The following is a 144179-nucleotide window of genomic DNA, read 5'->3' on the forward strand; positions in this document are numbered from 1 at the left end:
AGTTACAATAGTAAATGTTACAAAGAAACAAAGTAACACATTACTCTTAAGTAGCTGGCAATGCTTCTTGGGTTTATCATATTAGCTATAGGAGAAGCGCCTGCCTGATGTCAACTTCTCTTTACAACATTTTAAATACAATGGCACTCAAGCACAGTACAGTATAATGTATTCTATAACTTTTATATCTACATATAGCAATAAGTAGTAGTACTATTGCTAGGATAAGGCAGGGCCAGGCTGTGGACATCTGGAAATGTAAGGAAACAGCAGTTCAGAAGAAAATAGCCCTAAGCAGTCTGACTTCCTGGTTATGAACTGCTTGGTTCACGCATGTCAGACACAAGTTTAACAAAATTTCCTATTTTCTAAACATTGCATATTTCTAACTGTACATGTTAAAAATGAAGCAGAAGGGGTTATTCCCAAACTTCAGACCTTGCTTTCATAGTGAACATTCAGGGCACAAATAGTAATGAGGCTTCACAACTGGGAAGGGGCAAATGAATTAAAACAATGAGATACATCAGTTTGGATACACAAGTAGGGGTAGCAGCAGATGACTGCTCTATGCTAAGGTAAAGGTAAAGGTACCCCTGCCCGTACGGGCCAGTCTTGACAGACTCTGGGGTTGTGCGCCCATCTCACTCAAGAGGCCGGGGGCCAGCACCGTCCGGAGACACTTCCGGGTCACATGGCCAGCGTGACATTGCTGCTATGGCGAGCCAGAGCTGCACACGGAAACGCCGTTTACCTTCCCGCTAGAAGGTAAGCGGTCCCTATTTATCTATTTGCACCCGAGGGTGCTTTCGAACTGCTAGGTTGGCAGGCGCTGGGACAGAGCAACGGGAGCGCACCCCGCCGCGGGGATTCGAACCGCCGACCTTTCGATCGGCAAGCCCTAGGCGCTGAGGCTTTAACCCACAGCGCCACCTAGTCAGCAACAAAAAAGGATGTAATCACATAACCAAATGTTTTCAGATGGTGTGTTGTGAGGACTCCTCCAGAAAACTCTTGTTTCCGTGTGCATAAGCTCACTATGTGAAGGTAAAGGTACCCCTGACCATTAGGTCCAGTCGCGGACGACTCTGGGGTTGCGCGCTCATCTCGCTCTATAGGCCAAGGAGCCGGCGTTTTTCTGAGTCATGTGGCCAGCATAACTAAGCCTCTTCTGGTGAACCAGAGCAGCACACGGAAATGCCATTTACCTTCCTGCTGGAGTGGTACCTATTTATCTACTTGCACTTGACATGCTTTCAAACTGCTAGATGGGCAGGAGCTGGGACTGAACAATGGGATGGACAAAACTGTACATTTCAAGATTCTCTCCATTTCTTATTTTTTCAATCTTAAATTCAGTTCAACACATTGTTGCATGCATGCAGGTTTTGTTTTGTTTTAATATTCACAACAATTCATCAAGATTTTAAAGAGCATATATTTTAATACAGAAAGTATTAGGGCTTTAAAAGTCAACACCAACACTTTGAATTGTGCTCGGAAACATACTGGGATCCAATGTAGGTCTTTCAAGACCTGTGTTATGTGGTCTCGGCAGCCGCTCCCAGTCACCTGTCTAGCTGCCGCATTCTGGATTAATTGTAGTTTCTGAGTCACCTTCAAAGATAGCCCCACATAGAGCGTATTGCAGTAGTCCAAGCGGGAGATAACTAGAGCATGCACCACTCTGGTGAGACAGTCCGCGGGCAGGTAGAGTTTCAGCCTGCATACCAGATGGAGCTGGTAGACAGCTGCCCTGGACACAGAATTGATCTGCACCTCCATGGACATCTGTGAGTCCAAAATGACTCCCAGGCTGTGCACCTGGTCCTTCAGGGGCACAGTTACCCCATTCAGGACCAGGGACACCTCCACACCAGCCTGCCCCCTGTCCCCCAAGAACAGTACTTCTGTCTTGTCAGGTTTCAACCTCAATCCGTTAGCCACCATCCATCCTCCAACCGTCTCCAGGCACTCACACAGGACCTTCGCCGCATTCACTGGTTCCGGTTTAAAAGAGAGGTAGAGCTGGGTATCATCTGCATATTGATGGACACCCAGCCCAAACCCCCTGATGATCTCTCATCATTATCATAAGGAGAGCTTCTGATCAAAGCCATTCCTTTCCTTGGAGAGTGATGGGAAAAGGAATAAAACACTCTCCCCCCCAACCCCCACCCCACTATCAGTAAATAGTCTTGTCACCATGTATTTTGTTTAAGCCTGAGTATCTCCCACAATGCCCATCTCTTTACTTTTAAGTCACCATTCAGGGCAGCCAAACACAGATACTGTATTGATCTTTTGTTCAAGCATCTCATCAGTCTCAGCTTTGATAATTGCTTTTGTTTCCTTTGGGGGAATAAGGTTAATGATTAATTGAAGTGAAGGGTGAGCAAAACTGTGAGAGGGGTGGCACTATCCTGGAATTCTTAAGTAAGCTATACTCCAATTTTGTACATTCCTCTGACAATTTTGATAATGGAGAAGGCCATAAGAGGGTTCCATTGCTCATGAATGTGACACATGATTCAAGCCCTGTATTCAGTTTTTGATAGAAGCTGGCACATCCCTGGTGGTGAAATGGGAGATTTGCTTCCAGGCAAAGAAATTGGGATCATACAAGATGGACTCAGCTCACAAGGCAGCTCCTTTTGTTGTTGTCTAGCATTTCCAAACCCATTTTCATTTTACTTCCGTCTTCTGTGGCTTCTAGGTTTAGTCTGAAGAGCTATTGGTTTCATCTGTCTCTGTTTCTCAACCAGTATAAAACACAGTTCATCTATCTGAAGAATGTTATGCTGCGGTTCAGAATATCTCCCCACTGCAGTTTACAGCATATAAAAATAATTTGAAACCATGTGTAATATAAAAGAACACACCAATGTTTATAGTAGCAGCAGCAGAACATTTTAATTATTTTAATCCATTGGTCAACCACCTCAGGGCAAACAGAGGCCCTAACTAAAAGTAGTCATGAAAATGTTTCTAGAGCCCATTTATCTGATAGCAAGGAGGTGATTGATTATATCTCTCAGGTCAAGGAGTTCCACAATCCTGGGGCTACTATGGTTGTGACCTCCTGGCTACTGAGTGTGTAGCATCATAACACGAGTTTATCGTTTCATGTTCAGCACTATTCATGGGATGGGGAAAAGACATGCATCAGGTGTTGAGGCTTTCCTAGTGTGCCTTGCTGAGGAAGGATTGATAATTATCAGGCCCTATATCTGAAACTTCTGTTAAATATTCCACAAAAGGCACTGATCAAAAACTACCCTGTTTTTACTGTTTGATGAAAGTGTATGGATATATTCTTATTATTTATTTCTGAAGATAGTGAGCTACTCTTCGGGGAACATTGTAAAGCTGATGATTTTCCTCTCAGCTTGTCTCTGAGCTATATTTTGCCCAGTGATTTAAACTGGAAGAAAAATAGCCAGATGTATAGTGAATAGAAGGAAATATAATAACTTAAAGAAAGGAAAATAGAGGGAAAATAGCTGGTGATCTTTCACATTTATTGATAAATTCTGCTTTTGAAAATGTTGGTGCTTCTATGGTTCTTTCTCTCTCAAAACAGAGAAACACAGCTTTCCTCAGGATACGCTGAGATTTTTAAAGCTGTATTTGGGAACTCACTGCCAGGAGTTATAGTGCTATGGGTGTCATTGGAAGCAAAAAGTCTTTCTGAATTGTTGGAAAACAAAATAAAAAATACTGCAATGTAGAATTAAACCATGAAGTGTAACAAACCATTAGAACTCCATTTTCTGAAATATGGCTGTTAATTACTTCCGTCATTTTTTTTATCTAATTAACTGATAATGAATTGATTGAAACTTGCATATTTTCAGAAACAGATGCCATTCTGAGATACTGAAAAAGTAAAGCAAATTACAATTTAATGAAGAAAATCTAACACATCTTGATGCAGTAAAGTCATATTTAATATTAACAGTGCAGGATTAGCTGATTATCCTTTATGGCTAGGATCCTAATGGGGCATCTATGGCTACTATGGTGCTCTCAGCTACTCCCCATGGCACCTGTCAAGGCCTCCACACTCCTCCCAATTTTTGTTTAAAAGAATAATGTAGAATTCATGGGGGGGAGAGGTGTTAATAAAAAAACATGGTTGGACAAGTGGCCTGTGTTTTATTTTTTGGGGGATGTGTGCAGGACTTCCACCTGTTTTGAGTGGATTCTGAGCATCACCAGTTTTTCTTCTGTTGGATGGGAATATTGTGGTGTCTGCAACAGTTGGTTAGATTGCTACATATGCCCCTGGACCTAAAATGAAGAGGGACTCCTGCTTTAGGGCGTCCAAGCAGAATTTATTTGATTCCCATGTGATTTTTGTTTTTGGGGGAGTGTTGTTGGGTTTGGGGCTTTTGCTTACTTTTCACAGCTCATCAGGGATGATGCCAAAATGGATGTTGGGAGGTCATTAGAAAATGTATAGGGAGGTAGTAGTATAATGGTGGTGGTGTTGCTGTTAACCACCACCACCACCACCACAATATTATCTTCATCAGTAGTAGAAGTGGATTTCTAGTTTGCCTTCCAAGGTGGGCTACAGCAAATCAATACTACATTAAAATCCAAAATTTTTAACAGCAAACAAGTATATAGCAACAGCATTGAGTGAAAAATAAAATCTGAGTGTAAGATCTTCCAAGTGCTGACTGGAATGAAAAAAACAGTATTTAGGTATTTTCTGAAGCCTAATGAAGAAGGGATCATGCAATTTTTATTTTTATTTCTTGGTGCTGCAATCCTATGCAGCATTAAGGCACACTGGAGAGCTCCCTGAGGAACTATTGTGGTAAAAGAAGGAAAGAAGGAATACCCAACCCAGTTTTCAAGACTGACCAACATGAGATAACAACCAAGGGCAGCTCCCTAAGACACATGTATTTTATTATTAATAATAAATCTGAAAGCCTGGATGGCTTGTGGGTGATGCTGTTGTCTGTCGCTCCCTCAGCCCACTGCCGTGAGGAACAGGAATCACCCAGATGCTCATTGCATCCTAGAAGCCAAGGAGGAGCAGAGGCAGATTTAAGGGCAGTGCAACTGGTTCCCCTGCACTGGGCACCAAGCTAAGCAGAGTGCCACAGGGTGCCACAACTATAATCTAAAGCATGAACAGAACAGAAGGCGAGAGGCTGTGTGTGTGTGTGTGTGTGTGTGTGTGTGAGAGAGAGAGAGAGAGAGAGAGAGAGTGAGAGAGAGAGAGAGAGATGAATTTTGGCTTTGCGCAGGGCACAACTGAAATTTGAAAGACCAAAGTCTTTCCCTGAGAAGAGTCACCTGTTGAGGAAGCTGTCAACATGAAGTCTTCTTAGCTTTTACTTTAAAAAATAGCAACCATGCTCAGTGGCGGAGCTTCATGCTCCGTCACTAGGGGGTGGAGAGCAGGTGGGGGCGGGGCTAGCGCATCCCAGGGCATGGCACCCAGTGTGGGCAGGGGGCAGCTGCGATGGCACACCACTGGGATTGCGCTGCCAGAGGCGGTGCGCTCCCCCCGCACTCCTCTTCCTCCGCCAGTGACTATGCTGTGGGGCTGATGAACACTTCATCCTATTGCAGAGAATTGTGTTTCTCAAGTTGGGGGCCTTCATTTATTGTGTAAATAGTCTTATTTTTTCATTTGGGTGTGGGAACATCTTCAATATTATCATTTGCGTTCCTCAGTGCAGTTACCAAAAAGGCCAAAAAAATAGTGTGCCTTAACTTTCAGCCCACCAAATAAAACTGGCCTCTTGGATTGAAATTAATGAAGAGGCAGATTAATCCTATCCATTACTTACTTAGGAGGAAACTACATTTAATTAATCCACTGGAACTTATTCTTGACAAAATATGTATGCGAACAGGCTATTTAGTTTAAATTACTAATCTACCAATGAAACTAATTAAAACTTGGATCCTATTATATACATATCTCCCTCCAATAATTTATGTGAATTTGCTTGATTAAACAAGCAGACTTATGAATGAATGTTTTGTATCATTACTCTTAATTAAGTAAAACTTATTAAAGCATAGGCAACAGATTAAAAGAGTTTACATTGTCGTGAAATGCATTGTCCTAAATCATGACAAAGGACCAGTTTTTCCAAAACTTAATTCCTGGTTGTCTTCCCTCTCTTTTATACACATAATTAGTAAGTTTCACTGTTATCTATGTTGGTTAGTTTATAATACCAATCTCTTTATGAAAGGGAGATTCTTTTTTGTTTTAATGAAATGCAAATGCAAGTTTTGATGTCATTAAGTAAATTAATAGCCATATCTCTGTTGTAATGATTTACTGGTTGATATAAAAATATCCACATGGTTCATGCAGCAGATCATGACATATAATAAAACTTGTCCACTCTTCAGTATATTGATCTGTTTTCAAAATCATATGAAAGGGCAATGATAGAAAATGTGATGTGGATACACATATAGTTAATACACATATAGTTAATTACACCTCCAGCGGTTATAAAGAGAAACTCAGACACAGTTTTGATACTGGCCATTGACCACAATAAAACGACTTGACTTGACAAGGGGGCACATGTATTTACCTTTATTAGTGGTCAATCAAATTTTATTCTACCTCATCCAAAAATTCAGTTATATTACTTATTGACATAAGGAGGATTCAGAAGACCCTTGGATGCATTGAAATAATGTGTGATAATGTAAACATGGCACCTTCCTTACACTTGTCTACTCAGAGGTTCAATGGGGCTTGTTCATAGTGTGGTACTAGAATGATAATCAAAACTGCATATAACATAGAAGAAACAACCTGCTCTTAATTCCCTCATACAGCAAGATAATGGGGTAGCACATTTCACAACAGGGGCAGCCAAGATGGGTTCCCTCCAGATCTTTTGGACTACAATGATCACCCCTGATCATGGGCCTTGGGTGCTCCAGCTCCCACAACATTCTCCATGAAAGAGTTGGGCACCAACATTTTTTTGCACTGGGGCTGCGCATGCCTTGGGGACATGCGCACCTGACATCAGCATGCATTCCCTTGGTATGCGCAGCCCCAGCATCAGGCCTGCCTCTGATCATTGGCCCCACTGGCTGGGACTGATGTGAGTGGTAGTCCATAACATCTGGACAGAACCATCATAGCTACTCATGCTCCACAACATCACAGGATAGGGATAAATGCAAGTCCTTCCAACTTAAAAATCAAAAATTTCCAGTAGATTTTGAGTAGATCAATCTTCCACAACACCACTAAGTATCTGTGATGGGATCAGCCCACCTCCCATTCTCCCTCTCAACCAGTTCTTCCTTCTTTCTCTTCTTTCTGATCCTGTTAACTGAAAAATGCAAAGAGTAGCCTGAGGCTGAAGACCTCATCTATCTTCATTAACTATGATTCTGCACAGACCTGTAGACAACCTGAAGCACAATGAAGCTTCACAAAGAAAACCAATAAATCACCTTTTTAGAGGAGCAAATCTGAGAACCTGCAAAAGGCAGTCAGTGCAACAACTGTACATAGAAGTGCTGAACGACATCCGGTTTTCAGAATTTTAGGAGGTTTAATTTCTCCCCACCTTCCATTTGTGGTGAAACAATGATCAGACAACATAGGCTGGATCATTTGTTGTACTCTGCTCCCATTGGTCATTGCTTGGCACAGAGATCCTCTACTATCATCTGCAATTCCCATAAGCACTTGACTTATAATATGTACCCTGATGTCTCTGTATTAGAAAATATACACTTCTTGAGTACTGCACAATTTGTGTCTGCCAAAAGCCTTTGCATTCCTATTTTTAAAAGTCACATTTTAGCAAATGATGGCAACTTCCAGTTGATTCTTGCATGCCATGGTTCTCAGCCTTTGGGGCAATCTATTTAAGAAGACTAGATTTGCTGGTGGAGTGATAAAGCTCACTAAAGAGCCATTCACATGGTGAGGATCAGCTCAACATAGACAAACTTTTCTCCTTTTGAAATGGCCAATAATATCAGTGTTGAAAAACCGTTACAGTTAAGCTCATTTATGCTTCATATGTACTGCATATAGAAGAGATGAAAACAAATTCACATACGTCAACCAATGTGTACCTTTGGTTTCTGATAGGATATGGGTAGACAAGTCTAAAAAGTCCTAGGAGACTTAGATTGCTTAGAATCAAGTATACACTTCCAGAGCTAATACTAAATACATTACTTCTGTTAAATGAGCCACCATAGTGGCTAGAATCTAGACCATGAAGGCCAAGGAATTTGGTCTGCTGGGCTTTTTGGACTGTTCGACCCATGAACTATCTGAAACCAAAAGGGCATTATTTTCAGCTCTTCTACCACACTAACCATCAAGCAATGCAATTGTGTGACATTCATTCATTCATTGCATTTATATCCCACCTTTCCTCCTAGGAACTTGAAGTAGCTCACCTGGTTCTCTTCCTCCCTATTTTATCCTCACAACAATCCTGTGACTTAGGTTAGGCTGAGAGACTGCGACTGCTCTAAGATCACTAAGTGAATTTCGTAGCTGAATTGGGAACTGAATCCTGGTTTCCTAGGTCCTAGTCCAACTCTACACTGGCAGTCATGGTTGTGTGAACCTATACCCAAATAGGACAAAGTGAAATTAAGCATACGTACATCTTTCAGGGCCCTACGGGGAGAGAGAGTAGCCATTAAGCCAGTTTTAAATATCTAGTTTAGATATGTGTTTGGTGCCCTCCAGGTGTTTTGGACTAAAACTTCTATCATCCCTGATCATTGGCCACAGTAGCAGGGACTGATGGAAATTGGCGTCCAGCACCAGGTTGGGGATAGCTGCTTTCATGCCTACAATTGTGAATAAATTCAAAAGTGTGAGTAAGTAGACATTTGCTATAGGGGCTGACCAGTTTTGCACATAATATATAATAGTAATATATAAAAGGGGGGGAGGTAAAGGACCCCAGGATAGTTAAGTCCAGTCAAAGGCGACTATGGGGTGCAGCGCTCATCTTGCTTTCAGGCTGAGGGAGCCGGCATTTGTCCACAGACAGCTTTCCGGGTCATATGGCCAGCATGACTAAACTGCTTCTGGCGCATGGAGGATCATGACGAGTGCCAGAGCAAATGGAAGCATCATTGACCTTCTCTCTGAAGTGGTACCTATTTATCTATTTGCACTGGCGTGCTTTTGAACTGCTAGGTTGGCAGGAGTAGGGACCGAGCAGCGGAAGCTCACCCCATCACACAGATTTGAACTGCTGACCTTTTGATCAGCAGTGGTTTAGACCACAGTGCTATCCATCTGACTGGGTTGCCCCAGCCACTCTGGGCAGCTTCCAACAAATTAAAACACAGTAAGACATCAAACATTAAAAACTTCACTATATAGAGCTGCTTTGAGATGTCTTCTATAAGTCAGATAGTGGCTTATTTCCTTGACATCTGACAGGAGGGCGTTCCACAGGGCACCACTACTGAGAAGCTCCTCTGCCTGGTTCTGTGTAACCTCACTTCTCACAGTGAGGGGATGGCCCTTGGAGCTGGATCTCAGTGTCCGGGCTAAATGGTGGGGTTGAAGACACTCCTTTAGTTATGCAAGGCCAAAGCCCTGGTGCTATATGGAGGTGGTAAGAAAGCAATGACGTCTCATCTAAAAACCAGTAGTCTTTGGTGTTATGCTTTTCAAGTTTTGACAAATTATATTGCTTTGATATGATGACAAACCACAACAGAGATGATATTCTGAAATAAAAATCATTTTTTGGATCAGAGACCCTCAATCCATCTGATTAAGCCGGCAAACTGTCAGCATGCTCTTCCCGAGGCAGCCATCACTGATGCTTGCCAGGGAAGACTTCCCAAATTGCATGCATAATGTATACTCTATTTGCCTCACTCTAAATTCTCCAATTCTGGTTTTAGGGCTGTTGCTCTGAGAGAAGATTAAATGGACGGCTATGGGAACCTTGGCATGTAATTGGCATGGGGCAGGTCTAAAATGCAAGTAAGTTAGTGAAACTGATGTATCTGCTGTTGTCACAAATGACTTGTTTTGCTAGATTCAGTACCAGCAACTGATTGGCTTCTCACTCTGTAATCAAAGGCAAGGGGACTGATCAGAAGAATGAAGTATTCAGGTGGGAAACGCCGTGCAGAAAATAAAGTAATCCTGGCTTACTCCTCTAGAGCATTATTTAACTTGTATACCTGACCCCCTGCCGACCTGACTTGTTGTAGACAGAGGAATGGAGCTAGACCAATGTGTGCTTAAGGGGCGGGGCCGGTGGGAAGCCAACCTGGCTTTGCATGAACTTATTGAAAGCTGGCTGGATTGGTTTCACACCATAACTGTAAATGGCCTGGCAGCTGCCTCATCAAAAAACTTGCTCCTTCCTCCAAATGCGAATAAATTGTCCCTGTTTGATGGTGTAACTTTTAAAAAGAAGTTTTGTGCAACATGTGCAGGTAAAGGTAAGTGCAGGCATGAAATGTGCATGGCTGAATGGCTTTTATGAAGTACTTTCATGATTGCCATGGTGGGGAGTAGTTCAAGGCAGACGAACATTGTGAAGCATCATCATATGTTGGTGAATGTGTTTCCTCAGCTCACCACTAAAGAGCTTGTTGACTCAGGAAGGATGCACTGATATCCCCTCGGGAAGCTCTGCTTCATGAGTGTGTGGCCTGCTCTGGTTCTTCTCTGCTCAACTTTAAGGTGTGTCGTGTGGGCTGGAAGTTGAAAGGAATGACAAAAATTAGGTCCACTCTGAAAGTTGTTTGTTTCCTCAAGATTTTTTAAATTGCTCTTTCTCTGCCCACCCCACCCCTCATTTCTTTCTTTCTTTCTTTCTTTCTTTCTTTCTTTCTTTCTTTCTTTCTTTCTTTCTTTCTTTCTTTCTTTCTTTCTTTCTTTCTTTCCACACCAACACTGGAAGGTGAGTCTCAGGCCTAGTAACCTACAATGGCTCTTGCTATGTCTCAGAAGTGATGTCATGCAGGAAAGACAGCAATATTACTTTCTCACCAGATACCGGTACGTAGGATTAATAACTAATGAATGTTAGACACATTTTAGATACGTTGTAGTCCATTTGTTTACCCTAGATTTATTCATTGTATCCTTTTCTCAAAATGTGTGTGTGTGTGTGTGTGTGTGTGTGTCAGTGAGGGTGTGTGTGTGTGTTGTGAGAGAATTCTAACAGAAATGGGAGTGGAAATTGCCAATGTTTGCTTATTTGCCCCATGTCTGGACCATAAATAAATCCAGGGAATACAACTGATACTGCAAATGATGCACAAATGATTATGTTTCCCCACCCCTTTGCATTGTGTTTCATTTTCACTGATATGAACAGGGTGGAATAATGCAATGACAACTTAATTAACATATTTTGGAAAATGATGTCTTTTACGTCTCTCTCTCTCTGTATACACCCACACAATTTATCATGACAGAAATATGAATTTAAGAAGTCTTGATTGTCCTCATTTTTGCATGGAATCAGAGTTAAGAGCAATCTCATGGCACTTTGATTTATTGAAGCAAATAAATAAATTTGATTTGATTTATAGCTTGGCCTAAGTTGAGCCAAGTGCTCCAATACAAATCTGCTTTGATGAAACAAACACTGCACATTGCATTGGATATCTCAAGTAGTTGAAGTGGGATAGCTTCCTTCATGAAGGATCCTTGGGAACTGTGAGTCTGTGAACAAGCTAGTGATCTCCATAGGATAGTTTCTTGTACCCAGACAGTGTGCCACATTGCAGCTTCCAACCTGTGCTGTATGAAACCAGCACATGCATAGCAAGACCCACACCCTCTTAAAGGTTAAACAAGAATTAAGGAAAGCATCAACCGTACATACTGTACATATGAAACCAAACAGAACAGTGATCAAATGAATTATGTGTACCCATGTTTGAGTCTATGCTTGGAATGCCAAGCTCACAAAGGTGCCTTTTATTTGTGGTTGGGAGAAGGTGTGGAAGTTCCCTTCACTGTGCAATGACACTTCTTACCAAGGTCAGCATTTGTACCAGCTCCAGGATATTCTTGGAGTAGGTCAGAAGACATACATGTTTGTTTGTTTTTCTACTTGGAACAGATCCCGTGTTATATAGTGGTACCTTGGTTCTCAAATGCCTTGGTACTCAAACAACTTGGGACCCAAAAACTGCAAACCCGGAAGTAAGTGTTCCAGTATGCGAACTTTTTTTGGAAGCTGAACGTGCTCCATTTTGAGTGTTATGCTTCCAATTCGAGTGTTACGCTTCCGATTTGAGTGCCACACTTCTGTTTTGAGTGTTATGCTGAGGTCTGTCTGTTTTTGCTATTTCTTTTGTATTTTCGTTTTTGTGGCTCTTTTTGTTTTGTTTTGTTTTGTTTTTGTGACTGTGTGGAACCCAGTTCAGCTACGGGTTGATTGATTGTGTGACTGCAGTACATTGATTATTGCTTTCATTTTATGGAACAGTGGTCTTGTTAGATAGTAAAATTCTTGTTAAATTGCTGTTTTAGGGGTTGTTTTTAAAAGTCTGGAACAGATGAATCCATTTTGTATTACTTTCTATGGGAAAGCACACCTTGGTTTTGCAACACTTTGGTTTTGGAACGGACTTCCGGAACGGATTAAGTTTGAGCACCAAGGTACCACTGTACTTTATTGACAGTGATGTGATTGCTTTAATGCAACAATCTGGTTTTGTGCTTAAGGAAGATTCATTGACAGTTATAACTGACAAGATGCTGATTGCCTTTGCTGAGCTGAAGGCAATATAGTGTATATCTGATAAGTTTTAATAAAATTGCTAAGTGGGTTGTATGGGCACAGGAACACACAGACCTTTCTACCTAGGCAACCACGATAAGCCTCTTGTGAGCGACAATGTCTGAATTCATTTTAAAAATTGTGACATATGCAGAGAATAGGTGCTATGCATTACAGTGGTTTACAGTTCATTTCTGGACACTACTCAGTGTATTTTGAGTTTTCATGAAAGCAGCTGTAGGTTTTACCTCACACCAGAGCCTGCTCCCTTTCCCTGAAGGAACTTGTGCTGCACTGTCTCCTGCTTTAACTAGGGGTTTCCTAGGCCCAAGAAATTTTTAGCTCATGGAGTCAGATCTTTATTTGGTCCCACTCCATGTCTCACCAACTCCAGCCAGCATGGCCAATGGACAGTGCTGATGAGAGTCCATCAATGTCTGTAGAGCGAAAGGCTCTCCACCCCTGATCTACAATCTAGAAGAAGCAGATATGAGCTTGTCCTTGAAAGATGCCACAATATTACAGTGCTGAAAAGCCAGCTCCTCTTCTTAGCCATGTCTCTGTAGCTGTGGGGTGAGGACATCCATTTTTAAAACAATAATAATTTAAAATCAAATTTAGCCCAATGTGTCTTTAGCTATAACCACCAGATGTCTTAAAACTTTGTTGCTAGTACCATATGCTGTTTTCATTTATGATAATTGCCTCCTGATTCATTTAAAAATAGAAGGCGTAAGCCATTTTTAGTCAGGGAGTCTATAGTAATGACAGACATCTGTTACTGGTGTTTCAGACGTGTTGCTTAGTGGGCTGTACTACAGCTGCTGTACAGTATGCCTTTCAATGTACAATTTAAGTGTGACAGCCAGTGTGTGAAGGCTGCCAAAAACCTGTTGCTCATGTAGGCACTGTGTGCCACCCATACGCATCTTTGCCTGGCAGTATTCCTGTTACCCAAGTGGCTGATGCTCTAGCATGTGTATAGGAGCTGCTGCATGAACTCGGTCTTTGCACATTATGCTTGCTACAAAATGACTGCTTACGCATATAAGTGCTCTCAGTGAACTTCAAGTGACAGCCTTCAGTTTAAATCAGCAGGCTAAGGACAAAAATACTCAGATAAATCTTCCTGTTCAGTGTGTGCCACACTCACCATTTGGGAAAAGGAATATATATATATATATATGCTTTCGTAGATTTTCACGGGTACAGGAATGCAGGTTTTGGTGTCCTCGGGTGACACCCCAACTTACACGGGAAGACACCCGAGGACACCAAAACCTGCATATATATATATTAAGATCAATATGCATGAGCACAAACTTTAAAAAAATGATCTTTTTTTCTTCCTCTTCTGCTACCCATTTTTGGATTTTGCACCCTTTTCTTCTGCCTGGAGGTGGGGCCATCAGAACAGAACAGAACCATGCTGGCTGCATGGGGGAAGAATGAAAGTGGAAACTCCTACTAGCATCTGATGCCAAAATGAAAACAGGAGGGGAGTTAGAAAGACTGGAGAGAAAGTTCATGGTGAGAGAAAAAATTAGATTTTCCTTTGTTTGCAGGTGGTGGTGGTGGGAGTTAGAGCACATGCTTTGTATGTTAAGGGGCCATATTTGATCCTCAGTATCTCCAACTGGAAAGGTAACACCCCTGTCTAAAACCATGGATAGCTACTTCCAATCAGTGTAGACAAGACACTGGGCCAACCAATCCAGTCTGTGTCAGTATAATGTAGCTTCCTTTGGTTGAAGGTTTGGAATGGAAACTGGAATTGGGGAGATCAGAGCCAGCCAGATGCCGCTGGAAGCTCTCAAGCATAGAATGAAAATGAGGTCCACTTTTTTATATATGTAGCAGCTGGTATTTGGAGGTATATTCAGGGTTTCAGCCATAGCGTGTGGGCTTCCAGAGAGCAGCTCATGGTTGTTTTATTCTTTCCTTTCCTTTTTGCAGCTGTGCTGTGCTGAGCTAAGCTAAGCCAAGGTTTACTTCTGTGGTGTCCTCTGAAGCCATGTTCACAGCTACCTTTTTCTAGACTAACTGCAAGTTGTAACTAATGTTTTGCAAACTAGTCACAGTTGGCTGCCAAAGATTCCTGCTTGCTACTTGGGGGATTCATGGGTAACAATCTCCTCTCCACTTGAAACAGCTGAACTGGCTGGCACAATGGTGGAGAAGGTCTAATTTCTAATCTCCTCCATGGAATAGGCCTTAAAATGAGCACTGACCCCGTTTTGGTCAGACTTGTCTCATATCTTTCCCTACCATCACTATAGCCTCTGCCCAATTATCTGATTTCCCCACCCTTCTCAGTAAACAAAGAAAAGTGCTCTATGGTACAGGGTCTACACACTGAAAGAGGATGCTTGGAACTCCTTGGTCCATTTCCAATTTTCCAGGTGTCAATCATCAAAACTTCAGCATAAACTGCCAACCCTGAGTATGAAAAAAAATAAAAATCTGTCAAAGTTTTCAGGCATCTATCTGGATCCATAAACCTCCAAGTGCACCCCAACAAATCTAAAAACCTCAGATCACTTTCTTTGTGTCCAGAAAGCACTCCAATAAGAAATTTTCTTTGAGACAGAGCTATGGTTGTCACTGAGGCCAGTTTGGTCTTGATAACCCACCACTAGGTAAACATTCTCAGTATTAGGAGACTGCTAGACAGGGGACCTCAATGGGAGATGGAACCATGAATCTGCTACTCACCAACTGGATCTTGTCTGATGCTGTGCTTTGAATTCTGGTGGGCATAACTGTCTCAGATTAAACTCCAATATTCCCAACCAGTTTTCTGTTACATAATTAAAATTAGGATGTTCACCCAGCTTCAAATCCTGGCTTGTGGAGATCTTAACCATTACTGACCTGGTATCATGCAGGTCAGTGGACTGCCCTGAGTAACAAATGAGTGCAGCAAACTTTATTAGGTGCACATTTTATGCAGAAAATGCACATGCTGTGCTTTTATAAACAATCTCCTATCTCTAGGCATGCAGGTGAACATTCACTTAATGATATTCCATTAGATGGCAACAGTCCTTTGTTTTTATAGTCATGCATTATTCGTAACTTTTTCAAGGTGACTTCCTTATTATTGAAAATGAGGAAAACAAAGAGGTGGAACAAAAGCATGAAAGTCTTTCCCTATCAACCTTCCACAGGCTGCTTCATGCAAGCAGCCCTTTCTTTGATTTGGTGACGGCGTGAATTAAAAACATCTTCATCTCTTTGTAAAGAACATTTTGTCAACTTGGATTAAGATTCCATTTTGTCATCCTTACTACAGCCAGTGGGTAGAAGCAAGTGTGTGCAGCCGAAGAGGTGAAATAGAACTGGAATCTATAAAACTTTGTTAGGAGCTAAAGATCGAATTCAGACCAGCCAACCTTTCATTGTATAAATGGAATTTGAATGTTGGCTGCATACAGATTTTCCACTTTTCTGAAGAAGAAAAAATATAGTGGCTGCCTACGGTGTTAGGAAGGGATACATTCAAAATGTGTTCAAAATCAAACATGACTGAAGAACACATGGCAGAAGGAGAACAAACTGATAATGGTTGGGATAATAACAAATATTGTTATAATTGCTCATTTATCATGATTGTGTTCTACCTTCACAGTCTGTCTACCAGCTGGGAGTTATAATTGGGGACAGTGCTCTTGCTTTGAGGATCTGCTGTGAGCTACCCATGGGCATCTGGCTGGGCACTGTGAAAACATGATGCTTGACTAGGTGGGTTTTGGGTCTGATCAAGCAGACCTCTTATGTTTTTATTCCTATACATCTGCTATATGTGTTTGGCAGGTGTACTATTTCCAGCATAATGGGCCTATCATTGAAGCAAAGGAACAGGATAGCTCTTCATGCCAGTTCCCAAACCAGACCTAATGCAGCAGCTAATATGGCTTGGGCAGTCCCTGGCATGCCCTTCTAGTGGACGTCACAAAGACAATAGTGCCATCCTTGCAAGGTGCAGGTAGGGAAGGTAGAAAGAACCGTTTCTGCACGTCAGCCCTTTGTAGCTGTAACTGTAGATGATGGTGAAAGAATAAGAAATGCCTTTGAACCACATGTCATCTGAAGTAGTACAGGCAACTCTTTATATCCTTCTCTGAGAGGTAGCTGTGCAGTTAAAATAACAAAAAGTCTTGTGGCACCATAGATCCCCAAGAACAAACTGATGAGGACTAAGCAAATGCTTATAAAAAATCTTTATTACATTTATATACCACCCCTTTCTTCAAAGAGTTCCAGGTGGTGTACATGGTTCTCCCCATTTTATCCTCACAACAACCCTGTGATATAGGTTAGGTTGGGAGATGGTGACTGGCCCAAGGTAACCCAGTGAGTTTCATGGCTAAGTGGGGATGCAAACACTGGTCTCCCGAGTCCCACTCCAACACTCTAACCATTACACCACACTGGTTCTCTAAAGAAGGTGGCTATTTTATTTTATTTAAATCAGTAAGACTATATAGAAACTGCCAACACATATGGTTGCAAAACCTTTAAGATTAAAGAAGCTCATGCTGATGCCCACGTTATTGTTAAAATAATATATTTTGTTGTATCTTAAAATAAACAATCAACTGGTTTCCTTTGGGAGGAGCTGTTGCTGTGTTTGGCTAATATTCAGCTCTTTGGTTTGGCAGACACACTCATAAATGATTCCCACCAGTAATACTGGGCACTGAATAGCTGACTTGAATGTGGCCCTAACACAAAGCTTAGAAGAATTTCATAATGATAGGTTTTCCATAGGTAGTCTCTGTTGCTTTTGATAGATTTCCACAGCTCTCCTGAACCATAATAAGGGCCTTGTCTAAATTGTTTGGAGATCCCTCCTGTAAATACCATTTGGTGCAATGCACTTTGTCTGTTCCCGATCTGTTTGTTGTGCAGTTGGAGCTGGATTTTCTCTCTTGATGGGCGGATGAATGATCTTGTCTTTGGAAAGAATGTTGGATTTGATCATGTCCAGCCCTATAATGGCATAAATCACCACTTTCCCACCACTCTATAATGCAGATTTGGAGGGGCGCAGGAAGACTAGAGGTACTGAGCTGTTAGATGGCGCCACACAGGACCACGGGAAACACATCAGTACAAATTCTATATATTAGCAGCAGCTCTCGGATGCTGTCCTCGCCATCCAGCATTTCACAGATGGAAACAGTGGTGCTCTGGTATAACATGCTCTTCTTCCAGCAAAAATAATTCTCTTAATTCCCCTTACTTACCCCATAGCTCCCTTCTTGCATTAATGGCACCCCCATCTCCAAATATTAAGCATAGAAAACTAGGTGCACAGAAGTCTGTGCAATTAGGCTTCACCTATGCAACGTTCCATGTCCAGTGTGTGGACCTGGGAAGATGCATAACATTAACAGGGGCAGGGCCTCATAGCCTCTTGCCATATATGAAGCTACTCCACCCAGCTAATGCTCCAAAGGAGGGGGGCAACTCTCTTTCACCTACTGTGGACTTGAGCCTGAAGGGTCCTCACCTGTTCTGGATCCTCAGGTGCAGGCACCAGCTGAGTCTGCTCTGGCTCCTGAGGTGATGGAGGACCCATTGCCTGCAGGTGCTCCACTCTCAGCCCCGCCAGGGGAAGCTGAGGTTGCCTCTGGGTCCAGTAACCCTCCAGCCTCTCCTGAGCTGCAGAGGTTCAGGTCAGAGAGGCAGAGGGAACTAAGTTCCCGCAGGAGGAGTGCTCGCCTCCAGGCCATGAGAGGCGAGTCACCTGTGGACCGAGGCCGCCCTATGCTTTGGGGCAGATAAAAGCCAGCCAGCCCCAGTCCCAGGTTGTGGGAGCAACGTTGTTGGTAGCCTGTTCCTGCCTGCACCCTGTCCTGTTCTCCTGCTAGAGTTCCTGACCTCATCCGACTCCCTGCCTTGGACCCCGTTTCAGCTTTGACGTACAGCCTCCATACCGCACCCTGGACCTCGGACTGGACTCAGACCTTGCCGCATGGTTAACCCTCGGGATCAGCACAGATATAGATATATCCAACAGTTTAAGAATGTTTCATGTCACAGTGGATTAGTACTGCCAACCTAGCAGTTCGAAAGCGCGTCAAAGTGCAAGTAGATAAATAGGTACCGCTTCAGCGGGAAGGTAAACAGCATTTCTGTGCGCTGCTCTGGTTTGCCAGAAGCAGCTTAGTCATGCTGGCCACATGACCTGGAAGCTGTATGCCAGCTCCCTAGGCCAATAAAGCGAGATGAGCGCCGCAACCCCAGAGTCGGCCACGACTGGACCTAATGGTCAGGGGTACCTTTACCTATGACGCATCTAGCACATTCAGTAACCTTTCATGTAGCTGAGTATGCAGTCCTGGGGGGGGGGGGGACTGGAAGCGAAAGGCATTTTGTGTCCATGCACATGCAACTATTTTGATATGTGCCGGAGTCAAGATGGTCCCCAAATATACACGTTCAAGAGATTTAGTACTCTGTTAAATAACTACCTGACATTTAGAAGACAGCTGAAGGCAGTCCTGTTTAAGGAAGTTTTTAATGACTGATGTTTTAATGGATTTTTAATCTATTGTTGGAAGCTGCCCAGAGTGGCTGGGGAAACCAAGCCAGATGGGCGGGGTGGAAATAATAATAATAATAATAATAATAATAATAATAATAATAATAATAATAATATCTTTATTGTGGTCCAAAGACCCATAGAAAAATTTCAGAACAAAATACAGTTAAGACAGCCAACCGCAAAAGTGAGAGAAACAGAGGCGGTCATTTTAGTCCTTGATGGTTACTTAGCCTACGAAATTAAGGCCACTAAATTGTACGAGAAGGGACGTCCGGGGGGTGTGTGTCTAGTAGCACTGGTCTCAAATAAATTTATTATTATTATTATTAAATGTCTAGAAAGCTGGGTTTTAATTTGGGGGTTTGGATGACAAGCTGCGGTTGAGGAAAAAGGAAAGCACAAGCTTCTGAACACCTCTTTAAAGCTACACCAGAGGGGTGGGGAAGAGCAGCCAAGCCCAAGGCTTGCTCTGATTTGCTCTCATGCTAAGTTATGGGATAGCATGACATCAGAACCAGAGCACTTTGTAGGAATTCATAACTAAAGCCCAACAAATGGGTTTATAAAAAAGCCATTCATGTATCAGTTCCTGCAGTGGTTGGGTAATCCTATGTGCAGTTTCCCCATTTCTGGCCCCCAAACCACACAACAAAATTCACAGGGGTTGACTGCAGATTCGTTTAATTGAATAACAGTTATTTAAACATTGATGTATCCAAGTGAAACCCCAGATGGCTTAAACAAGGTTTTCTCGAAGAGGTAGGAATGAGTTAAATTTCATATTTTAAATAATTGGATGTTTTTCAATTTCCATTTGTTCCTTTAGAGCACTCCATTAATGTAGTTTAATGCCACTATTTGGGGTTCAATACCTATAAATAATGACTTGGTTAATTACATACTGATATCCCACTGGTTTTAGCAACTCCAGATAACACTGGTGAGACTTCATAAATTATTCATGTAATCCACGCTAATGGCATCATCACTCTGGTACGACAAGTTATGATAAATATGCATCATTTGGGTGGCATTTTCTTTTCTTTTTGGAATATTCCTCTTGAAAATGTACTGTAATTTTATGTTTAAACATTCACGGGGAGGTAGATATAATGCTCGTTCATTAGCTTGGTGTTTCAGAAACGTTCTTCCAACAGGAGGCTGGATCTCGTAAGCAGCTCTGCCAGTTTTCATGTTAATGCAAAGCTCATTTTGTCTCTTATTAGAATTGCAATATTGTGTATAGACATTGGCATTGAAATGTGTTGTACTGTGGAGCCCGGGAAGTGGTACTGGGGTGCATATATGAGTCTGGGAAATAGGAGAGGAACCGATACTGAAATCCTGTGTTGCCCTCACAGCCACAACGAAGACTCATGAGGCAAAGTGTTCAGAACATAAGAAGAGCCTCCTGGATCAGGTCAGGGGGTCCTGACCTGATCCAGGACGGTCTTCTTATCAGGTCAGTGGCCAGCCAGGTGTCTGTGGGAAATCTGCAAGCAGAACCAGAACACATGAGCGCTCTCCCCTACTGTGGCTTCCAGCAGGATTGCCTACTTACTTGTTTGCCTTAGTATCTTTTCCTGAGCTGGAGCAGTTTTTTGCCCCTCCTTTTCTTCTAATTTCTCTCCTCATTGCTTTAGTCTTCCTGTCTCCTCTCCTTGCAAATTCACTGTCTTTACCTCCCCCCTCCCAGGCAAGCTTCCTTTATTGCTAGTGTCCCTTATCTCCCTCCCAATCACTTGCCGATCAGTGACTTTGTTTCAACACCCACTTTCAAAAAAGAAAAAAAGAAAAGAAAAAAAAAGCATGGTCTGCTTTTCACCCTGGGCAATTCGGCTCCAGGGACCACACATTTGCTCCATAAGACACACAGACATTTCCTCTTTCTTTTTAGGAAGAAAAAAGGGCATCTTATGAAGCGAAAAATACGATAAATAAAATATTGGTGGGTGGGCAGATAAGCCCCATCCCACATAATCAATCACAAGACACAGCACGCACACACCATTTGAATGGCAGTGCCCATCAGTTTTGGGGGCCCCCTGCCTTCTCAAATATTTTACTGAGAGGTCACTTCCGGAGGCGGCGCAAAACGGCAGTGGCGGTCCTCTTTACCGTGTGAAGAGGGGCTCCGCGAAAAAGGGTCGTCCGCTGCGGCAAAGCGGAGACCCATTAAGATAAACCGTAGGCAGAGCGAGCCTGCGGCCGTGGGACTCGGCGGGTGCCAGAAGCCCCCCCAGAAACGAGGAAGGGACCTCGTAAGAGGCTCCGGAACGTGAAAGGGGGAGCGGCGCTGTGAGTTCATCGCTCTTTTCGCGGAAGTGAAGCCGCGCTGCTGTTGCTGATGAGCGTCGACCTTTCTTCTTGAAAATCATCGGAATTGGCTGCAATTTACCCGTGAGTAAGGGGTATCAAAGATTGACTCAAATTTATTTAATTCGGCTGAAAACGGGAGGCGAGTAACAGGAAGTCCGTCTCCCGGTCCTGCTAATCAGAGCAAAGCAAAGAACCCGAGGTGGGCTGAAGCGCTCAAAAGAGACTTTGAAATTAGTGAAGGGGCATTAAAAGACTGTGTTCTTTTAAAAATCAAAATGATTGAAGGATTAAATCTGTTGGTTTACTGCGCTAAGGAATCTTCCTCCTATTGTGAAGTGACGTGGAATTGAAGGGATAACCGAGCTATCGGACTGCCAGTGTTGCAAAGGAGTACTGTCAGGCTGCTGAAACTTTTTCTTAAGTACAAATTGTTGCATTGATGGATACACTATCACTTTAATACTGATATTGGAACCTTTCTGCTACCTTGTGGCACTATTTTGAAACAGAACTATCTGAAAGCCTCCTTTTCGAACTTGGGGACTATAAAAGTTGAAATAGGAACTTTGATGGTGGAAAAGAAACTTTCTTTCTTTTGAAAACCCCCCCTAGTGGATTTGCGGAGGCATAGAGGTCTGGGAACTGTACCTTATTGGGATTTTTTGTGGTTTAATTGTTTACATTCTGGACTTGCCTTTCTCATGGATTGAAAGACTATTTGACCTTGAACAGAGGCAGCTGGGGAATGAGTGGCCCAGGGAAAACAAGAGCATCTAAAGCTAAGGAAGCCTTGGCTGAGGAAGCTAAAGAAAAGAAAAAAGATAAGAGAGCTGGGCAGCTTGTTCAAACAACGTTGACTCATCAACGCAGATCCTCGGTACCAACTGTGCTGACGGCGCAGGAGGAAGAAGTTGAAACGCTTGCAACAGAAGATATGGCAACTGGAGGAACTGATCCAGTCTTGAAACAAATTTTGGAACAACTGGCACTTTTGAATAAGAAGGTGGACGATCAGTCATCTAAAATTGACAGAGCTACATCTACTATCAGTAAGTTAACAGATCAGGTTTCCCAGCATACTCAGGCTATTGAGAAATTGCAAGGAGCTACGGCGGAGAACTACAAACTAGCTGCGGAAGCCAATCAAAAAGCTGAGCAAGCGTGCAAAAAGGTGGAGGAGATCAAAGGGGAAGTAAGACCTCTGAAAAGACAGGTAGGAGAACAGCAAGCCTACCTGTCAATGGTGGAACTGAAAAGTAAGGAATGTAATCTTAGGCTGAGGGCCGTCCCAGAGCTGGAGCAGGGCAACCTAGAGGAATTTTTGACACAGTTGTTTTCTAAATTTTGGGGGGTTGAGGAAGATAAAGATTTCAAAATTGTGACGGCCTTCAGATTGGGAAGATCGGTTAAGAAAGACAAGTCCAGAGACTGTTTGGTTTGTTTGAGAACAAGAGAGGAAAGAGACAAGATACTAGGCCAACATTTTAAAAAATCTCTGGAAGTTGAAGGCAAAAGGGCAGAAATTTATAGAGACATTCCTAAATATCTGTTGGACCTTAGAGCTTCATATACAGACTTGGCTAAATTGTTAAGGTACAACGCAATCCCTTACAGGTGGGAATTCCCTCAAGGTTTATCATTCACCTATAAAGGAAAGAAGGTAAGAATTAAAACACCAGAGGACCATCAGAAGTTCCTACACGACAACGAGGAGGACCTCCAAAAGAGAGCTGTAGATTCTTGGCCTCCACCACCGGGATCACCACCAAGACCCGTACCATCTGGAGGCGGACCAGCACCACAGCCTTCGGGAACGGAGGACAAATTAGATACCCAACTGTGATACTTAAGAAGTAGACCAGGATGTCTCTACAGCTTCTTAGTTGGAACATAAATGGCGGGAATTCTCCAGAAAAATGGAGAAAAGTATTTCATATTTTGAAAAAAGAACAATTGGACATTATTTGCCTGCAAGAAACACATGTGACAAGACTCCACAGAAAAGTGTTAATTAACAAAAGGCTAGGCCAAGAATTTATCTCATCGGACAAAGTTAAGAAAAGAGGAGTGGTGATATATGCAAAGGAGAACTTGTCACCAAAATTCGTATTTAAAGATGAACAGGGTAGAATTTTGGCAATTGAAATTCAGACACAAGGAGAAAAGTTTTTAATTCTAGGAATATACGCCCCAAATGATGGAAAATCGGAATTTTTCAAGAAGCTGCATGAGACTATGCTGGACTATTTGGATTACAACAACATTATCATGTTGGGAGATATGAACGGAGTCGCCTCAGTGAATATGGATAAGTCGCAAAGTGCTAATATAACGAAAGACGGCAGACTACCAAAAACTTTTTTCGAAATGACTGACAATTTGGATTTGATTGACATATGGAGGATCAAGAACCCTCTAGGGAAGGAAGGAACTTTCTTTTCTGAGGCCCACATGACATGGACGCGAATCGACCAAATATGGATAACTAGAGGGCTGGCACCTAAGACCAGAAAAGTGGAAATCTGCCCAAAAACCTGCTCCGACCACAACGCTTTGAGAATGGAATTGAGATTAAATACAACCGGATCTTTCAGATGGAGAATGAATGACGCTTTGTTAAGAGATCAGGAGATTGTTAAGAAGGCCCAAAAAGTTTTAAAGGACTATTTTGAAATAAACTTAAAGACAAATGTGGAAAAAAGAACAATCTGGGACGCAAGTAAAGCAGTTATGAGAGGGTTTCTAATACAGCAGAACACGATTAAAAAAAGGCTCTGGAATGAAAAGAAGGAGAAGATTTTGGAGAAAATAAGAGGAGAGAAAAAACTGAGATCCAGGCCTAAATCAAAGGAAGTATTGAGAGAAGTGAAGTTTTTCCAGGCACAATATTCGAAACTGATAAATCAAGAGGTGGAATGGAAAATTAAACAAATGAAACAAAGATCCTTTGAATCTGCTAATAAGTGCGGGAAGTTGTTGGCTTGGCAGTTGAAAAAGAGACAAAAGCTTAATACAGTTACAAATCTAGAGATTGAAGGGAGAATGGTTCAGAAACCCGAGGAAATTAGAAAGTGTTTCCAGAGATATTTCAAAGAACTTTATTCACAAAGGCCACAAAAAGGCTCGGAGGTGGACCAATTTGTCACAACTAATGGATTACAAAAAATACCCCAGGAAATGAGAGCAACCCTGAACTGTAATATTACAATCCAAGAAATTGAATGCGCCATTCAGAACCTCCAACTGGGCAAGTCTCCGGGACCTGATGGACTTACTTCCAAATATTATAAGGCATTGAAGGATTCATTGATACAACCATTGTTGGAAGTTTGTAACCAGATTATGGAGGGGAGGAAGGCACCGGAAACGTGGAAAGAAGCTTTCATCACGTTGATACCAAAATCAGAAACTGAAAAAACTCAACTTAAAAACTACCGTCCTATCCCACTCCTAAATGTGGATTACAAAATCTTTGCAGACATTCTGGCAAGCAGGTTTAAGAAAGTATTAAATGAAGTGATTCATAAGGACCAAGCAGGCTTTCTCCCTGGCAGACATTTATTTGACAACACAAGAAACATCATTGACATTTTGGAATTTTTACAGATTAACTCAAATACAAGAGCGGTGTTGATCTTTATTGATGCGGAGAAAGCCTTTGACAACATTTCCTGGATGTTTATGAAGAAAAATTTGGAAAGGATGGGAGTAGGGCGGGGGTTTGAAAATGGAATAGAAGCAATTTATTCAGAACAAAAAGCTAAATTGATAGTAAACAACGTGGTGACAGAGGAGTTCAAAATTGAAAAAGGGACACGACAGGGGTGCCCTCTATCTCCTCTGTTGTTTATTTCAGTCCTGGAGGTGCTATTGAACATGATTAGAAATGACCGGTTGACACAGGGAATTGTGGTCGGAGAGAAACAATATAAACTGAAAGCTTTTGCAGATGACTTGGTATTAACATTACAGGAGCCAGCCTCTAGTACTAAAAGAGCGTTAGAATTAATTTCTGACTTTGGTCGGGTGGCGGGATTCAAGCTGAATAAACAAAAAACTAAAGTTTTAGCAAAAAACTTGACAATTACTGAAATAGAGGAGTTCAGAAAAGAAACAGAATTAAATGTGGTTAAAAAAGTAAAGTACTTAGGGGTGCACCTGACCTCCAAAAATTTGAATTTGTTTAAGGACAATTATGAGAAATGTTGGTCAGAGATCAAAAGAGACTTGGAAACATGGTCAAGATTGAAACTTTCCTTGTTGGGCAGAATAGCTGCTATAAAGATGAATGTTTTGCCGAAAATGCTATTTTTGTTTCAGGCCCTCCAGATCGTGGATAAGGTGGAATGTTTTGGAAAATGGCAGAGGGATATATCTAAATTTGTCTGGCAGGGCAAAAAGCCCCGAATAAAGTTTAAAATACTAACAGATGCGAAAGAAAGAGGGGGGTTTGCCCTGCCGGACTTGAAGTTATATTATGAATCTGCAGCTCTCTGCTGGTTGAAGGATTGGATTTTGTTGGAGAACACCGATGTCCTCGACCTGGAGGGATTTGATAATGCTTTTGGGTGGCATGCATATTTGTGGTACGACAAGGTTAAAGTTCATAAAGCGTTCAAAAACCATATTGTCAGAAGGGCAATTTTTATGGTCTGGTCAAAATATAAAGACTTATTGGAGAGTAAAACTCCGAGGTGGCTCTCACCGATGGAGGCCAAAGCACGTAAAAGACTCAATATGGAGGCCCATTGGCCTAAATATTGGGAAATAATTGAAAAAATTGGAGATAAATGGAGGTTGCAGAGTATGGAAAAGTTAAAAAACAAGGTGCGAGATTGGTTGCATTATGCTCAAATCCAGGAAGTTTTTAAAGCGGACAAAAAAGTGGGTTTCCAGGAGGAAAAATCGAAACTAGAGACAGAGTTGCTTGAGCCAAAATCTAAGTTAATTTCGAGAATGTACAACTTGCTGCTTAAATGGAATACACAGGATGAGATTGTTAAATCCTCCATGATAAAGTGGGCGCAGGACTTGGGGCACAACATTATGTTTGAAGACTGGGAAAGGTTATGGAACACCGGAATGAAATTCACGGCATGTAGTGCCTTGAAGGAAAATATTATGAAAATGACATACCGGTGGTACATGACCCCAGTCAAGCTTGCAAAGATATATCACCTGTCTGACAATAAATGTTGGAAATGTAAAGAGGAGGAAGGGACATTTCTACACCTCTGGTGGACCTGCCCGAAGGTGAAGGCCTTCTGGGAGATGATACATAATGAACTAAAAAAGGTGCTTAGACTCACCTTACCCAAGAAACCGGAGGCCTTCCTCCTGGGCATGGTAGACCAGAGGGTGGCTAAGAAAGATAGAACTTTCTTTATGTACGCTACTACAGCAGCAAGGATCTTGATGGCAAAGCACTGGAAGACACAAAATCTACCCACATTGGAAGAATGGCAGACGCAGCTGATGGATTATATGGAACTGGCTGAAATGACTGGCAGAATTCGAGACTCGGGAGAAGAAGAAACGGAGGAAGTTTGGGAAAAATTTAAGGACTATTTGAAAAAGCATTATAAGTTGTATGAATGTTAAAAAATGCTTCTCTCTAGGAAATTATAGCTTCAGTATCGGTAAATCTTTGAATTGGTAAATAAGGCACAACAAGACAGAAGTGGTGTAATGAAATAATTTTATTGTGTTGAAACTAAAAATTAATGGATTTGGATTGAAATGTTTAGAGACCAGATATCACGATAAAATGGAAGATATATTATTATGTTTAAAATAAGTTAACAAATTGCTGAGGTTTTGGTTTTACAGAGAATGCAGGGTCCGGAAGATGGGGGGAGTCCATTAGATTTATGGAAACATGTATTTGGAATTTGAATTTTGTATATTATAAACCTAATAAAAATTATATTAAAAAAAAAACAAATATTTTACTGAGAGGTTGAAGGGACCTACATCTCTAGGAGTTGGGTCCAATGTTTTCCAGCAACTAGTATTAGAAATATTGCTACCTCTGTGGAAGCAGAGCAGAACCATCACGTCTAATAGCCACCGATAGCCCTCTTGCCTCCTTTTTTAAAATGGTCATCTTTATTAAAATAATCATACAAACGATTGAATCAAAGTGGCGGCCGGTGAGAATTTGGTCTCATCCCAACCAAAACTCCAAAACCCATTTTCATTTTCACATTTTCAAGGGAGGTGGTGAGTGGGGGGGGGGTCACTTCTTCTTCTTTATTACATTGATGTAATTAAGAGGCGGCCAAACAGTGTTTATTATTGTTTGGACTTTTTTAAAAAAGAAAAACATAGCAGCTTTACACTGGCCAACTTAGCTTTTCTGTGTTTGTTGGACGGGGATGTCCTCCCAGTAAATATTACTAGGTGAACCTGTCTTGAATACTGCCTGCAGAGTGCTGAAGCACTCCTGAGGATTCTTGCCTCCCCGGCAGAGCAGTGGACCATAAAGATAAAAATATTTTATTTCTCTGCTTTAATGAAACAAGCAAGCAAACGAAAACCCATTCCGCATTCCGCAAGTGTTCTGCAGGCAGCAGTTGGACAGCCTCACTTCTTGCAAAGCCCATGGAGCTGAAGTAGAATAATCTAGAAAAACAGTGATATAGCGCACAGAGAAGTGGAGACTACAGAATGATGACACACACACAGTACAAGGCTTTGTAGATTTCCTGATCTGATTTGAGTGCTTTGTTGGCATTGTGGTTTGACTCAGGGACGAGTAAAAAGCATCCTAAATCTCCTTGACGTGCCTTGTTATTTGGCCCAGCAGAGAGCAACTGTACACCACGGCAATTCTGGCATTCAGAATGTGGCTTACAAGCCTCTTGTACCCATGAAAGCTTTCCCACATTTTGGAACCCCAGAAAATCAGGAGGCTTTATCGTCACATTTGAACATGTGGAGGGTGACAGGAACAGGGCAGAGCTAGTGCACTTGGGCAGACAGTCTCCTTCACATGTGTTTACTTAAGTCACATTCTGAATGTCTGAATGCTTGTTTAACAGACTTTTAATATTATTGAAGGAAGCAATGAGCTTGGCCCCTATTCCTTCCCGCTCTCTTCACTTAGCCTATTGTTTCCTAATACCAGCATTGAAGCTAACCTCTGGCATAGAGTAAAGCCAAATCACACACCCATTTCTGGGGCATGTACAGAGTTCTAGCTGAACTGAGCTAGTGGTTAACAACTGCCTGCAGGCTGCACACTCGCAGACTAAATGGTCTGAGCCTCAAGGCTGCTCTTATGTGCTGACAGTGATATCAGTGGGATTTGATATGCAACAATCCCAGTGGAGATTTTTGTTTGTCTGTTTGTGTGTGTGTGTGTGTGTGTTTGTGAATATAACATAGTTCCTACCTTTGTATTTTCTAGCTCATCCAATGTCTTCAGATACTGCTGGCAAAATTAGCTCTCTTTAACAGGCTTATATCAATACAGACTAACCTTATGTAGATGGTGACTAAAAGCACTTTCTCAACAAAATCAAAATTCACAATAGAATCTGGCATCCATTAAAAAATCGGTGCCCTCATTTCTACTGACATCTAATTGAAAGGTTTAACCTGCAGCTTTTATGAGCTCCACATTTTTACACTGTCATGTATAATAAATAGCTTTATAAATGACAAAAGCAGTGTTGATGGGCATTTTGGCTATAATGGCATTAGTTGTAATGAATAAATGGCTGGGTCATTTGAGCCAGTCTCTTAATGAACTGCTCCATAAATGAAATTATGAGTGGTTTTGTCAACGTAGTCACCTCAGAAACATTAGCCCTGAAGGGAGAACAGAGTGATAGCTTGGTGACAAAGCATCTCCTTTGCATGCTGGAGGTCCCAGGTTTAGTTCCCAGCATCTCCAGATAAGGAAGGGAATGTCCCCTGTCCAAAACATAGAGAGCTGCTACAGTCAATGTAGAAAACACTGAGCTAGATGGACCAATGGTCTTCCTTGGTATAAGGCAGCTTCAGAGTTTCCTGCTGTTAGATAGTCTTCCCATGATATTTTCTATAGCAGCTCTGCCTTAGCTGTAGCTTGGTCCTTGTAGAAAAGTCACTATATGTTACCAGTGTTAGTTGGTTGTGGCTACTGAGCACATGTGGCACAGGCCATCTTCTGCCTGGAGTGGAATTTAAGAGCCAATTCACACACGACTGCTACACAGCTGCTTTGGAGATTCGTGTGAATGGGTTTGTTCGGTAGTTCGCCATGAGAAGGGACTGCTGTTGCAGACCCATACTGAGGTGTCAAGCAACATCTTGGCAGCTTCAGTTTACCCAAGCCACTCCGATGATGGCCAATCTGCTGGGAATGGGAGCTGTTTCCCACAGCGCAAAGAAAAATGTAGCAACTGCAAGAATGCTGGTTGCATAAGAATGGATGCCATGGAGGAAGAGCTTGAGGAACAAGGGCTGGGGAAGGAGAAACAAGATCACCTCAGTGCCACAGGGCATTATGTAAAGATTGCTGCTCCCCTCTCTGTCACATAGCATGCTGATCTTTATATCTTTTGTGAGTGAGACATTGGTATCAATGTTGATGGAGGAAGGACTAGCTAGGCAATATAGCTTCTTTGGCCAACACATAGTTTTCATATATTTGAAGACAATGAGCAATATATATTTTCAGCAGTCATACCTGAGCATGGACTTTCCCTCCTTGTGCTTGCTTATGTGGGACAATTTGTGCTTGTACCCCCAATTTGAGGAATGAAGCTCAGGATTCTGCCGGGTGATTCATATGTGTATTAGTAGCCTGCCCTTTCTATATTTGTTCTGAGGCCAGGCTGCTCATGACCTTTCTCCATATATATAACTACATGTCATATGTCCAAGCATCTGAGTAAATGGTTCTTCACTGTTTTGCTGGCATAATTTTACAGGCTTAGAAGGCAAAGGACTTTAGGATCCACACTAAACTATTTCTCCCTGTCACACTAGATCCTATGCTGGTGTCAGGAATTGGCATTGCCATATCTTGAAGATACATCTTCACAGGGGACTTGCGGTAGGTCAAATCCTAACCTTCTCCAGCCAGGATATTTTGGACATAATTTGTTACTCACAAATGTAAGTAGTAAAATAAGGAACAGTATTATAGCCCTCAAGACATAAAGGGCCCATCTTAAAGAGAAGAGCTGTAAGACTCATCGACAAATGCAAGTACTGCCTTTATTACAGTGACATTATGAATGAGATGCAGATTCTTTCAGGCACAATACTGATTGCACTACTACCCCTCGAGCTATTTTTTTGTTCTTTAAAAGCTTATTAAAATTATGAGACAAAGGATATTAGGGATTCTTTTTCCCAAGATTTAGCTAAGTACAATTTTTGGCAGGGGGTTGATTCTGAAAAGTTATTATTAAATAGGCCATTCTAATTATGTGAATACAGAAAGGCCTAAAATGTAGTTAATCAAATCTTCCTAAAGCTGTTTATAATTGGAATACCATCATTCCAATCCTTCTTTAATACTATTCCAGTAGCTACAGTAATAAAATTAGCAGAGTCTGTTCCTTCAAGTGTGCACTGCAAAGAGCACTTAGAAATCATTTGAGCAAGGTATTACCCTTTCTATCGATCCCGTCTGATGAAGTTATCACTAATGGCTTCAGTCCTTAACCTACTTTAGAAAACCAATGTGTAATGGTTTAACCCTTGGGGTTTTGCCAGTTATCCTGAGATAACGGTGAGAAATTCCAATGTGTTGTTTCTAGGACTAGAACCAAAGGAGGAAGGAATTTTCAAGAATGCTTGCTCAGCATTGAAAGGCATGCCTTCTTGTTCAGGAACCACTAAGAATGGGGATGAAAGTGTTTACCCATTGAGGAAGCATCACCTTCCTTTGAACAGGTTCCACTTCCCATCATAGACAGCATGTGATCTCTGATTGTCCTGGATCACCCATGTGACCCATCTAGAAAGCATGGCCCACTTTAAACTGGTTTCATCCTTTAAATGTGTGGTGACATCACCATGTCCTTGACAGTACTGTCTATGAAGCATTACGGAACAACATCACATCCACTACACGACCCCTGAAAACCTTCAATTACTCTCAAAAGAAGCCTGGACTGAGGAAAAAATGGCAACCAAGCAACAGCAGATAGGAGAAAGAGTGGTGGTAACTGCTTCGAAAAACAAATATGCACCACACATTTAAAGGATGCTTCAGGAAATAGTTCTGCCTCTCCAAAAGCACTACTTTTAACCTGAAATTTGAAATGCATGGACATTTAGCATAGCCAGGGCTTTTTCAGCCGAAATTGCTGGAACTCAGTTCCAGCACCTCTCAGGTGGGTGCCATTGCCGGTCTAAGAGAATAGTAGAGGGGTTCATGGTGAGTTCTGGCATCTCTTTTTCTTGGAAAAATAGCACTGAGCATAGTGCTACTGTTTCATGCTCACAGAAAGTTCCAGCAGCAGTCATTATGTATTCAGTTTTCTTCTGAGGAGAGAATAGTGCAGATGTGCCATGTATGTTTATTTACAAATATGGAAAGAGGAGTAAGATGGCAGAAGTCACCCAGATAAGGAAGTCTAGGTTTTAAATCAGAGCCTGTTCCTCAGACATAGCTGCAGCCCAGCAAGGGTTGCATTTTTAAGGCAATTGACTGGTTTAGTCTTTTTCTAGCCACGGTTAGATTGACCACCCCTCACTCTATTTCCTATCAGAATCCTTCCTTCCTTCCTTCCTTCCTTCCTTCCTTCCTTCCTTCCTTCCTTCCTTCCTTCCTTCCTTCCTTCCTTCCTCCCTCCCTCCCTCCCTCCCTCCCTCCCTCCCTCCCTCCCTCCCTCCCTCCCTTCTCTCTCTCTCTCTCTCTCTCTCTCTCTCTCTCTCTGTCTCTCACACACACACACACACAGGTCTTCAGAACACCAACTGTTTGTTAATACTCTAGCTACAAAAAAAAATCCTGGAAAGGTGGTCAGGTGTCTCACATTTTGCATCAGAAACTGGTATGTGGCTTAATATTATATAGCCATAAATTTCAAATATCCTCAAGGATACACACACACACACACCGGTTTTGAAGATTATGATCCAGTTCATTTAGTAAACTATAGTGAACTAAGCTAACAAAGATAAAATAAAAAGTCATTCTAAAAACTGTATTTTCAAAAGATCCCACAAGCAGATTCATTTTGAGACGCTTTGAAATTGGCATGCTGTGATGGTGAATATTCAATCAAATCCAGACTTAATAAGCCAAGATATGCATGAGTTTATGCATCCACACATATAACCCCTTTGTTTTTATTCACTCCCTTCATGTGAGTGGGGCCCAGGAAGCCATATCTTCTAGGAATTATGCAGACAGACCAAAAAGTTAATTGCTTGCAAAGAAGCCAGGATTTGGAAGCCATGATGAGGTGGGTAGGAACAGAGAACAGAGGTGGGTAGGAGCAGAGAACAGAAAAGCCTCACCTGTGGACCACAGGCATTTCTGTATGAGTATTGCTTTTCCTTCTGAAATTTCAGGGGTCTTGTGCCATGCAATTTTCAGCTTATATCTTCATAACCATAAGACCTAGAAAACTCTGCCCTGATCCAGCAAAGGAACAAATGTGTGCCTGTGTTTTCCCCTACATGAGGAAGTTTGTATGTGTGAATGCATGCTGTGCATATAGTTCTTCTCAGCAGGAGTGAAGCCTGTCAGCTCTTTGAGGGGGGAAGAAAGCAGTCTAGATTACTGCTGCTTAGAGAGGGCAGCTTCATGGGTCAGCCGATGGAGCACTACATAACAATATCTGGAGAAATGGCCATTCCAAGGGGATAGGTATATTTTGGTTCACATATCGGTTCAGAAAGTGCACATTAAGTAGATGTGCATTAAAATGCCAAGTGATCAAGTTTCTCCTCTGTGTCTACCCATGGCAAGAAGAAATAGAATAAATTATATCTTAAAAAGCAGTTGCTTGCAGGTTTTTCTTAATAGGTATAAATTTGCTGTTACAGCTATCCACATCTGGGTCAGTTCATTGGTTTTTAGAAAATCACAGCTGAAATTCATAAAATGTTAAATTCTGTATCAGCTGTCCAGACTAGATATCTCACTAGGAATGGGGGGTAATTTTTAAGAAAACTTAACTAATTCATACCTTCCTGACAAGTACAGTAATCAGAACATTGTTTTCCTTTGGAACTGGCAGCTCTTGCAAAAGAGATATTCACTTTAAAACCATTCTGAAATGTGTATTGAAAAATGGAATCAGAAATAGAGCTGTCCATCCCTACATCCAATCATGTGGGCCAGGTAACATTATCTTATCTGCCGTGTTAGATACAGCACATTTACACAATGCAGCCAAAGTAATAAATCGCCTTGATTTCAGTGGGAAATAACTAACCATGCACTTTCCCCTCCCACTGAAATCAGTGGTGCTGGAAAATTAATAATATAACCATTAATGTGCATTATCACTTCAATTAAAGTTTCAGTAGCTTCTAAATGGGCCTACTTTTTTTTGTTAGGGATGGGTGCAGCTGTTTTCCACAAAGAATCAAGGCTTCCAGTTGGGAGAGAAGCATTTTCAGAGCAGGCCTGGGAGCTTTTCTGAGTGCTGACTTCAGTGACACCTTTATTCAGATCAGACAGGATTCCATGCAGGCCTACACCACACCTTTCTTGTCTAACATACTATGTGGTCTCTGGTCAAATGCCCTTCACCCTGTCAGCAGCCAAGCCAGAGAAAGGTGTTTCACTGCCACAGTTTGTTTGAAGAGAACCTTGTGGTTCTTATCCCTGAAAATCATCAAGTGGCAGGAGGTGTAGCCAAAATTCATGAGAGATTAATTTTGAATTCCAAAACAAATTTCTTTTGCAATATCCAAAGAGAAACAAATCTATCTGTCTATCTGTCGGTGTGCGTCTGAGTGTGCCCATACGCACACATACACGCACACATGCAGATTACAATTCAAAGAAATTGTATGACCATGTATTATGACACTAATCCAGTCAGAGCAGATTTGCAGAAGAAATTTACAAATGGACAGACATCAAAATAATCTTCTGAATATCTCTTCTTTTTTAATAGCGTTAAATCATATGCTGCTGCATCAAGGTCACAAAAGTGTTGATTATCTTTCTTGGAGGAGAACCCAAATTAAACCTGAAGTCAAGAAATATCTTTGGAAAAAGTAATAAAGGATGCTAAATCCCCGTTGCGTCTCCCAAAGTCAATCACATTTTAAAATTAAATCTCTGCCGAACATCCAGCAATTCATGCACTGCACTACAGCAAAGTCAAAACAAAACCTGGCAGGAGAATTTAGAATCTTATTTGCTTTGCAAACAGTGGCAGGTGTGTTTGTTTGCTCATAATAACACGTGTAAGGCCCTCCCACCCCCCACACATTGTAGACAATGCCACCATGCAGATGTGTCTCATTCACTATATGTCTGACATTACCTGGCAATTGCAATTGGGCTGCGGGTGTGGTAGACCCAGTGATGTTGCTTTCATTGCCCACTGTGGTCTTCATCAAGGGCTGCCAGCAATTGCCATGGCATGGGGAGGCACACAGAGTGCTCCCTTTAACCTTGTGCCTTGTACCCCTTCCATAAACCAGAGGATCCCAAACATATAAAAACCTAAATATGCCATCCCTAGCTAGCTGTTCCACTTGTCTTATGTACTGAAGTTCTCACCCTGGGCCAGCAGGGGGATACTGTAGATAGTTCAGGTCCACATATGCAAATAAGGGATTGAAAGTGACGTTCAGTGATTGGATAGTTACAGAAAGTTTCTACAGTTACATTGTACTGGAGCTCTATATAAGCAGGCTGACTGAACCCTTCAGTTCAGTTCTGTTCTGACCTGTGAATAAACAAGAGCTGTTTGGAGAATCGCTGTGTCATCTGATATGTTCCCCCCCAACTTAACAACTTGTTTGCACATATAAAAGAAACCTGAAGATCAGGTCTGCTTCATGTAGACCATAGTGGTGCTTTGAGTAGCTGTGGCATTGGGGTTGGGGAACAGACTTCTAATAACAAATTAAACCTGAATTTATTTTAAAGGAAACTGCAGTTTGTGAGTCCAGGGAGAGTGAGGCTCTTGGCCCCTGCGCCCTGTGCAAGGGAACCAGTCGCTCTGCCCTGAATCTGCCTCTTGACATCAGACTGCAAAGAGTCTTGGGACATCCTTGGGGCACATAGATAGCCAAATCCCTTCTGGAATTAAACCAATCAATAGCTGACATAACTATAAAGGTTAGCTTGTAACATCCACTCAGAGAAGCAGACAAGATGATAAAGTCTCTGCTCCTCGTGTATAAGAAGAGCAAAAGGAGTCTAGCACTCTGAAGGGTTGAGCGTTTAATTTAGACTGGCAGAAGACATAGGGACACTTCACACACACAGGGTTGTCCAACAGAAATGGGGACATCCTTCTGAAGCATTTACAGGGCATTCCAAACCGAGTTAGCTGCACTGAACTCCCAGAATGAAAGAAGGAGGAAGCAGGGATTTGAGACTTCTGCTATAGGACTCATCTACAAAGTACACACATACAAACAAATAGGCTGTTCAAGTATGAGATATTTTACTCTCACAAATATGGATTTCATCAGTTTATGTTGACCAAACTGTAAAAATGCAACATAACTATAAAACCAAAAAACCAAATGTCTGTGTGTGTGTGGGGGGGGTGTTACTCTTTCACATTCCTAACACAGGAAACGGTCAGAGACAGAGCCCATGCTTTGCTTGCACCCCCCCCCCCCGATTTGGTCCTTGGCATTTCCAGTTAAGATGGAAGGGGGAATCTCTGCCCCCTCCTGATATTGTTGGACTTGAAAAACTCCCTCAGCCCCAGCCAGCATGGGCAGTACTCAGAGAGGATAGGGACGGATGAGGAGCCCTGTTGGATCAGGCCACTGGTGCATCTAATCCAGCATCCTGCTCTCACTAGTGGATAACCAGATGCTACAAGCACTTTTAGTCCAACAGCATCTGAAGGGCCACAGCTTCCCTGTTCCTGAGCTAAGGAATCTCAAGTAGCTGAGCTAGGAATGACCTTTGCCTGAGAGATACCCAAGTGGATAAGCACAGGGCTAATAATCTGACTCAGTACAAGGCAACTTCATATCATCTATCATCTATCTATCATCTATCTATCATCTATCTATCTATCTATCTATCTATCTATCTATCTATCTATCATCTATCTATCTATCATCTATCTATCTATCATCTATCTATCTATCTATCTATCTATCTATCATCTATCTATCTATCTATCTATCTATCTACTATCTATCTATCATCTATCTATATCTATCTATCTATCTATCTATCTATCTATCTATCTATCTATCTATCTATCTATCTATCATCTATCTATCTATCATCTATCTATCTATCTATCTATCTATCTATCTATCTATCTATCATCTATCTATCTATCTATCTATCTATCTATCTATCTATCTATCATCTATCTATCTATCTATCTACTATCTATCTATCATCTATCTATCTCTATCTATCTATCATCTATCTATCTATCTATCTATCTATCTATCTATCTATCTATCTCTATCTATCTATCTATCTATCTATCTATCTATCTATCTATCTATCTATCATCTATCTCTATCTATCTATCTATCTATCTATCTATCTATCTATCTATCTATCATCTATCTATCTATCTATCTATCTATCTATCTATCTATCTCTATCATCTATCTATCTATCATCTATCTATCTATCTATCTATCTATCTATCTATCTATCTATCTATCATCTATCTATCTATCTATCATCTATCAATCTATCTATCTATCATCTATCTATCTATCTATCTATCTATCTATCTATCTATATCTATCTATCATCTATCATCTATCTATATCTATGACATGTTCTTGCTAGAAGAGGCCCTTAAATGGGTTCAGTTAATTTCAATTCCCATCCCATTTATTTCTTTAACATGTTCTGCAGGACAGAACCAATTCATAATATACCTGCTTAATGTCATTATACTTTTAACTTGGACAAACTAAAAAAAAGGAAGGGGGAAAAGAAAAGTAATTTCCATCCACATACATTGCTTCCCTTTATAGTGATTTAAGGAGCCCACAGATTGTGGGTTTAGCTGGATTTCTTATTTCCCTCCCACCCCCTTCCCTCCCATTTTTCAGCTCACTAGATCACTTAATAGCAAAAGTGTTTGTTTTTTATTGGCAAAAAAATTGGCAAGGCATTTGACCTCCTCCAAGACTCTGCAGTCTCTCTTTCACAATTATTACTTCGGAGTATTTCTCTACAAATATTTGGTTACCAGGCCACCATTTTGGGCAGATTACTTCCCCTCCATTGTGAGTCAGACCATATAAATTATTCCTCGGGAACAACTGTAAGTCTGGCAAACCCTCTGGTTTTACACCCTGAGTGATAAGTAATTAATGCTGGAGACAGAAAATAGCTTGGAAAGCTAACAAGTAAACACGGGTCAAAAGTTCTTTCTGAGGGGAAAGATTGTAATCCTGATCTGGGGGCATTTTTAAGGGGAATGGAGGCTTAAACTATTTACATCATTTTACCCTTCTTTGTTTCACAGAAGTAGGAGTTGAAGCACTGCTACTTTTGATGGTCCACCATTTCCCCCCAAGAAAGCCCCTCGTGCCTGATCTGACATACATGACACAGTGTCATGCAGAGGAGGCTTTGTGGTGGGTGGGGTGGGGAAAGATAGCTGCCATCACCTGTGGGAGGCTTTGGGTGCTGTAATTCACCCCAGCCTCCAAAATCACTAAAATGAGTCCCATTTTCACTTCCTGGAATGGTGGACTGTTGAATATGGGGGGGGGGGGATGAGGTCCTTTCACCTTTGCCCTAACTGAAAGTGCTTTGAGTCACCTCTTCCTATGGTAAAGGGACCCCTGACCGTTAGGTCCAGTGACGGACGACTCTGGGGTTGCAGCGCTCATCTCGCTCTATAGGCCAAGGGAGCCGGCCAGCCTGACTAAGCCGCTTCTGGCGAACCAGAGCAGCATACGGAAACACCGTTTACCTTCCCGACCGAGTGGTACCTATTTATCTACTTGCACTTTGACGTGCTTTTGAACTGCTAGGTTGGCAGGAGGAGGGACCCAGCAATGGGAGCTCATCCCATCGCTGGGATTCGAACCACCAAACTTCCGATCGGAAAGTCCTAGGCTCTGTGGTTTAGATCGCAGTGCCACCTGTGTCCTATGGTACATACACACATATATTTCATTTGTACCAGTGCCTCCACTGGTCAAACAGATTTTTGTAGTTTTTAAAAACAAAAATGTCATGCCATGAATATGCACCCCACAACAAGCAATGCGTCTCTTAACTCTTTCATGTAAGGTATTGGAGTGTCAGTTAACATCGGAATTGCACCACAGTCCTTCCAACTGGTGGAATAACATTTGAGTGGAGCAGGGAGTCTTGATCAAACGCCTCGCTAAAGGGGATGACATTCAGCAAACATGTGGGCTTGATTGGTATTTTAATACACAGTAATCACTGACTTTAAAATGTAGGTGTTTAATTGGATTTTTATCAAGACTGTTCTTTGTGTCAGGATTTCTGCACTGTGCAAATTCTTTCTTTTCTTTTGAGACGAAGGGCTTAGAAAAACAAAAAGGCAAATGCAATAGCTGCGGAACTTTCTGCATGTTTCTTCTTTTTTATTGTTGTTTTAATGAAGGAATAGGTTCGTCTTCGGTATGTCAGTCTTTTATTCAAACAGCATCATGGGAATTGTACCACTAAGTCATAAATACTTGTACAGTGGTACCTTGGTTCTCAAACTTAATCCGTTCCAGAATTCCATTCCAAAACCAAAGCGTTCCAAAACCAAGGCGCGCTTTCCCATAAAAAGTAATGCAGAATGGATTCATCCATTCCACACTTTTAAAAACAACCCCTAAAACAGCAATTTAACATGAATTTTACTATCTAAAGAGACCACTGATCCCTAAAATGAAAGCAATAGACAATGTACAGCAGTCACGCACTCACTCACTCACTCACTCACTCAATCAATCAATCAGTAGCTGAACTGGGTTCCACACAGTCACAAAAACAAAAAAGAGCCACAAACACAAAATGAATAGCAAAAACAGACAGACCTCAGCGTAACACTCAAAATGGAAGTGTGGCACTCAAAACGGAGCATGTTCAGCTTCCGAAAAAAGTTCACAAACAGGAACACTTACTTTCAGGTTTGCAGTGTTTGGGTTCCAAGTTGTCTGAGTACCAAGATACCACTGTATTATCAAAGGAATACTGTACAGAAGAAGTGTGTTCTCAGAAACATCACAATTTTATTTTATTTTTTAGTTTTCTCCTTCTAAATGCATACACAAGCACACTGTTTTAATGGAAGGTTCAGGCTGGTGCTATCATTAGGTCAACTAGGGACACAATACTGACCTTAAGTCAGAAGTGCCATCCCACACAGATCCACTTCCTTTGTTCCCCTTAATGGCCCATCACCTCATCAAGAAGCTAGCTTGGCTATTCCAATAATTAGAAGGGGCCCAAGGCATTCGGTCAACCCCCCCCCCCCAAAAAAGACCCCTCATAACAATATCATCCATCTCTCATCTCACGACTAGCATGTTTGAGTCTGTGGTGATACATATAGTGAAAAGCATTTTAAAAAACCTCAAGCAGGCCATATGCTTGCTGCCTATTTCCCCAATTCTTAATACGTCTTGATATTAATCTGTAACCACTGAAAATTAGGATTTAAGTATCCAGCCTTGGAAACTAAGCAGACCACATCTGAAATACGGTCATTATGCAAAGATGTATCTTGCTCATGCATTAACCAGAATGATAGCTTGCCTCTGACAAAATCAAATATTCTAGATGAATGATTACACGCATGCACACCCCCCACAGCTGATCACTTCATTAGACGATATGGTACCTTTAATGGAACAGGTTTCACAGATCATTCTATTTCATTGCATTAGACAATTGCTTAACAAATAGAAGGGAGCCATGTGTTTTTTCTTAAATCTGTTTAACCTGATTGTAAGAATCAATTTAAGAGAATAAAATACGATTGGGATGCTTGGTGGTATCTACTTGGGACACGTGTAAACTAGGGCATCATATTGATCCATTTTTAATCATATGGCAGCTAATATTATTAGGATCAGAGGAATTTCCCCATGCCATTGCATGTGCGCCCCCCACAACACAGCTGGAGGTGTCTAAACATGTGCCCCCACCCAAAAAAAAACAAAACACAGCATGGATGTGTCTAAACATGATTTTATTTTTATGATCACTCTCAGTGGTTTACCACATGGTGAGTGTTGCAAGATACAACAATTTAAAAGGGCCTTAAAATAGCATGCTCTGATTTTAAAAAATCCGAGAGTGTTTTAAAAGTGTGTGGGAGGAGTCATGTGTCAGCTACAACATGCACATCAGTTCTATGGCGATGGAGTGCTAGACAAGAACAATGTAGAGACTGATACCCATCTTCAAATATTTGAAGGACTGACATAGAAATAATGGGTGGATTTTGTTTTCTGTTGCTCTGGAGGAGAGTAGCACCCAAACCAGGGAGTTCAAATCACAACAAAAGGGACTTGGACTAAATGTTGCAAAGAACTTCCTGACAATGTGTCTTCTTCGAAGTGGGAAAGACTGCCTTTAGAAGGCGGTGGACTCTCCTTCATTTAGAAGTTCCTAAGGAGAGTTCTGGTTCGCCAGAAGCGGTTTAGTCATGCTGGCCACATGACCCGGAAGATGAGCGCCGCAACCCCAGAGTTGGTCATGACTGGACCTAATGGTCAGGGGCCCCTTTGTCCTTTACCTTTTAAGCAGAGGCCAGATGGGATGCTACAGTAGCAGGGGTTGGACTAAATTACCTTTGAGGTCCCTGGCAACTCAATGCTATCCATTTTTTTGCTGGGGAGTAGGGTGCAATAGGGACGCGGGTGGCGCTGTGGGTAAAACCTCAGTGCCTAGGACTTGCCGATTGTATGGTCGGCGGTTCGAATCCCCACGGCGGGGTGAGCTCCCGTCGTTCAGTCCCAGCTCCTGCCCACCTAGCAGTTCGAAAGCACCCCTAAGTGCAAGTAGATAAATAGGTACCGCTTTATAGAGGGAAGGTAAATGGCGTTTCTGTGTGCGGCACGGGTGCTGGCTCACCAGTGCAGCTTCATCATGCTGGCCACGTGACCCGGAAGTGTCCTTGGACGGCGCCGGCTCCCGGCCTCTTGAGTGAGATGAGGGCACAACCCTAGAGTCGGACACGACTGGCCCGAAAGGGCAGGGGTACCTTTAGCTTTACTAGGGTGCAATCATTGTGAGAAATTGCCCTATAAGATTTCAGAGGAGAAGGAGGATAATGGTTGCAATCCTATATAAACTTACCTGGGAGTAAGTCCCACTGAACACGATGGGGCTTGCTTCTCAATAGACACATGTCGAACTTGTCTGAAAATATGGTTATTTTGCAGTAAGTGGTCTTAAGACTCTGGAAGCATCTCTGAATATCTGGCATTTTGGCAATGCAATAACTTGTTCACGCAAACACTTTGAAAAGATAGAAGAAAGTGGATTGGAAATTGGCAGTGCTTCCCCCTCCCCTCCCAATTGACTCATCAAGCCTGAATAGCTCACAGATTTCACTTCAACAACTAGAATAACGATTTCTGTCTCCTCTCACCTTGCTTAGATTGGATTTTTTTTCCTTAAAGTACTTTCCAACAATTTACTCTGACACATGCTGTAGGTGAGGAGGACCTTTAGAATAACTTCTGCGTCCTTCCTTTGTGCACCCAAGGTTTGAATTAGAAAGGCTGGGGGAGGAAGTGCCCTCCACAGATCACGCTGCCTTTATTTACGGATAATGAGGCATGTTCTCTAATTTTAATTCGACAATGATAGCAGTACTAAAATTAGGGATAATATTTGTAGCAGCGACAACAACAAATCTTTCAGAAACCACTTCAGCTTTTAAAAAGTGCTAGCAGGCATTTGGGAGCATTTGGAAAAGGGAGGTAGAGAGAAGAAAAGTGGGGTAAAGACATTTCTAAACTCAAAAAGAGCAACCAATAGAAATGTATTTGGAGAAAATTAACAAAAATAAAGAGTTGGAGCCAAGGATACCCTTCAGTGTGGCAGGAGGAGTGTTTCTCCAAGAAAGCTCCTTCTGTTGAAGAAAGCTGGAAAAACCACCTTTTGCTCCAACTCACCGAAATTATTTATATATATATATATATATATATAAAATTATTTACAGATGACCTTCTGTTATTCTTATTTATATATGGAAAGTGTTTTCCTGAGTACTAACAATGGGTGCTAATGAGTACTAACAATGAGTACTAACAATGAGTACTATGTAAATACATAGAAAAAAGGAATTAGTAAGGGCCAGACCTGGAAGCCAAGGCTATAATGCCTTGAAGTAGGATTAAGGAAGACATGAAGGGCCTTAGCTCCAGTATATGCTTTGCATGCAGAAGGTCTGAATTTCAGCCCCTAGATAGGACCAGGAATGTATCTCCTTTGAAGCTCTGGATCACATCCTCACCATATATTTAAAGCACCATGGTGACATAGGCAAGCAAAAGAGAAGGTAAGCTGCACAACGGCAGTAGGTGTGGCATAGAAGGAAGAAGGGAGGCAAACTGAGAGAGAAAGAGTGATGGTGGAAGGGGTCTGAATAAGACTGAATAAGGGAGAAACACCGAGGGGTGTTTTTTATTTTTAAAAAGTTTCAACAATGATGTAAACAAAATCTGCTCCTTTTCCCTTATTGGGTATCCAAGAGCCCATATAGAGTCGTTAAGTGGATTCCCTATCGGTAGGAGAAAATAACAGAGGCCAGCCAGAGAATATCTTGAGAAGCAAAGTAGCTAGTAAGCCTGATCTTTATTAAACTGTTGCAACAGGGTCCTCACTCACCACATGCAGGAGGGAGGAGAGGAACCCAGAACAATAGTCTGCAAGCCCTTATATAGACTTTTGAAATTGCCCACCCTGTAGTCCAAGACCACCCCCAAAAACATCATACATACATCACAGAAGGAGGCGGTCTACAGCAGAAATCCTGTCCGCCAGGATACCTGACAATGGCCAGTGATTGCTTACTTGGGCAGCCCGGCCATTCTTTTGTGGTGGTAAATACTTTAATTCCTGAATCTAGGTCACAGGCTCACCCTATTCATACACAAGAGAAACATTTGAAGTCAATTTGGGAGGGTCAAAATGGTTTCAGGATTGTTCTCCTGTACTATTGCAGACACGTGGTTTACATACTTATGTATGTCTTTGCCTTGTAAATTTATGAACATTTCATATATATATTTGAGACCTTAAATTCTTATAACAACAAGGTTAGTGAAATGCAGGAGAAAAAGTGAGTAAGGATGAAAGTGGGGTGCAAAGGGTTTTTTGTTTGTTTGGTTTTTTATATATATATACAAAAAATGAAGGAGTAAGAGGCACAGGAATGGGGATAAAGATTAAAACGGGGTTACACGTGGGGCTGCAGGATAGAGAGTGTCATGGGCCAGGACTCAGCTTCACCTGCTGAACAGCGGTGAGAAGGGGGAGTGGCTTCAAGGACACAGAGGAAAAGGCACTGACGAGAACCAGCGGGCTTCAGCTTTCTTAAGCAGAGCTTCCAGCAGCAGTCAGATTCTGGAAACAATGCTTGCCATTCCTGGCCCTGCCTTGCTGCTTCCTGCTCATCCTGACCATCAGATTTCCTGACCCCTGGACTGTCTGACCACATGGATTGCTGTTTGCACCACTGAGACCCTTCTGGTTGGTTGGTCTCCCACTCCACTGAGCTCTGCATGTTGCTGCTCAGCCAGGAGACTACGGCACAGGGGGAAAGTGGCTCCATAATTGGGCAGAAGGTAGAAGGGTGCTTAGTAGTTGCAATGTGATGGAGGAGGACGATGCAGGGAGTTACCAAGGGAGTGGTCTGTGTGCAAGGGGGGGGGGTGGATTCTAGAAAAGGGGGAGGGGAGGTTGCATGGATATGGGCGTGAAGATAGTAGGCATGCAGAGCGAGGTTGAAGAGCAGAAGAGAAAAGCTGGGATGTTTTCTTGGTTGGGCACATGATTCAGCAAGCAAAGTGTCTTGTGGGGGCAGGTTTGCCAGAGGGGTGACTAAGAGAGTAGGTTGTGGGGGCAGAGTTTCCCTAGGATGGATTTTTCCTGTGGTTTCAGAAGTTCTAGTGAATAAAGTTTATTTGCTGGTTCTCTTATTAAATTGGCTTCCTCCTATTCTGTCCTGGCATTACATGGGCATTTAAGTGGATTGCAGATTGTTGTGGGATAAGTAGAAGAATGGTAAAACTATTTAAATGTTTGCCAAGCTTTTCATTTGATTTTCATGCTTTTATCTGTTTTATTTTAATTGACCCAGCTTCATGCACTTGCCTTACTGATGTTGGTTTTTTTAAATTTGCATAAATCAAAGCTTTTTTAAACAAAAAAACAACTAATGGTCACTATTTTGGTGTGAGTTATATTGTTTATGTTTGTTTCTAACATGTGGGTGGGGGGGCAGAAAGGAGGGGTAGTAGATAAATAAATGCCAAATGTAGTTTCAAAAGTCCTAGTTATTGCATACATTTTAAATAATATTAATACTAACAATAATTTTATTTTTTATACCCCACACATCAGGCTGGGTTTGCCCACCCCAGCGACTCTGGGCAGCTTACAGCATATCTAAAAACATAATAAAAAAAATCAAACATTAAAAACCTCCCAATACAGGGCTGCCTTCTGATGTCTTAAACAATAAGCTGATATATGCTTTGTTTTGCATGTTATGTCCACTATGAATTGCTTGAAGCATCAGAGTATTTGAGGTTCTGGAACTGTTATATAGTGATATAGTATTTAATGAATGAAAAGACCTTTTAGTGTAGCATGTTACGCTAAGGACTTTCCATGTTCAGTCACGCTCCAAAATGCCAGGAAATTTCAGCAACAAACGGCCTTAACAGAAACATTGTTTAGGCAATAGAGATATGGTATCCTATGTTGTGGTTCATTCAAGCTTCACCACTACCTTATTGTTGGGTGGCTGTCACTGGCAAAGGGGTGGACCCAAGTCCCAGGTTTATCAGGTCACTGGAATAGATACCTTGTGTCTGTGTAGTTGAATTCACCATGCAGCTGAAGATACTATCCCGTGTTACAAGTACCCAGCTGGCAACCAATCTCATCCACATCAAATCTGGTATGTACCATTCTCAGATTTACTCAGGCCATCAGCCTGACCCACCAGGCTCTCCTTACATTCCTAAATTAGGCGAGGCACATTAATCTGTGGAATTAGTGGGCATTATTATTTTAAGGGGGACGCAGGTGGCGCTGTGGGTTAAAGCCTCAGCGCCTAGGACTTGCCGATCGAAAGGTCGGCGGTTCGAATCCCTGCGGCGGGGTGCGCTCCCGCTGCTCGGTCCCAGCGCCTGCCAACCTAGCAGTTCGAAAGCACCTCCGGGTGCAAGTAGATAAATAGGGACCGCTTACCAGCAGGAAGGTAAACGGCGTTTCCGTGTGCAGCTCTGGCTCACCAGAGCAGTGATGTCACGCTGGCCACGTGACCCAGAAGTGTCTCCGGACAGCGCTGGCCCCTGGCCTCTTAAGTGAGATGGGCGCACAACCCCAGAGTCTGTCAAGACTGGCCCGTACGGGCAGGGATACCTTTACCTTTTACCTCCCTCCCACCCTTGCTTCCATTCCTTCACTGGATTATCATACCTCCTGTCTAAAAAAAAACCCTGTCAAGCAATCTGTTGGCCTGTGTTGCAAGCATAGGAGCCAAGTCCTAGGGACTGAGGTCCCTTCAGCCTCAATAAAATATTTGAGGGGGCCAGCCCCCCCCAAAAAAGTTGATGGGCATTGCCATTCAAATGGTGTGTGTGCATGATGTCTTGTGATCAATTATGCAGGGTGGTGCTTACCTGTCCCCCCCCACCACCATTTTATTCAAGTTGGCACTCCTGGTTGCAAGTGAGTACTCTTCCACCCACAACCATTAGGGAGGGTGTGGGGAGTGATGGTGAAGTGCTGGAGAGGAGAGTTGTACATGCCCCACAGACTGTGCAGTGATCTCTAAACTAGCCTCCTGTTCTTGGGTACAGTGAAGGACACTGGGCTGCTGTTGCTATTGAAATAATATTCAGCTGCTGCCAGGCCAGTCAGCTTCTACCTATGAGAGTTGAGACCATCTTGTTGAACCTTGGGCAGCAAAATGTATTGAGCTGGGGCTTATGCCACCTCCATTTAGTGTGTCCCCTCATAAATACCTTGCTTCCAAAGGCACCATTGTGTCTGGGAAGGAAGGCTTGGAGAGATCAATCCAATCAGGACAAAATGGCTTAGAGAGTTCCCACCAGAACCTTTTATTTAAATGTTAGCTCAAAACTTTGACAGGTCCCACATGGAGATGTTTCACTTTTCTATTAATAATTGAGTAGATTCCAAAGAGCATCGCTTCAAATTGCTCTGGAGGTTGCTCGCAAATAGACATTATAGTCATAATGTACAGGATCTTCCGTCCAGATCATTGCAAAACCACTTTACGATTGGGACAGACTAATCTGCTAAAATGGTTCAGATTGCTTGAGCAGAGCTACCTTTAACCTCCAACTACTCAGTGGTTTTTTTTAAAAAAATAAAAAATACTCAGGCATAAAAAATAAGGCCCCTTTACCACGCAACTTTGTGATGACTTTTATGACCATAAATGATTGCATGAACTGGTCCTCGGAGCTAGCTAAATCACTGGGAAAGTAAAGATTCAAAACTGCAAATGTACCTGGAGTCTGAAAGCAGAAAATTAAAGGATGCCATTTCTGCTGCACAACATCAGTGTACGAGGAGGCTCAGGGAGCAGATTGCTGGCCTGTGAACAGCACGAGAGCTTGAAATGATAGTTGTCCAGTGCAAGATTAAGCATCTAGGAAAAGAAAGGGGGTGAAAAAGCAAAGACAGCTGCAGAGACTACAGCAGTCCTTTAAAGAGCCAATAATCTGCACTACAAAAATACAAGCAGACAGGATAAGCAATACTTCATTAATGTCTGCACATAAAAATTACCAGATTTTTAAAAGTCAAATACAGGTATAAGCCCATTTCATTCTGCAAAGGATAGACTTTTTTTTGGCAAACTTCTCTAAAGGTCAGCATTAGAACAAACATATTAATCATTGTTTACTGAATTACTAATCAGATCACAAATATTAGCATCCACTGTTGTATAATGTGAAGTTTACATTTAAACTTGGAATTTCAACAGGACCACATCCTCAGTTTGCAGTATATTATGCCATTCAGGTCCTGCGGAACTAAATATGTAGCCATAGGAAGAAACTGCAGCTTTCCACTCTGAAGAAGAATTAATCCACCACCACATGGCACCATCACTGGGGTGTCCAGATGTTGTGGTGCTAACAGATACAGTATAATCCAGGAACTACTTAACAAAGGTCAGATATAGAATCATCTCCCATAAAGAGATGGGAAAAAGAGTCTCTTGATCATAGCTAGCCTTTGAGAACTATACATTTGCTTCTCTCTCTTTTTTTAAAAAATAATGCCTCAGATAATAGGAACATTCAACATAACTACAAATCTATGTGGATTTAATTCTTTAGGTTATTTTTTTAAAAAAATAAATGCAGTGAGAAATCCTTGTCAGGTAGTTCAAAGAATATCCTAACTGCATGGTTTTTAAAAGCATTTAAACATTTTTTTTCAAGGAAACAATGAATCAAAGAAGACTGTTCAAGGAGTTTTGATTACTTGATTGTAGAGAGTTTTAAAACAGAGACTGCATATTCCTCAGGACCATGTATTTGGTTGCTGGGATACATTGATATACAGTGGTATCTTTGGTTATGAACTTAATTCGTTCCGGAGGTCCGTTCTTAACCTGAAACCATTCTTAACCTGAGGTACCACTTTAGTTAATGGAGCCTCCCACTGCCGTAATGCCACTGCTGAGTGATTTCTGTTCTCATCCTGAGGTAAAGTTCTTAACCCGAGGTACTACTTCCGGGTTAGTGGAGTCTGTAACCCAAAGTGTTTGTAACCCAAGGTGTTTGTAACCTGAGGTACCACTGTACTGTTTTTGTTTTTTTTAAGCAGGGGAGGGAAGGAGTACCTGGGATTATCTGGAGTTGGGAAGTGACACAATGAGGCTACAGTGTGTGTGAAACACTGGGGCAGGGAGACCTACCAATCTAAATGCTTATTTGGTTTAGTCGCTGGGGCATATGATGACTACAGCCAGTAGAGTACAGAGGGGAACAACAAATCCCAAATGACATTTCAGTGGCAAAACACAACCCCTGTCTGTCAATAATAATTTTTATTAGTTTTCAATTACAATAATCCAACAATAGCCTCATTATAACAATGGCAAATTACAATTACTAATGTCAATCATTTAGATGCCAAATTATATCATTTATGTGCCCCCCCATGGTAGAATTTATGGTCTGATGATTTACTTTATTTCTGCGTTTCAAAATCTTATTAATTTCAATTACACTCCAGTCAAAATAACAATCCCTTATACAACAACTGCAATATTTATTACTTCCATTTGTATCGACACATTAAATGATTTATAAATCTACAGGTGAAGCGTTCAAGCTATAGCCTTGTTCTTCCTGTGTGTGGCAATAATTCTGTCCATGCTGTTTCTTCCTGTCCTTGTACAATATTATGTCTATCTTTTCCCGCTTGTTGCTGTTCTTCATCATGCCTTGGGTGGAGCTAATAGCCCCTGTGAGTCAAGCGTTTGCTTCAGTCCCAGAGATAGTTAGAGCAACAGCGGGGAAAGGGTTTGGAAGTAGGCTAAGATTAGGTAGCACTTGCTCTGGAAAAAGGGATCTGTCATGCAGCTGTAGGGTGAAAAATCCAGATTTCTATTTGCTTGTTCAGTAACTGCACTGACACCTGCCCTGCCATTACTTCTCATGATGCTTTGCTAGCTGGATGGTATTTTATGAAGGCATCCATGAAAACCTTGCCCCATAATGCTGCCTGTATCCTGAGGGTGATGTTTTGGACCTTGAGGAACTGGCAAGAACATAAGAACACAGGAAGCTGACTCATACGGAGTTAGTTCATTGATCTATCTAGCTCAGTATTGTCCTCACTTGTTGACATTGGCTCTCCAGGGTTTCGGACAAGGTACATTCCCAGTCCTACCTGGAGATGTCAGGGACAGGATCTGGAGCTTTTTGCATGCAAAGCAGATGTGCTACACATAGGATACTTACTGAGGACCACTAATCTTGTCAGAGATTTGCTGAGTAATAAAAGAGAGATCTGTTGCCTTCCTTCATTACGAAGCCAGTTTATGGCCTCTTATGGAAATAGGGGGTAGTTTGAGAAGAAAATAGCTTGCAGTCCAGAGCAAAAGTACACCTTCCTTAGTAGTTTCCTTGCTTGCCAGTCTAGGTTGTTTCCTCGCTTGCCTTGTTCTCTGGAACTGCCAACCCTTGTTCACTTACATTTCACTGAGAATCCACACAATGTCTATTTGCAGATGCCTACTTCTGGAACATTTGCCTTCACTTGTTTGTACAAAATTTGCATAGAGATTGCATGTTATTGCAATCAAGGGTCTGTCACCCCACACTTTGTGGTGCACTTCTCCATATTTTCTCATGCTACAGAAAGCTGAGTTTTTTTAAAATGTATTTTTGTGCAAGAGTGTTGTAGTGCTGCTGCTGCTATTTATTGCAATCTATCCACTTTCTTTGAAGGGGGAGAGGAGGTTATGGAGGTGCACTTTATTGCATCAGGGACATAAACAAACATGTACCTGAATGGGGGAGAGATCTATGCAAAAGAGCTGAAATGTGGAAGTGACCAATGTCATGTCAAACTGCTTGATGCCAGTGTTTTCTGTGTTCTGTGTTTTGCTAGGACCCCCACTCTGCTTTGTAATATAACAGAATTGTAGCAAATGTCTGTCCAGTGTTAACTGGTAACACACTATTAAGGCTTTTAAGAGAAGCTAGTTCTTTTTTGCGGGTTCAGTCCATTTCATTGCTTTTCTCACTCTGGTCAGTTTCTGAAATAAATCGATTCATTCATTGCTTTCCTGGTCTGCACAGGTAGGAAATCGGTGCTGAATTGCTCCTAAATGGTTCCTGATTTAGTCAGGTTTGGGCCCTCATGGGGTGGTATTAAATTACTTGTTGCTGTCTATTATTCCCGCCCCCCTTTCCCTTCTATTATAGTGAAATAGTGCAATTTGGTACTAATCTCCCAGCCTCTCTGACTGGGGAAGCAATAAAACTGGCTAAACTTGCAAACTGGAAGATTTCAATTAGCCTTTGGAAGAACCTTTGCTAAATGAAACTTACTTGGTAGTAGACATTGTAGAAAGATCTTGGCCATGGGGAAGGACACTGCCAGTTAATATAGCATTACATTAAGAGTGATCAGGGGCCACTGTTTTAATTCTACTTCCAGATAATTGAGGAAAAACAATGCCTCAGTAGCACTAAAAGCTGTAATATACATCCTCTGGGACCTCTCCTTTTCCCCACTCTGAAGTCAAATGGATTAGCGAAAGGACTCTTTTTTAATTGCCACCCGAGCTTGCTGATGCCCCTTGTGAAAGGGGAACACACCCTTAGAGCAGTGCAAAGTGAAATCCTTTTGGTTCACCTTCAGGCAAGTTGTTGAGCAGGTTGGTTTTCCAGGGTGGCTGGACCCTGTTGCTCCCCAGAGAGTTGACAAAGGCTGTTCCCAATGATCTCTTTCAGATGACCTTTCTTCTAAGTATATATCCTGATTATTTATTCCATTATTTATTCAGTCACCCCACACCTTTCATTGCAATTTCCCCATTACTTTCTTAATTGCAGGAAGGCTTTTGCTCTTTAAAACTGAATTTGTTGCACTAGGGTTCTAAATGTGTAAACCTAAATTTTCTGGCATATACTTGAATCATTTCCACTTGTATACCACTGACTGGCCATCTTTGCTTCGCTATTCCTTTTTCTAGCACCGTCTTCTCATTTTGTTTTCCCTTTTCCTGTTTTGTTTGTTTGTGAGTCAAAGGATTTAATCCTTAGTTCACATCTACAGAATATAACATTGGGGTAATGTTTAAGTTGGAGTATATGTAATACTACTTAGGAGTGAAGAATATCACTTGTGTATTCTACAGAACACCTAGCATGCTACTGGTTTGGTAACTACTATCAGTCATTCCAGAGGTACCCTTGCTGCATGAAGGTAAATTTGCAGCTTTGGGAACATACAGATGTAAGAAGAACCTGCTGGGTCATGCTGATGGCCCATCTAGTGCAACATCTGATTCTCACAAGTACATTATGGTGGTATGGGAAACTGTCGTGTGACGGGCTAATGGCCGTAATAAAGATCAATCCAATCCATCTGATTCTCACAGTGGCCAGCCAGAAGGTTGTGGGAAACTTTTCTCCTCCTGTAATTTCCAGAACTGGTATTCAAAAGCTTACTGCCTCCAGCCATGGAGGAAAGCATAGTCCTCTTGGCAAGTAGCCATTGATAGGTTTATTCTCATCCTCTTTCAAAGTTGGTGTCTATACTTCCTTCTGTGGGAGTTCCATAGTTTAACTATACCCTCTTAAACTGCTTTCACTTATCTGTCCTGAATCTTCCAACATTCCACATGTTCTAGTGCTGAGAGGAGGAAAGAGAGGAAAGCTTTTCTCATCCACTTTTTTCATGCCTTGCATGATTTTATAAATTTCTACCATGTCGCCCCTTACTCACCTTTTATCTTATCTAAAAAGTCGCAAATGCTGCCACCTTTCCTCCATTCCCTGGATCATTTGGGTTGCATTTTTCTTAACCTTGCCCAACTCTTCCATAGCCTTTTTGAGGTGAGGCTTTCTAGAGTTAATCAGCACTTAAGCATATTACTATTAGCATTCCAAGTTCTTTATATTCTTCCTATTTTACAAGGAGGAGTTAGCTCTGAAGCTGTAGTACAACAACAACAACAACAACAACAACAACAACAACACCTTCCTGCCCAATCAGGAGTGGCTAGCCAGCATTCACTTTCTTATTTTCTTCTGGACCACCACCAGCATCCTGTATCTGAATGTGCTTCACTGTGTCAGGCTGCAAGCACCAACAAATGCCACCCTACTTGGCCAACTGCTCTTACCAAGCCTATCAGCAAGTTGGCATCAGGCTCCCATCTTCCCAGCTTCCCCTTTCATCTAAACTGCAAAGAAAACATCCCATAGTTTGACCCTGTCTAAAACCATGTGACTAGATCACAAATCTCCTCCTCCTCCTCCTCCTCCTCCTCTTCTTCTTCTTCTTCTTCTTCTTCTTCTTCTTCTTCTTCTTCTTCTTCTTCTTCTTTCCCGGAGTCCTGTCTTTGTGGTACCTGGGGCAGGTGACCCTGTTCTCTCAACTTCGCAAAGCTCCTGTTCCGTGTCATTATTTCAGAACACGTCGTTCGAGTGATTTTTAAGATGCTGACGATTAGAAGGATGGGGAAGATGAGATCCATGGGTCAACCGTTTCTCGCTGGCTCGACCCTGCACCCGAAACCCCCACCCCACCCCACCCCTTATAGCCTGATCCCCTTCCCAATGCTTCCCTCCTCTCCCCAAGTGCCCGGGTTGCTTAGCAACCGCCACCATCAGCACCATCCATCCATCCTTCTTGCAATAGAATGCTTAGTAGCATGCTGTGCGTGTCTTTGCTTGGCAAATCGGCCCTCTCTCCTCTTTCAACCGAAGGCGGCCAGCAGAAGCGGGTAAAGGTGCTCGCTTTGGGAATCGCGGTTGCAACTCTCTCGCGGCTCCCAGATGCAGCCTCGCGCACGTGCAACCAAAGGGGTTTAGGAGGAGAAAGAAAGAACCACGCATGTGTTGATCTCCGCTGCTGCAGCAGCGGCGGAGGCAGCAGCAGTATCCGCACCAGCCCCGTATGCGTCGTTTCCACTTTGACCTCCGACTTAATCTGCATCGAGGCAGAAGCTTTTCTTGCGCTCTCGCGCCCCCTCCCATTGCGCGCAATCCTTCCTCTGCCCTCCCCCTGCGCGCACCTCCCCAGCCCCCTCTCTGTGATGGATTGTGTGGGATTCTTCTTCTCCTTCCTCCCCCTTTGCCTGTTCCAGTAGTGTGTGTACGTGTGATCCTCGCCTCCCTCCTCCCCCCCTCACCTCGACCCCTTTCTCCCATTCTCTAAATTTGGAAGCTGCTGCTGTTGCGCTAGCCGTAGCAGATGCTTGGATCCGTCAAGGGGTTCGCGAGGAGGATCTGATTTTTATATCTCCCCCCCCCCACCCTCCCCCGATAGCAAATCACCGAATATTAATTCAGCAGCTGGGAAAGAGCGAGAGCAAGCGAGCGAGCGCAATGTATCATCCTACTGGCGGGACCTGGTAACAGGAGGGAGGGGGGCCTCGCCATCACCCCCACCCCTACAGATCACTAAATAAAGAAGGGGACGGATCCGTCGGCAACCGAGAGGAAAAAGGGGGCGGGAAAGTGTGTGGGGTTGAGGGGGGGAGAGGGAGAGAGAGAGAGGGAGAGAGAGAGAAAGAGGGAGAGGATGAGTCCTCGAAATCCGCCCAGCCAAGGCAGCCTTTCAGTGCTGGATGCAGCGTCTCCTCTCAAAATGATGGTGCGGGCGCTGCTCCTCTTTTCGCTCATCCAGGGGTAAGCTGTGCTTTCTGTTTGCTACCGCGGGCTGGGGGGTAGGCTGTTGGGGTGGGGGTGATGGAGGGGGAGGGGGAAGGGGAAGAAGATGCCGATTATAAATGCACAGGGCTGCAGAGGAACCCCTGCGTTTTCCCTTGCCCTCCCCCCCCTCCTAGATCTATTCCCAACCATCACGATGAACATATTCTTTTCGGCTTTGCTGCGCTGGGAATCCAGGGCCCTCAGCGTAGATTTAAGCGGGCGCGGGGGGGGGGTCGGTGAGTTCTGGGGTGGGGAGAGAGGCGTCATTCCCATGAAGGTTCCCCCTCCCTCCCTCCCTGCAGATTATCGGCTGCTTCCGCGCAAGGAATGGCACGGGAGAGCCTAATGGGGAGGACAGCACGGGCAGCTTCTCGAATGGGCAGCCATAGCGGCGGGGCTGGGTGGTTTGGGGTTTTGGCATTATTCTGGGTAGTGCTCTGCGCTGCGTGGTTCCCCACCCCCCCTGCTGGGCCGAAGGGCGGCTCACAGACCCCTACATTCTCCAAAAAATGCTGTCCCTGCCTGGCAAGGCTCCCCGTCCCCCGGAGCCGGGAGTGATGGCATGCAGAAGCCCGCATCTCCCTCTCGCCCGATGACAGTTTATCGCTCTCTTCGGCAAATATTTACACTGACGTTGCAATGGGTGTATCGCTTTCGCAGGGGCGCCGTCAGCTGCACTATACATGCGAGCTGTGTGATTACATATGCATATGTGTGTTTTCTGTGCACTGAACGTCATGGTACGTAAGAAAATAGGTTGTAGAGAACGGATGCTGTGGGGGATGGAATAGGAAACGATGGTTCCTGTGGTGCATCAGCACTGGGCTGCTGAACGAGGCGTTTTGAGATTTTGTGTACCGTGCGTTTTATAGCAGGTTTGCATCCCAAAGTAGCAAAGCATTGCCAACTGCTCAGCCATTCATGCCCCCGACTGCTTTCCGTGGTAGTGACACAAGCTCGATTTCCGTGGGTGCATGAAGGCAAAGAGGCACCTCCTCCCCTTTGTTATAATATTTGGCAACAGGAGAGCAGAGGCAATGCTTTACGTTCTTCTCTGGCTGGCTTCCCTTCCCCTTTACCTGCCATATTGAAGAACTGAATCAGCGTGATGGCCAAGCTCACAACGTGCTGCTCCAATACTAAAAAAATTTTCATTTCAACTTCTAGATATGGGAAGGTGGGGAGTGCAGTCTTGCCTATATTATTAGTCTTAAACATAACATGCTTAACAAGTCGTGTTTTACTTTGCAATTTTGCATCCTCTTAAAAGGTGGGGAAATCTGAAATAGAAATGGGAACATTAGTAATAAATTCAACAATGGGACAGATTTGGTGGAGGGGAACTTATGTTTTTGTAAAAACAAGATGTGTTTATAATCTTGTGTTTGGTTTCCTAAAGTATTATATTCCAAGCAGGGATATTCAGGTACCAGGGCCTTAAATCAACATTGTGGTCCATAGGAGCCAACTCCTAGGGGTCATGAAAGCTTTGCCCACCACAATAAAATATTAGAGGGGGCCAGGTCCCCACACAGTTGATGGGTATTCCCAGTCAAATTACGTATGTGACCATCATGTGATGAATTATGTGGGGGCAGGGCTTACCTGGGCCCCCCACAATATTTTATTCAAGTTGGCACCCCTGCTGTGATCTAGCTTTTGGTTTGGATGCCTGTGTTTGTTTCCTTTAGGGCAGGGGTTAGCAACCTTCTTCATCCATGGGTCGGTCCACCGTCCCTCAGACCATGTGATGGGCCAGACTATATTTTGGGGTAAAAAAATGAACGAATTCCTATGCCCCATAAATAACCCAGAGATGCATTTTAAATAAAAGCACACATTCTACTCATGTAAAAACACTGATTCCTGGACCGTCTGCGGGCCAGATTGAGAAGGTGATTGGGCCACATCCAGCCCCTGGGCCTTAGGTTGCCTAACCCTGCTTTAGGGTGCCTAATGCTATTTCCCTCTCCTTCCTCTCCCCTTTTCTATGTTTGAAAATGCAGGTGGGTGAGCTCAAGAGTTCCATCTTGCCTGTTACTGAAACATATTAATGAAATGAAGGTGTGATGGCTGTTTCTGCAGACATTTCAAACTTATCCTCCTCACAGAGGTAGTCAGTGTAATGGCCAGACGTTTGTAAGCTACAATTCCTGCCAACCTTATCACTGCCCATGCTGGCCAGGGATCATGGGAGGTCAACCACATCTGGAAGGAACCCTGTTTTTGACCCAAACAAATCTGAAATCCGCCATATCTGAGAACTGTAGGCCTCACACTGAAGCCACCATCAATTTTGCTCATTGGGGAAATGTAACTGTACAAATCTTAAGGGTTGCTAGCATTCCTTCCCCATGGTGTTTTGAAATATGCTTTAGCAAAACAAAACAGCACAAATGTATATGAAAATTGTTCTCCCTGGTCCTGTCACCTTGTTGACCTCCTATGTTGACACTGTACTTGGCAAATGAGGTAGCCATATGCAGTTTCACTTTGAAACTTCACAGCATGTCTGCACAGTGTTAGATACATTTTTTTAAAAAAAATGGTGTTAAAACACAAACATAATCAGCAAAAAACTGTAGTTTTGTTATATTACCATTCTAGATTTGCTTTTCATTGTTAAAGATCTAAAATGCATGAATGTAGGTGCCAGGCGAGCCTTTCGGGGGAGGGAGTTGTCCCCTGCACTTGAGAAGGGCTCCTCTCCTCCCCAGTCTCCATCTGCCCCACCTCACACAGTCAAGGCACATACATAATGGCCCTCAGATGATTAGCTCAGTAAACTGGAAGGTTGATATGAGAATAGGCATAACTTCAGGTATCCAAGTTTCAAATTTTAGAGGTCAACACACCAGCACTCAGAAATGGATTGGGAGCCGGGCAACTCTTCAAGCTATTGCCACGAAGGAAGCTACTGTTAAGGAAGGAAGCAATGGTTAGCCAACACAGATTTTTATTATTTTAAATTGGTGGTTGTGATGGGGAAAATCATGGCAAACAGTTGCAACAGTCATAATTCAAAGCATGGATTCAGTCTGTGTTTACCTTGTCCTCAATCCCCAATTCCAGGGATAGCACTCAGGATTCTATTGGATGTTTGTGTGTAGAGGACAGAACCAGTCTTCCAATAAACCTTGTGAAGTATAGGGACCATGAGAAAAGTAGTGTTGGTAATTCACTCTTTCTACCTTTGTTTTGAGGTCAGGATGTTTATGCAAACTGCCCATCCTCTTTAAAGTTTCCCCTGTGTACTTTAAGTGTGCAGAATATGAGGCTTAGGTCATGCACCATCTCATTTGAGTGATCGGCTCCCTACCAGGGGTTGTATATTGCTGTGGGGGTGCTGTGATTGAGTGCAGTTAGCCAGGAAGGATCATAGCCTCTGTTGGTATTAGGGTGTGGGGAACTGGTGTTGGGGGCTATGTGTTTCGACTCTCCACTGAGTTCAATGGAAGTTTTTTTCATTCATATTATACTGTGCTTTCGTCTACATAATTTTAGACTTCCACAGGGTCTGGGAACAGATTCTGGCCTTTAGTATTCAAGCTAAGCCTGCTCCTCCCTCGACATGTCCCTGTGCACTCCATCTTCAGCCCCTCCAGTGATGGGGAGGCTTCAACATAACATTACAGTACAGCAGAATACCCTTGACTTTGCTATGGTGTCAGATCCCCAGGTGGCGGCATATTGCTACAATCTACTAGTGTAGGGAACTTGCACCAAATCCTAAAGATATCCAGCCAGCGCCACTTGAATTGCAGCTTTAGTACTCAAAAGTTCTATGTATCTTTTGTGAAAGTAATGCAATTTTTTTATATAGTTTTGTGGGGGCATGGTGTGTGTGTGTGTGTGTGTGTGTTATTTTTGAGGTAGAGTTATAATTGCCTTTCCTTAAGTTAGTGTTTCAGTTGCAGAGCTTACCTCTTAAACTCAAAATGGTAATGTTTTGTGCCTAGGAAAATTTGATTTCTGCCCACCTTGTTGAAAACCTCTATTGTAATGGACTGGATTAGTGCCATGGGCACCACTAAAACTGCATGTGACATTGGTAACTATAAGCGACATGACTCTTCCATTGATGTCAGTACTGCTTCAAGTACCTTTTAAATGTTTAATTTCTAAATTTCTTTTTGAAAGCCGAGCCACTCACCTGCTGTGCCACTCATCTGAAGGAGCATTCATCCAACTGTTTAGACAAAGCAAAAGGTGGCATACACTGGCAAGGCTATCCCTCCCCTGAAGCCATGGTCCTCCTGCTCCATGGCCACCTCCGGATCCCTCTCACATGTGCAGAGGAGTCATTGTCTCACTTCACACCGTGTGCTGTAGGCACTGGGAAACAGGGGCATTTGTTTCTTTGCTTCAAAGTGTCTCCAAATCGTGGCAAGAAGGTTGAGCCCCTTCTCAACCCAAAGTTCTCTACTAGTACCAGAAAGGATGGGAGAGCCACTGTGTTGCTTCCATCATGATGCTTGGTGCTTTTCCTCACCCCCAATTTCTCTGAGATGCACAAAGGATGTAAGGAAGGTTTGCACTGGGCTAACAGGGGCAGATAGTTGGCAAAAAGGGATTGTAGTCACTGCTGTCCACCTGGCAACCACAGTTGTGGGTCCTTTGTCTTACTCATGCCACACGAGTGTGAATTATACGAGAATCACATGGGACTGACATATGATGTGATTACTTCCTATGCCAGAGTCACCAGCCTGCCCTTTTCACCTGTTCCATGTGATTTATGTGTATGTGTGTGATGCTGCAGCATCTTCTTGCAAGTGGTTTGCATGCCACAATGGCAACCTATTAATCAGATCTAAATGTGTGGAGGATAGCAACCAAAATTTGCTCCTAATGCACAGGTCGTAGAACAGAATGTAAGACTGTGATCCTATACTCGGCGCAACTGCCTTTTTTTACATTGGTTAAATTTCTGTGGCAGTTCTGTAAGTTGAACTAAACTCTACGCAACATGAGGGATATTCTTCAGTGTCAATGTGGTGAGATTTAAAGAAAGGGTCTGGCTCTGATGCAAGCCGTTATTATAATAGCATACACCAATTTGCATATAACTAAAATAGTCTCATACAATCAGAATTGAAGCAATATCATGAAAATGATAGTTGGTCAGTTACACCACACTCTTAACCAGAAACAGAAATGAATGGATCACTGGAGCAAGTCGTACTTGCATAAATAATATGTATGTATAGGCTTTAAAATCTTCATATGTGCTATGTGTAGATGACACTATGTCTCACTTTGGCACCTGTCAGGGTTGGCCTATGGGAAGTAGCCTGGGGTGTGCAGAAAATGGGATCCTGGAGCCATGGAACAAGCCAGTAGTTAGAACCGAAGGACAAATGAGCCAGGATTGAGAAGGAAGCCAGAAGTCAGGACCAGGACAACCAAAGAATACAGGGATGTGCCAGAGTTTGAAAACAAAACAAAACACCATTGTTGTTCAGGCAAGGAAGTCGTCTTATACTTGTTCCCGTCCAAGAGGCAATGTGGGTGGGCAGTCTCAGCCCAGGAATGCTAAACTGTCAATGCAGAGGTTTCAACATCCAGTTCGGTGGCTCACCACAAAGCCTCCCAGTTCAAGCATTAGCATCACTTGACAGCACCTCACCACTTGACCAAACTTGTCAGAGCTATGAGGAATCTGACATTCAAGCTTTTGGGGTTTGAAATTTAGCAACTGCTCACTGAAGATCAGATTCATGTGTCATATTAACAAAGAACCAAATAGGATTTGAGAAAATTATACCAATTGTACTTCTTACCATTGTTCACATAAATGATCCTATTGTTAAGAAATATTTCTGAAGGGTTTCTTTGGAATGTGATTATCTGAGGTGATGAATTAAAGTGCCCTGCTTTCATTTCCCCCTACCTTTTTAATGACCACTTTTTGCATTAAAGCCTGCCCCCCCCCCAATAAATAAATCTTGGCTATGCCCATGGGGCTGGCTGGGATGGAATTTATTTCTGAGGCGACATGATAAGATGTAAGCTCATTGGAAGAACTATGATTTACACAAATTCTACATCTATGGGTAGGTCTAAGACACCCTCCATTTCTAGATATTTTCCTTTTCCTGTGTCTATTTCTGAATGGGAACACAGGTAACATTGACTCCATCTCACTCCCCCCTCGGTGTTTTAAAGAGAAGATTGAAAGGATTTATGCACAGAACTTCTTTTTTAAGGATACATTGTCTTTCTTTATAGCAGCAGTCACAAAAGCAAACCAACATTTCCAAAAGGTCCAGTTCTTCAGCATGCAAAAAAGTGAGCTATGGTTGAGTCAGGTGGGTTTCTCCATGGAGGGAATTGTATAGTGCCAGGATAGAAAAGGACTTGCCTCTTGCATTCAAATGTTAGATATGGTCCAGGTTCTCTTGGGCTGATCTCTGTGCACTGAAGGTTACATACAGAAGAAAGTAACAAGGTCTCAGGCAGTTTAGGACTTTTAAGGTAAAGACGTGTGTTTCTTAAGCAAGAAGACAGCTTGGCGCAGGCCTATATTCCGGTAATGGATGTGAGAATGACTGTGCACACCTGCAGTAGGGAAGACACTCCTGTAACAGCAAAAACAGCCTTAAGCTGAGTTGGCCATTGACTCAGCTAGCTCAGTATTCTCTACATGTCTGGAAACTATATTCAGTGTTATTCATTTTGAAGAAATATACAGGTACACCTGGTCACAAGAATATAATGCTTTCTAACCATATCTGCTTTTGAATGTATATTTTCAAGTTCTTACTCTATGTGGTTGCTCAACCTCACCTCCTGCCCGTTAATAAGCAGTGATGGATAACAGGCAGGGGCAAGCTCATGAATGACATCCCAGTTGCCACAGTTTCAGTGAGAGGGGACCTTCACTGAGAGAATTAAACAGTCACAAAGAGCATCTGCTTTAAATGAAGGTCTCACTTTCTCTCTCTGGCATCGCCAGGTAGGGATAGCAAATGCTCCTGCCAACAGATGGACCAATGGACCAAGGCAGCTTTCTATGTTCCTTTCAATGTACCTGCCATTTACTAGTAAGGTGTAAGGCAGCATTTAATTTTATCTATTCAGTTACTTATTGCCCCACACCTTCCTCATCCTGTTCTTTGTTCATTGTGTTTGGAGAACAATGGATGGGCTTTGCCTTAATTTTTACCTTTCAGTGGTGATGATGATGATAAATTGTGCTATTAATTTTAATTTAGCTAGCACATGTTTGGTTGCTTGGTTCTGTTTGAGTAGTACTGAAAACTGCTCTGAGATAGACATTATGTAGGGTAGGATATCAGTGCTTCATATCTATATATCTATATCTATATCTATATCTATATCTATCTACCTATATCTACACAGAGAGAGGGGGGGGTTGTATGCAACACTGCTGTTCCACTCCTGCAGCAGAACTTCCCCTTTCTCTCCATTATACCCCCTCAGGCATCCTCAAAATCTGCTCCAGAGGATTGGGGGTCCTACAGAGCAGATTTGGGGATAGGGGGAAGAAGAGAAGGGAAGTCCCATTGTCCCAGTGTGAAAGCCACTCACACAACACTGGATATAGCAAACTGACTGGCAGTGGCTCTCTAAGGTTTCAGACAGGAGACTTTCAGAGCCCTACCCAGAGATGGTAGGGATTGAATCTGGGGCCTTTTGCCTGCACCAAAGTCTCTGCTGTGTATATCTTGGTCTTCCTTATTTTTGTTCTCTCCTCCCTCCCAAAGAATTCAGTGAGAGAAAGAGGGTGTAAGAGAACGAAACAGGGCCCACTAGCTACTATTTTCAGGGAGCATTTTAAGAGGCAGAAGGCAGATGAGACTTTGTTTTTGTAGTGTATAGGCACATGTATGCATGCCATAGTTTTTACAATATAAATAGTGTATTCTGGTCATATGAGGCTTTTACTAAGCTGCATCAGAATATCTTCAGATATAAGCAAAAGTCTGTACTCTCTGGCAGATTGAGGATTAACAACTAAATTGCTGTTCCAGTTGCCCAGTCTTTTAGCATAATGTGAACTTGACAAGTCTTGCTAAATATAAAAGTGTCTGGTAGGTGAATTAATGAGAATGACACATTCATCCTTGTTCAGAACGGTCTTGTTTGACAGTGTCTGAAAATAAAATGGAGAGATACCCAGGCAAAAGAATATATGTCTGTTCCCACACCCCCTGCATTCTTTTCATCTCTTGTCATTTTTAAAGTACTCAGATAGCCATGATATATACGTATCATTCATTGAAATGTTTCTATTACATTCCACTGTCTCCACAGCCTTCCTTAGCATTAGCTGCATTGGCAATGCTGGGCATTTCCTCAGTGACACCATCAAAATGGATGTCACCATGGGCAGGGCTCTTGCCAACTGTGATGTTGAGGCAGATGAGACAATGGCACCAAGAAAGTGAGAGCAGAGAGACTGGACCAGGGTGAGGACAATGGCAGCTGGAGAGAGGAGTGACTAACTTTAAAGCTTCAATGGCATTTGCAGTTCCTTGTACTGTGCATGTTGGAAGCATCCCTTTGAAAGATGTTGCTAGATCCCTTCCCCCAAGATGAAAAATATCCAGCATTATCATTAATCCTAATCCCTTATTAATAAACACCTGAATATCTGAAATTATCTATGAAGAGTATTTGTTATAGTGCATGCCAGCTTGCAATTCACTTGTAATTCTTAGATTGCAGAAGGCCAATAGAAAATATTAGAACATTCTGATATTTACATTCCAAGAACAATCAAGCATATTGACCACCTTCAACCTTGTGCCTTGCCATTTATGGATACATATCAATAAAACTTTTTGAATTATGGTGCTAGAGGAGACTCTTGAGAGTCCCATGGACTGCAAGAAGAACAAACTTCTCCATACTGAAGGAAATCAACCGTGAGTGCTCACTGGAAGGACAGATTGTGAAGCTGAGGCTCCAGTACTTTGGCCACCTCATGAGAAGAGAAGACTCCCTGGAGAAGACCCTGATGTTGGGAAAGATGGAGGGCACAAGGAGAAGGGGGCGATAGAGGACGAGATGGTTGGATAGTGTTTTCGAGGTTACCAGCATGAGTTTGACCAAACTGCGGGAGGCAGTGGAGGACAGAGGTGCCTGGCGTTCTCTGGTCCATGGGGTCACGAAGAGTCGGACACGACTAAATGACTAAACAACAACAACAATCAATAAAACTTCTAACACAAGAATTTCTGACACTTACAATACAGTACACCCCAAGGGAATTTAATGTCTTAACTTAATGGCCAATTAGTACAGCAGATTCTTATTATATATCTAAATTTGTAGCTTCATGCTACTGATATATATTTATTGGTACAGAATTTTCATTCAATCTATCCTGCAAAAGACTTTTGAATTCTCAACCAAAAGTATATAGGATAAGGAGGCTGTAGTGAAGAGAAGATAGGCTAAACTAGTAAAGTATTTTAGAGCTATTCATTATTAATGAAAGGAAACCAGTACCTGTAATTGAAAGCTCCCATCCTGATGAAGAACAGGAACTTGCTCCTTAATTGCCCCCTAATTATCAGTAATTCATTAGTAAAAGGTAAAGGTAAAGGATCCCTGGATGGTTAAGTCTCATCAAAGATGACTATGGGGTGCGGCACTCATCACCTTTCTGCCGCAGTGGTACCTGTTTATCTACCTGCACTGGCGTGCTTTCAAACTACTAGGTTGACAGAAGCTGGGACAGAGCAACAGGAGTTCACCCCATCAGGGGATTCGAACCGCCAGCCTTCTGATCGGCAAACCCAAGAGGCTCAGTGGTTTAGACCACAGTGCCACCTGCGTAATCAGTAATGCTGGCCTACACAGAACAAGAAGCAGTTAGGAGCAGAGGAAGATATTCCTTCCAAAGGAGGAAGCTTCGATTTAAAGTCATTGTAGACCTGAAAAGCCTCCATTCAATGTTTTCAGTTTTCTTTGGGCAGGGTACCACTGCATGTGCATTTTAAACATTCACACACCCTTCCAAAATCAGGGCTATGAAATACAGGGCAACAGAAAAAACTGAACTGCAACTAGTTGACAATGACATCATCTGATTCCTAACTAAAAAGTGAGTGAAGAATGGATGGCAATTGCAGGCTCAATTGCTAGTGTGGGAGCAACCAGTCTTTTTTCAGGAGTTGGTACCTAAGCTATGGGTGGATGGGTCAACACAATAATTGGCTACATGCATGCCAAGTGGAGGTTATCAAAAGGACAGGAAGTATGGTTCTACTTAAACATACTAGCAGCAAAATGAATAATCCTTCAACCCTGGAAAGCCTGAACCACAGCATGTACAGAACACTGGATACAAGACCTCTTGCAACTAGCAGCCAGTGATAACATTCTACTCTACAAAGTACATGAAAAATCAATCTTCCAAAAGATTTGGAGGGCATTTTTGGAATCCTTCACCAAGTAGTACCCACAACTGGAAGCAGTGGGAGGCACAATGCAGAATGGAAACTTCCCCTACTTAATGGATGTTAATCTAAGACAGGCATAGGCAAACTCCAGATGTTTTGCGACTACAATTCCCATCATCCCTAGCTAACAGCGCCAGTGGTCAGGGATAATGGGAGTTGTAGTCCCAAAACATCTGGAGGGCTGGGTTTGCCCATGCCTGATCTAAGACTAGTGCAGAACAGTGGCACTCATTTATCCTCAACCTTATTGGACATGCAAACCTGAACATGTGTAGCATGCTAAAAAAAACCTGAACAACAGAGATGGCAATACTGTAGCTAGAGAGAGAGAGAGAGAGCGAGAGAGAGCATGAGGTTGGAGGGAGGGAGGGAGGGGGAATAAGGGATTGTACTGTTCTATTGTAATACTGTGAAAATGCTAATAAACCATGGATGATAAAAATTTGCATTTGCTTGCTTCCAGAAAATAGCAATTTCCTGTAGGATCCTGGTAAAAAAGCAGGGGACACCGCATTATTATTGTTCCCCTTTTCCTAGCCCCTTTCCCCCCATTTTCACTTCATTCTTTTGATATTTCACCTTCTTTCTGCATTTAGTCTTCACTCTTTGCCCTCAACATCATACAATATCACAATGTTTGATCATATTTACTCATTCCTTCTTTCATCTTTGCTATAGATAGTTCTCTCGCATACACCCCCCCCCCCACCAGCACCAACTCGCCCACACCATATGCACATTCATCTGGGGGAAAACTTTGGTTTCCAGCCATTCCTGAGAGGGAGAAGGGAAGAGTTAGATCTATAAAGTAAACATATTTTGGTTCAAATGAAGTTTTTTCTTTCTCTGATGTATCGATCCAGATGGAGACATACTTCAAATGTACAGCAAAGCTTCTAAGTGCTCCCCTTTCAAAAGCACCTTGTTCTCCCAACAATCAGCAAGTTTCCCAGAAGGAACTTTCAACAGTATCCTCCAGATGCACGATGAGGAGATTTTGGGAAAAGTAGAGAGAAACAAATGCTTTTAGGGTTTCTCTGAATTGAATCCTGTTTATTCAGACTGATTACCCTTGGGAAGCAGATTATAAGAAATGTTGCAAAAAAAATCATAGCATTCAAAAACATAATACTGCTGTTTTAAAGAAGAAATTGTTCAGTGGAGCAAATGTTTATTTTTAAAGAAAGGAAAAATGATTACACACACATATATATATAATATTTAAAAATCATATAATAAATCATATAATAAATGAATAAAAAGAGAACCTACTCAAGTGATGCTGACACCAACCCCCCCCCCACATATGCTAAGTAAAAGAATGTAAGTTTTATGACCCCCCCCTCTTCTTTCCCAACCATATACTGTATACAGTATTAATGTCTCACATCTAATGTAACTGATCTGTAGAAAAGACTCTATGGCTTGAAAAAAGAGACAAACCAAAGAAAATCTGTAATAAAAACTCTATAAAAAAATCATTCTCATGAATGCATGGCCAGTATTGATTATTATTTTTGTCATTGGTTTCTTTTCAGTTGATATTAATATTATTGAAACTCATTCATTTTCTTAGACATTTGGAATTAAGAGTTTTCTCTCTCTTTTTAACACTGGATGCAAGTTTCCACTTCAAAATGTAAAAGACATTAGAGTGGCTGCACAGTTAATGAAAATACGATAAGCACAATTCTCCATTTCTTTTCTTGGAAGTCATTAAATAATTTTGCATGCAGTCACCTCCACACATTTTCTAATACAGAAGTGGAGCATGGACAAAAGCTGGGAGCATTAGTAGTAGCTCCTGGAATGGGAGTGTGCATAATTCAGATGTAAAGTAGGAAACACATTTCTGCTGCTTGAACAGAAAGTCATTATATGCTTTGCCTGGTGGCAATAAGGGGGTTCAGGTGACTTAATTCACATTGTAAAAGAATATGTATCTGTGGTGTGTGTGTGTGTGAAGATTACATGGGTGCATAGGCATAGGCAAACTTGGCCCTCCAGATGTTTTGGGACTACAATTCCCATCATCCCTAGCTAACAGGACCAGTGGCCAGAGATGATGGGAGTTGTAGTCCCAAAACATCTGGAGGGCCAAGTTTGCCTATGCCTGCCCTCACTGCCAAATGCTTGGCAGCCATGCCCTCACTATCCATGTGCCTAGAAGACTTTTATGTGCATAGCAGCATTCATGTGTAAGACTCCTCATAGAATGTTCTAATTTGTCCCTTTAGCATGGAAGAACTGTAGATGCTTACATCAGTACACACAGAGAGCCAGTGTGGTGTAGTGGTTAGGAGCGGTAGACTCGTAATCTGGTGAACCGGGTTCATGTCCCTGCTCCTCCACATGCAGCTGCTGGGTGACATTGGGCTAGTCACACTTCTCTGAAGTCTCTCAGCCCCACTCACCTCACAGAGTGTTTGTTGTGGGGGAGGAAGGGAAAGGAGATTGTGAGCCGCTTTGAGACTCCTTAGTGGATAAAGCAGGATATCAAATCCAAACTCTTCTTCTGACCCACCCCAAATCTCCCAATGCATGGATGCTGAGGCTGCTGGTTCTACTTGCAGCACTGGCTGGGCTAGCCTAAGGAGCCACACATCCCCCCTCACACATTTTGTCATGGTTTCTCTAGTTGCCCCCTAATGATTGCTCTTTCCTCTTAGAAGGCGTATTTTTCTTTTCCTTTTTCCTCAGCTGGGATCGAAGGGCACATGGCTGTTGCATCCTTCTCAAGCCGTCCTGCCAGCCCCGAGCTCCTTTGCAATGTTAGGAATAGTTCCAGCCCAACAAATCCTTCAGATCAGATCTCAGCCTCACAGGGCTGGCAGGGTGGTGTGAGCAGAGCCCCCCAGAAAAATGTGCCTGGGGCCATCACCCCGGCAGTTCCCCTACATGCTATGCCCTTGAATAAGACAAGTCCTGCCCTCAGGCTTACGAGCTAAAACACATGGCATGAAGGGAAATGAAATTGGAAGGGAGGCGTTAAAACAAAAGCTCAAGTGCTGTTTCTTTGTTAAAGTGTGTTTGTAATGAGCAGCTGGAATGGAAACAATTCAAGGGGAGGAGCAGCCAAAAGTTGCTGGACTTGATGGAGAGGACTTGGAATTCAGCTCTCTTCAGTAGGCTGATGGAATGTTTGCTGACAGATTCCAGTTGAGGGAGGAGCCTGGTGGAGCAATGAGGTCACATGAGATAAGGATTGTAAGGTACTTAGCACACTAAAAGAAGTACAGAAATGCTAGCTACTTGATCTTACACATAGAAGGATGGTTTGTGTCACAAACCAGGCCTAAACTGAAGGCCTATAATGCAATACCTGTGCTGTTTCGCCCTCCCTCTCTTATACAGTCTTACCTTGGTTCTTGAACAGAATCTGTTCTGGAAGTCCGTTTGATTTCCAAAAATGTTCGAAAACCAAGGCGTGGCTTCCAGTTGGCTGCAGGAGCTTCCTTCACTCAATCAGAAGCCACATCAGAAGTTTGGCTTCCAAAAAAAGTTCACAAACCAGAGCACTTACTTCTGGGTTCACGGCGTTCAGGAGCCAAAACATTCGAGTCAGCAGGCATTTGAGAACCAAGGTATGACTGTAGTCTCTTTTAACCACTTGTCCTTTGTCTCTATCTGCATTAGGTTTATGTGAGCTATAACCACTTTTAACTATTTGCTTTTATCCTTCTCCTCTTTTATTCACATGTTTGTATCTTATGCTGGCCTGCGACCGTAATAAAGTTTGTTGTTGTTGCTGTTGTTATCTTAGACTGGCTCTAAGGTCACCTTTTAGTATCCTGCATGTGATGGAAATTTATGCACTGCTTTTGCTTTTAAATCCAATGTTCATAGCCTGAATTTTAGATTGCATGCTACCATTGCATCTCTCTTGCATGAATGTATGTTGCAAAAATACAATATCTAGATTAACTGGTGTGTGGCGGCGGTTGTTTTCACTGTTGGTTCAAGCATCTTCTTGCAATTTTATTTTGCTACATAATGAAACTGCCTCTAGCTTATATTGGAGTTTGTAAACTGAGTGTATGTTTCCCCACCATATTGTACTAAACATAAATCACAGTCTAGTACTTGCAGTATGTATGTAATACTCACTCCCTACTAAGTATGGCGTACAAATTTGCTCTGATAGCTTCTGTAGTTGTCCTCTAACAATCAATAGAGAAACAGATTAATTGCTCTTACCTCTCAGAATGCATACATTTTTTCCTTACTTTTTCCTCACCAGTGGCTTATACAGTGCTTTGAGGCATCAATACATTCTTCTGTAGGGTGGCTACTTATACATAACCAGAAAAGAGGTGCAGCACCAAAAAATAAATGACTAATTTATATGTAAAGGTAAAGGGACCGGACCCCTGACCATTAGGTCCAGTTGTGGCCGACTCTGGGGTTGCGGCGCTCATCTCACTTTATTGGCCAAGGGAGCCGGCGTACAGCTTCCGGGTCATGTGGCCAGCATGACTAAGCCACTTCTGGCAAACAAGAGCAGAGCACGGAAACGCCGTTTACCTTCCCTCCGGAGCAGTACCTATTTATCTACTTGCACTTGACGTGCTTTTGAACTGCTAGGTTGGCAGGTGCAGGGACCGAGCAATGGGAGCTCACCCCATTGCAGGGATTCAAACCACAACCTTTTGATTGGCAAGCCCTAAGCTCAGTGGTTTAACCCACAGTGCCACCCGCGTCCCTAATTTATATGTATAGATGCAGAATTAAGTAAAAATGCATCTCACCATAGTTACCAGGTGACCTGTGTTGGCCAAGTGCTGCAAACTGTTATTGGGCAACTTCAAGTCTCCTCATGCTTTCTTTTCTTATGGTTCTATATCTTTAAACTGGACCTTGGACCAGACACATCCACTCTATTTTTCTGCCCAAAGTGGAACAACAAATGGTACTCCCCACTCTTAGTCAAAGCTGGCCAAGTTATTTTGGCACCTGAGGCAGAAAATCCCACAAGCACCTGTCCCTGAGAGTAAAAATATAACAATGATACATCTAACAGTTTTTTCCTCTTGGTGACACCCTAAAGTGGCTTCCTGAGCTGGGCTCCTCACTCTGCATAATGGTAGGGCCAGTCTTGTCACACCACTCAAAGCAGGATCTGCTGTGGACATGCCAAGACATTCTTGCTCCCTTCCCTGGAAGTGTTGTGGTAGAAGACACTTCATCTGCCAAGCTTCAGCAGATAATTCCCTGGGTACCAGCAGAACTAAAAAGCACATGCCCTTTCTTGACCTTGAGCGAAGGTTTGCAAAGGCGTCTTGCATGAGCCCTCATTTACTGATGGAAAGGAATCAGCAGCCCATGGTTTTTCCCAACTTGCCCATGCCAGATGGTGGGTGTTATGCAGGATCAATGTTTCCCATTCTGAACACTAACCCCGACCTTCAGGACTTAAATTACAACCCCAGTACACTTTTCACTGCAGAATTTACATAGAGGTAGACCTGTAACATAGTCCTTCTAGGGCATTGCCACGTCACAATGGTTAAAAATGCCCCCAAGTTTCAGTTACTTACAATTTATAGGTTTATTTCTGTACACAAAAACTCTAAATATGTCTCAAGAAAATCAACTGACTGTTGTACATAGGCTGTTTGCATGGTAACATGATGGGATGCATGTAGTGCTGTAGAATCAGTGCCAAGGACTGGGGCAAAAAATACCCCAAGAAATCAATAGATTTTGTTTTACCACCAGAATGTTTTGTTTGTTTTTTGTCTCACTCTTGTTACTAGAGTCCCCACCAACCCCCCCCCATCTGACCCAGATAAACAAAAAAATAGTTTTTAAAAAATGCCCTTCTTCTAACATTGGAATGCACTTTGGGGTAAACTACCCATAACAACATTTTTGAAGGTTGTAAAAGGGTTTCCCTCCCAATGAGGAATATAAAAAAATCATAGTAAAGAGAAGAGTTTTATTAACAAGACCTACTACTTTGTTGGATTGTGGCCTTGGTCTCCCAGGGCTATTGTTGATGGTTCAGTAAAAAAGGGTAAAGGACCCCTGACAGTTAAGTCCAGTCGTGAACAACTCTGGGCTTGCGGCGCTCATCTCGCTTTACTGGCTGAGGGAGCTGACGTTTGTTTGCAGACAGTTTTTCCGGGTCATGTAGCCAGCATGACTAAGCTGCTTCTGGCGAAACCAGAGCAGCACACAGAAACGCCATTTACCTTCCCACTGGAGCGGTACCTATTTATCTACTTGCGCTTTGATGTGCTTTTGAACTGCTAGGTTGGCAGGAGCAGGGACCAAGCAACGGGAGCTCACCCCGTGGTGGGGATTTGAACTGCCACCTTCTGATCGGCAAGCCTGGGGCTCAGTGGTTTAGACCACAGCACCACCCACGTCCCTTGATGTTTCAGTAGCTTATATAAAATAATTGATATTTATCCTGCATTTTACAATTCTGTCAACCTTTCATATCTAATGAGATATGAGGCTGTCCTGCATTTAGAACTGGAAAGGATTGGACTAGATGACTATATTTTTCTAACCTTTTTCTGAGAACTAACGAAGCATGGAACTGTTATTTGCTTCAATTAAATAAATATTGAGAGAAACAAAAAGGAGGAGAAAATATCTGATTAAACTGTGTAACAATTCCTCTATTTGTGGAGCGAAACTCTTATTTAATGCAGGATCAGAACTAGAAGAGGCTGGGAGTACACAAACTCTGCATAGCAAAGAAGAGGAGAGACAAAATTGCACAGGCGGTAGTGAAATAATATGCAGAGGCAGTAGAGGTGAAGGAAACATGTAGCTGATAGGGGCCTTTAGAGGAAAAGTTCAAATAAAAATTGGATTAGGTCTCTTGCTGTGCCTTGAGTAAACAAATTGAAATTCTGTTTGACGCAGTCCAGCAAAATAAAAGCAAGCCGATCAGTAAGCTTTATGTGTGAACAGGTTCCATTTTATTTTTCTTTGGAATTGTACCTTTCATCAAGATTTAACAAACTATTAATATAATTCTTTATCAGTCAGGATAAAGAGCATTGCAAACATTTCTGAGAACCTAAGTCTGCATCTCTGCAAAGAAAATGGATGTTGACTTATCCTTCCCAAATGTCCAGCCATGATTCCACCTTAATTGGCATTTTTCCTGGTCAGTTATATACATTGCTAATTCTAGCTGAAAGTCAAGCAACTACTGTACAGTGGTACCTCGGGTTAAGAACTTAATTCGTTCCAGAGGTCCGTTCTTAACCTGAAACTGTTCTTAACCTGAGGTACCACTTTAGCTAATCAGGCCTCCTGCTGCTGCTTCACCGCTGCCACGTGATTTCTGTTCTCATCCTGAGGTAAAGTTCTTAACCCGAGGTACTATTTCTGGGTTAGCAGAGTCTGTAACCCAAAGTGTTTGTAACCTGAGGTACCACTGTATTATGTTATGGTAATGTAATAGCACCCATGTCAGCTCTTGCCTAGTAAAGCGCATTTCTCAGTCAGATGGCACAAAGCCACTTAACGTGCCATTCATTCCCTTTTTAGTGTCAGCTGAACCTTGCAAGTGGAGGAGGAGAAGGGCTCCACCCATGCACATTCTGTTCTCTTAATCAAAGAGTACAAGTTGTAGCTGCAACTTTAAAGGTGTCAGCTCTAAATTAAACAGATACATACAATTTACTATAAGCCATATGTTAACATTCATGTGGCACTGCATGCCTTCTTAAAAAGGACACGCCTTCCATTGTCTCTCGAGACAGAAGGATGCCAGCTTCCTTCTAAAAAAAGATTAGGCATTGTTGCATTGAGGCTTTTGCTAAAGCATGAAGCTTTAGTAAAGGAGGTGCTTATTGGACTGGTGATGTTGTTGCTTTTGATGAGGATGTGGTGATGAGGATGAGGATGACTGGTGCTGATAATATTCTAAGTAGGAATTGCCTAGGGCTTTAGGTTAGAAAAGTCTCCCTTCCTTCAGATCCAGTGAGGACAGGATGATCAGCACACAAATCTCCGTGCTGCTAAGCAGAGAAGAATGTTAGGCTTCACTAATGCATCCAGTGTTCAATGCATAGTTTCCCTCATTGAAATCAATGGGTTTAAACATGTATAACTGGAGGAAAAAATGTGACTATGGGCCAACTGATATAGTAATCAATGAAACAGTGGGCAATTGTGCTTGCATAGTTTAAAGCTCTTATGCTTTCCATTCCTTGTCTATCTGAGGTTGTCTGGCATTCCCATAAGATCCATAGTCTGCCCACTATAATTCTGACTGTGGGTTTCGTTAGATTTGTTTCATAACTTGGAAAAAACATTCTGAAGGCAGAACAGCCTGTTACTAATAATATGAGCTTAAAGAGTCTTAAGGATATGTGTGGGCTGTAGTCACATAACTCTTATTGGCATAAATGAGACTTTTGCCCAGATAATGCCCTGCACTTGCACATGGAAGTATAATACATTCTCTAAATACTGGACTATTGCTCATCTCTTATTTACACATCTGTTTATGAAATATAATTGCTAGCTTTTGGGTTGACATACCCAAAGGAATGCATAGCTTCTTCCTTCTGTAATTTATTGCCCTATACATGGATGACAGTGAACTTGCTTTCTTCAATCACTCTTCCCAGGCCACCCCCACCTGGATTAGTTTATGTGTGAATTTGGGCTTCCCAGAATACCAGAAGGGAATTTCCCATTAGGAGATGGGTTCTTTAAATACTTTCACCATTTGTTACAAGTGCTGTTACAATGCTTGCTTTGGATGTGAGAAGCATCTGTGCTATACCTTTGGTCAGGCATCTCCAAACTTGGCCCTCCAGATGTTTTGGGTCTACAACTCCCATCATCTCTGACCACTGGTCCTGTTAGCTAGGGATGATGGGAGCTGTAGTCTCAAAACACCTTGGAGGGCTGAGTTTGGGGATGCCTGCCTTTGGTGCTTGTTGGTTATACAAGCTGGAATATTCAGTTCATTTGTATGCACACAGGCTGTAGGGCCAATTGACAGAGCTAGCATGACCACAGCAGAAGAGCATTCCAAGCAAGGTTTACACATTTCCAGTTACACATTTCGCCCTTGCCAACCTGGTATCTTCCAGATGTTTTGGATGGCACCTCTCACCAGCCACAGCCAGCAAAGGCAGCATTATATTGAGACATAGGCCCCCTTCAAGCATTCATATCCAGCCTGTGAAATGGACAAGCTAATGCTCTCCCCTGTCACCATTCTCATCACCCTCCATGAGGATTGCAATGTGGGGAGCAGGGCTGGTATGCATGGTCCCTTCTTGTGGTGCAGGTATAAAACCTGAATAGGGCTTTTAATTCCTAAGCATGAGAGCAGGGTGTTATTTCCAGATTCGATTGCAAATTGCATAGCAAAAAAATCCACTCCAGGGGCTGACGGGAACAAGCACTAGTGTACATTGTTGGAGACACCTGTGTATACTTTCTATTAATGTTTTATTTCTGTGGTAACCTTGGTTTGAGACCCTACATTGCCTTGGGCTGTTTTTGCAGAAAGGAGGCTAATAAATAATTTCTGGGAAAATGTAAGGAGGCTGACAAACTGAAGTGATTTCCTGTACATTTTCTCTGGAGCGCAAATATAGCATTCTGCCGAACCACGTTCAAATGATATGTGGGCTCGAGCTTCAGAGACTGTGTGAGATTTGTCTCCCTGAAATGCAATTAGTTTGTTAGAATTGCAGGCAGCTTCATAAACCTGCTTACATCACCAGTTTAATTGTCCATGCCCTGTTTTTCTGTACATAGAGGAATGCTGTGTAACGCAATGGCAATTAAAAATCCTCATTTTTGAGACTCAATAAAACAAGGAGGGCTCATTACAAGCTGTGCTTTGGCTGCAAAGGACATAAGCAATGGTGCTGGGGAAACATGGCAGTTAATGACAAAGTGGCAACCAAGGGATATCTCGAAGAAGGAGCTTAGCATACGTTGCTTGCTAACCAATTTTTAAAGATACACAGTTTTAGTGCGAGATTCTTGGGATTTGTTGCTGTGCAGAATGGAGGGTCGTACAGAGGCACTCTGAGGAATATCCAACACAATATTAGTGTGGCATTTGATTTGCAGTTTTTGAAGCGGTAGTGAACATTGAAGTACTAGTATAACTGTCACTCAGTATAGAAATAATGGTAATGGCTGCACTAGCTGTTGTGCACTATATTCTACTGGTGCAAGTGACCCACTAGATTTAAGCAGGGCACAAGATTCAACATAAGGCTTCTGTTATTGGAATGGCTTCTGCGCTAGTAATGTGACATCATTGGACATCCCCCTCTTTTTATCTCCTCATGAAAATGACTGATGGTGGCCTTGCTTTAGGCATCAACTACATGCTATTTAGAGTCCCAGTATGTTTTCCTTGCATGTTTTTTCCCCTTTCCACAAAGCAGTTTGGGACAGCCTATTTCTAAATGGAAGAAGGGCAGAAGGGAAGATGTTGCTTAAAAATGTTCCTCTCTAATAACTTATTCCAGCTCAAAATCACCCTCATCCCCAAGCTGCATTTTCACCTGTGGGAGAAAAGATACAGGGTCACCGTATCTTTCGGCCACTTCCCCACTTCTTCAGCTTAGTTTCAGTTATTTTAGTTATGTTGCTTATTAATATTGTTTTATACAACAGTGTTTCATTTCAGCTGTTAAATTAGCTTAGCTTATTTGGTATTTGTGTACAATGCTGCATAGATTGATTGTTTTGACTGTATAGTTTATCCATAATTGTTTTTAATGTGTTTTGAATGGTGATGCTTCTTGTTCCTCTTATACCTTGTGAGCCACTTTGGGCACATGCTTCTGAGGAGAAAGCAGCATACAGTGGTACCTCAGGTTAAGAACTTAATTCGTTCTGGAGGTCAGTTCTTAACCTGAAACTGTTCTTAACCTGAGATACCACTTTAGCTAATGGCGCCTCCCACCGCCGCCACACGATTTCTGTTCTCATCCTGAAGCAAAGTTCTTAACCCGAGGTACTATTTCTGGGTTAGCGGAGTCTGTAACCTGAAGCGTCTGTAACCTGAGGTATAAGTAGGTGATGATGACTCATACAACAGCTCAGTCAGTACAGCATATCTCAGGGACATAGGTTTGAGCCCCATGTTGGGCAAAAGATTGAAGGGGATGGAGTAAGATAACCATTGGGTTCCCTTCCATGATTCTATGATGTGAGAAAAAGCAACAAGGGAGAGGGTGATTTTGGAAAATGACACATGGGGAAAGAGACCAGCAGCATTTTTGCCTCTTTTCCATTCATTTGCTGACCCACACTGATTTGGGTTTCAACTCCACCCACAAATAAATATGGAAGAGAGAATATTGGAAGTCAATAGAAACTTCATACATTGCTGGTCACTTTGTTCTGATCAGATTTGTCTTGTCATTTATGTAAGTTGCTGCTTACGGACGTTATTGGAATGGCACAGATAGAGCCAAACTCCAAGGAAGCAGCTTCTACACTCTTCAATTATCTTATGAATTTGGCCTTAATCTCTTGCCCCACTTCTGGCAGGGTGGCCCTCTTATCTATCACCAAAAAAGTGGAAATCCACCATCCCCAAAGAGGGACGGTTTTGAAGAAAATTTGGATATGCATCTAGATTCAGTTGTAGACATAACTTGTTTAATGTAAATAGAAATAAAATCCATTTCACCATAGTAGGGGAGACTGTGTCCAGGTGAGCAGCCTGCTGTTCATGTACTAACTGTTGATTGGCAGTTTCAAGACCTCTGCTCTGTGCTCTTCCTCCTTAGAGTTCTTTATATTCAAATCAGGCTTGGCAAGTGGGCAGCTGTTCAGTATACTTCTTCAGACAGAGGACTTCCTCTATCTAGGAGCCAGCCTAACATCTGAAGATACCAATTTTATAGGGCTGGGAAGCAGGTTTCCAGCACTGTCATCATAGGCAAACCTTCATACGACACCCAAAGGGCTATAAGTGAAGACCCATGCATTAAAAAATAAAATAAAAAATCATAATAACTTTATCTGAAGAGTGAGCTTCAACCGCAAATCAGGCCTAGCTTAATGGAGCTTCCCATTGCCAAGCCTATGGCGCTTCTTAAATGGTGGCTGTACAAATGCTGTTTCCGCTGCCCCAGTAAAAGCAGATTTATAGCAGCACTTTGCCCTACATTCTGTACGCTTCTGGCTGCATCAATACAGAATCCTGAAAAAGAAAAGAAAAGGGACATCCTTTTTAGTTTTTCACACACCACCCAGAAATGTACATTTTGTAATGATTTAGGGTTGTTGTTTTTTTTAAGATAGCATTACTACAGGCCAATTGCTTCCAGATAAAGCCCATATATGGTGACTTGCCTTCTGATTTTCAAGTGGGGATCTGCATATATTTCACACAAATGTGTCCTCTTTTTGCACTCTGTTTTTGTGATTTGGAAGTGGTAACCTTAACTGCAAGTAGAGAAAGTGAGAAGTCATTGGTAAACTAATATATTAAGAAATGTAGAGGAATTAGTCTTCCACTCACAGGCAAATTACTATATCTCTTTCGGTTCTCCATCTGTCAAATGGTAATATTATTGGCCATTGTGAAGATGAATGAGCATTATAAAGGAGGCTAGGGAAGGGCCATAGCTCAGTGGTGAAGCATACATGTTACACTTAAAAGGTGTCGGGTTCAATCCCTAGTATATCTGGGCAGGGCTGGAAAAGACTCGTGATCAAGCCCCAGAGAGCTGCTACCAGTGAAGGAATAGCTGGACCATGGATAGGCAAACTAAGGCCTGGGGGCCGGATCTGGCCCAATCACCTTCTAAATCTGGCCCACGGACGGTCCAGGAACCAGTGTGTTTTTACATAAGTAGAATGTGTCCTTTTATTTAACATGCATCTCTGGGTTATTTGTAGGGCCTGCCTGATGTTTTTACACGAGTAGAATGTGTGCTTTTATTTAAAATGCATCTCTGGGTTATTTGTGGGGCATAGGAATTCATTCATTATTTTTTTTCCAAAATAGAGTCCGCCCCCCCCCCCAAGGTCTGAGGGACAGTGGACCGGTCCCCTGCTGAAAAAGTTTGCTGACCCCTGAGCTGGACCAATGGTCTGACTTGGTGTATGGCTGCTTCCTATTTTCCACTTTGGGCAAATAATCATACTTAATACTGAACTTCCCAGCAGGCTTAATGTAGAATAGTACAACAAGCTAAGGTTGACATGATTTGGGTGTAAATACAACTCATAGTAAGATAATTCTAAGACAAAGACTGTGCCATACATCTGTTCATGCACACTAATGTTTAGGTGATACACTGCCTTTTAAAACTTTTTTTCCTTTAAATCTGAACCAATAGAAGTAATGGATACCTTTGAAAGATGCATTAAGTTAGAAGAGAGAAAATGTCTACTCAGCTATCTTGGCATTCTCAGTAAATTGAGCTGTAAACATCAGTCTGTAAATGGTGTTCCCTCTTTCATTTCTTTCTGTAAAGCCATTTCAGTGTTTTGTGCAGAACTGTCATTATTTAAAAGGGGCCTAAATCTAGTCTCGATGGTTTCTAATGGAGCTGTCTACGAATGTAATTGCTGTGTTCAGCTGTTATATGACTCCAGTGCTTTCTTCCCTTTCTTTTTCAAACAGTTCTAGCCAAAAGAGTGATGACGATTATGAAGATTATACAACCAACAAAACCTGGGTTTTGACTCCCAAAGTTCATGAAAGTGATGTTACCCTTATTTTAAATGGCCTGCTGGAGGGATATGATAACAAACTAAGGCCAGATATAGGAGGTGAGGGTATTTTCCTTCATTTGTTAATAGCAGTGAGTTGGAAGGGGAAGTGATGGTGATCACTTAACAAAGTGGAAATGACAATAAAGAAAATATAATATACTTAGCTGCTGACAATTAGTGTTTCCATTAAAGAATTTGTAACCAAAGCTTTCTGAAACAAGTGTTTAGACCTCTAACTGGTATTACACCCACCCACCCACACCCACACCACACACAGACACACACGTCAAAGCTCGTAGTTATTTAAAGAATAGTAATGCATCTCATTATAAACATATTGCTGTTCAAATTAATTTGACGAAATGTTCAGGAATCTATGAGCGAAGTGGTGCCTGAAGTCAATGGCAAAGACTGTTTCAGAATTTGTATTGCACCACTCTACTATAACATTCATTGAACAATTTCAATTAAGATTAATTAAGTGGTTCAAGGCATAGGGTCATGCTGTCGTGTGTGAAAGATTAACATGGTCAGTAAATATTTTAAGTCATTTAACAGCATGATCAGAAAGGTATTAAGCTACAGTAATATATAGTGGCATGGCTAGAAGAGAACATGGCAAAGGTAATTTTTTGATCCTTAATCAATGTGCATTAATGAAATTATTTGTACTTTAGTAGACAAGCTTTCAGGTATTGTCAGTAAACTAATACAATCCTGTCAGATACAAGTCCTGGAGAGCTAGTGTGGTCATAACAAGTCATGTTGTTCCAAAGAAATCATCAGTGGAAATGCCAGCTAGATCATGATAACGGATAACTAGGTACTATTTTAATCTAGTCCAAATAACAGGCATCAAAAGAAGTCATAAAGTGGTCAATGAGTGGCCTGGGGTTGCAACCACCAACCCATCCAATGATATTCAGATTTGGAGGAACTGGGAAACTCAGAGTGGGGCTGGGCCAGGATGGACAAGGGCTGAGGCAGCAAAACTGATAGGCATAAAAATGAAAGATAATGAGTACTTCTTCCATGGGGTTTTTTATCTATGACTGCATTATGATGGCTCATAAGGAGGAGAGAAAATATAATTTGAAAGCAGCTATGCTGATCACGGTTTGATTTATGCATTGTTATAGTTGATGTTGATTTCTTTTTCATGATGTTGATGGTTACTGTTGTAGCTGCTGCTGCTGTTTTGTTTCTTGGACTTTTTCTGTATCTGCAGAACCCTCTCCTGGCTAAATTAGTCATTTTGTGTTCATTCGTACAATGTGAAATGTCTGATGTGATGTATCATTAAGAGACTTCAGAAATACAATACAGTTTCCAATAAAAAAAGGAAATAAGCGTTATAACTATCCCTACCCCTTGCAAAAATACTGATTTGATTACAATCACATTAATAACACAATAGTATAAATGGGGTCGAAATCCACTCCCTTCCTCACTACGGTCATCAAGTAAGAATGCAATTTTATTCATCCTGCATTTATTGATATGGAAAATCTCACATACCCAAGTCCTTTTATGTTCTTTCTTTCTAGAACACAATCAGATTCTTCCTTTAAATACTATATTTTGTGTCTAGGATTTTCCTTTATGTTCTGGATGTTTTACCTGATGTGATATTAGCAGTTGTTACTGTTTTTGTTACAGTGCAGCCAACGGTAATTCATACTGATATGTATATCAATAGCATTGGCCCAGTGAATGCCATCAATATGGTAAGTAGCATATATTAATACATTTTACCAGGGTTATTTTTCTAGAAAAAGAGGTGTTGGAACTCACTATGAATGCCACCCTTGTTCTCTTATAATGGCAATGGCACCCACATGAGAGGTGCCGGAACTCACATGAGTTCCGGCTTTAAAAATGCCCTGCAGTTTGCTATGTTTGTATTGTAAATTATGTTATTCCTGAATGCCAATAAACATTGCTGTACACACCAACCAACACCCCTGTATTCTACCCCATGTATCAGACAGAGCAAAGGCACAATACTCGGATGATGAAGACTATACACATGTATCTAAAACTGGGTCACATGATTCAATCAGACTTCTGAATGGTTGCACATAGGTTTGCCATAAGGCTAAACAAAAAAATTCCTTCCAGTAGCACCTTAAAGACCAACTAAGTTAGTTCTTGGTATGAGCTTTCGTGTGCATGCACACTTCTTCAGATACCTGAAGAAGTGTGCATGCACACGAAAGCTCATACCAAGAACTAACTTAGTTGGTCTTTAAGGTGCTACTGGAAGGAATTTTTTTGTTTTGACTATGGCAGACCAACACGGCTACCTATCTGTTACTGCCATAAGGCTGCAATCCTATGCACATTTACATGGGAATAATCCCTTTCGGAGTCAGGGGGCCTTACTAGTTCTGAGTAAACTTGTTCAGGATTGTGCTGTTAGTAGAGATGTGGTTCTTTAATTCCATCCAAGATCAACTAATTTCTGTAGCTAACATGAATATTTATGTCCAAAGAATTATGGTTGCTAAATAAATACGTAAGAGCTGTTCATACTAAATTCTCAATTCTGCATTTCATACTGAAATCTTCCTTCAGTAATATTCTTTTTAGTAGATATTATACACAATATCTCTCTCTATTTAAGTTTGAGTGGGCCAAATAAGAATGATGGAAACACCACACCAGCAGCTAACCTAAATTTTTATATTGTAATTTGATGCTGTGAATGACTCTGAGATCTATGGATAAAGAAGGGTGTACAAATTTAATTGATTAATAATAAATTGTTTTCATTTACAACAACCCAAAATTGAGATTTATGTTTTACTGTATGAAAACATAGATTTGGGAAAATGGTGGGGAAATAGCTAAAGCAACAGTTCATTAGGAATGCAGTTTTAATGAACACTTACCTGGGAGTTGTAATGAGCTCAGTGGGTTTTACATCTGATTGGACATATATCGGAATTGTGTCAACGGGGCAATAGCATCTGATGCAGAAACATCATATTAAAACCAGGAGCTCTGTTCTATTGTGGGTCAGGCTACTGATGTGATGTGTGTGTTGTCTGTGAACCGGCCATGAAAGCTTTGAAAAGCAGGACTGAATGGACATGGAAACTTACTTTGTTTGATGTGTTTCAACATTGCAGGAATATACAATAGACATTTTTTTTGCTCAAACCTGGTATGACAGACGGCTAAGATTCAACAGCACCATTAAAGTGCTGAGGTTGAACAGCAACATGGTGGGGAAGATTTGGATCCCTGACACATTCTTCCGAAACTCAAAAAAGGCTGATGCTCATTGGATAACAACTCCCAATCGGATGCTCCGGATCTGGAATGATGGCAGAGTACTATATACACTGAGGTAATCTTACCGCTCTTTAAATTTTATCCAATATACCTGTTACATGTTTCCAATATGAGTGAAAATGGTATCTCCACTTAATGAAAAGAAATACGATGCCTTGAATATTTTAGACAAGATGAAACAATAATAAAGCTAAATGCCCCATAGAGCTCATGTGGTGTCTTGGTTAGAGGTTAGTGAATGACCTTGGGCCAGTCACTACCTCTTAGTGTGGTATAGTGGTTAAGAGCGGTAGTCTTGTAATCTGGGGAACCGGGTTTGTGTCTCTGCTCCTCCACATGCAGCTGCTGGGTGACCTTGGGCCAGTCACACTTCTCTGAAGTCTCTCAGCCCCACTCACTTCACAGAGTGTTTGTTGTGGGGGAGGAAGGGAAAGGAGAATGTTAGCCGCTTTGAGACTCCTTAAAGGGAGTGAAAGGCGGGATATCAAATCCAAACTCTTCTTCTTCAGTCTAAGCATAGGAGTGGGACCCAAATTAAGACACCCACCAGCCTGTGAATGGTCTGGGTTAGGATCCAGCAAATCCTTGCCCAGATATGCTACACCTCTGCCCCCGAAATGCCCCATTGAAGGATTTTGCACCTGTTATCACAAGTCGTTCTCAAACAGGCTGTACCTTCAGTGTGTATAATGTATATTTGTGGGTTGGAGGGGGCTTAAACAGCAGCTAAACTTCTATTATAGAGCATGGAAGAACCAAGTGAACAGCTCTGCCCCTTTCCCCCCACATGTGCAGTTTGGGGTTTAGGATTGAGACCATAATATCTCAATCCCAGAATGTGCTTGCAGTGGCTGTGGAAGTGCCTACACATAACTCCCTGCACAGCACAGTTTTGAACTGGGGCTTTGCACCCCAAATGAGAATTGTTTTGAACCAGTTTAACTATAATGGCTTTCACTGAGAGAGTTAACAGTTGTGTTGAAGCCTGCTCTGAGAACTACATTTTCCAAGATGGCTCCAGGAGATAATCAAGTCAGTTTAGCTGGTATGACCACTCTTGAAGGCTTTATGAAAGGGGGCAAGATCATTCAAAACACAGCCTGCTTTAGAAACCTCCCTCCATTGGGAAGACCTCAGAAATGGGTAGGAAAAGTTCTTGTCAATCCTTAAAGCCGATTCCCCTCGCAGGGAGTCAATGCTGCGGGCAGATCATGAGCCCAATCCATGCACACGGGGCTTAGGTAGCTCTGCGTCACAAGGCATTCCTCACCTACCTCTCCTATTTCAAGGGTATTCTGTTAAAGGAATCTGGGATGTGTGTCCTCTTTCTGAAGCCCAGATGGGGGCCAGGGCCATAGCATGACCCCTATCAGTGATCTTGGGGGAATTCCTAGTTGATGTGCATCAAGAGAGCTCCCCCTATCGGTGGTTAACCCTTACTAGACTCCTGGCAGGGGGGCAGGAGTCAGATATAGTCATTGGTTCCAATGCCTAAGCCAATACCACTCACATTCTGTAATCATTGTGGCCTTTTTCAGCCCATTAACCTAAATTCTGGTGTCAAGTGTCTTTATTCTACAATGGGGGAGGGTTCAGGACCTTGCCACAGAACACTGTGACATAAGAAAGCATTTTACTTTACATCATAATCAATAATACATTAAAAGAGTGGATTGTGTCTTCTCTCAACCTGTTCACTGCTGTAGACCTTGAACTTCTAGAACTATGAACAATTGATTAATATTAATATATGTTTTTTCTTAGATTGACGATAGATGCTGAGTGTCAGTTGCAGCTGCACAACTTTCCAATGGATGAACATTCTTGTCCACTGGCATTTTCAAGCTGTAAGTAGTAATCTAAAAAATAAATAACCAGGCAACCATTATTTTCAGGCAGGATTAAATCACATGTTGGCTTATTCAGGTTGCAAAATTAAGATTGATTTGGAACTCTTGCACAAGGAGTTAAGAAAAGAGACAGCAAAATGCACCGGAAAATGTAGGATAACATTTGCTTGATGTAATGTTGTCTTAACGTCCCCACAAACAAATCAGGATGAATATTCAAGAAACAGATTGCCTGAAAGCAACCTATGTGTTTCCCTATGTACAGGATATACTGGATACAACAGTGGGGAATTTAATGCTGGTAGGTGGAGAAATGGGGCGTCAGCAAAGACCTTACCGTTTTAAGTGATCTACATACAACCCATCACATTTAAGTCATTATAAGTGCAGAGAAGCATTACAGAATTTATTCATGGCAGTTTAGAGGCTGTCATAAATAGAAACAAAATAATTGTGACAATTCATTATTTGGGGGAGCAAAAAGAGACATAACATAAGCATGCTTTTCTGTATTTGTTTGGAACTGCAAGGTCCCTTTTTGAATATAAGCATCATGACCACTTTGTTGTGTGTGGCAGTGAGAGGGAAAATGGTGTGAATGCATTTGTGGCAAGTGCCATTCATGGTCATGTGACTAAAGGAATGCAACACGTAATTGAAAATTGTGATGGAATGATGATCTTCATTGTTTTGAAGATGGCTACCCAAAGGAAGAGATTATCTACATGTGGAAGCGCAGCTCAGTAGAAGTAGGAGACACTAGATCCTGGAGGCTGTATCAGTTTTCATTTATTGGGCTCAGAAATACAACTGAAGTCGTGCCGACAACTTCAGGTAGGCGAAGCTGCTCTACTTTAATTGAACATTTGCTCCTACTTGACGCTGAAGTGGGGAAAGGGCAATGCTATGCTTACTGTGTAGCTGAAATTATCAGTTTCATGGGATATTTCAGTTGACAAGCTGTGACATTTTAGACTACCAGTGTGGGATCAAAACATGAAATCAGGCGTAGGAAAGTGGTGGCCCTCTAGATGTTGGACTCCAGTCCCCATTAGCCCTGGCCAGGAAAGCCAGTGGTCAGTCATGATGGGAGGTGTTGTCCCACAACATCTGGAAGGTTACCCTTCTGTGGCTTAGATGCTGCCATATATATAATCAACAAAAATAGCATGTTAGGTGGAAGGCTCTGCCTTAGCTCTGCAGGGCCAGTCCTGCCATTAGGCAAGGTGGCCAACGTGGGTAGCAGATGTGAGGGGACATGAAAGGGCAGCAAAATGTTAATTAAAGAGGGAGAAAACATTTCTACTTGCTAGGTGGAACTATTGCCCCCCTGATCCTTTGACATTGTAATTTTGTATAAATGGAGAATGTTTTATATTAGAGAACATTTAAACATTTATTATTCCACTTTCATTTTGGAAGGAAACCATCTGGCAAGAGAGAACTCTATATAATTGCTTACAGCAGAATCCTATGCACGTCTGCTCAGAAGCAAGTCTTGGTGAATTCTATGGGGCTTACTCCCCAAGTAAGCATGTGTGGAATTATAGCTTTAGATTCTCACTGCAAAACACCAAAATCAAACCAAATATAACCTGTGTAACTCTTCTAGTCTCTTGAATACAGCTAGCTGGAGGATGGGTGAGCAGGATTAATGTGAGGTAAATTCTTGGCTGTGCCTGCTCTGTCATCAGAACTGCAATATAAAAGGGGTTTCACAGAGAATTTTTGGTAACTCAGTATCACAACTTTTCTAATAGGCTTCTGGAGATGCAGTGCTTCATTTTGCCTTTGCCTCAGGGTCAGCAGTAAATGGAACAATCTAGTCCTAAATTGGGGTTGCTTCTTTGTGCTGGACGGACTGCATGCCGGGGAGCTAAATCTCCTTCCTTTTGCCTGTTTGTGTCACCCTCAGAGCACACATGTAACAGGATCTGTAATAACGACAAAAGATTAGTGACTCAGAGCAATGAGCGTTACCTCATTACTGAACTTGGGATGAAGCACACAATTGTGGGTCACACAGATGGATTGGATCCTGAGTGGAGCTTAGTGTAGATAAATACATTGCATAATTAATTCGATTTGAATTTTGTAGATTAATTGTCTTGAAATGGATTCACACTTCTGATGTTGTACTGTAATGTCTTACTGTATTAAAAAGGGAATTGTTGACAAAACTTTCCTTTAAATTCTACTGTCTTTATCTGAAGCACATGTAGGGATAGGGCAATGACTAGGGAAATGGGCCAATGCAGCAAAAAGCCATTTTTTTTGCTCTCACTACCAGTTTGCTACTGGTCTAGCTTCAAGGTCCTTCTGCTAATTCAGAAAGCCCTAAACAACCTGAGTTCAAAGCACATTAAGGACCTTTTGATCCCTTGTGAACTACCTCAGATCCTCTGATTGGGCACTTCTTGTAGTTCCCCACATCCCTGTAAAATGGTAAAAGGTAAAGGTAAAGGATAGTTAAGTCCAGTCAAAGGCGACTGTGAGGTTGCAGCTCACATCTCGCTTTCAGGCCGAGGGAGCTGGCGTTTGTCCACAGATAGCTTTCAGGGTCATGTTGCCAGGATGACTAAACCGCTTCTGGTGCGATGGAACACCATGACAGAAACCAGAGCGCACTGAAACGCCGTTTACCTTCCCGCTGCAGCGGTATTTATTTATCTACTTGTTCTGGTGGGCTTTCAAACTGCTAGGTTGGCAGAAACTGGAACAGAGCAATGGGAGCTCGCCCTGTGGCACAGATTTAAACTGCTGACCTTCTGATCAGCAAGCCCAAGAGCCTCAGTTTAGACCACAGTGCCACCAGCATCACATAATATAATAATCTCAATAAATAACAAGATGAAACATGAAAAAAAGTATCTGACGAAGTGTGTATTACACACGAAAGCTCATACCTTGAAAGCTTATATTTAGTTGATCTTAAAGGTGCCACTGGAATTATTTAAAAAGATTTTTTCATCTTTCCTCTTGTTATTTATTATGACTATGATCAACATGGTTATCCACCTGAATCTATAATGTATATATGCATTGCCAGCACACAATATTGGAGCAAAAAGTTTATATTTATTTAAATATAATCTACTCCCTCCATACTAAGTGAGCCTTAGTAATGTGCAGACACCAGGCTCTATGGATATCCACAAATACCTCTAAGCCTCAGACTGCAGGTGATGACTCAAGAGTGCCCCTTAACCCAGTAATGCATCAGGGTGCCAGTGACTCCTCAACAAAAGAAACAAATTCAAGCTTCCAGCCTAGTTTCTAACGTGCACAAATATACATCTGTGCATGAAAAGGCCTTCTTGGTTTTGCTTCCATTCCAGGAAGGTTAATGGAAAATCTCACATCAGTAAGAGCTGTATTCCACCTGGAACACAATTTGTATTTCTTGTAGTTATTGGCTTCCTTTCTCTCTCTTTGCTAACAGTTTTTTGTTTTTGTTTTTAAGTCAGATAGGAACAAAATCAGTGCTATGAGCTTCAGTTCTACTGTTATATTTAGTGAATCAATTTTATGAAGTTCTGTGCAATATTAAAAGAGAGTGTTCCTTGAAGGAAACAATCCATTCACATTAAGCTAACACCATCCTCCTAAGGGACCATTAATCTCATTTCAGAACCCTCAGCAGTGGTCTAGCAGTGCCATCTAATTGAAAGATCATATTTGCTATTAATGCACTCATGCACACTGTCCCTGTCCATTACTTAAACAAATAAATTGATCAATATTAATTGTGCCTTCGTACACAGTAAAAGCTTGCTTTAGCCTAGAATATATATTTATATATATAATATGCTTTCCAGAGACAATTTAGTCCTGATGAATTTAGCCTGCTAGGGATGTACTTGAAGCCTCAGAAGAACTGTACAGAGTGCACATCTTTCCTCTCTCTCTCTCTCTCTCTCTCTCTCTCTCTCTCTCTCTCTCTCTCTCTCTGTGTGTGTGTGTGTGTGTGTGTGTGTGAGAGAGAGAGAGAGAGAGAGAGAGAGAGAGAAAATGGAGACTTCAGCTTTGCGCAGGCTCAAAGGACCCTGCATATAAACTTGAAATGCATATCACCAAGTGCAAAGGGTAGTCGCTTCTTAGCTCTCTGTGCAACTCAAGTACTCTCTGTGGTCAAAGAGAACATAGAGGGAACAAGTGTTCTGTTGTCATAACTTGGAACTGTTTCAGGTGGCACTTTACAAATCTGAGGAGCCAGAGGGTCTAGAATTGGCTCAGTTTGGTGCTGCAAATGTGCCCTGAAATGAGTAGCTCTGCAGACTGCCGTATGAGCACTGAACTGACTTAAATACAAGCACTCCGACTGCATTGCTTTATGGACTGAACTGGCCTGTTTCACTTCCTAATACTGCAACTTTTATAAAATAGCTAACGGGGGATATTTCATCCCACATTCAATTTTTCTAGGCATCCTCACAAACGGGTCTGTTTCTGGTCCATATAGCATTTGTATGTTTTCACCCGTAAGTCCAGCCAATCCTGTTTCCATATTTATTCCATAGCTTAAACTGAATATCCATTTTCAATGTATTTGAATGTGTTTGGTTGTTGTTTCTAAGCAGAGAACTGTATCAGAATATTTGGTATGTGTGAAATATAGATATACGCTTGAAAGGCATTAATTACATACATTTTTATCCTGCCAAAAAATGCTCCCGGAGTGGCTCACAAATGCCAATAACATTGCCTTCAGGCTTACAATGGGAAGACATGAAATAAAACAGGCATAGGCAAACTCGGCCCTCCAGATGTTTTGGAACTACAACTCCCATCATCACTGACCACTGGTCTGGTTAGCTATGGATGATGGGAGCTGTAGTCCCAAAAAATCTGGAGGGCAGAGTTTGCCCATGCCTGAAATAAAAGGGAAAGTCTTTGGAGGGAGGAAGGGAGAAAAAAGCAAACTCAGGTGAGGCAACTGTCTCAAGTGGCAAGAGCTACAGGGTCAGCAGCATTGTGGGTTTGAGCCCCACGTTGGGCAAAATATTCCTGCATTGCAGGGGGCTGGACTAGATAACCCTCCTGGTCCCTTCCAACTCTACAGTTCTATGATTGCTTTCATTCTGCCTCATCTTCTGTTTTCATGTATGTAGAGTGTATCAAATCTGCACATGGTTCTCCTTGAATGTATATTTAGCTTCCATTTTGTGGCCAAGCTCCTACTGCTGAGATCCTCAAGATGTTTGTGTGATAGTACACATTATTTTCCTAATTCGCAGTGGCGTAGCGTGGGTTGTCAGCACCCGGGGCAAGGCAAGTAATTTGCGCCCCCTAACCCTAACCCCCAGATGTTGCACCCGGTGCGGCCGGCCCCCCCTGCACCCCCCACGCAACGCCACTGCTAATTCGTATAGCCCAACAATCAACTAGAGATTCACCTGATTATTTCAGTAGTTAATGAATCTGCAATGATGGGTTATTTGAACCAACTTTGCGTCCTCCCTCCAGTTAGCTGAATTGATAAATGACTGCATTGACCAGGGAGAGCATTATAGCTGAAAAGGTAAACAGGCTGCAGTTTAAAAGAAAACCAAAAACACACACACAAGGCTGCAATCCTATGCATATTTGACCTGCAGGTAAACTCCACTGAACATAATGAGACTGAACTTCTGACTAAATATGCAGAGGATTGCCACGTGAGTTTGTGGGTCACTTCTCTAGGAAATTGTAAAGATATTTATAGCGCACGCTGAAAAAAGCATGACCATGTCCTCATTTTGGATGCTCCTGACATACTTAGAGGGTCTAGGCATTCAATCCCATATTTAAAGCTGCATGCAAATATAGTGTGGTAAGAAGGTTAATGTATTAGAGCAAGAAACCTTTGACAGGAGAAAAAACATCATTTGAAGCTTTCTGTCACAAATGTTGCTTTAGTTTGGTCATTTTCATTTCTTGCAATAAAATGTTCACCAATGTCACATTATGAACAGTATGATATATTCATTTCCTGGAGAGTATGTGGATTCTTTGCATCTTATGGTCTTCTGTAGGGAGTATTCTGATAATTGATCACATACCAGTATGTGTATCCATGTAGTCAAAATACAGGGTGTTAGTCAACTAAGTTTTACCGTTGAAATGAATGACCCTAACTTAGTCATGTTCATTAATTTCAGTGGATCTGCTCTGAGTGAAACTATGTTGAATTCCACACATAATATTGAAATGGAATAATGGAATAAAATCCAGTAAATCCTGGGTAGGACCCAATAGGTATTCTTCCACGGAGAGAAAGCATTTATTAGTGGAATGAGAGTCTTTCTCACGAAATGGTTGCTATATGGCATAATGCAAAATGGCTGACACAATTGAAAGAGCAGAAGAGAGATAGGACCACAAAATGGTGCAGGCATGCCCCGCTGTTTCAGTCACTCCCACCAATGAAGAAAAAAGGATCTACGTCAGCCACCACTAAGCCAACTCACAGAAATAAGCTCTTTGTACCTCTCCTCCATTCAGAACAGAGGGGAGGATAGGTGCCGAATCATGACATCCAAAGAAATATGACATATTGCATTTTAATACTACTGAGTGATAGCAACAGACTGAATTGTTTGATACTATTGCTTTTGTGAATTTGCATTTCGAATTTGGTTTAACGTGATTCTTACTCTGTGAGCCATCATGAGAGAAATAAATCGGAAGAACCATCTCCCTTGAATTATGGGAATAGTTATATCTAGAGGAGCAGTTAATTTTACCTATCCCCTGCATTCCACTGCACATATTCTACCAAATGAGTCAACATCTTTCTATATTTTGCTAACAAAATAGAGAAGGTGACTCTACAAATGTTCTTAATGAAGTTAATGTCACAGGGACAGAAACGTGTCTGGGTAACTATTATTATCTGCATTTGTCATATAGGAAGGTGAGGCATGAAGGAATGCATTATTGAAAGTAATATAGGTAGCTATAAGTGGAACAGCCATCAAACCAGGTATCCGCAAATCAGTGGGCTGTGCTTCCAGTCATAAAATAAGAATTAACTCCCCTTTGTTCGGCTAACTATTCTGAATGGGTTCCACTTCCACTTCTTGCTCATATTTCTCTTTTAGTTCCTTTCAGGGAATGAACAGGGTACAGTGAATGAGTGGAAGGGAGAAGTTTGTGGTGACAAATCCCCATCCCTGCCCTGCTGACCTCCATGTCCTTGGTGGAAGGTCCAAAGAAAGTCTCCACATTAACAACTTGAATGTGCACAGCCTTCTTTTCTTTTCACATGATCAGGGACTCTGATCTGTTTTGACCTTCTGCAGAACACACCAAGGTCAGGGATTGGTCCTGCCATTGCAAGTTCTCTTCCTACAGTCCATATTTTAAATCCAAACACTGTTAAACATATCTTATTCACATATATCACAATGATAAATTGAAAGTGCAAACTAATGCACAGCATGTCTTGCTGTGTTTGGGGGGGGGGATTACTCCTCAGTAACTTCTTCCTTCCTTCCTTCCTTCCTTCCTTCCTTCCTTCCTTCCTTCCTTCCTTCCTTCCTTCCTTCCTTTCTTTCTTTCCTCTGCATAACTATAAATCCCCTCCTAATCAACCAGCAACTTGAGTAGAGTGTGGGGTAGGGTGGAGGTGGGATCCAATATCTCTAGTATATAATAACAGTTCCAAAATCCATGAAAATAAAGTATCCTGTAGCTGGGTTATTTATGTACTAAGACTCCATGACCAAGCTATATTCATGCTAGCTACCTTGACAATTAAATTACAAGATTAGTAGTTCAATTACCAGATTGTAATAATGCCTAATACCTGCCTCCAAATGAAGTGAGGGCTTCTCCTAAGGCTGAAACACCCTCACATAGTACCATTTCCCTGGCAGGCTGGTACAGACAGTGGTAAAGTTCACTCAGTAGGGATACAGGAGAAATTTGGTTTGGCAACTGAACTTCCTGCAAAATATGTATGCAAACTGAAACCCAACTTCTCTTAATTTTGTGTTGTCAGTTTTCCACCGAAAAACTGTACAAAATACACGTATTAGGCATAGTGTTCATGAAAATGCATAAATAATAAAAATAACATACAAAGCTGCATTATATTATGCAATGATGCAAAATTGCCTGCAAATATGTGCATATTGGGAGAAAGGTTCACTAAAATACTGGTGGATTTTTTAGGGAAGTATTAAAATGTATTAATTTTATTTAAAATGAATGCTGAAATATAGCCAACTGTACTTAGGACAGGGAGAATGAGAAGCTGAAATTGACATATTTGTCCATCTCTACTACTTGGGGAATTGCTCAGAAAGCTTTGGTGGCCATAGTTTAACATGGGCTCCACTAAGGTCAAGTGAGAATATAATACAGTCAGATACACAGTATCTGCAGTACAGAAAAGGACTTCATGGCTGGAGTGGGGAAATTTACAGTCAAAATATAATTTAGTGTCACACAAACAAAAAGAAGACATTTGAGCTATAACAAAATAAGCATTTCTGTATTGACTGCTTTATCCTTTAATTTGTATTTTTAAAGCAAATTTTCAAGCTGAGTATGCATTAAGAATATCTTACCCTAAAGCAAGCAACTGCTGTAAGTACTAATGACACTATGTGACACATTCATCAAATTACATGTTGTGCAAATTGCATTTCTCACGGCCCACACTCCTGTTTTTATTGAAATCACTGAATCTAATGATCTATTTTCATTAAACTGTTGTGATATCAGGAAAGAAATACATTGTAATTTCATTACCAAAGTCTGCAACCGGAGATAGATGTAATAAAAACAAATTTTGATAAAAAATATTTGTCCTAAAAAGATTAGAAAGTTAAAACATGCACATCTACAACAATAATGCTACAATCCACTGATGGAGATCAGTGAGACTTATTCCCAGGTAAGGGTTTGACTTCAAAAGTGCTATTGCACAGCCTCTGCAAAACTCACCAATCAGCTGACCATTTGGTCTCATGTAGCCCAATGCTCAGGGCTTTGCTGGCACCACCGATCAGCTGATTGATGGTGCCTGCAAACCTCCTTTCAGCTGAGACAGGTCTTGGCCTTTCCCTCATTGGATCTCATATAGGGCAGGTGGACATAGCTTGGCCAAAATGGCCCCACAGGCCAAATGGGGAGGACCAGCGTGCATACTTTATTTTAATGGACCAGAGGTTCCCCACTGCTGATCATGTGAGAGAGAGTAGGGCTGGCAAGCTCTTCTGCCCTTGGTATGTCAACTCTCCTGTTGCAGTTCGAAAGCATGTCATAGTGCAAGTAGATAAATAGGTACTGCTCCGGTGGGAAGGTAAATGGCATTTCCGTGTGCTGCTCTGGTTTGCCAGAAGCAGCCTAGTCATGCTGGCTACATGACCTGGCAGCTGTACGCTGGCTCCCTCGGCCAATAAAGCGAGTGAGTGCCGCAACCCCAGAGTTGGTCATGACTGGACCTAATGGTCAGGGGTCCCTTTACCTTTACCTAGAATCACAGAAGTGTAGGACTGAAGGGTGTATTTATGGAGAGTCCCTACATGATCTAAAACTTTGACCATGCGGGTTCTCTATTGCAGAGGGAGCTTCAGTGAGCAGATTCTCTATTTTAGAGGACTTCACTCAAACTCATGGAGGGATTAAAAAAAGGGAACTGAAGATTACGCAGCAGATGGGACAGGCCTTACCAGTTCCCTCATGTGATTTTGATTGCCCCAAGAAAGAGAGCATCTAAATAAGTCTTCTGTTTTTCTTCCTTTTCAAATCTTTCCTTATTTTGGGTAACACAGTGTGTAACCAACTCATGTGAGATGTGGGGGCAAGCCACAATGTGCCCCTACCCCATTACTTGACAGCCTGGATGGAGCAACCCCTCCACCATTTGTACATCTGAACACAGGGAATCTGTCCAGACATTAAAAGTTTCTGAGGAGAATTGGGTTTTCCTGTGTGCATTAATTGAATATGGTTTGAACAGCTGGACAGGGCTCAGGTCGTAACCAAAATGTCACATTTTGATTTGGAACAGAAAATCAGCTGGAATACTTCTAGGCAGTTCAGGGTGAAGAGATACTGCTGGAATGAAGGTGGGGAGGGGGAGAGAAAGAGAGAGATATTGGCTTCTGGCATATATATGTCCTCAATAATAAACACAGATGCCTCCAAGGCTGTTCTTGCCCAATTAAATCCTTTCACAATGTAACTGCAGTTGCCGGCTTCTCAACTTCATGTTGTTACATAGCATTTTGGTAACCTACTTAGCTAATACGCCAAGGCCCTTCTTGCTGCCCATCAACTGTAATGAGGAGCTTTAATTGAGAACAAGGCTGAATGGGAAGCAGAGGAATAGGATCCTCAGTTACATGAACAACCTAGTCTACAATCTACTTAAATCAATGGTGTGTGTGTGTGCATGAGCGTGCAAGGGTGATCTAGTCCAAGACCCTGCAATGCAGTACAGTGGTCCCTCGGGTTAAGTACTTAATTCATTCTGGAGGTCCATTCTTAACCTGAAACTGTTCTTAACCTGAAGCACCACTTTAGCTAATGTGGCCTCCTGCTGCCACTGTGCTGCCGGAGAATGATTTCTGTTCTCATCCTGAAGCAAAGTTCTTAACCCAAGGTACTATTTCTGGGTTAGTGGAGTCTGTAACCTGATGCGTATGTAACTTGAAGTGTATGTAACCCGAGGTACCATTGTAATCTTTTGCCCAACATAGTACATGAACCCATAACTCAGAGATTAAGAGGATTATGCTCTACCAACTGAACTATCCGAGATTCAGTTTATTTAAGGGACTAGAACCAAAACGTTTTCAGTACTTTTACACTGGCATAACTAGGTTGCAGGTTGAGCTGTCACTATTAATATTATCATCATTATTACTAGTTCAGGTCACGTATATGACTGGATGAAACAGAATGCTGTGAAAAATCTGTTGTCAGGTGAACTAGGGCTATTGAAAGACCTAGACTATAAATTACTGAATGTTAAATGGGCTTCATAAGGGGGGGGGAGCTGCAGAAGGGTTAATTGAAACCCAAATAGGTATGTAGTGTGCAGACAGACTATATCCCCAGGTGCTTGCTTTCCCTTTAGGTCTGCCCCTGCTCATGCTGTTACCTTCCATTCTTGGGAGATGTGTTGCAAAATTCCGCACAGCAGCTGGCTTTGCTTTTGGAACATTTTAATTTCCAGACTTAAAAAAAAAGAATGCCATGCAGTAGACACCCCTTGCAATAAGATTTTTGCATGCTTTATTCTCAATTTACATTTAAGAGATGGTTCTTCTTGCTTTGGTTAAATGAATTATTTGCAGCACATGGCACTTTCCCTAAAGTGATCGTAAAAAGGCTTTTTTCATATTTTGATATCTTTAAATCTGCTATATAAGATGTGAACCATTAGATAATGTGTTTTCTTATCATCCCAGGCAAAGAGCATCACAGTTAGAGTCAAATGGCAGCTATATAGGATTGTTATAAAGTCCTTGAGGGGTTTTACATATTAATAACATTTTACCTGTTTGAGTTAAGCTGAAATACTACAGCTTGTGTCACAAAGGGAGCATAAGAAGCTGTCTTATGCTGTCTAGTCTAGAGAAATTACCCGTATTTTTTGCTCTATAAGACGCACCAGACCACAAGACGCACCTAGTTTTTGGAGGAGAAAAACAAGAAAAAAAATATTCTGAATCTCAGAAGCCAGAACAGCAAGAGGGATTGCTGCACAGTGAAAGCAGCAATCCCTCTTGCTATTCTGGCTTCTGTGATAGCTGTGCAGCCTGCATTCACTCCATAAGACGCACACACATTTCCCCTTACTTTTTAGGAGGGAGAAAGTGAGTCTTATAGAGCAAAAAATACGGTAGTTGGATGGGATGGAGGATAGAACTGCTACGCTACTTCACAGCAGGTATTTTTGGCCTCCTCAATATTTGTTGGAAGGGGCCTGCCCCCCTCAATGATGATGAAGATAGTGGTGATATTGACAAGACAGGTGGGGGAAACCCATGATGCAATGCGTGTCACAGTTTCAGTGGCCAGCTCCTCCAGAATGCTCGACTTCCTCCAGATCACATGATGTCTTGCATGCTTGACATCATACACACGTGACATGTGCTGGGCCCCCTCAGTTTTGGGGGCAACTTGGTACCTCTACACATTTGGTTGAAGCATTCCGTTTCTTCTTTTCATTTGTGTCTTTATCACATCTACATTAAATATCTACTGATAAACTATGTAAAAGGCTTGATGTGATTCTACACATGATTTCCATCAATATTCTCTTTGTGCGATGTTTTACTGATGTACACCAGGGCTGTATTTGCTTATTACGGGTAGAGGATATAAAAGAGCCTTGTTTGTATTTAATTCAGATGTAAGAAATACAAATAAAAATAATTAAAAGTAATTTCTATTTCTATTAATTCAGATAGCATGGTATTAATATTACTGAAATTATAAAATTATTTCTTTCGGAATTATTTTGTTTCTGTTTTAAGATTTGCACTGTATTTCTTGGCAGTTTTTGAAAGCTGAAACACTGCATCAAAATTCGCGTGGGAATGGGGAAGACATTTGGCCAGCTCTAAAACTGACAGGGAAGTTGTCCTCCACTTTGCACCAGCAATGCATTTGTCTCATTTATACCCATAAGTTTCCCATCATCTGATTAGTGCTCTTCTACATCCCCCACCTCAGAACCTTTCTCCCTGTTCCTTGCCCCTATATCAACTTTCTTGGAAATAGGGTACCAATCTTATGAGCAAAGGAACACAATGAAGAAGAGTTTTCTTTTTAAAAGCAAAAAAGCACTATATTTAACAAGAGACCTAAGATTGGTTCCCTATTTCCAGTCTTTTCAAAACATGGCAGGTCAGATACCCAAAGGAAATACTAGAATCCCTAAAATTGTCATGCATTTGAATGCAAAACTCCAAAGTTACACACGTTGTAAGTTCAAAGAACATTTCAAAGGATTATAAACAGACTAATTAATGACATTTGGACCCCAGAATCCTAGTTCGGAGAATTTTAAAGGTGTTATTTTTTCCTAGTCTTTGACATGGATGACTCTTGTCTGATCTTCTTGAAACATGGCAAGTGTTATGCCCCTATGGAGTAATATAATGTGCTCAATTTTCATGGTAGTTGAGCACAGAACTCCAAAGTTACAGGCAGCATTAATCTGGTTTAGACTCCATTGAATGTAATAGAAATCTTATTGGAAGTCTCCCCATTTTAAATTGCATCTCAAATGGAGACTCTTTATCTAATCTCTCTTTAAAAAATTGCAGGTGTGATGCCCTGAAGTAATCTAAATCCTTCAAATGTAGTTCTAGTCATCTTTGAAATGCCATGAATAAAAAAAAAATGCTGTGTGTGTGTTCCCTTGAAAATAATGATGTCCAAAAAATGAATTCCAAATTAGCTAAATACAAGGGAAAGTTTTACAAAAGGAACAAATTAAAAATAATAATTTTAAAGCCAAAATCACAAAAGGAAAACAATCATTTTCCCCAGTACACATCTTTAAGATATATGTGCAGGTTTGCATTGATAAAACAACGCCAAATCCAGTCCTGATGTGTTTGTATGTATAGTTGAGTCAATATGGATTTTGTTTGAGCACTTGTGTGCATTCCTAAAACAAAACACAAACTTCATAGTTGTGTGTATGACCACATGAGCATTGCAGGGTAGCTTTCTAAAAAATGAACGCCTACGTGCATATTAGTAACAGTGGGGAATGCAAATGCCTGAAATAACTTAGATGAATTGTTCATGCTTCCATTCTGAAATTAATTATATATATTATCTTAATGGAATAAGAATTCAAGAGCAGGAGAGCACATGGCAGAGACCACACATAGTAAAGGGATAGAACTGGGAAAATCTGCTCATCTCTTGGTAGGACATCCCTCCTGTTAAACTACTCTAAATCAGGTGTCTTCTCCTCAAAGTTTGCCTTTGAGTCAAAATGTTGTTCCATTACCTTCTAGTTAACAGTATATTCTGGATATTTGGAATTCCACAAAATAGTTGGCTGTTTTGTGCAACTCTATCTTCTGTAATAGCGAATGAAAAATGGTGCTCTGCATTCATAAGGCCATTTGCTAGTTTGACAAAATGAACAAAATAATGTAAAATGTAAGCATTAACTATGATTTGCAGCTGAGAGTACAGACAATATGTAATCATTTACTGTCTGAAATGGTATTTTGGAATGAGCTGGGATTACGCTTTTGTAAAATGCAAGATGTTTTCTAGCTTCATTAGAGCTCTGTGAGATTAACTAACTAGTTCACCAGATGCATCCCAGAAAATCTCTATGGGCTGTGCCCTATATTAGTAAGCTATTATGTGAAAACTATTATTAGGCTGGTTATTGGCAGAGTTATTATGAGAATGGAGATGGTTAGGGAATGCGGCTTCAAAACAGAGTGAACATATAAGCTAAGTATCCAGTTTGGTACATCATACCCCAAATGGAACCCATAATCAATGCAGGCAGTTTGTAGAGGAGAAATATGCAGCTTTACTTACTTACTTACTTACTTACTTACTTACTTACTGCAGAGAATCCAGGGAGCTGCCCTGAAAGTTGTGTTTCTGTTGCAGCGAATTGCACAGCAAATTACGTTATCTAGGGATAGTTAGAAAGTACCTTCCCAATCTCACAAGCCCATTCCTGTGATGATCAGAAGACAGTGGGCAATAGTCAGCTTTGTTTTACCTGGTGTATAACTACTGAAATTAATGGACCTAGCTTAGTCAAGGTTCATTCATTTCAATGGGTCGACTCTGAATAAAAGTTAGCTGACTAGCATCCACTTTCTACACAATCTGGTGCAGGAGGAAGAAATTCATAGGACTTTCAGGGGCACTTTGTGGGGTGGGAGAGTAATGGTTTTAACTGTGGGAAGTGGAAGAGTAATGGAGTCAGCTGTGGTGACTTCTCTGCGTTTTTCATTTTTAAACAAACAAACTTTTTTATAATTAAAGTTAATGCTTTTCCAGACAGGTAGCCTTGGTAGTCTTTTGCAGTAAAAGCAACAAAGAATATTGTTTCCTGCTTGGCAGGGGGTTGGACTCGATGGCCCTTGTGGTCTCTTCCAACTCTATGATTCTACGATTCTATATTGTGGCAATTAAACAGCAAAACAGCCCAACTCAAAGCCATCTATGGCTGCAATTCTAACCATACCTACTCAGAAGTAAGTCCTATGCAAGTGGTGTTAAACTTGCAGCCAAGCTTGATTTCACAGTTTAGTATAAACTTGTCATCCTGCCTTAGGCATCAGGGTGGGACAATTTAGGACCCTGAAGATACTTTGCTCTTTGTTTCCTGGATTGTATTGCTTACTCCTTCACTCAGCTGTAATGCTACTTAACCACATATAAGTCCTTTTTATTGTAACATTTTATTTCATAAAAGCATATTTCATACAAAAAAAATAGACATCTTTATGTGTCTATTGAAACATAATACTCAAGCAAATGTGTGTTTCAAATGTGAAGATTTGGCTGGGAATGGGGCAAAACCTTTAAAGCAAATATTCAGGGGGTGGATGGTGAAAACTGAGCAGTCAAATTCAGATGTTTCTCTCTCCTTTCTCCCCCAAGAGCCTTGGACTTTAATGGAGGAGCACAGATAAAGTCTACAGATTACAAAAGAGATTGCTTCTTCTAATGTGATAAGAAACACGATACAGTAAAGATACATTTCATGGGTTTTTAAAATTCGCAAAAAGAAATGTATTAAGTCTCCAAAACATGTTTGTTCGTTTTTTAAGCTTTTTGTTGCAGAGCACTTGTATTTCTCTAAGACCTGTCCAGGGTCCTGAAATATCTATCGCTGACTGCTCTCATTCTCTGACTTGTTGAGTTGCTAAACAGTCACTGCCGGCCCTTGTTGTTTGCTTGGACTGCTGCCCAGGGGCTCAGCCACATCAGGCAGTACAGGATAGTTGCTTATTTGTGCATGAAGCAAGATGCAAGTTTATTTGGTGGCCCAAAAGTTAGCTGTACCTGGAATAAGCAAGAGGGGAAATGTTCTCCAATAATTTTTATCATGTATATGGGGTGCTTCCCCTACCTATCTGTGTATATAATTAGTAAAATAATCAAGACATGTCTCTGTATCCTGAACACCAGAATGGGACTGGGAGACCATAGGGAGGCTTATTTTTGCACAGTCATTGGGTTTGCCTGCTTTCCATTTATAGCCTTTCATTCTGCAGTTAGATTGGGTCTAGTTTAGGTTCCAAAAGTTCGTGTATTTTCTTTTATTAGTATAACATGCACCATGCAATGTAAGGCTGTGGTACCCAATTATAGCTGCTTTCCTCCAGCTGCACACCAGCAAGCATCTGCTAGACCTTAAAGGGGCTGCAAATAGCTTGCCTAGAATTACTCCAGTTCAGCAAAGCTGTATCTTGCTGCATTTGTGCTTTTCCCTTGAAGGGACATTGTGCATAGTCACCTCCTTTCCAGCCACCACCCACCCAAACACCCCAGCTCTCTATAGTTGGTCTGAAATTCCACTTCTTTTGAAGCTGAACTGCCCTGAAATACATATGCCATTAGCCTTACTGATCACATTGAGCTTCCAAGAGAGTCTGCTTTTGATCTGCACTGCTTTTGTTTTGCCCTCCAGAATCTTGTAGTGAGATAAGTTTTTCTCGTTGCTTACTTGCTTAGATTACTTTCCTAAGGTGAATTTAAAACAAAATGTTCCAGCAAAAATGGTGATGCAGTCCTCTGAAATATTTAAAGGATGGAAGTTGAAAAAACATGGAATTTTGTGTGTGTGTGTGTGTGTTTGGGAGGGGGAAGAACTTGAGCAATAAAACAGCTTTTCATCTTGTCTGCATCCCAGAATCCCTCTGGCTTTTTCCTTATGAGACCTTCTTACCAGCTTGATGGCAGTGTACTTTCTAATGGCACTTCCTTGTAGAAGTATTTCTCCTGGTGTGGGTTCAGGCAGAATGAATCTGTTAACATCTGTAGCCTCTCTGAGGATCAGTGCCCTGAGCTAGAAGGGTTTTGTTCCAGTTTTATTATGCAGTACTGTCCCTTGACTTTGAAAGTAGCTGGAAATATAAGCATCAAAGATTAAATGCATAGGAGCCTTGCCTTTCCCAACTCCCTGGGAATGGAAGGCTTTTAGATGAGTGTTGAGCTGGCTTTTATCCTACCTCTGGCAATCTAAAGAGACTTGAAAGAGAGTTGACGAAGTAGAATCCTAAGCATTAACCTGCTTGTGTAATTTGTGTCTGTGCCATTGGCCTTTTACATGGCTCTTCTCACTCCGTGGTGACATTAATTCTAGGGATCTTTGCTGCCACAAGCTGTGAGTTGAGCAGAAGCTGGAGCTCATGGGTTTCTCCCACCAGTCTTGCCAATAAAATCTTCATCAAATATCTTTAGTACATTTGATTTGACACTCCATTTTGCCAGGGAGTTCAAAAGTGTGTTTGGTCAAATAGGTATTCTGTACTCTGTGTATCCCACAACTAGCAAATTGACATGAAGAACGAAAAAGAAATGGGGACAAACTTACACTGCCTCCCTGATAAGCAGGCATGGTACTCTTAGGATTGAAGGAGAGCTGAAAAACCAAAGGCAGTTCTTCCACCTCATTCAGAGCTGCCAGGGTGGAACAGCAGGTGGAGGGGAGCTCTTACACTATTAAGAAAAGAGGAAAAGGTGGAGGAATGTAACAAAAAGGGGGAAACCCCAGGCAATGGGGGTAGGAGTGGGAGCAAGGAGCAACATGACAGAGTAAGAGCTTAACATCCAAGGCACTTGGGACCTCTCAGGTCTTCCATCAGGAAGTTTCAATACAGAATGTTCAACCTCTTATTCTACTGTTTCCTCTTTCCTTCCACTGAGTACAAGAGACTTAACTTCTGTATTTGAAATTCTCTGATGGAGGATCTGAGAGGCCAAAAACACACTGGATATTTCCCTCCCTTTACCCCTTTGCTCGCTCTTTCTTTCCTACTTTCTTTCTTTCTCAAGCAGCAACAAATCTGCCTCCCACTGGGCACAAAGGGAATAAGCTACAGCAGCTCTTGTAGTTTTCACTGTGTGTGTGTGTGTGTGTGTGTGTGTGTGTGTGTGTGTTTAAGGCATTGGATCTTTCAGGTTCATTTGCCAGAATGATCCATTTTCAGCCTTACCAGTGTTTATGCTGCAGCATCAGTAGGACAAGGGCCATAAATTTTCTACAGTGGTGGACAGGTGGAATCTGATTTTGGATTACTCTTTCCAAGATGCATCCCATGGTACTAGTCCTAATGGACCACAGAAGTGAAAGTCCCATGAGAGGATATGGAGGGTGTGGGAGTGAGATGGAGTACATTTTTTTCCAGAACATTTACAAGATACAAGAACTGAGAGTTTGAACTGTCAGAACTTTGGCTCCAGTTTTGGAAGACGTTTTTTGCATCCTAGGTTGCATGCAGAGGAAATGCTTCTGTTCTAAAATCTCATTTATTCACAACCGCAGAGCAATTTCCTTGAATATTATTGGTATAATAGTGAACTCTGCAGGTTAATTGGAAAGCCAATCTTTCAACCAGTCTGAACAGCTCAAATGAAAAAACATATTGCTCTCCTCCACAGTGGTAGCTTACTGAGGAGGAAATAAAAGGAAAAGGAAGCAGATGCATCTTCATTTGCAGATTATTTACACTTTGGTGTGTAATGGTACCTCCTGAGGTACTGCAGTCTACTCCATCAGTGCTTTTTCTTCACATAGATGCTAATCCCAAATACCAAACATCTTCCTGACAAGTCTCTGCTAATCCCCAGATAGGCACTGTGCTACTTTTCTAAATTACAATGGCTTACTTATTTTAATTATGTCCCAGTTAACTACATTATATGCTAAAAGTTTTGGTAAAATATAAAAGCTGTATTTTGCATAGCAGCCATTTTATAAGCCTTTCAGAACTAAAATGACAAAAACATTTAAAGAGTGCGTGCACCCACACCCACACACCCTTACACCCCTACACCTACTCTTGGGAATTCTGTGTATGTATGTTTACTGTTCACATTTACATCCCAAAGATTCTCAAGTGGTGTCTTACATAGGCATATATAGAAAGCTAAAGTGAGCAAGTCTCCCAGTACACTTCCATATATTCCCTTCCAAGGATCATGTACAAAGAGAAAACATTAATTCACTCATTGAAGTGGATTTAGAAGATATGCTGAGATGTCCTAGACCTTGTGAGCATGTAAAGAGCTGCTGACTGTATTGTACCCTTTGGTAATAGATGTAAGGTTGCATTGTAACTGTAGGTCTCTAGCTGTCAGCTTACGTCTAAAGGGTAACTAGAGGTGAGTTATAACTTGCTAAAGAATGGTACCAGCATAATGTCAGAACAGATAGCATTTACTTTTGGAATAAAATGCACAGACATACATTGCTCCTTAATTTCAATAGGATGGAGCTACAAACAATGGTGAAATGCCAAATGCTTAATTGCACTTAAGCAGTAAAAGTCACACTAATTTTTAAAAATGAAATGTCATTTCATATCAGAGTGATTCTCTGGAATAACCCTGCCCACCAAGTCTTATGTACAAAGCATTGCACTGCCCCCAATGGATTCCACAGCAATTTGATTTGTGATTCTGTGACCATAGGATGAACCAAGATTGGGACATACATGTGCTTCCCACTCATGAATTGAACATGTTTGATCATCTCTGACTCATTCACTAGCACGATACACATACAGAATTAGTCTTAAAATATAGTTGGGATTTCTGGGTTCCTAGCAGGTAGCTTCATCCCAAAGAGAATCTGACATAAATGAACTCTGGAGCAAGCGTTGTTAAAGATGCAATTGTGCTTGACTTCATTATGTAGTGAAACTCTAATTGTGGCATGGAAATGAATGTTTGGAAAGGACAGAGTAGATAGAGCTAATTCATGATGCTATACATGGGGCCTGTGCTAATTGTGGGCAGATTTCTTACTTATACAGCTGACAAGATGTGCCATCACTTGCCAGTTGTACAATTTCAGAGGCGCTGGGTGCCTTACTATTATCGAGTGTTTATATAAAGCACCACAGCAGGTTCAAATGCTGAAGATGCATCATTTGAAATATAGACTTAGCAGATACTGCAAGATACAGTAATGAAAGAGGAAAGGATACTAATCCCGCACCCCCCTAAATAAGAATATTTTGCCACAACACATTTAATTCAGCCAATCCTGAATTTAAGCAGAATGTCCACTCTAAATCATTCCCTTTTCCTCCCTGTAAAGAGCATGGTTTGTTAGGACAGCTGGTGTATATCTGGGTTTCTACATGCCATGTGGCCATTGTCAACTGTGCCAATAACATTGTGTCTACTAGTTATCATCTAAACAGTGACCCATGTTTACTCCAGCTGTTAAACATTTGATCAGTCCTTAAGGAACAGTTGATAAACCACACGGGAAACTTTGAACCAATTTAGGTCATGCATCACAGATTTCTCTTCATTCCTTTCCCCATCCATCTGTTGTCCTGGCACCATTTATTCCTGAAGCAAACAAGGGAAACTCCTAACCCATGAAAAGCAGTTTGTGCTGCGCAAACTCCTGTTGCCTTTGAACAGAGCCCATCTAAATAGCTTGATTCCAGATTTTTATTCATGTTTGTACACATTAGCTAAATTAACATTTAAGATGCTAGTCTTGCCATTAGAAGCAAAATTCATTGGTTGACTCTAACTGGTTATTTTCTTTTAACAGTGGAGGTGGTGGTTTGATGCCCAGAAATTTTTGATGTGTATTTTTCTTCCAGGGTTGCAGATATATGGGCATTGCTGTGCAGCAGCCTCTCAGGGCTACATCTATACTACACTCAGCCTTCCACCACAAAGCCCCCTTTAGATAGTGGGAGCTTCTGGTAGGAGCTCCTGGGACTGTTTCTCTCTCAGACTGTTGCAGCCCCTCGTGGATTGGCCACTGTCCCTGGCAGCTGTCACACACAATCTCAACCAGCCGTTGGGAATTTCCTCAGCTGGCTGAACTGCAGGGCAGGACTGCCTGCCAAAATTCTGTATTTAAATGAGCCAGTCAGGATCATCCCACTAGTGGGCAGAGCCTTGTGGGTTGGTTTCTCCTGCTCTGGTCCACCAGTGACACTGACTCCTTCAGCACAATCATCAGAAGAGCAAACCCTCCCATGCTCCTGTAATTTTGCCCTTTTACCCTTTTTGTTACATTCTAGGTCATTTGTTTTATCATGTATATTCACTATAACTTGCTTCTCAGGTTTCTGGTTTAACCATATTTGTTTCCTAGGTTTCTGGTTTAACCATGTTTTTGCCTCCTTGTACCATCTGACCTTGCTCTGGTTGCTAATGGTTGCCATATCTGGAGCCAGGAAGGAATTTGCCTGCAGAGAGATTTGCCTATCTGGAGGTTTTGCCTTCTCCAAAGCAAAATGTCACAACTTTTGGTGGTTAAGGCATTGGGTGGAATCCTAGTCATCAAGCTTTTGGGTGAAGTGGTGCATCACCCAGACCTTATCCAGTGACGTATTCAGTGTACCCCATTAGAAGAGTCTTGATGCAAATCCCTGTTCAGAAGCCAAATGTGGGGTAGATGGGCCATAGAGTTTCCAGTAGCAGCCTGAGGATGGCCACGTCCATAGACTGCTATTTTGGGGAGCCCATAATCCTTGGCACAACACTGTTAAAAGCTTCAGCCCTCTGGCAGGAGGCTGGAATGGATATTCACCAAATGCCTGAGCAAAAATCCACCTACAATTGGAATCAATAAGGTTGTGGCCATTTTTAATCCAGATTGTTGTCCGCTTGAGTTTGTTCAATAACACCATAGCTATAGCCACTCCATGGATGGCACTGGGACCACAATGTCCTGTGACTACCCCATCTTGGGTTCTGCAGAATATCCCAGATTTTTTACATAGTCTGCATGTGCTAATGACACATCTTCGGATGTCATATACCTGTGCCGTAATGTATATGAGTAGAAGAAAGCACACACACATCCCCACACACATACAAAATCAGTCTGGGGGAGGGATCTTTAACACTAAAAAGCAAAGAGGTCTGAAGTGAAGAAGGCACAGCAGTTTGTTAAGAAGTATGCCAGCACTGCCAAATTATGGGGGGTCTTGGGGCGCATTAAAAACCTTGGGGACATATCGAGTCCACAAGCAGCTACTTCTGATATAAAAGATGGAAGTTAAAAGGAGAGCTTCCAATCACCTCTGGTATGCAAGAGAAGAGAAGAGAAGAGAAGAGAAGAGAAGAGAAGAGAAGAGAAGAGAAGAGAAGAAAAGAGAAGAGAAGAGAAGAGAAGAGAAAAAGTGGGCATATAAGCCTAAGGCTCAGTGGGACTAATTCACGGAGCAGGAAAACTCAATTTCCCATGGGAGCTTGTGTTGTTAATTTCAGGGTGCAGTGTTTCTGAGGGAAGCTTTGGGAGCCGTTTATTATGCATATATATATATATATATATATATATATATATATCCATAGAGCCACTTTAGCACAAGTACTGAAAGGTGTTAAAGGTAAAGGTAAAGGTACCCCTGCCCATACGGGCCAGTCTTGACAGACTCTGGGGTTGTGCGCCCATCTCACTTAAGAGGCCAGGGGCCAGCGCTGTCCGGAGACACTTCCGGGTCACGTGGCCAGCATGACATCGCTGCTCTGGCGAGCCAGAGCCGCACACGGAAACGCCGTTTACCTTCCCGCTGGTAAGCGGTCCCTATTTATCTACTTGCACCCGGAGGTGCTTTCGAACTGCTAGGTTGGCAGGCGCTGGGACCGAGCAGCAGGAGCGCACCCCGCTGCAGGGATTCGAACCGCCGACCTTTCAATCGGCAAGTCCTAGGCGCTGAGGCTTTAACCCACAGCGCCACCTGCGTCCCCGAAAGGTGTTACAACCTGGAACTAATAGCACATGAGGTGGCCAAAGGGCTGAGGATAGACATTTAGAGATAGCATTCTGAAATAGGTCTCAATATCAACATATAAAGTGGTAACTAAGTCCCATTGAAATCCACAAGGAAAATTAATGTGAGTTAATTTAATTAACCTTAAGTGTGACTCACATTCCCTGCATTGCACTATGCTCTATCTTGGGGGTTGACAGATTTCAGGCTTGTGGGATCTACTTCATGTTTTACTAGAGCCTTAAGATCCACCAATGGCAGCCAGGTTGGGGAGGGGGGAGAAGAAAGATACACAGACTTAGAATGAATCCCTGGGTTCTGAACTTTCTGAGTACCAAAAAATAATTTGAATTTACATGGCTCCCACATATTTTTGTTTAGTCCTGGTTACTCTCCCCATCCTGCATTTCTTTGTGCCTTTCTTTATATCTATTCCCTACCTATCTCCATTTTCTTCATTTAAACATTTCATCCACTTAAGAAATTCCCGTCAATCTACTTCAGACCACCCAGAGAGCTATTAGTAGATCCCAATCAACCTTTGGGCAACCCCCTACTCAGTCTCTCTCCCTTTCACTCATATATCCATGAATTAACTGTGTAATCCTTTAAATGTTGGCTTAAATATAAGTTTAGTAGACATCCTCAGAGTCCTTTGGAAAAAGCCCAGTGGTGGAAAGCAACGGCAGAACATTTTTAAGTAAACAAAAATCAAGCAGTGACATGCACTGAACAAAGTTAAATGTAAATATTTTGTTGTAGTAAATTTGGACTATGATTGCTTATGGTGGTATGCAATTATTTGGGTTGCTTCTATAGTCGAACAATAGGCACGCCAAATGTCAGTGCTCAAAGCCGGGAAGTTTATTATTAAAATAATTCTAATGAATTAACATTTGCTGTGTGTTCTGACATGAGGCAAGCATGTTGCTTTATTGTGCTGTGTTGTATCGTACCAAGCACAGCACAGTAACCTCAAAGAAGTTTCACTGCATTCCTTCCAGTCAATAAAGCACTACCTTTAGTTTTAAAGAGACACCTGTTCAATTCTTTGCCTTGAAGAAAGCATGAGTTGTGAATCTTTTCTGTGGTGTTCAACAGTAGGGCCTTTCCTGGGGTGAGCAGAGGAACTGTCTAGTGCCTTCTTTACTGACCTTTAGACGGCAGATTAAGGTTGAACACCTTTGCAGATTTAATTGGGAATAACCCTCACTGAAGACAATGGGTGACATTACACCAGGCTACACTCCATTGGATCTAATGAACATGATTAATTAGGTTCATCAATTTCGATATGTTTACTCTGAATAAAACTTAATTGAATACCATCCAGTGAAAATTACAGAAAAATCGTGACTGAGGAATGACTATTACACCTGAAGCCCTATCACCTTGCATAACATATATTTTACAGGAGATTATGTGGTCATGGCAGTCTACTTTGATCTAAGCAGAAGGATGGGCTACTTCACCATTCAGACTTACATCCCTTGCACACTCATTGTAGTGCTATCTTGGGTCTCTTTCTGGATTAATAAGGATGCCGTCCCAGCCAGAACATCTTTGGGTAGGTCATGGCTTCTCTTTCTTCTGATTGTTTGTGTTCCTATACTGAATTATGACCATTCCCTGTGCACATGGATCCAAACTGTCAGGATCTGGGGCCAATTCATACATAAATGGGCATCCCACTGTGTGACTGGAATGCCTGCTTTATTTCATGTTATTGTAGTGAACAAAATTATTTCCATGGTGTTTCAGTAGAATTAAAATGACCTTTAGAGAATCCCAGAGTGTTTCTAGGCCTAGTTTTTCCAATTCATGAAATTGGGCCCTCTGCTTTGTTTATGGATACACTAGCTCCGTGTCATGAAAACACAGCCAACATTTGATACTTAGCAGGAGTAATGGAACAGTTGAAGCTGATGTAGCTACATCCTTCTGTGCAACTGAAATGGAAAGATCCAGCACTTTTAGTTCAATCACTGCTATGCGCAAATGCTGCCCAGTGTGATAAACATTGCCATTTACAATATTGTGACACTCCTTATCCTTTGAAGCACACTCGAGTGAGATGTTTACATGGACCAGTGGTCCTACATAGATCTTAAGTGAAAGAGGCCTATTTGTAAGCTCAGTTAATCAATATCTGTAAACACTTTGGAGATGCCCGAGGAGAGAGGCAGCATGCAACCCAAGGGTATTATTATGATGCATTGCTCACCTCATCCTGAAGCACTGAGACCTTTGCTTGCATTTCTCAGGGGAACCTCACAGTTTATTGGTTTATATAAGCACATTTCTGACCATATCGAGGCAAGCTGATTGTTCTAATCCCACAGAAACCAGGAGCATTCCATAGGGACTCACAATGAGGGAGCTGAATGTTAATGTGGAATTAAGCAGTACAAGGAATGCCTCATGTGTTGAAGCATATGGCAGAGGATTGTGGTGTTGTGCATTCAGCAGCAGTGTGAAAGGGCCTTCTGCTCACGCCAGCATATGCCGCACAGCTCCTCTACGCAAAGGAGAACCCTGAAGTAGTACTGTATTTTCTGTTCCCTTCCTAGGTATCACAACTGTCCTGACAATGACCACCCTCAGCACGATCGCTCGCAAATCCCTCCCCAAGGTCTCTTATGTGACAGCAATGGATCTTTTTGTATCAGTTTGCTTTATTTTTGTTTTTTCTGCCCTGGTGGAGTATGGGACTCTTCACTATTTTGTCAGTAACAGAAAGCCAAGCAAGGATAAAGACAAAAAGAAGAAAAACCCTGTATGTATTTTTATTACTACACCAACTGATAACCCACATTTTAATTATGTTTCCCAGAAATGAGCATTTTGTTGTTCTGTAGCTGTATTAGAAGTGGAAACCATAGAAGGTTTGCTTGATGACCAGGGAAGGGAAAGAAAGGAAATGACTGATCAGGTTCATATGATCCTTTTTTATACCAGGGTTGGCTTTGATAGCCAGATTCCAGAAGAGTACCAGAGTACCAGATTCCAGAAGAGTATCAAGACTGAGTGACAAAATCTGACAAACAGCTATACATCAAATCTCACAGTTAAAGGAAACTTAACTGTTAGTGACAGGAAAATTGACCACTTTTATTTGGTCCATTTTCTGTTCATATGCATATCTTCTATTGTGTTTAATTGCTGTAACCACAGGAACAAACTAAATCCTTGGTACACTTTGTGGGAGCAAGCTGCATTGAATTCCAGCACAGGATTGGGCTGCATGTAACATTTAAAATTAATCTGCCTGGAATTATGGTCCCTCTCTTTTGGAGCATGTATTTTCATCAACTAGCTCATTTGGTGATGGCTTGTGAACTCTGAGGCTGTGGTCAAACTGCTTTGTAGCCCAGGCACAGAGAACAGTTCTGGTTTATTGAAAATAACAGGGCAAATCAAGACTATAGATGTGTATTTGTATTGTTCCAGTTCCCACCAAGGCACACCACAGTTTCTGATAGGAGTAGCCTTTTGGAATTGTGTCTACAGATATATGGGTGGTGGAGGTTAGGAGGCAGGCCTGTAACGTGGGGCATCTGAGGAATGTGACCCACTGCCTTTATGGGTGTCTTTGGACTCCTTGCTAATATTGAAAGATGGCAGTGGGGAAGTTACCTCAAGATGATCTACCTGTACCCATAGAAGTCTCCTTGCTGATCCTATAAACCTGTTGAGTCCTAGAAGCATTGTATTAAGGACAGAAGGAAGGTCAAGAGTATGGACATTACTAATCTGAATTTCAAAATATGAATGATTTCTTCTTGTATCTCTTCCCCCTGCCACTTTATTCCCATCTCTTTTCTTTTCACTGCCTGTATTTTCTCCCTTCTCTCTTTTCTACCACTTACTATTTTAAGTTATTTATTTTATAGGGTGTTCTATTGGCACAATGCTGTCCCTCCTCCCTTTTAATGCTGTTGTCTTAATTTGTGTAATCTGCATTGAAATCATTGATAAAAGGCAATATATAAATCTCTTAAACAAATAGTTTAAGAACCAAGAGATACTTCTACAATCTGTAATCCTTGTTCACCATATTGTGAACAAGGAAGGTAAAAGGGTAGAAACTAATGCCTATAGACCTTGAGGAAGAACATTATCTACTCAAGACTAGTGGGTCTTTCCCCTTAGTTAGAGGAGCAGAATAGAAAATGGTAGTATTTGACTGTCTTACTCACAGTATGTTTGCCTATCCATGGAAATAACTCAGAACAAACCACAGAACCCTGAACTGTCAATCTATTTTAAATTGGATTTCCAAGTTTTGTTAACTCAGATCCTTCTTTACATGTTAATCGCTTTTAAAGTTCTTATAGAAAATTCTATCTTAAATCCTTTTTCTATTTCTATTTCTTTTGACTTGCTATAGTTTAGAAAAGTAACTTTAATTTATGCTACTTTTTGTCTCCTTTCCCCCCTCTCTACCTTTCTTTAATTTAAAAACCTCTGATTCTTTCTTTTTCTGTCTACAAAACCAAAGCTTCTTCGGATGTTTTCATTCAAGGTATAATATTTTTGGTATAGAAATCCACTGCATGTGACTGCTGAATTGAACAACTATAGCTTCAGTAAAGGCTTGTTAGATATTTATGCATTCTACTTGAAGCAACCTTGCAGTGAAGTAGAATGGCTAATATGTAGATATTAACATGAAGTTGATTCAGCAGCCCAAACACTAATTCACTACTGTTTTGAACTTACGATAAGTTCAATGGATTTTAACATGTTTGGATCGCATGCATGAAGAGAGCCTAGTAGTAAAACCAAAGCATTTGTGCTGCTCTCTTTTTTAGTTATCCATGGGATCCAATCCACTAGCTACACCAAGAATCCACCAAAACCCTTTTAGAACTCAGTTCTGACTCTTAATGATCTCATTTAAAGATATGCAAGCTTCAAATCTCTCAAAGATCTGCAGTGAACAATCAGATGCTATTGGAATGGTGCCAATATTGTTCTTACACAAACTCTCAGAGTTTTGAAAGGGTATAAATTGCTTACATTCGATGCTGTCCCCAGCTCTTCAGATCATTTGCTATCCAAAATGGCAAATACAGGTAGCTGTATAACAACTTCAAATATCCCTCATTCTGAAATGCAGATACTTAGTTCTTCTGGGTGATTCCCCCCCCCCTCAAAAAAAGCAGGTGGGAGCCAAAATCAGAGCTTTATTAAAATTATAATTTTACTTTCTTTCAAACAATTTTTCTGACTCCAGCCTTAATTTTAACAATTCACTCTTTTTGATCATTTGTGTGCCAGCTGCTGTTTTTTGTGCAGTATGTTCACCAAAGGATCAAAAGAGATTGTCAGTAAAACATGATTCAAGTGATTCTACGTGTACAGCTGCTGTATACTGTGTTGACATTATGAAGCTTTTAGTCAGTGGACCATTGTTAATCAAGAGCTGCATGTTGTCAGGAGTGCTTCATAGCAGAGATCATTATAGAGCCCCACCTAACCTATATTCAACTAATTCTTATGTGGCATCCTCTTCCCCTTAACCAAATTCAAGAATTCTGCATTTAAATTATTTCTCACCCCCCCCCAACTTAATAGTGATATGGAGTGGGGGAGGGAGAATTGTGATTGCCTTCTTATATGAAGCAGTCACTTAAACAAATCTCAGCACTTTTTATTCTGCATTCCTATTTGGAATTAAACCCTACCAAACCGATGCTGTTAAGTAAAATGGGAATTTAAAGACTAAGTGTTGAATTGTTGCTTTGAGAAAGTTCCAGATTAAAGGTTCATCATTGTAACATATCTAAGCATCATGGCTCCCTCATTCTGACATTATGTAGAGCAACCGATTTTGATGGATCAAATGTTAGTTGAAACAGAACATTGTAGCAACGAGCAAATCACTCATTCTCCTCTCTGCCCTTTCTTGCTGCTCGTTTGTCCTAGGCACCTACAATCGATATCCGCCCCAGGTCAGCTACTATCCAAATGAACAATGCCACACACCTCCAAGAACGGGACGAAGAATATGGATATGAATGTCTCGATGGCAAGGACTGCGCAAGTTTCTTCTGCTGCTTTGAGGATTGCCGAACGGGAGCCTGGCGGCATGGAAGGATACACATCCGCATTGCCAAAATGGACTCATACGCCCGTATATTTTTCCCAACTGCATTCTGTTTGTTTAATCTGGTCTACTGGGTGTCCTACCTTTACCTTTAAACAAGTAGAAAAGAAATTGGGTGAGAAGAGCCTTACTCCTGGAATTTATTAGAGAGATGGGGAACCTGTATAAATCCAAGCTGACGCCCCACTCCAATGGCTGTAGAGCACTTGAGGGGAATTTTTAACATACTCGTGGGCTTTCCTGCAAGTAGAAGCATCCCATTCTCTTCAGTGCCTGGGAATACTCTACGCATGCTCCTTTATGCACACAGAGCATTCCCTGACATGTGCAGGAGGTGGATCAGCCCTGCGTCACTTAGGAATCCATTGCACATCATGGAACTCTGAACTTCTAAAGTGGTCTGAATTCTTTAGTGCCATAGCCCAGTAACTATCATATCATATATATTGTCTAAGGCTACCATGAAATTGTTGTAGTTTGAATGCTATCAGTCAACGTTTTAAGAAATTCGATAAGCAAAAAAAAGAAACAAGTATTACATACGATACCAATGAATCTGAGAGGCACCGTAGGGAGAGGACCCACAGACCATTAGATTTTGGGCATTATGCAGTGGCAGCAGTTCAAAGGTAAAAATACCATTCAGTTTGTGAGCATTCACTATAAATATGTGATATCTTTGTCCTCTGTGGGCTTTTCCTTTTGGAAGAGTCATCTCTCACTTCAGATCGATGTAACTAGTCTAGGGGAAAATAGCTTTTCTTTACATCCAAATAAAAATAGAACTTTTGGGTGACCTCCCTAAAAGCACATGTACAAATGTTGTAAATATTTCACTACCTTGTAGTACTTGGGTCTAGTGCATGGAGAATTTTTTTTTTGGGGGGGGGGATAAATGGAGCGAAGATACCATATACAATATTGTATTTTATTTCATATCCCTGGCTTTGCTGTTATAGCAGAAAAAAACCATGGATTAAAATCATCCTTTTCTTTCCTGGCAGAAATGCCTTCTCCCTCATGCATGGAAGATTTGAACAGACAGCACTTTCTGTAAGAAGTTAGACAAGCCTTAAGATGTTGAACAGAACATGATCCATAGACAGAGCACATCAGTAAGACCAATATAAATAACACCTTAGTCTATAGATTAGCTCCAGGTGTTTGCTGCTGTTTTATTCCTCATTTCTCCATAGCAACTGAAACTACAATTATTATGTACTACAAGATTGGCTGCGGTATTTTGAAGCATTTGTTTGCAGTCAACTGATCATTCCCTACTCTGAATGCTGATCATTTGCACCTAGAATATTTTGCTGAGATGCATGATCCATCTGAAGAAACCAGAGCCAAATATAGCTCTTGCTATATTTGCTTTTTCACAAATGCAGCAAACTTTTGTTTTCCAAGCAGATGTTGGGACATTTTCATTTTTGCCAGTATATAGTCCCACTGTTCACCATGCATTTGTGTGGAGGCAGTGGTATTCCTCTACCCCAGTTGGTTGATGATGATATAGAGTATATCCTTAAAGACCAACTAAGTTAGTTCTTGGTATGAGCTTTCGAGTGCATGCACACTTCTTCAGTGTATCTGAAGAAGTGTGCATGCACACGAATGCTCATACCAAGAACGAACTTAGTTGGTCTTTAAGGTGCTACTGGAAGGATTTTTTTTTGTTTTGACTATGGCAGACCAACACGGCTACCTATATGTAACTAGAGTATATCCACAGCTAAAACATGATTTAGAGGTAAATGAACAGCAAAAACACAAAAGTGGTGATGGTGGGAGTGTGAGAGAGGTTGTCTTTAATAAACCATATCTGTGTAGCACATGTGTATTCAAATAACAACCAAACCCACTTGGGTCAATCTTGAAATTCATTTAGCAGTAGCTAATGGTTTTAAAACACCTGTACAATGGTCAATTATGCAACGTTAAGCACATGTAAATATAACCAACTTTTTTTTATTGTCACAAACTGAAAACACCAGTTCATATCAAATAGGTTTGCAACTGGGAATGAGGAATTATATATATATATAAGATATATATATATATTATCACTGCAGAATTAACAATAACCAATACAGAGACCTAAGGACAATTTTCCAATGTCTGTATAGTTTTGGAAATAAACATGTATAGAAAGCTATAACTAACTCCTGATCATCAATTGCTCCTTGTCTAATGTGTTTTAAACAAATGCACATACGCATAGTTTTTTTCCAATAAAATGGCTGCACTCAACCTCACAGTAGTTTTTAGTTCCTGACTTCATTAAAAGTGTTTTAGTGTGTGTGAGAGAGCGAGCAATGGTGTTTCTGAATTCAAAGTACTTGTAAAAAGCTATATTTTTTTAGTTAGGCAACTCCCCCATTAAGTTGTATATATCCACTTTTGTTCAGTGCATACCAAAACTTATGCATGCACAAATTGCCATTTAATTCACAGCAGAGCTCTTTAGGTGCAGGAGTGTTTGTGAGACTAAATGCCCTACAACTGCCATTGCCCAGTGGAGGGTCATAGTGAAAACAGAGTGCTTGTCATAACAGGTAGTGTCTGTAAAGGAAATATGGAAGAACCCAACCAAGTTCTAAAGGGAATGAGTGTGAAGTGACTTCAGTATGTGGTTTTACATTATCTCCATCACATGCCACTATTTACATATGGTTGATGGTTTCATAGCCACTAAAGATAAATGGACATCTTAGCTAGTGCTCTAATATCATGTATGGCATACAAATGCATTGTCATTCCTCTCTCTCCTATGTTTCTTTGAATCCCTTGTGCTCCCCCTGCCTCAGAAGAATGATTTTCAGACTTTTTCCCCCAAAGCAACAGTGCTTCTTGGAAATCTAACAGTGATTCTTAACAAGATCATTAATGCTGGACAGCTTCCCTAAGGGAAATTACCAAATCTTCCCCTGCAATGTGCACAGGAAATGGCAATGTCATATCCTAGACTGTATTCTCAGTTTGTGAAAGGCAACACCAGAACCCAACAGATTTTGCTATTTCCTCAAGGTACCAGAGAATGCTCCTTCAGAGTCTTCTGTGCAATGCACAGAAGTTTAATGGCCAACTCACATTGGTGCAGGCATATCAAGAGGGAGAGCTCACTGAAGATCAGAAGTTTGATGGGCAGCAAACCAATGGGAAACTTGGAAAGGTGAATTTCCACCATGACAGTTCAGTTTCTCCATTGGAGGGAAGGACATGTTTGGAACTAGCCATACCAGCACACTTCAGTCCATTTAAAAAGGAATCTGCAACACTTGCCTTCCTAACAACATTTCCCTTTAACTGTGCATTTATGAGTATGGTGCAGTACTTTGATAACTCCCTCCTGGAAAGAATCTGACTGTGATACATCTCATTGCTGGCCAACACACATTCACCATTGAGTCCCCTCCCGTTGCATTTATGTAATATATTGATGGCAGCCTACATATACAATTATATGAAGGGAAAAAGCCAGTCCCCTTCCAATGAATTTCTAAAATCTGCAAGACCCTTAGACCAGTGTTTCCCAACCTTGTGCCTCCAGCTGTTTTTGAACTACAACTCCCATCATCCCTGACTAGCAAGACCAGTGGCAAGGGATGATGGGAACTGTAGTCCAAAAACAGCTGGAGGCACAAGGTTGGGAAACACTGCCTTAGACTAACTTAATAGCCACGACCATTTTCTTATTTAACAAAATCTATGTGTTAGAACTATGATTAGCCACAAATGGGTTCACACCAATTTGTTGAATGGGATGTAACACAACAACAATCTTCACATTTAGAAAGAGAGAAAGATAATCTCAAGGTGTTACCATGTCTGTGGTGTCAACAAGTTGCAACACTTGCATGTTCTCTACAACAGCAAAATTTGGAACAGGGAACCATCAAGGAACCAAGAACTATCAGGGAGATCTGGAAAACGTAGCTGTATAATCAGAAAATGCTGCAAGTTTCAGAAAATCCAAGGCAAGGTCAAAGAAGGGCAAGTGAGTGAAAGAGAAGTAATGTGTGCATGTAGAACAGTCAAAAGCATGGATTATGGAAGAACAGAGTCCACAGTGTTTGGAGACAGATACTTTTTTGGCATCTTGAGTTCCAGAGCCTTTTGAATGTGCCTAGCCCACCAGAAACTGCCACTCAGAGGAGATTCCAGTGGATGTTATTAATATGACAGAAGGCTGAACCTAGACTGAGTTCCTTCAAGACACCCAGCAGAATTGAACATAATCTGTAGAGGCACCCAACATTAAATATTCCACTTTTCCAGTGGTTCACCTGGATTTCAGATGTCTTTCCTCTGAGACATCCCCTGTTTTTAGAAACCCCAGTGCTCAAATCTGGAACTTTAATGTGCTTTTCCTGCTGACAAGTATGATCTATTATGTGTCAGATCAATTATTCCTATAGCTCATTCTATCAAAACTTGTAGGCAGCTGTTTCTAAGACTTCCCAGCACACCCACTGGCCCTTCATAATATGACTGAATATGGGTCTTCCTACATGCAAAGCATGCTCCCTACCACTCCAGATTCAATTTTCTTTCTTCCCTCTAGTACAGCTCCACTTGGGCTGAAAGTAGGTTATTTGTTATTTTAATCTGTAGACAAAGTACAAGGTATGGTTATGATCCCACACTTTTGCAGAGCTCCTGCTGTTCTTTTGTTCCTGCTGTTGCACACAGCCTGCTCTCTAACTCTGTGCAGAAAATAATCTAGGGAGGATGAACTATCTAGGAGAACATGGACTTTCTGGTCTTGCGTATGGTCTTTGCACACTGATCTGACCTTCTGTACAGAGGGTACTTCTACAAATGCATGTTCCTGTCCCTCCACCCTCCATTATTTCAAGAGACTGCATAGAGAGTGCTGATATGAGTTCCACCTATATAGATGTAGGCTACGTGCAGAGGTTTGAATAAATGTGTGGCACAGGGCAAATGGGCAGCATGACAATCCATCTATGTTTGTTGCTAGATTGTATGGGGGCATCTGGATTTTCATTGTCATACATAGCTCAGTTGGTAGAGCAAGGGACTTTTAATCTCAAAGCCATGGGTTTGAGACCCACGTTGGGCAAAAGATTCCTGCATTGCACGGTGATGACCCTCATGATCGCTTTCAACTCTTGAATTCTATAACCCTATGCTTTGATGGAGGAGAATTTCATTTAGTCCACATTATAAAGTGGTCCAGACTAATTTTCCAAGTGTGGATTAGAACACAGTTAACAATGGGACTGTTGAAACTGCAGTGCAGTTTTGGTTAAAAAGTGAATACAAGTGTGCATATTGTACAGGGAAAATGAGTGCAGAATGCATACAAAATTGTGTCTTAGGGGGGAATTGATAGAAAAATATACAAAATGTGCATTTTAAACAAAAAAAATGCATATCATTTAAATGAATTTGCTTTGTGTGTGTATTTTAAAAAATAAAAAAAATCTGCAGAAAATGGGCCAGAACAGACTTATGATTAGACACACGTAAAACTGAAATGAAACAGAAATATTCTCAGCTATCTACCCTAGTTGAGGCTGGATTATGACAACAGAAATTCCTGTTGCATCTGACAGTATGTACTGACCCTAAGGCTCAACTACCTACCACGTGTAGCCTAATTTGTTACTGGAACAACCTTTTCTATGGCAATGGAATTTTCATTGTGCCATTTTCCCATTCTTTTCCTTTCCCCTCTCACTCAGGGAAGCCCATTGCTCAGCTTGTTATCTTAATCCGTCCTTTTTCATATCTGCCCATTGTCTGCTAGCAAAACCAACTCTTTTGAAAATCACTACCCTGACTAGAATTCAGAATCTTTTTCTTGTTCCCATTCTGCGGGGGAAAGAAAATATTGTGGAGAAACTTAAAGGAACAAGTGGGCTTTCAGAGTTGCAGGTTTCTATACCTTTGTAGGAGCATGTACAGCTATAAAGCCATACTAGGCTCAGATGCTACAATGTCTGGCACAGATAGATGTGAAATCTGCTCTTCCTCCTAGGTTTGCAAATGCCATAACATGGCTTCAGATGTGCCCCTCTAGCTTGGTCTTGGGAGAATGTGTTTCTTTCTACAGAGGAACAGCACGTGTTTATATGCCAAAAATCCTAAACTCGTTTCTTGTTATGGGGCTGGGAGAGACTCCCTATCCTAAACCCCGGAGCACCAGTGTCAGTAACAATAAAGAGCTAGATGGAGACATGTTCTGACTCTGTTGAAGACAACTTTCTACAATATTTGTTGTTTTGTTAATAAAGCACACATGATGCCCAGGTCAGCATGCAGTAAACTCATCTTGAAATAGGATTAGAATCATGAGCTGGAAGTGGCCTCTAAGGTAATATTTGTCTTCCAATGTAGGAAACCCACTGTCAACAACATTTTGTCATCTTCTCTCATTTAAGTAGGCTGTTCACACCACAAAGTCTCTTAGGAGGCGGCAGGGGTTCTTTGGTAGGCATTCATTAGAACAGACTGTGCTTCCAAGATTCTCTAGGGACTTTACTTTGTTAGCATATCGTTAAATGGTAGAAGTTCAGTCATCTGACAGGTAATAGAAAGCAATGTAAGTAACAAAACCTTTGCTAAACTGGCCTTCCACTCAGCCTAAGGCAATGAGGGTTTGCTTAAAATGTGGATTTGTGACAAAACCCTCTGGATACAAAATGAATCTTATTAATGGGCACACAATCATACATTGCTCAGCAAAGTGGTACTTTCCCCCACTTTTTTACCAAGTTTGTATTAGAGGTGCACACAAAAAAGGTTTAGTTTGGATCAGGATTTGGGCTTTGGAAAAAGGCTGTCTCAGTCTGTGGTGCAGCCCATTTCAACTTCAGACCATCCTACTCTATTTCATCCCTCCATTCACTATTGGAAATTAAAAAAAAATGTCAACAATTCCCCCCACCTTTTGACAGATGTGAACGAAATGTATAGGCAAAATACATTGATGAAGCCTGCCAATTTTTTAAAAAAATTTTTTGCTGGTGACATTTAAAATGTAGGCTTTGTTATTTTAAAGTAAAAGTCCATGGCTTTATTTTATTTGGGGGCATGACTGAATGAAATTTGCAGGCATCTCTCCTTCTTAAGACATGAATCGTGTCAAATTCCAGAAGGATAGCTGCTGTAGTTTTGGGCACAAGAGTAGCTATTAGAATTTTAAGATGGATAAGAAAATGAATCACTTAATCTCCTGCAGTTTTTTGTGGACAATTGGCCTTAAGACTGTAGACATTAGATGGGGGCCCCTGGGTAAGAAACCTGCCAAATTATAGGCAAAAAGTCCAGAGCTGATGGGCTAGACAGCTTTAAAATTATTTAGGGAAGAAGAACTAAAAGGGCTTTGCTTTCCAGTTGAAACCATTCCCTATAAGGCTATAATGGATCTCTTTCTCTGCCCTCCCCCCTGCCCTCTCCCGCTCTGCCTTCTTTAGCATCCCCACCTGGCATTATTCCTTATAAAAGTGATCTTAGAGACATTACTTACTTTTAATAGACACTTGACTGCAGCATTTTTTGAAATGTCTGGATTGCCAAGGAGCAGCAGAACACTTCAAAAGTCATGGGTACACAGATCCTGCTTTGCCTCAGACATGTCCAAATTCCCTCTGAAGAACCTTGTTTTACCTCAGGATGCATCCAAATCCAACACGCATCCCTAGTTTATACTCCCTGGTCCTGAATAGGGCAACTGTGCCCCTGAAGGACCAGGTGTGCAGCCTGGGAGTCATTTTGGACTCACAGCTGTCCATGGAGGCGCAGGTCAATTCTGTGTCCAGGGCAGCTGTCTACCAGCTCCATCTCGTATGCAGGCTGAGACCCCACCTGCCCTCAGAGTGATACATGCTCTAGTTATCTCCCACTTGGATTACTGCAATGCACTCTATGCGGGGCTACCTTTGAAGGTGACCCAGAAAATGTAACTAATCCAGAATGCGGTAGCTAGACTGGTGACTGGGAGCGGCCACTGAGACCACATAACACTGATCCTGAAAGACCTACATTAGCTCCCAGTATGTTTCCGAGCACAATTAAAAGTGTTGGTGCTGACTTTTAAAGCCCTAAATGGGCTTGGCCCAGTATACCTGAAGGAGCGTCTCCACCTCCATCATTCAGCCCGGACACTGACATCCAGCGCCGTGTGCCTTCTGGCAGTTCCCTCTTTGTGAGAAGTGAAGTTGCAGGGAAACAGGCAGAGGGCCTTCTCAGTAGTGGCACCTGCCCTGTGGCACACCCTCCCGTCAGATGTCAAGGAAATAAACAACTACCTGACTTTTAGAAGACATCTGAAGGCAGCCCTGTTTAGGGAGGTTTTTAATGTTTGGTGCTTTATTATGCTTTTAATTCTGTTGGGAGCCGCCCAGAGTGGCTGGGGATGGGCTGGGTATAAATAAATTATATTATTATTATTATTATTATTATTCTTTTATATGCATTTATTTTAAAAATTGCATCAAGTAGGAATGAACTCCACACATCAAAAGAGCAATTCTATAAAAGGGCAAAACAAGAATAACAACTGGCAGGGTGGTAAAAATTAATAGCTCAAGTACTTTAAAAATATTTCCATTTTAATAAGGCTGCATTCTTATGTGTATTTACTTTGATTCAGAGGCATTTGCATCTGAACACAAAAGCTTTAGATTCTTACTAAGAGTTGCCAACTTCTTACAATTGCTGTTCATGTGCCTTTGACAACAGCTTCTTTGACACACATTAACACAACCCTCACCATCTTGGTGCCATCCATACATTTTGAATGAAAACTCTAATAGTTGGCCATTCTGGCTGCAGCTGATGGGATTGGAGGTCACAGGTTGGGAAAGTCTACACTAGTGGGTAATGATTGTCATCTACATGTAACATGCCACAAAAAATTTTCCCCAGTTGATTCTTGAAGTTCAATGTGCTCTAAAAGGCAAAGGAGCAGGACAGTTCAAAGTCATTTGGCAACACTGCGGTGCTTGAGGTCTTGAAAAACCTCTTAGCATAAATGATTGTAGGAAACCCCATTACAGTATTATCTCCACTCCGATAGCAATATTATGTATGATTTATCAAGCTTGTTCACATAGAATGGCAGCTTATAGTTGTATGGCTTAGAAAATATATGTTCTTCCATAACACTTTGCAGAACCCATTCAGATTCTTACTATTTTTCAGTTATGTCAAATAAAAAAAGTACTATAAACATTTATAGGGCTATTTACTAGTTTATGAGACAATACTGCTAGTATATAGCAGCTATTCTGTTCATAATGATAAATCAGAATTCATGGGCAGCTGAATTATGCTTGAGTTATGAGGCAACATTAACACAAGAATGCCATAAATAACTGTGCTATATAAACAAAATGCACAATATAGATTGAATCTCATTTGCCATTGTGTTTCTCATTCAGCTAGTTGAGAGGGGTCCTCTTTATGGTCTGCTTGGGTTTTTACCATTCTGAAAAACATAGCGTTCCTCCACAAAGTTGGTTAACTTAGTGCTCATCCCTGACTCCAAATCACTTATTAATAAATCATCCTTGGGAGACACTTACTTCCCTCCATTATGAAGTTGAAAATAAAGGAGGGCATCAAATGAAATAGATTGTGAATTCAGGTGAATTCTCCTGCAATCCCTGTTTTCTCCCTCCTGTCCTCTTCCTTCGAGTTATTTTGATTTCTTTTTCTTGGTTATCTGCCTACCTGACCTCTACTGTTGCAATGTCTTGTTAAATAAAGAGAAAGGAATCTTTTGTGACAGACAGAGGTGAAGAATGTTGGGATGTTCTGTTGTACATTTATACACACACACATACACACTGGTATTTCTAAATTGACTAGGACATGAACAAATATCAACACAATCCAGTGTTATTCTCATCTGAGGTTTCTTCAGTCTTCTGCAGCATTCTTATTTAGGAGAAGATGATGAGAAAAGTCTAAAAATAGAGGGTGGATTGCTGAAGGGAGCAGCTAGCTTGCTCTATTTAGTTAAACCTTATTTGCAAGGCAGACTATGAAGGCTCCTTATAGAACCCTTCTTTTAATACATTACAGAAGGCACCTCTTTTCTGTATAGATGTCGGGTCATTTCTTCTTATAGCAAACTTAGGTGGGTCTGCTGCCTACCATTTTAGTATTGAAATGGAACCATCCTAAAATAAGATAGCAGTCTCTATTCCACCCCCTTCCATCTACTATTTAGAAAATAGGCATCTCCCCACAAATGCAGAAATATAGACATTTGTAAATTAGAAGGAAAAGAATTGCTAGGTTGTTTTAATAACAAAACAAAAAAAACCCTCATAAGAAGGACCTTGACGAAAAGCCAGGATTTAAAAAAACTTGAAGGCAGTTGAGGTAAGAAATAGTTTACAGCTTGGATAGATTATACAACCAAAGTCAGTTACCTGAGGCACGCTGCCTAATGGTAGAGCCAGACCTCACAACAGAGAAAAATGCCTCATGGGTGGAAAGAACAAAATAGTGCATACCCTCCAAGATTTCTCCAATGAAAATGGGGACTTCCCGTTTCATAATGATAGTTTTGCTATTTATAGCCCACACATTTTATTGGGTTGCCCCAGCACTCTGGGCAGCTTCCAATGTATATAAAAACATAATAAAACATTAAACATTTGAAAAACTTCCCTATACAGGATTGCCTTCAGACAGCTTGGGGTGGGGGGTGGGTCAGATAACTCCATAACCTCCTACCTTTCTTCAATGAAAATAGGGACATCCTAAGGAAAAGTGGGACATTCCGGCATCAAATCAGAAACTGGGACGGCTTCTCTAAATCAGGGATGTCCCTGGAAAATAGGGGCACTTGGAGGGTCTGCAAGTGGCCTGGCCCACACTTTCTTTTCTTTTCTTTTTTCACACACACACACACACACACACACACACATGGCCTGAACAAGGCTTCCAGCTAGCTAGAAGAATTATTCATACTGGGTGGACATGCACTATAAAAATGTTGCTTGTTGCAGGTTTTTTGTGTGTGTGTGCATGCGCAAGTACAAACAAATACACACACAAACATGTTTGTGTGCATGCATACTTGTGTCCATGCTTATCAGTTGATTAAGAGCTTTGAGAGTATTTATCGTGAGAAAAGCTTTGCAATTATGCCAAGACATAGCAGAACCAAACTAGTTCCATACCGTCCACTTACACTGACAACAGCTGTCAAGGGTCTCCAGTCCTGCCACGTGAGAGCCTTTCTTGAACCATCTGCATAGAACCTTTGTGGTGTAATGGTTACAGTGTTTGACTAGGACCTGGGAGACCAGGGTTCCAATCCCTGCTCAGCAATGCAACTCACTAGGTGACCTTGGGACAGCCAATCACTCTCAGCCTAACCTACTTCACAGGGGTTTTGTGAGGATAAAATGGTGAGAAAGAGAACTATGCACACCACCTTGAGCTCCTTGCTAAGATATAAATGCAATAAACAAATAAACAAACACCCAGCACAAGTACAAAATAAAGAATATAGGTTCCACGTTGCCCACTGATGCATCAGGAATGTGCCATTCATTACTTGACTTTCCAGAATAACCGGGGTCTATTTGACATGTTTGTTTATTTCACGTTGCATGCATTGCTCCCTTGCACCATATGATACCCTTGATTGTGGGTTGCTTGGTACATTTTGATCAAACCTCTACAACAATTTAATAAGCTGAAGCTGAGTCATTTTTGTTCAATCTCCATTCTTGACAGAAATGACATAATTTGATTTCTTAATGAAAACAGCTCAATGTGCAGACCCAAAGATGTGTTCTTTAATGGAGAATAAAGAACAGGCATTATGGCAATATAGACAGGGACTTAATTTTTTTTAAAAAATAATGTAATGTCCTCAAGGCTCATTTCCTTCCACGACTGGATCTTCAAATCCTTTCAGTTGGCTCTTATGCCCTAATTAAATGAATTAGTCTTAACTATGGTTTAAAGTTTGTTTTTTTATTTACACATCTGCTGAAGAAACACTCAGAAAACATCAGTAAAGTTATCACTACAAAGCAACAAAAGCAGCAGCAGCAGCGTCTTCAATTAGAGCTACCATATAATGCTACCCTTACAAATCAAACAATAGATATTAAGACCACAGCAGACAGCAAGGTGTGGAATGGCTTCAGTCCATTTAAAACCAATGAATTATCCACAAACACCATGTTACCATAAGCATCAGGCAATCTCTCTGAGACCACAGAATCACAGAGCTGGAAGGGACCACAAGGGTCATCTAGTCCAACCCGCTGCAATGTAGGAATGGTTTTGCCCAATGTGGGGCTCGAACCCATGACTCTGAGTTCTACCAACTGAACTATCCTTTGTACAGATGAGTACTGAATTCCAAGTGAAGCCTCCTCATGCTTTATGTTGTTGTTGTTATTTTGTCATTTAGTTGTGTCCGATTCTTCATGACCCCATGGACCAGAGCACGCCAGGCACTCCTGTCTTCCACTGCCACCCGCAGTTTGGTCAAACTCATGCTGGTAGCTTCAAGAACACTATCCAACCATCTCATCCTCTGTCGTCCCCTTCTTGTGCCCTCCATCTTTCCCAACATCAGGGACTTTTCCAGGGGGCCAAAGTACTGGAGCCTCAGGACGATCTGTCCTTCCAGTGAGCACTCAGGGCTGATTTCCTTAAGAATGGATACATTTGATCTTCTTGCAGTCCATGGGACTCTCTAGAGTCTCCTCCAGCACCAGAATTCAAAAGCATCAATTCTTTGGCAATTAGCCTTCTTTATGGTCCAGCTTTATGGTCCATGCTTCATACCAAGGCTAAATAGGAATAGACTCACAAGTGGCAAGTGCTGAATATTTCAGTGTGAGGCCCAAGAAAGCCTGGCCTTGGTAAAAATTCTAGCTGTGTCAGAGTATACTAGAGCCCCATCTGAACTATCCTTTCAGAGCATTTCCAACATGGCTTCCATAAAAGAATCTTGGGGCCTGTCGTTTGTCGAGGGTGCTGAGAGTCATTAGGAGGCCCTATTCCCCTTCAGAGCTACAATTCCCAGAGTGCTTTAAAAATCATTCCCTCTGTGAGAGAACTCTGGAAATTGTAGATCAGTGGTGTGGGCAGGGGTCTCTTAACTCTCAGCCTCCTAAACACTCTACAGTCCCCACAATTCTTTAGAGGAAGCCATGACTGTTTCAGGAGGCATGACAATGCTTTAGGTGTACAGATGGAGCCTAGGAAGAAGGGTTGGGGTAATGAGGGTTTCTGGTGGATCCAAGCTAGCTCATTGGTACAGGCTTGTGTCCCTGGGAAATTCAAAGGAGAGTGAGGGACCACTGGAAAGTTTTTTAAGCTGGGAAGATGAGAAGAGCTCCACCTAGAAACCTTTTACAGTTTGAGGTCTTTATTCCCATCTGAGCAACTTTCTGAGAGCCACATGCAATTTTGGGGGTGGGGGGAGGTAGAGCAAAAGCAGGCAGAACATTAAACATATATTTCATCTTTGTACAGCAGGCTAGTTTTGACACAAAACCCTCTTTTCCATCCACACAACCAAGAAGCATTGTCAGATGTCAAGGCCACATTCCAGTCAGGCAAAAACACTCTGGATGCAAAGCATGGCCAGTGAGGGATGTGCCCCTGGGCAGAGGGCATGTGGCAATCTGTGGAGAGTTCCAAGGGCCAGATAGAGAGACATTGAGTACCATATTTGGCCTCTGGTCAGGGCCGCAGGTGGCGCTGTGGGTTAAAGCCTCAGCGCCTAGGACTTGCCGATCGAAAGGTCGGCGGTTCAAATCCCTGCGGCGGGGTGCACTCCCGCTGCTCGGTCCCAGTGCCTGCCAACCTAGCAGTTCGAAAGCACCTCCGGGTGCAAGTAGATAAATAGGGAGCTCTTACCAGCGGGAAGGTAAACGGCGTTTCCGTGTGCGGCTCTGGCTCGCCAGAGCAGCGATGTCACCCTGGCCACGTGACCCGGAAGTGTCTCCGGACAGCGCTGGCCCCTGGCCTCTTAAGTGAGATGGGCGCACAACCCCAGAGTCTGGCAAGACTGGCCCGTACGGGCAGGGGTACCTTTACCTTTACCTTTACAGGGCCTGAGGTTCCTCATCTCCTAAGGTTGCCACCAAGGTTCATCTAATACATGATTTGAAGCAGACTCTGTGACTCTGCTAATGTCCAATTGTGTTGTGAAATGCAGTCCTTGTAGATTGCAAAGTCGCCAGAAATATTTCCACACAAATATGTTTGTTCTCATTAGTCATCTATCTCTGCTGAGCAGAGAGTTCATTTGCTCAATGTAATGGCATCTACCACATAGCCTCATTATTTTATTGCTACCAGACCTTTGTTTCTATATCAACGTGGAACCTATTCTTTCTGAGAGAAAGGACAGTCACTAGATACCTCACATTCTTAATAAATCAAATGACTGGCTTCAGTTGAAAGAATGCCCTTTTTCATAGTGTCAGGATGATTTAAAGCAGCTTGTCGGATGCCCATGAATGAACTCTGCTACCCTCAGAAAAGAAGATGATCCTATTAAGACCAAAATGAAGTGTGTGGGGAGGGGAGGGGGAAGCAGTCTGGAAGGAATAGGTTCAGTTTTGTACAATGGTTATTGTATGAAAATGGCAATGCAATCTCCCCTTTTCAATGGGTAGGAGACAGCCACCTTTCCATCTCTATGCCAGATTCCTTTATATCAGGCATAGGCAAACTCAGCCCTCCACATGTTTCGGGACTACAACTCCCATCATCCCTAGCTAACAGGACCAGTGGTCAGAGATGATGGGAATTGTAGTCCCAAAACATCTGGAGGGCCAAGTTTGAAGATGCTTGCTTTATATTATGTCACTGCAGCTAAACCATGCATGCCAAGCCTGGCTTACCGAGCACAAGGTATATCTGCTGAGTAGAAGGGCCCTTCAGCGGCAAAAAATGGAACAGTAGCTATGATGTCACTTGTTATTGTCAAGTGTTACACAGCCTGCAAAGGAGTGTGATGGAAAAGTCTGAGCTGCTCAAGTAAAAAAACAAAACCTGTTGTCCTCTAGTTTCCTTAACCCTAAGCAAGTTTCTTTGGGACACCACCAGTGTAGCTCACAGCTGCCTCTGCCTCTTCCAGTAGCAGACGTAGTGCTCTCAAATTTCAGTGGCACCCTGTGCCAGCCAAAATTTGACACTCCCCTACCTTTCGCCTTCTGCTCTACATCGTTGTTTTGGCACCCTCTTGGCATGGTGCCCAGTGTGGGTGAACCAGTTGCGCTCCACTAAAAATGCCTCGGGACGCGGGTGGTGCTGTGGTCTAAATCACTGAGCCTAGGGCTTGCCAGTTCAGAAGGTCAGCAGTTCGAACCCCCAAAACGGGGTGAGCTCCCGTTGCTCTATCCCAGCTCCAGCCAACCTCGCAGTTTGAAAGCACGTCAAAGTGCAAGTAGATAAATAGGTACCGCTCCAGCAGGAAAGTAAACGTGTTTCCGTGCGCTGCTCTGGTTCACCAGAAGTGGCTTAGTCATGCTGGTCACATGACCTGGAAGCTGTACGCCGGCTCCCTCAGCCAGTAAAGCGAGATGAGCGCCGCAACCCCAGAGTCGGTCACGACTGGACCTAATGGTCAGGGGTCCCTTTACCTTTTAAAAATGCCTCTGTCTCTTTCCATTTGTACTTTGTAGTCATAGCCACAAAGGAAGTTTCTGGTGAAGTAGGTGAGAAAACATAGCTCTCTCTTACCATAGCAATATTCAATTAAACAGGTCTGTAAATAGTAGTGATTTTTTCAGGGGGTACCCAAGGGTACACTGTACCAGCACCTTTGCGGGGAGGGGGAAATGTGACACTTACTGTAACAACTTCTCGGTGAGTACCATCACCTATTTTTTCTAGGAAAAAAGAAAGCACTGATAAATAGTAGGCAACCATGCACAAAAAACTGGGTCACAATTCAAAATAGCAAAACGAGGTATGTTGCCCAACTCAAATCACCCCAAAGGCCATTGGAGTGAGAGAGGAATAAATACCGTATGTCTTGTATCTGAGATAATACTTGGTTTAACTCAGAGGTGGGGAAACCTCAGTTTTCTGGTCAGATGCACATCCAAATTTCATGCAACCCTCTGGATTCTTTCCCAACTATTCCATGGGAAAGAAAAGGGGCTTTGATCTTGTTAAACATCCATTGCATCTACTTCCTGTGTAAGACAATCAGCTAAAAGCAGAAAGGTAATTGTCTCGGCAGGCTTGCGTTTCTTGCAAAAACTAGTTCATGCATTTTGCAATTAAATGCATGCAAGTTTCAGGGTGAAATTGCATTTTGAAGTCTGAGAATTAAGTAGCCGTAAGGCAGGCTCTGCATTTCAGCTGTGCATTGACTTAAGTCTGGGTGCTTCCGCTGGGACTACTGAGCTGTTTTTGCCTCCCCCCCCCCCCGACAGTCAGTACAGATAAAACAGAGTTTGAAGAAAATAGAGGTTGAGAGATAAGATTGTGTATGGGTCTGCCCACACCCACTTTGGGATTTGACCTTCCCCATGGCTGGAATGTCCTTGAGCCCATGGATTTGACATTAATGGCTTGCACTTCCTGCTTCCTTTTGGTCAGCTCACATTCTGGAACCTCCTATTTTGAAAATTAAATCCAGCCTACGGAGTACAGACATGCCTAGTCTGATTCTCAGAAAAATTCAGTGTCATGCTCTCCTACAGCATGTTCAGTAATCTAAATTCACGTCTGTAAAGAATGCTTTTCTTGGTCAGGGATGAATCTTCTCACCTTTCAATTCAACTTCACACCTCCCTCTATATGCTGCGTTCTTGATGCCATTCACCAAAGCTTTTGGGAAGAATGGCTTGGAAGAATCTCATATGGACTGCAACTTCAAGTGACACCGTCTCGAAACCAAACAAAACCCATCATCAAATATTTGTCATATTTTCTCTTCGTACCCCCTCAGCAGATTCTGACAGTCTGCCAGGCTAAATCTCAGAATGTGTCAAATGAAATATAAATTAATACTCCTTGACTATTGCCATTCAGAGAGCAAGGAGAAATTCAGGCAGGTGATGCCAGCTTGTCAGTTATTCCTTCAGAAAGTGTGGAGCTAGAGATACACGCTTGGGGTTTCAGTTTGTCTATGTATCCTCTTGTCAGTGTGTTAAAGGTAAAGGGACCCCTGACCATTAGGTCCAGTCGTGACCGACTCTGGGGTTGCGGCGCTCATCTCGCTTTATTGGTCGAGGGAGCCGGCATACAGCTTTCAGGTCATGTGGCCAGCATGACTAAGCAGCTTCTGGCGAACCAGAGCAGCGCACGGAAATGCCGTTTACCTTCCTGCCGGAGCGGTACCTATTTATCTACTTGAACTTTGACGTCCTTTCAAACTGCTAGGTTGGCAGGAGCAGGGACCGAACAACGGGAGCTCACCCCGTCGCAGGGATTCGAACCGCCGACCTTCTGATTGGCAAGTCATAGGCTTAGTGGTTTAACCCACAGCGCCACCTGTGTCTAGCTACCTTGTCAGTGTGTAGCTATGTGGAAAAAGCCTTTTGGGTGTTTGGGGTGTGTGGAGGCGGGGGATGCTCCAGCTCTCCTAATGCTAGAAACAAGCTAGAGCTGCACATCATTAAGACTTTCACATGTTCCTTTGGGGAACATATACTGAGGATCTTTTTAAGAAATCTTACTGGCATTCCCCATATAGCTGCTCTTCACACATCCTAGGTATCCAGACTCTGTTAGTTTGGGAAATGCACATTAAGGTTAGGAAATCACACTCAAAAGATGCACATGACCCCTTTTTGTTCCCTGCACCTTTTTGCATGCAATACATCACTGGCTGTGGCCAAAATGGCCTTCATTCAGGAACTGCCCATAGAATGTTCTAGAACAAAAATTCTCCAATTAATAATCCACAGCGCTGGCCGCCACCATCCCTTACCCCTAACCAACATGGAAAAGCTGAAAGATTCTTCAGATCCCCTTTATCCAGCCTCTGAAGGAGACCTATGACCCATGAGGATGGCAGTAGCTATTCACAGTCATCCTGAGAGCTTGCTCCCTATGAAATGAAAATGTTTCAAGTGAACAGTAGAGATTGTGAGTCTAATTGGTCCTCAAATACTTCTATCACACAGGGAAATAAAGCCATACAGTGGTACCTTGGGTTACATGCGCTTCAGGTTACAAACGCTTCAGGTTACAGACTCCGCTAACCCAGAAATAGTACCTTGGGTTAAGAACTTTGCTTCAGGATGAGAACAGAAATCGTGCTCCGGCAGCGCGGCAGCAGCAGGAGACCCCATTAGCTAAAGTGGTGCTTCAGGTTAAGAACAGTTTCAGGTTAAGAACGGACCTCCGGAACGAATTAAGTACTTAACCCGAGGTACCACTGTAATATGTTTTCCATACAGATGTACTGTGGATGGCCAGGGTTATCAATTGTATATTACCAGCCCACTCCAGAACAGCTGCTTACGAATTGTCATTGACACTGAGCTTATGCTATCCTGGCATCAAAAGGCATCATAGAAAAGCTACAGACATATGGTTCTACCCTTATTTTAGAGAACCTTTTCTAATTTCTACCAACTTAGTATAGTTTAGGTTTTTTTGGAGGGGGTGTTGATTCCTATTCAACCAGGTGCATAACAATATGAGACATTACATTCAATGTAATTTATTCATGCTCATTCAGGCATTCTGCAGTGTTTTGTTCCTTCATTCAGGTGCAGGTTGGGTTCTTTTCAGGATCACAAAGCATTTTTTATCTTTCTCATTATACAGCTCAAAATTGGATTACAAATGAAGAGCCATTGACCAATCTCAGCCCTTTATTAATGTTTGTGAAATATCTATTTTTTCCGAGCAGCAAGCTGTAAAATGAAAACTTATTCAGCGTGTGAGTCCACCTGCCAGGTCAGGGCCTGTTGGCACCAAATCCCCTACCTCTCTCATGCTTACTGTGACTAGATTATGCAAATGAAGCAGTGTTTGCTATTGAATTAAAATCAGATTCATTCAGTTAACAACTCTGTACCTCAGCAAGAGTTGTGGATTTAATGTTTCTAGGCTTTTGAATAGTCTCTGGAACTGTCTCTGCATGTTCAAACTTAAGAGCTTTCTTCAACTTGGATCTCCATAAGTACACCTGGAGATTTACTTCCTTCATCTTTTCAGCATCACTGCCACCATTACAGTGGTCACAGAATTGTAGAATTGATGATTGGTAGAAAACAAATGTGAAAAAAGCAACCCACAGGAAAACATGAAAAAGTTATGGATTCTCAACACTTGCATGTTTGTCTCTTTGTTTTACACATTACTTCTGTCTGTCCCCTCACCCCCCGCCCCGAGGAGCAAAGGTTCACATTGCACCCATTGGTTGCCATTAGCTTCACCTCTGTCCTATATCCAGAAATCCACAGAAAGTGTATGGCCCACGCTTGTATTTAATGTCTTTATTTAGAGTTAACAAAAAGCTATGTTCCCTAAATTCCACTACATCTTCTGTTTGGCAGACAGAGAGAATAACTTGATTCCTAACCCAAACCTACTGCCTTGTGTTAAAGATATAAGTTTAATATGCATAAAATGTAATGTTTGTACACACTGAAGTTTGGAAAAAAAAAACTTTGTAAAGGGTAGCATTTACAAAGGGAGAGAAGTTTGCATTAAGCAGGGAACAGACCTAGCTCAGAGTGTTGGCAGAAAGAACTTCCAGCACGCTGGAGGAGAGATTAGGCTCCATGTTGAGTATCAAGCAAGATGCTTTCATAGGATCTCTCTGGGATCAGAGAGAGGAAAGATACTGAAACATTTTAAGGACTTAAATAAGACAGGACTGCATTGCTTCCTTGTTTAAGAGCAATGTGTTAACTTGGTATTTTTGTAGTTTATTTGTAACTAATTTAAGACTGTTTCCTGCAAAGCTTTGAAACTCGTTCTTGTGATGGAGAGCAAATTCATATCTAATCTGCACAAGGTCCAGATCAGGGATTCTGCTTGCAGCAACTCTTAACACAAGAAAGATATGCTCTGGGGTAGATAATACTGAGCTAGATGGACTAGTTATTTGACTGTATAACAGGGATGAGGAACCCTTTTCTTCTGTAGTGCTGCATTCCCACTTGGAAACCTTCCAAGGGTTGTATACCAGTGATGGGTGGGACCAGAAGTGAAAGTGGGCAGAGAAATGGATGTAGCTTTTATGTTTGTATAGTAGACTACATTCCAGCTATGCAAAAACCAGAGCTTTCTACATGCACAAACATTTTACCATCCTACAGCCTTCCAAACAAGCAAGAGAGATTATCACAATTCAAAGACATGTTCCAGCCAGACATAAGCCCTTGAGGGCATGGAGTGGGGTCAGTGAGACATGTGGTCTGGGTAGAGAGCTGTGATCAGGAGAGGGGATGTGAACCAGACAGAGTCTCAAGTACCAGAAAGAGAGAGAGAGGAGCTCAAGGAGATACATTTGGCCCCTGGAACACCCCCACTATATAAGATAGCTTCCTATGTTCTCGTGCTACCTTCGCCTTACAAAGAGCTAACTGAATGGATGCCCAGTTCATGTACCAGCCTAAGTTGCTGTTGGACTCTAGTTTCCACCAGCAACATTTCAGCAGGTACTAAGTCCTCTTTGGCACAACATAACTTCCACACTGTACAATAAATGTAACAGCTAAGGATGCACTGCTAATACATTCATGTCCAGCCAATAGAAGGTAATTATTTCATTTAAAATAGATGAGAATCATTAGGCTGAAGCTGAATCCAGACAAGACAGAAATGAGTTTTGTGGGGAATCCAACTGTTTTGGGACAAGTGATTTATGAAGTAAATGTGACTCTATTGGATTAGGTGTGCAATCTGGACATGCTTCTTGATCTGACTATGCTGCTTGAGAAAAAAGGTGTTTGGGGTGGGGTCAATGTTGCCATTGTCCAGCTAAGCAGTTTAATAATAATAATAATAATAATAATTTATTTATACCCCGCCCATCTAGCTGGGTTTCCCCAGTTTGTGCTGAGCCAGTGTGATGTAGGAGACTACCAGATTAGGATCAGGGAAACCACTGTTATTGAAATAAATGACCTTGGGCCTGTCATGATCTTTCAGCCTAACATAGACACCTGGGTTGTTGAGAGGTCAAGAATGGAGAGCATAGTTATTCTACTTTGAGTTCCTTGCACAAATAAAAAGAAATGCAGGTTAGGTGTGCAATAAGTCAGACTAAATTTATAAAGCATCATAAAAGCAGAGCCCATAATAAAATCATAGAGCTGGAAGAGACCACAAGGGTCATTTAGTCCAACTCCCTGCAATGCAAGAATCTTTTGCCCAATGTGCTCAAACTCACAACCCTGAGATTGAGAATCTTGAGCTCTTCCAACTGAGCTAAACCAATGGGATTGATTGATGTGGTCAGTCTTTGATACTTTTCAATACGGCTTGTGAAATTTAGCTGGGCCTGGTTCCTGATTGCTACTTCCTGGTTGGGGCACAGAGATTGAATCATACTCTGCCATTGCTGTGAACACTACACTGGCTTCACATTAGTTGCCAGCCGAATTAAAGGAGCCAGTCTCCAGTGGTCCTTATAACGGACACTTTCCCATATGTTACTGGATTAGATCCAGTGTTCCCATTACTCAGGATGCTCTCACTGAAAAAAGTGCTCATTTTTTTCCTGATTCCTCCTACCTGTGCCAAATGAATATCTGCTCTGGATAATTGTGAGCAGAGTGCGGAGGGGGGGGGCAAAAAAGGCAAAAAAAAATTGCTTCCTCCTTTTGTTTGTACATAGGCAGCTCAGTGCACAACCCAACAGGAAATTTTAGGTTAAAACATTTTGCAAATGTTGTACAGGGTGGGTGATTCCTGTGCAACACATACCCTCACTTGGCAGAAAGAGGGTTCTTTCATATATAACGCAGCCATGATACAGTCAATTATGAAGATATACTAATTTATATGTTAATATATTCTGCCATATAAGCTGTTCCTACTATTGCAAATGTGACTTTGCCAGAGTTGTTGAATCCTTGGACAGTTAATAATAGACTTTAGCCATACACCATTACAAATCCATCTCCGATGTCAAAAAGAAAATTAAACAATGCAAAATTATAGTAGATAAAAATGTATACATAAAACATAACTAGCTTCAGTCCTATCCATCAAACCGTACAAAAATACACAATAAAAAACATAAACAGTCTCTACATCAGCATCTCAGAAACATTAAAAATTAATTTAGAACAACATTAGCTTCCACAAACTGTTGCCTGCTTCTGCCAGCGGCGCAAGTACTGGATCCTGCAGCCTGAGGAGGAAGCTGGTGTAAGGCTAAGCATGTTTATTCAGTCTACTAAGTTCAGCAGGACTTACCCTCTGGTAAGGAATGCAGCATCAGTATATTTGTCTACTAGCAAATAATTCAACAAGTGGGGATATTTAAAAATAATAGTACTGTAGCTGCCCTAATCTTAGGAAGTGTCTTAACATATAAGGCAGGAATTTGATGTTCATCAGCAAACACGGGGTTCAAAGTTCTGTGTTTGCCTCTAATGTGTGGAGCAGAGCAGGAGAACGGGTTGGCCCAGGGCTTTCCATTGTGACACCTGCGATTGCCACAGCACCACAGAGGTCTTTCCCTGGCCCACCTGTGAGTCCCTCCACTCGCTGCCTCCTTGGTCATCAGTTGGTGAGGGTGGCTATCTCTTGAAAAATGCACCCATGGTTAATGACCCATATGTTAATCAGTTCCTCCCCCCTAACACACACACAAATGCTTTCCCACAATGATCCATGCATTGGGATCATCAAGAGTAAGTTATTGCAAGGAGCTCCATGTGGGGCTACACTTGGGCCTGGTCTGGAGGCTCCAGGTGGTTCAAAATGCTGTAGCTAGGTGGTTGGTGGGGACAGCCTATCACCAGCTGGCACTCAAAAACCTGCACAGGCTACTCATATGCTACATCCAAGGTTCTTGCATTACTTTACAAGGCCCTTCACAATTTGGATCAAGGATACCTCAAGGACTGCCAAATCCTTTGCAGGGGTGCCAACATGAACAATTGTTGGAGGGAGAAGGACAGAAAAGCCCCTCCCGCATAATCAATCACATTATGTAGTTCATGCACACCATTTGAATAGCAATGCCCATTATCTGGGGTGGCCCCCTCAAATATTTTATTTGAGGAATGAAGACCCTTCAGCCCCTAGGAGTTGGTTCCTATGATCCTTTAAAGCCCTGCCCTTTAAAGCCCTGCCCTGCGACTTCAGGGGAGTTGCTATTAGTGGTCTCCCATGACTTATGTCCACCAGGTGCCATGCATTTAGTATGGTGGACTTAATTTTGTGGAGTCCCATTCCAACCCGATCCAGCACTTACTATAGACTTTTTAAAAAAAATTCCAGCTGGCATTTTAATTGAAGTTTGATTTTATAGTTTTAATTTTTTAATTTTTTTTTAGTTTTTGAAATGTATCTTTATCAACTGCTTATAGACTATTGCAGTGAAGTGGTATATAAATCATTTAAATAAGAAATATTCTATTTAATTATCACAATAATACCAGAATCATGGGGAACAGTTAGGAAAAAGAGTTGACACTAGCAACTAATGCCAGATTTAAGGCAGGGAGCACCCCAGTTTTTGGCTGCGTTCACAAGTAAATAATCCCCAGGTGCATTTTAAACTGCTGCTGCAGCAGTTCATGGTTCTGTAGAGATCAATTTACTGTGAAACACAAGCCAAAGCACTTCCCACAGCAAAACTAGCAGTGACTATTTGGCAGCAATCTCTCCTAGCTACAAATCAGTTTGGATGCTATTGTGCTGATCACTGTACAATGCCATCCAGAACAGATCTCATACCTCAGGTTCTGGATAGCATCACAAGGCAGACCAGGGCTTTCTTCCACCGCTGAGAGCATGCTATAAATGGGAAATAGCTTTATTCACTTACAAACTCTGCACCAACACAAATCTGCTAAAAACATGCTCACAATCCTTCATTGCAGACCCTTCAGCTGAGAGCTGGGAATATACCTGTCCAATTTTTAGTAGTTGGTTTTCAGAGCCAAACCCCCTATAAAGTAGCATACAAAGAGAAACAGAACTGCAGAATCTCAGGGTATGGGGCACTGAGGCCAATCACAGGCTGAGGCCAAATCTCAAACATCATTGGGTTGACCCAGGATTTGGCTGGAGCAAGTTCAGGCAGCTCTGAGTTGGATCAAGTCCACCCAGCACTATCCAGAACTGTCAAGCGACAGGGGTGATGGTGACTGTCCATTAGCAAGGAGTGGAGGAGAGAGAAAGAGACACAGGCAACCTGCCAACATCTCCTTTCTCCCTTTCCAAACATATATTTAACTAAGATTTAAAATCCTCATTAAACACTGTGCAAGTCCCTCCATACAGTTTGGGCCACAGATCTGGGTCAGATTCGTCCCCCAAATCCAATTGGGAGCAGGGTGTCAGCTCATTCCTAATGGATATATACTAGGGCTGTGCAAGCAATTTGACAAAGGCCTGAACTGAATCGGATCAAAAAAACTTCAAATCAGTCTGAACCAAATCAGATGGATCCTCATTGCTCTAGGAAGTATAATACCCACACTCTTGTTTCCCTCTTTTCTACTCCATTTCTCTTTCTGTCTCTCTAATTCTCAAGCAAGGTAGGCATGTCGTTGCTTGCCAGAGCTCTTTGTGTTCTATCTCCCCTCTCAAACCGGTTTGGAATCAGCGTCTTCTTTTGTCTATGGCCTCCTGACGTTAATTCATTGCTCCTGGTCCGATTTAAATACTGCTTATATTGTTAATAGTTTGCTTTTACAGCGACTTGCCCATTGATAATATTTTCTGGTTTTGTAAGGCATTTCATTCTTAGCTTTGGTTTGCTGCCTAATTCTCCTTGGGACGAGTGCAACTTGTGCACTGTGACTCTGAGCTCCAGACCCCAAAATGCGATGGATCCACGTGTGCATGGACACCTGTGCACATATGAAGAAAATGATATAAAGTGATGCTATGAATGGGAGGCGTGAACCTCCTCTACAGGTGGAGGGAAGCGTGTGCCCTGACAGATCACTTGTAGTTGTCTGCCCTTGTAGCAAAATCATAATGGTATCTTTTAGCAAAAACAGGAGAATGGCCTCCCTCTTGAATGCTACATTCAAGGATGAAAAGAGAGGCAAATCGCTGGCTCAGATAACGTATTGCTGGCTGGGACCAGCGCTGCGTATTGAAAGGGAATCGAGCTTTGCTGGTGGAAGGCAGCAGGCTATCTTCGGCTTCCAGCTGCTAAGACAGGTTACCACTGTGATCTCTCCCTGCATTCTCCTGGGAGGCGCTTCTGTGCTTCAGTTAAATCGCACAAGAGAGAAGAATACCAACGCTAATCCCCAGAGCTGCCTATTCTGGATGACAACCCTGGCATCCTACCCTTCTCTTTCCACAGTGTGTAAGCATGTCGTGCTTGCCTTTCCCCAAAGGCCAGCACAGGCAGCTGTGAGGAGGGAAGAGTGAAAGCAAGAAGTCCTCCTTTGTTGGCAAGCAGGAATAATTAACTACTAGGTAAAGGTAAAGGAGCCCTGGATGGTTGAGTCCAGTCAAAGGCAACTATGGGGTGCGGAGCTCATCTCGCTTCAGGCCAAGGGATCTGGCATTTGTCTGCAGGCAGCTTTCCAGGTCGTGTGGCCAGCATCACTAAACCGCTTCTGGTGCCACGGGGCACTGTGATAAGTGCCAGAGCACATGGAAACACTGTTTGCCTTCCTGCCACAGCGGTACCTATTTATCTACTCTCACAAGTAAGCTTTCGAACTGCCACTGCATTGACTTGCAAAACAGTACTGGAGTAAGAATCGACAAGTGTGGTGCTAACACAGATTTAACTATGGCTGGTGCCCCTGTAACCTTAGAGATGCTAAATGCTGACCCCTTTCCACATATTATCATAAAGCAGGAGGAGGCAGTTGCTTCCCTGTTGCATCTTTCCAGAGATCTGATTTAGGGATGCTCAAGAAATTTGGACTTTGTGAATTTGGATACAAAGAGAACAGCTACAGACTCTTCTTTCCCTGTTGCTGTGCCAGCCTACAATCTGTTTCACATGAAAGGCAAATACATTTATTTAGATAAGCACTCACAAATACAGTATGTTCCACATGGAATGTACAAATAGTTCATTGGCTATTTAACCATCCATGAACATTGATATTTGTCAGAGTGCCAGGCAGCCAGGCATCTCCAATCCCAGGTAGTGAGAATGGATTTGGTATAACATAGGGCTAATAAATGCCACCATTTGAGAAGCATTAATTATTGTCAGAGGCAATAGAAAGTACAACTGTGTGGAACAAAACAACTTGAAGGAGAAGTTGTAATTGTGGAGAGATACCAATTCAAAAATCACTGGCTTTTTTCCTTTAAAGTTCTTGACTATCGCCATACATCCAGAAGCAATTTTTCAGAACTGTTGCTTCTCTTATTTTGCAGAGGAGATAAATAACTGTGTGGAAACCTGTTAACAAATCGGACGAGACCCACCTGGCCACGTAAAAGGGCATGGCTCAATCTCCACACTCTTCTGTCAGTCCCACCACCTTCCTGACTCACCCCCTGTTGGGGTTCCACAACTGAGCCACAAGTCAGCCCCATAGCTGAGCCTTACTCTGACAACAGGACCCACAAACCCAAAAGGTATGCCTCAGGTGTCACTTTAAAGCATGGCCAAATTAACCTGGGAAGCAAAGCCAACCCGACAGACTAGAAACCAAATTAACAATGCCAAATAGTCAAATCAACACTGAATGAAACAGTGCAGAGGAGGCCTAGGGTGTGTGAGTGTGTGAAGCCAACCACCCAAAAAGAATGGGCAAATTCTTTTAGGGCGGAGATCATTCTTGGCTCCCAGAGGTGGTCAGATGACCCTGCACTGCATGCAAGGTAGAGTGGGCAGGCACCAAGAAGAACTAAAGAGGTCAGCCTGGGAGGTGGAGTGAGCTTAAATAGCCATTGCTTAGCCCCATCCCTCTGGTGCGGTATACGTTGGCACAGTGTGCATCAGTACCCTGCATGGTTGAAGCCATGACCATGAAGACCCATTGCTGCCAGATCGCTTTGAGCCCAGCAGCTGATCAGGGACAGGAGAGGGGAGGGGGGTTGGCAGTGCTGTTGAGTGGAATTAGGTTGCAGAAAGGTTCAGCATGTTGTGAAGCTGAAGATATACAAGGCAGATTAATCAAATCTGACCTACTGGTTTTTGCTAAAAAGCTCTGCTAGCTTGCAGTTCCAATTCCTGGTTGATCCCTCGCCCAGTTTCACTCCATCAGGAGATTGTAAAAAGTCACCCCACTGACTGTTAGGGCCATTTTAATATTCATTAGAAAACTCCTTTGTAGATAAAGTTTCTCAGTCAACATATTTGAGTTTTCTTCCCCATCTAACCCATTTCATTTGGAAGAGTTTTTTCTGCGTAGTCATTGCCTCTTTGAAGTCCTCAGTGATTAATGAGGACAGACCTTCATCAGAAATCTACCATTTGGAGGATAAAGTGCCACAATGTACCTTAAACTCTTCCTACAGTGCACTGTGCAATCCTGAGATTATCGTCAAGTGTCTCTGTAAAGCGACTGCAGTGCTTTATTGAACAGTATTAAATGTAGCACTGTTATCAATTCTTGCTACATTACAGATGAAACTTCAAAAATATAAAGTCAAAATTCAGGATCTTTTCCTGACAAAGTGAGACTAGTACATTCTGGACGAATGGGTAACAGCCATGACATGTCAGTATTCTTACTGTAACATATATATTATTTACTCAGTGCTAAGTAGAGCAATGCTAATTCTGTCAGTGCATTCTGATTTTTTAAAAACTGTAGTCTCCAAACGGTGTTATCGTTATCACAACACTATTCCATTTTAATTTTTCATCCGTTATAGTTTCACAAATTCCCAGAGCCAGACATTCCTCACTTGCAGTCCACCAAGGCAAATAAAATGCTGTCACCCATATTTGTATTTTGGCCTACCAGGTATGTAGCAAAAGCAGGTTTATCCAGTGCCTGTTAAGCTACCAAATAATATGTCAAATTTAGTTCCTCATTTTTCCAGTTCTCCGCATTTTAACATCAGTTTGAAATGCCTTTTTTAACAAAGGAACTCCTCAGTCTCCTAATACACCACATTTTTGCATAGCAGTTTTTCCAAATATAATGCATTTCTGGATCTAGCCCATTTTCTCTTATTAAAAAACACAAGTATTTCTCCCTCACAAAAGTAGGCTTCCAGCCCTCATGATGGTAGCGTTAAACCTGAAAACCTGAGATTCAAAATCCAAACAGAGGCAAGAAGTGGAACAAATTTTATATCCAAGACTTCCTGACTGCAAGCTTTTTCAAATCTGGTGCACTAGACAAATACAGTCTGCACAACAAATAGAAGACCCAAATTATATTCAAATGTCACCCACATACAAAAATAAATAAACATTATAGATTACCAGTAAAACACCTGTTTCTACAAAGGGCATTTTCTCAAGTTCCCAGGATAACTGATAACTTCTAATTCCTTGGTATGTGTGTTGTTGTTGTTGTTGTTTAGTCGTTTAGTCATGTCCGACTCTTCGTGACCCCATGGACCAGAGCACGCCAGACACTCCTGTCTTCCACTGCCTCCCACAGTTTAGTCAAACTCATACTAGTAGCTTCAAGAACACTATCCAACCATCTTATCCTCTGTCGTCCTCTTCTCCTTGTGCCCTCCATCTTTCCCAGCACCAGGGTCTTTTCCAGGGAGTCTTCTCTTCTCATGAGGTGGCCAAAGTATTGGAGCCTCAGCTTCACAATCTGTCCTTCCAGTGAGCACTCAGGGCTGATTTCCTTCAGAATGGATGTGTTTGATCTTCTTGCAGTCCATGGGACTCTCTAGAGTATGTGTATAGTGGGGTGTTATTCTGAACAGATTCCACCTTGAATTGTAACATTTACTAGCCTTAAGGACGTTGCAAATTTTCCAACTTGATTAATCTTTTTTAGGAAAATCACTTCCTATAAAATACACATAATCCCAGGTTTATCGCATACTACATGACATTAAAATATCAAAACAAAGTTACTTACACTTACTGGTTTCCAACTGAGCTGCAGTGTACTCACAAAAGGCCCAAAATTCTATCTTCCTTGACCAGAGGAGGGGGGAAAACTCAAATAGGTCACTATTTATATCAGCTGGGTCAACCTTCACCCACTTCCTTAAAGGGGCAGTGATACATTTGTGCCACGTAAGTTTTGAATAACACCAATGGCCATCAAACTATCATATTCAAAGTGGAAATAAATGTAAAAAGAATTAACCTTATTATTACAGAACCACTGTTAAATCAAATCTCTCATTTAAACCACCGGAAGTAACTGCCTGCAATGTAGGAATCCAATATGCTTTGTGTTGAGAATAATAAATAATTTATTGATATATACAATTGCTTACATTGGGGAAGCAGTCCAGCTAACATGCTCATGCAAATGATGCTCAAACTGCATTTACTAAATACAGATAAACATTCAAACAATTTGCAAAGGTTCAGTATATAAATAGGCTGCCCTCCCTGCATTCATTTTTGATCAGTGAGAATTTCACAGCCTAATTATTAGAGCTATTATTAGACTACATTTTTAAATGAAGTCTTTTAATTCATTTTGAAACTGTAGTCTTCTGAGCTAAATGAAATTATATTAAGCTTTATCTAGATCTGAATTCAAACCCCTATTTATTAATACTGTTATTTTAATTGCCCCCTTTTCCTATTGAAAGAACATTTTCAGCAAGAATTTACTTTTCTTGGGCATTTCTGAGTCATCAATAATTTTATTCTCATCAACAGAGCTACGTCTTTCTCCCTTTGGCTAATGCTGACTCCTTTTGCTTCATGGTTGTTCTGCTTCTGAATGTTGTTCTTTTCTTTTCCATGTAAATATACACCGTTAAGCTGTCCTGTATAAAGGAACACTTTTCTTTCTCTTGTACGCTTTCTTTATATGAACAGTATGTGATCTATCTATCTATCTATCTATCATCTATCTATCTATCTATCATCTATCTATCTATCTATCTATCATCTATAGAGATTCAATAAGTTCATATGCTGGGCAGCTTGAATTTACTCATTGCTGAACTTTATGAGTACGTGGGCACATTCAATTAATTCTTCTGCATCTAGTGGAAATACCTGGTACAGTAGTGATTTGTGGTGGTGCTCATTGCTGATGTACTTACATAAAGCATATGACAAAAATGGTCCCTGATTCACAGGTTTTATATGAGGACAGTGACGTTTTCTGGGTACCATTTCCCCCCAAGAGTCATAGAACAACAAGTCTATCTTTCTCTGAGGGTGGAGGGAGGCTGCTACATAGTACTCAAGGAGCCCCATGCAGGCCTTGGTGGCTGTTTTACCAATTTTAACAATTTAACGAAATGAAGTATCTTTAGGCAAACAGAAGAGGCACTGCTGCCCTCAGACTACCTCTCAAGTCCTTTTTTTTAAAACCTTCATATTTCCATGCTGATTTTTAACTACCTTCCCTTTAAAATTAGCATGGAAATGGGCTGAGACTGACTTAGCCCTGGCCCCATGCAGAACTGGGATGGACTAGACGTCAATGGACTCATAAATCCCTCCTTCCTAAAGCTGCAATCTCAGAGACAGATGTTCCTAGCACTTTTCCAAGTTAAGTATCTGATGGTTTTGCAGCAATGCTCTAACAACAGTTATTGCTCAATTGGCAGGTATCAGGGACACCGTGAGTTGTTTCCATGCTTACGTGAAACCAGGTTACAAGAATCTAGCTATTAATATTCATTCCGGTGGACAAACAATGACACTGAACCTGTATAATCACTGTGCAGCTTATGTTAGATATTTTTAGACATCTCTTTAAAATGCCTGAAGGCACACATCTGGCATGACAGTTATGGCTGGCCCACATTGTGTCAGGCCAACCACAGATCCACCTGGAAACAGTAAAGTGCAGCAGGAGCCAATAGGTTTTATTAATCTATCGGTTGATAAGAACCCTATGTGATATGTGAGTATCATCTTCTGTGTCCTGCAGTGACTTGGGTCAGTGGAAGTATAGATGCAAGCTTCACCTGCTTCATCCACAAGCTTCCATGAAGATATCCAGTAGCTATTCAGATGCCTCAGGGAAGCCCCCAAGCCATGCTCAAAGGCAATAGCCCGTGCTCTGTTGCTGTTCCCTGACAACTAGAATTCCCTGGCATGCTGCTCTGGAAGCTCCATTTAAGCCAGGGGTGGTGGATAATTTTTTCAACCCAAGGACCAAGGGAAAGGTTCATTGTTGCACTTGTCATCTTGAACCATGTTACCCCCAGCCTACATAATATTTGTCTACATCCAATCATCTCCTTTGCCAGCTGCACAAATAGACTGCATCAATGCTGCTTCACACACCAAGGGGAATATGACTTT

The 144179-nt window shown here is 41.8% G+C and overlaps 1 protein-coding gene and 1 long non-coding RNA gene across 3 annotated transcripts; one reads left to right on the plus strand and one right to left on the minus strand.

Moving 5' to 3' along the window:
- The first annotated feature begins 54002 nt into the window (after nucleotides 1-54002).
- Nucleotides 54003-113783, plus strand: GABRG2 (gamma-aminobutyric acid type A receptor subunit gamma2). Of its 2 annotated transcripts, XM_081899166.1 has the most exons (10): nucleotides 54003-54363; nucleotides 78418-78566; nucleotides 80169-80236; nucleotides 81644-81864; nucleotides 83574-83656; nucleotides 84356-84493; nucleotides 107996-108148; nucleotides 109152-109357; nucleotides 111083-111106; nucleotides 112513-113783. In XM_081899166.1, exons 1-10 carry the CDS (start codon nucleotides 54257-54259, stop codon nucleotides 112786-112788), a joined length of 1425 nt encoding a protein of 474 aa, XP_081755292.1. In that variant the 5' UTR covers nucleotides 54003-54256; the 3' UTR covers nucleotides 112789-113783. The 2 variants fall into 2 exon arrangements, with proteins under 2 accessions (XP_081755292.1, XP_081755293.1); XM_081899167.1 differs by lacking the exon at nucleotides 111083-111106.
- Nucleotides 113784-115529: 1746 nt separating this feature from the next.
- On the minus strand, nucleotides 115530-118140 carry LOC309364021. The gene is made up of 2 exons (XR_014165699.1): nucleotides 116357-118140; nucleotides 115530-116212 (listed from the first exon to the last, which is right to left on the minus strand). It is a non-coding gene; the product is annotated as an uncharacterized lncRNA (long non-coding RNA).
- Nucleotides 118141-144179: the final 26039 nt, after the last annotated feature.

This window comes from Podarcis melisellensis, assembly GCF_964234715.1.
Source record: "Podarcis melisellensis genome assembly, chromosome: 2".
Lineage (NCBI taxonomy): Eukaryota > Metazoa > Chordata > Lepidosauria > Squamata > Lacertidae > Podarcis > Podarcis melisellensis.

What these genes read in the sequence shown, in the direction of transcription:
- GABRG2 (XM_081899166.1), top strand. Translation starts at nt 54,257, where the DNA reads ATGAGTCCTCGAAATCCGCCCAGCCAAGGCAGCCTTTCAGTGCTGGAT. An exon ending in AGAGTACTATATACACTGAG is followed by an intron (nt 81,865 to 83,573) that starts GTAATCTTACCG and finishes GTTTTTTCTTAG; the next exon opens with ATTGACGATAGATGCTGAGT. An exon ending in TTCGGATGTTTTCATTCAAG is followed by an intron (nt 111,107 to 112,512) that starts GTATAATATTTT and finishes CGTTTGTCCTAG; the next exon opens with GCACCTACAATCGATATCCG.